This window comes from Ixodes scapularis, unplaced genomic scaffold (assembly GCF_016920785.2).
Source record: "Ixodes scapularis isolate PalLabHiFi unplaced genomic scaffold, ASM1692078v2 PGA_scaffold8__174_contigs__length_109621045, whole genome shotgun sequence".
Taxonomy (NCBI): domain Eukaryota; kingdom Metazoa; phylum Arthropoda; class Arachnida; order Ixodida; family Ixodidae; genus Ixodes; species Ixodes scapularis.
Genome location: NW_024609883.1, coordinates 22,542,985 through 22,687,163, shown reverse-complemented (window position 1 = coordinate 22,687,163; position 144,179 = coordinate 22,542,985). Strand labels below are relative to the sequence as shown.

The 144,179-nt window shown below is 46.2% G+C and overlaps 1 protein-coding gene and 1 pseudogene across 1 annotated transcript; one reads left to right on the top strand and one right to left on the bottom strand.

Moving 5' to 3' along the window:
* Window positions 1-37,777: 37,777 nt before the first annotated feature.
* LOC120844031 lies at window positions 37,778-103,487 on the top strand. Its single transcript, XM_040215614.1, has 4 exons — window positions 37,778-37,871; window positions 44,574-44,668; window positions 103,063-103,176; window positions 103,446-103,487. Exons 1-4 carry the CDS (start codon window positions 37,799-37,801, stop codon window positions 103,485-103,487), a joined length of 324 nt encoding a protein of 107 aa, XP_040071548.1. The 5' UTR covers window positions 37,778-37,798.
* A 16,673-nt stretch (window positions 103,488-120,160) lies between these two features.
* On the bottom strand, window positions 120,161-127,339 carry LOC121833532 (annotated as a pseudogene).
* Window positions 127,340-144,179: the final 16,840 nt, after the last annotated feature.

Sequence of the window (144,179 nt, the reverse complement as noted above, 5' to 3'; positions counted from 1 at the left end):
TGACAGCTTTTATAATGTAGAAATTGACGTCTATCTGTAGGTTTTCGATATAAGGTTGTTTTCAAACCATTTTTAGTCAGTCTTACCTTAATATCTAGAAACTCTATTTCTGTATCAGAGTATTTATACGTAAATTTAATATGTGGATTAAAATTGTTGGCAAAATTAATAAATTCAAAGAGCTTATCTTCCCCGTTATTCCAAATTATAAATATGTCGTCTAGGAAACGTTTATAAAAAAGGGGTTTATGCGGGAAGGAGTTAAGTAGCCGCTCCTCTAAAGACATCATATATATATTTGCATAGGAGGGAGAGAAGCGAGATCCCATTGCTGCGCCATGTATTTGTAAATAATGCTCATTCATAAATGTGAAGTTATTAAGCTCTAAAGCTAAGTGCATAAAAATATTTAAGTGCATAAAAATATTTAATATTTTTATGCACTTAAATATTTTTATGCACTTAGCTTTAGAGCTTAATAACTTCACATTTATGAATGAGCATTATTTACAAATACATGGCGCAGCAATGGGATCTCGCTTCTCTCCCTCCTATGCAAATATATATATGATGTCTTTAGAGGAGCGGCTACTTAACTCCTTCCCGCATAAACCCCTTTTTTATAAACGTTTCCTAGACGACATATTTATAATTTGGAATAATGGGGAAGATAAGCTCTTTGAATTTATTAATTTTGCCAACAATTTTAATCCACATATTAAATTTACGTATAAATACTCTGATACAGAAATAGAGTTTCTAGATATTAAGGTAAGACATACTGAAAATGGTTTGAAAACAACCTTATATCGAAAACCTACAGATAGACGTCAATTTCTACATTATAAAAGCTGTCATCCAATACAAAACAAAAAAGGTATACCATACAGTCAAATGCTACGCTTAAGACGCTTATGTTCAGAAGATAATGATTTGGATATAAAAGCTAGAGCACTAGGAGAGGATTTCATTAACCGTGGATACCCCTTACCGCTAATAAATAATTCTATATCAAAAAGTCGAGCGATCTCTCGGAACGCGTGTTTAGTAGAGCGGCCGAAAAGAAATAATCATGAATTACGACTAATCTTACCTTACCAATCAAAACTTCCAAATATAAACAATATTCTTAGACGACACATGAATATTTTACACATGGACACAGCTTTAAAGGCAGTTATCCCTCGACCCCCTGGTATAGCGTTCAAGAGACCACGTAATTTATTAGATTTATTTAAACAGTCCCGAAACTCCATCGGACGTAGCCTGGTCCCGATTGGTTGCACCAAGTGCAATCATAACCAATGCAGTTTATGTGGGGACATAATTATAGCTAACTCTATTCGTAGCACAGCGAATAACTTTAATTGGAAAATAAATGGTACCTTTGACTGTAATTCGGAAAATGTTATTTATTTAATTCAATGTAGAAAATGCCAAATTCAATACATAGGAGAAACTAAAACAAGCATAAGAAAACGCATGAATCTACATAAAAGTCATATACGTAAACACGTTGCCGGACCGGTTTCCCGTCACTTAAACTCCGCAGGACATAACGGACTTTCTGATTTTAATTTTATTATACTCCAGGGGGGCTTTCGAACCACCAGAGATCGAAAAAATAAAGAATCTGAATTTATCTATAGATTTAATACTTTAGAACCGAAGGGCCTTAACAGTTCGAAAGGATCATTGCCGTCTTTTTTTATGGACATTTAATTGAGATCTTCTAATCGGTACCGCACTGTTGCTTTTTTTTTTTTCTTGCATCATCGTTTAATGTGACGCGAGCAAACGCGTAACATTAGGCCTCTCATTGGCTTCACATGACACCAGGTATAGTTGGGTTATACGCAACCACATGTCCCAAAAACTGGTTTTATGATAAGAATGGCAGTAATAATACTATATTTAATTATTTCCATAGTATTTATTGCATTGGTATCGGGATATATTAAACTTTTAAGCGAGAATTTAGTTGAGTAGGCACCCGCTAAACGGTAAGCATTTTTCCAATTAACTTCTTCTTTTTTCCGGCCGTTTTTTCTTTGATTGAAAGAAAAGGAGAACGAAGTCTTCTCACTTGACTGACGAAGAGCCTACCAGGCCCGAAACGTTTCATTGATCTCTTTTTTGGCAACCTCCTCGGCTAACTCCTTTAAGGACTAATATTGTGTTGAGTATATATATATATATATATATATATATATATATATATGTATATAAATAAATAAATATTATAGGTCACTTAAACAACCGGAAAAAATAAGCACAAATTCGGTACGAAAACTGACGTGTACAACTGTTTCAACTCTCAGCGGCATTTATTTCGGCTGCGTTCAAACGACGGCCTTCCAACAGGTTCAGGGAAGGTAGCAGAGAAGGAAATGGGGGTTGGGGTGTTCGGGTTGCTTAAGTATATTTACCAACACGGTCGTTTTTAATATTAATACATAAAGTGTTTGTGAGAAATCTGAACCGGGCTTTTCGCACCGCAAAAATGAACTAGACATCGCGGAGAGCTCCAACTCCGCCAGAACGTATCCCCATCCGTTCGAGTAAGATGCCAAAGTTTCAGCACCAACTGTTATCTTTTACAAAAGTTATAAGGAGCTTTTTTAAATGTTCAATGTAAAATGGGGATAATTTTTGCCCGTTTTCGGTTTCTGGCGTTATAGAGCTCCATGTATTCGACAGCTCCGACGGCAGCCATTTTTTCATCGAAATTTCTAGAAAATCGCCTATAACTTTTGAATACTATAACGGCTGGTGCTGAAACTTCGGCATCTTGCCCAAAATGGCTAGGGCTACGTTTCAACGGAGTTGGAGCTAGCTCCCCGCAAATGTCAAGCTTATTTTTGCGGTGCGAAAAGCCCGGTTCGAATTTCTCACAAACACCCGGTATATCTACAGCCATGCCTTGCTAATATGAGCCCTACTAATATTAACACCCTACATTATGGACAGTCTTTCGCCATGCAATTATGCCCTGTTAATTTGAAAACTCGCAGCGCGAATTATGAACAGCTTTTTGGGGAACGAATTGGGTAAATACAGCAATTTTCGTCTGGTTAATTTATTATTAGTTCCCGAAATTAAAAAAAAGAAGTCCGAAAACGTCCTCAAAATTTTTGTGAGCCCAGGAAGTCACAGTGTGCACCCGGATGTTCGTTGCCGGTCTCGCGATAAGACCATCGTTGGGTAAGACCTGGGTTGGATGGATGGATGAATGCTAACGGTGGTACCCTTTATATCGGGTAGTAGCCCTCTCTACCTAGTCTAAAAGTTAAGAACCAAAAGTATGATTGATTCCTTGGCCAATTTTCTAACCCTCTGCAATTTCGTAACTATCACCAGGCAATGTGGGATATCACCAGAATAACCTTCAGGGTATTGAACACCAAAAAATGTCTTTGGTATTTCTTTGCGTAAAATGAGTCATTACCGCTTTCAGTCTATTGCTGCTTGAGATTGTGTATGACCTACAACCGGGAACAAAGAAAATGAACCCTAAAGCAGCGAGGCCTCCTCATTGTAGACCTCGTCACTGTCTGGAGAAACTTGAAAGGCAGAGTTGACGATGCCAGGCGAGAAGCGGAAGGGATCAAACACTCTGTAAGTTTACGTTTGACTAGTGTCAAAAGTAAACCTACAAAGCTTCCTACTCAACTAATTTTGTTTTTCAGCTGAGTTCAAAAAAGGAAAACAGAACCTTGAAAAACACTTCGCTGAAAACAGCAGCAGGTAAAACGCGCACTTCAAGTAGCGGACGTGCTGCACTTCCTGTACACAAATGTAGGCTCGAAAGTGTCTTTAAAAACCCCCATCCTCCTTTTTTAGCATAATAATCTCTCTTGTTGCGGCACAGTTTAATAAATGTGATCCGACCCTGATTCGTTAATATGGACTACTCACACTAGGGAGGATATTTCTGGGGAACGGAAGCGTATATTACCGAGACATCACTGTGTGTGTATATGATGTGACCACCAGGGGGTTATCGATGTGGAAGGTCACGCTACACGTCGCTCCCGACATGTGATTCCCTATCTCAGATACCAGGCCTGATACAACCACGAGATTTTCACCGGAGGTTCCCGACCACCATCCGAACCAGTGAGCTGAACATCGCTCGATTCCGAGCATTTCCTCCTACTTTTCCAAACCCCGCAAGTTTCGAAGTGGCGAGCTGCCACGTTAGGGTTAGCGCGGCGTCCGGCTCGGCGGCCGGTGGGCCGCACCTGCCTCGGCTATGGCGTCACCGCTCATCGCACCGGCGACGCTGCAGCTGCCTTTCTGTGATTCTCCGGCACTAGTGCCGGCAAGTATGCACGACGGATATGTCACTACGGATATTCAACGCATGGAAGAAGACCCGCTTGCGCTGCGCAGTCGCTCTCATAGTACGAGCCGCAAGCGCCAGCACTCTGCTCTTCATGAACAGTCGGATGACTCTTTGTACGTCAACCAAGGCTTACAAGCGGACTGGGCTGCCCGCGATCCCTTACCCGAAAATTTCACCGGCCTCTGGGAGGAGGCTACGACCAGAACTCAGCGCTGAGCTCAGCTCAAGGCCCAGGGACAGCCCCAACCCTCCCCTCAACCGCAAGGCCCGTGCCACTCACGGAAAACACGTCATCAAGTTTCAGCCTACGGAGCGCTGCGATGTATCGCGGTTGGATCCGGAAGACCTTCTCGCCGCCGTCAGCTCCTTCGCGACTGACCCCGAGCTCCGCAGGCTTCAACTTCTGCGAGTGAGTACCATTTCCAACACCATCATCGTTACTACATGTGACTCCAAGCAAGCCGCGCATCTTTTGCGTACAACCTGCCTTCCACCCAAAACCCAGCACCCTCTTCCGGTCCGAGCCCATCAACTTCCCACTGAAGGAATCGCGAGAGGCGTGATTCATGGGTGCAAACCAAACGAATCGCCGGAGAAGCTTTTCTCAGCCCCGCACGCGGACGGAGTGGATATTCTCTCCGCCCGCCCGATGGGTTGCAGGGGTACTACCCCAATTATTTTTGCCTCCCCTAGACCGCCCAGCGAGGTAACCTACTGGCATTTCCCCAGGCGTGTTGAGCGGTATGAGCAGCGCTCCCTTGTGTGTGAAAGGTGCCACAAACCGGGCCACAAGGCAGCCGTCTGCCCAGCTGAAAAGCCCGTCTGTGCCAACTGCGGAAAGCAACACGCCCCAGAGCAGTGCCCCCACGCTGACGACAAATTCTGCGTGCGTTGCAACGACTCTGGCCATGCAGCCACGGACGCCTCCTGCCAGGCCCGCGCTCAATTCGCCCAGAAAGTGAAGATACGCGAAGAGGCCAAACAGGAACGGCGCTCGCGTAGCCGCACTCACCGCCACCGCCGCCGCCGGTCTCGCAACCCAAAGCTCGGTTCCACTGCACAGCCCACTTCGCGTTCGCCATCTCAGACGCGAGACTCCCAGTTTCTACCGCCACCACGTGTACCGAGTAAGGTACGGCTACAACCCAACCCCCGCATTTACGCAACGGCTGTTACATCTCTACCTGAATTAGACACACCAGCAACCCGCGCGGAAGCACAAATTCAGGTCATCCAAGCGGTGCAGCAAAAAGACAAAGAGGAATTTCAAGCAGTTCTTGCCCGCATACAGCAGCAAATTGCTGAACTCCAACGACAGTACAATAACCGCCAGAAGACAAGGGACAGTCAAATCCGGGCTTTACAACGAAGGCTTGCCGCGGAGACAGAACAGTGCGAGATCGAGGTGGTGGGGCGTGCCCAACGGCGCCAGTCTCACTCCTCCGGCCAAGTGCGCTGCGAAGCTGCTGAATCTACGGCCCCTACAAAGCAGGCCCGTCAAGGACCACCTCAACGGCTGCCGACTCCGGAAGCACCTCCAGCGTCCCAAGACCCGCCAAAATGGCTACAAACATTTTTGCAGCAACATCAAGCCATGCTAAAACAGCACCACAAGCAAACCCAACTCCAGCTCCAGCATCTCATTCAGCTCGTCGCCCCCAAGTTGACTTCCGCAGCACCTCCACCACCATCACCGCATCAACATGGATCCGCCAGCCAACTCTCCTAGCGACGCGACCGCTCACCGGGACGGCCCTCCGTCGAGCGGATCGCCCGTGAAGACGCCCCACGAACTGCAGTGGCATTGCCGCTCCCTTCGACAGAGCGCCACGGAGCTCAATGAGCTTTTCCGCCTCCATTGGCAAACCAGCTGCACTCTTACTGCAGGAAACCAGAGGCATAACACCGGGCATTGCAGGCTACAATGAATATCTTCAACCGTCCATCGAACATGGACGAAGGGGAAGAACGCAAGATAAATCTCGCGTCGTAGAAGCGCAAGCTGAGGTACATCGGCACAGCGCAAGCTAGCTGTGCCGATGTACCTCAGGCACAGCTAGATACAGCCCGCTGTTGTGACACTATAGAGGAAGTTGTCGCAACACGATGCATGTTGGGGAAGACGCGCCTCGTCCTCATCTCATATTATGTGCGGCCTCAGCCATCATGCTCCCGCCGCGGTCAATCCAGCGGTGCAGGATTTCAATGGATGCAGGATCTAATTCGACAATACCCCAAGGACCGTTTCCTCGTCACAGGCGACGTTAACGCACATCATCCAGCCTCCGGCTACCCGACATCGGACTCGAGAGGCCTCCGGCTGCAAGAAGCCGCCGAACTGGCCAAACTCATTCTCACCAACGACCTCGACTACGCTACCAGATTCGGTCTCTAACCAGGGCACCGGGATACTACGCCAGACCCTACTTGGGCAGATTCCGGCGTAGTCAAAGAATGGTGCTGTGGGCAGGACCCTATGGGCTCCGACCATTATCAAATTTGGATAGAAATACATACTACAGGTCGTGCTGGACAAACTAAACAGACTCAAGCCATTGATTAGGATGCATTTAGGCAAGTTGCAAGGATTTTGAAGGTGAAGTGCCCATCGTACGGCGCCTCTCCCGTGCAGCAGACACAGCCACCAAGCTCCACGAAATCTGTGCAGAAGATTCAGTCCCGGACAAACATCTATCCAACTTGTGGGTGTCCAGAAAGGAGCTACACCAAGCATACCTTCGGAACGGCAAGCTCCACTCAGATCTCTTTCGTGTACGCGGAAAGACGGCCCAGGCCAAACGCTACGCCAAACACCTATCTCGATCCAGATGGTTCGAACATTGCGCCTCTTTCGACGAGCGCACTGGCCTCAAGAAGCTCTGGTATACATACCGGGCACTATGGGGCAAAACTAAGACTCCCAGCATAGCGCGCAACATCCTACTTGCTGCTAACCTTACAGCTGAGCAACTTGAAGAGAAAGCAGCAAATTACTTCTTCCCTCAACTTGGCTTGGACACCTCAGGCAACCTTTACGCTCCAAAAGAAGCAGGCAACAGCGGTCCAAATGCACCCTTCTCAATGCAGAAACTTTTCCTCGCTCTTGACTCTGTCAATGAACGTAGCGCTTCGGGCAAAGGTGGCATAACATGGCGTCTGTTACGTAACTTGCACGAACCGGAGAAGAAGAAACTACTAGCCGAGCTCAATCACATGGAGGAAACAGGTGTCATCCCTGGAGAATTGAAGCATTCTGTTGTTCACCTCATTCCAAAACCGGGCAAAAAGGCGGACATGATACAGAACCTCCGCCCAATATCTCTTACGTCGACACTATGTAAACTCCTAGAAAGGCTGCTTCTCACCCGGCTCACTTAGATCCTCGAAGAATTGGAAGACAGTCCGTTTATCGACGTAGCTCAGACCGGCTTCCGACCTGGGCTATGTACACCGGACAGCCTCTATCTCCTCCGAAATCTTGTCGGAAAGAAGCGTCATGGAACGAATATTGTCCCAGGCACCCTCGTTGCCGTTGACCTTCAAAAGGCCTTCGACACCGTGGAGCATGCGGCGATTATTCACTCACTCGAAGAATGCGAAGCAACCCGTCAGATGATTAATTTTATCAAGAGATTCCTACACAACCGAACCTTTGAAATCTCAACCGGAGCACAATAACCAAAACTTTTTCAAAATTATCGTGGTGTTTTACAGGGTGCTACCTTATCTCCTTCCCTTTTTAACCTTGTGATGCGGGATCTGGCAAAGGAACTCAGGAAAATAGAGCACTTGCAGCTTACGATGTACGCAAATGATATAACTCCCTGGGTCGATCCCCGCGATGCATCGCTCGATACTCACACCACCATAACCCCTGTACAAAAAGCCCTCGACACTCTCGACCGGTGGTTACCGGCTACAGGAATGAAGCCATCACCAGAGAAGACTGCGGTCCTACTGATTGGCGGCCTTCATCACCTCCGGGCGCAAGTCAGTCTGACCCTCGCAGGGAAACCCATCCACCGACCAGAGGAGCGCTGGATTCGCATTCTTGGAGTTTTCTTTCATAAAGAAGGAGGCGCCGGGGAATGGCTCAGCCAACTTCAGGCTTCGTGGAAACAGCCCCTCCATCTCATCCGACGCATCGCCACGCGTTTCGGGGAGCAGGTACCCGCACTATTCTTATCCTCACACAGGCAGTACTGACATCCAAGGCCTGCTACGAAGCTGCTTGTTTTGACCTCACAAAAGCGCAAATCTCCCAATTGGAAGTACTTCACCGCGCGTGCCTCCGTGTCATTACGGGCCTCCCCCGTCACGCTCGGACAGAAGATCTGCACCGCTATGCCGACCTTCCTCCCATCCAAGCGATAATTGACACTCGCAACGCGGGCCACCTTCGCCGACGGTTATCCTCTGTGGCTAGACAGCCGCTCCTGACTCACCAACACCAAGTACCTCACCGTTCTCCACGGAGGCCGCGAGACCCAATCCTCAAGAGTGTCCCTCCATGGGAAGACTTCATGGTGCGTCTCCTCAAGCCTCTCACCCGAAGAACCAGCCGGGAAGAGCATCGAGAGGAAAGAGCATCCTTAATCGACCGCAAAGATAGAACACCAATAGCCATCTTTACCAACATTGCCTGGTGTGAAGCCACCCAACGAGCCACCCTTGCCTGGGTCACAGGCACTGACCCGCATGCAGAGATATACCACTACTCACAAGACCCCAGCACCTGTCGCCTTGAACGAGATGCCACTCATCTGTCACTAGCCCATCTGAAGGCCAACAGACCTCAAGCCAGCTCCCCTGAACCCATCCGGGTTCTGGCTTATACGGACAGCAGAGAGGCCGTCACTAGGCTTGGGCTAACACCCCGTCAGGGCTCCCTCTGCAAGCGCATTAAGACCCTACGCTCTGAACTGCTCTCCACCCACAACATAGAGGCACAGGTGGATTGAGTGCCGGGACACGCGGGCGGCCCAGGCAATGAGGCCGCTTATGCGTGTGCGAGCGAGCAGTCAGGAATCCGCTCCGACCCCTATATTTCGGTCCCACCTGCACTACTCGACCCCAACCCCTGGGAAAAAAAGGCAGCAGCCAAGAAGGCCTTAGTCTCAAGGAGCAGACCCCAGCCAACCCTTCACCCCTACCGAGAGGTCTGCCTAGAGGTGCACAAGTGCTCATTCAGAAAGCACGCACCGGGGCGGCTCTTACTGAAGACGTCCTGGCCCGATGGAGAACCTACACCTTCAAGAGAGGGCGCCCGCCTGCTACAGAATACTCAGGCGATACATTCACCTCACACACGAGTTCCCATTCCGAGTCAGCGCAGTCAACCGAGGCTCACAGCCTCGGTTGACCTGCTCTACATGTTCTACAGGCGTTTCCCCTACGGTCCGACGTCTACTGTGGGAATGTGCGGGGCTCCAAACTGAACGGAGTTGTTTTCTAAACCCAAATGTGCGTATCTACGAGGACTGGATTAAACCCAAGAGTAGTGCCTGTGCGAAAGAGACGCTGCTGTCCCTCTGGGACTTTGCACGCTCGACGGGCATTGACCGAAGGATATAACCTTAATTTTCGTTTTTTTTTAATCCCCCCCCCTGTAAACCGTCCCCTCCAGGCCGTCGCGCCATCCTTATGTTAAAAAAGTGTAACAACATTTTATTATATACATACATATATATATATATATATATATTTCAGAAGCCCAGCGAACCATCTTATATAATTTTGCACGCTCCCGGGAAACTAATTACAGGAAACAGGGATCACCGAAAAGCAAGTACACTTCAATTCAATTCAATTCATTTTATTCAATTCATTTTATTTACTCCCATTTTACATATGGGTGACGGAGACAGGGAAAAAAGCTGCAAAATGTGCAGCTGACACTTTTTAAACCTTTTAAGCACATCCAGGTCTTTCGTCCGCACGAAACGCTCATAAAGCTTGTTTTTATTTGTTATCAATTTTAGTATATCTCTGGTAATTCACGGTTTTCTAGACTTTTTGTGTGGCGTTATTTTTTGAAGTTTAAAACATTCCTTATATAATAGACAACCCAACCCCTTGTCAGTGCGTTGAACTAAAATATTTTAGAAGACGAAATACCACGCTAATTAAGAGTTCTGTTACTTAGCAGCAGAAGAAAAACAGCGAAGTGTGATAAAAAATGTTTTCCCGTTGCGTTTTTTTTTTCTTATCTGTGTAATGAAGGAAGACCCAAATAGAAACCAGAGTTGATTGGGTGACGTAGAGATTGCTTTTTAACGGTGTGTGTGTGGTCTGATTGTGTGAGTCATCTTTTGCACTGCTAAATTCTTTTCATGAATGGCCAACTCGCCCAAGCCTCCTGCTTAAGGATTTGGATTTCTCTCTCGGATCACAGGACAACACATACCCAGCCAGAGAATAGGTGTATCTGTATCTTCTCAACTGATAATTGTGGCTTTTTGCGAAAGGCGCACCTGCCCAAAAATCCTGCGGGTCTTCATCTCCAGAGCACAAGAGTACATTTTCCAACACATAAAACCATAAAAAAAAGAATTTACCGACATCAAAACGTTTCTCAGATCCCAGGACAACAGATACTGAGCTGCAAAACAGGCAACAACTGTACCTTTTCAAGTGCTAATTGTGCCTTCATGTGAAAACCGCAACTGCCCAAAAAGTCTGCGCGTCATAGTCTATAGACCACAAATTTACGTTCCGATTAAAAAACAATGAAAAAGAATTCTGTGACATCAAAATGCTTCCTTGGATCACAAGACAACACATATCAGCGACAGAATATTCAGTGTCTGTATCTTCTCAACTGATAATTGTGGCTTCCTGTGAAAGGCGCACCTGCCGCAAATGTCTGCAGTCCATGGTCCGCACAGCACAAAATTACATGTTCCAACACAAGGAACCATTGTCAAAACAAATTACAGAAAAAATAGAACTTCACAGAAATCAAAATGTTCTCTCGGATCTCAGGAGAACCCTGAGATCACATACCCTGCACTAGAATAAACAGCATTTGTATCTTTTCAACTGAAAACTGTGGCTTATGACGTAACTGGGGGATCGCAGCATCCTCCAGTGACGATATTTGAACGCGCCTCCTAGATTGGATTCGAGCAATGCTTGGGCACTCGAGTTGAGCTCGTGATAATTGATAGCTCGAGAAGCCTTCGGGGAGTGGCCCGTCTTTAATAGCTGCAACGGTGTCAATAGCCGCACCATTACAATGTCTGGAACTCAGCGCGTGTCCTGTGCCTTGCCGACCCCGGCGTGTGGCTATGATCAACATTGGCGGCATATAATCGGCTCCACATCACGTGGCCGCTTGCTCTGGCTGCAAGTTGAGGGGGCGAACACTGCTCGTTTTCTTTATTTTTTCCACGACCTCGATTGCGTGTAATGAAAAACCACACGCAATCGGTCTTACAGGTCGTTAACGTCAGGGATCCGTTCTTAGCACTATTTGCGCATAGTGAAAAAATTGTTGCACCACCTTTTTAAGCTCGGGCTCTCATCGACGGCCAACAGCTGGCGCAAGTTTGAAGCTGCCGCGTGTCTCAGAATTCCTGGGTTGTGCAGGTGGCAAAGGATTCCTACGGGCACTTGAAAACAAACATATTTTCTTTTCATGAGATCAAGATTTTTCCAAGAGGTTCTCTCCTAAAACAATGATGAAGTCTAACAATGCAGAAACCAAGACGGGGAGATTTGGAGCCCAGCACCTGCGCACAATGGATGGAAGGGTTGCCTAACCGAAAAGGAATGCTACAGTTCGTATGCAAATTTTTCGCCTCGAATGCGTCTTTTCGAAAACACCCTGCAAAATGAAAAGATTGGTAGAACTCCATCGCTCGTTTCTTTAATTTTTTTTTCTTTTTATGGGGACGGCGATATTTCTTGAGCTCAGCATCAGTGCCAGATACACGTAGATGTCCAATTTTTTCTCTTTCGTTTTCTGTGTTTTTTTATGTTTCCATTGTTCCGAAAAATTTTTTCAACCCATTTTGTTTTCGCGATTTGTGACGTTATTGAGAGAGAGAGAGAGGGAGAAGACTTGCGAGAGAAGAAATTCTAACGCGTAAGTCATAGCCAAGGGCCACGCACTCATGACGTGACAGCAACCTAATATATATAAGGAAACTGAATTCTAGCATTTATCGTACATAAATTGTATAATACCGCACCAGGCTCTTTGAAGCAAGAAATCCTTACGTAAGTTGTCTACGAATTTTGAACCTTTGACTTAAGGCTTTAATGACTCACCTTTGATACTGATCTGGGTTCAGTAGCTCTTAATTTTACGGTGTGGTTATAAATCAGTCAAATATCGGTTCAAAAAGAATTTATCAAGCGGGAACCGGTTCTAACTGGTTTGTAACTTCGCCCTTCATCCCAACTGCCCATGCGCTTTCGGAAATCTCGATTCAGCCTCTTATAATTGCAGTAACCGGAGTCAAATATCAGGTTTAATATTCCTTTCCGACCAAATTAACATAACCAAATATTGAAGGCACGTAAAACGTTTCGTATGTTAAGTTACAACTGCGCTTGTTCAGTGCATATTCCGGTGAAGTTGTGCCGGGGTATGACAATTTAAATTCAGCATAAAATAAAATGCAGTTTACAATTGAGGTGTTCGGCTAAATTCCCGATTCTTTCTTTAATAAAATACAAAAGCAAGCTCAATAAAATACAAAACGGTCAAAATACTAAACAAATAATGATATTTTATTCATGTATTTTGCAGATAAGATCATTGTTTTTAATCAATAACAAGCCACCATATCTAAATAGATTGTAAATAAAGTTTTCCACAAATTTGCCTACTAGTTTTCTGTTATTTCTAGAGAAATAAGTAATATTTTCACACTAATAAAAAAATGTCAGTGGAATCACAAGGTTTGGTACTGTGTATATGTAAAACTAGTCTGTCTTCTTTTTCTACGAGGTTGATACTTAAAGCAAGATGCGTTATAGCTGAGGTTTGGTAGTCGCACTAAAAAGTTTATTTTGGACGAAATTTACCTTCCGGAGGGGCGCTGCCGCAGCACCACTTAGGTAAATCAAATCTTGTTCACTGGTTTCTTCCTTTGCACGTAACTGTCTCACACTGAAGCAGCATCGACATCCAAAGAAGGAGTGAACTGTCCGTTGGGGCATTTATTATGCATTACTCCCAGCCGGCTCCTGAAAGCAACAATCGAGATCTGTCTGTAGCCTAAGGTTTGCCGTTGTATTTTGTCAAGCATCAAGTGAAAGCGAAAGCCTTTTTGATTTTGGGAGTTGCTAACTACAACTAATAAGTTTCGCCTATGCTAATATATAGTCCATTTTTGAGAACTATTCATCTGTTTTTAAGTCTTTTCAGTGTGGTCTGTTCTTTACTTTGCTCCTTACAGGAAGGTGAGCCGTCAGAAAACGGTTTTACATATTAACCAAAGTGTACGAGCCTCGACCGCCAATAATTATTTCCGGTTGCTTCGTGCCTAGCAGCAAAAATTACTAATGTATTAGCATTAGAACCCACATGGCAGGGAAAGGCTGACGACGTGAGTCTGGGTACAAAACAGTGGAAAGGGAAGGGTGCCACGTAGAGAGGAGTAGAGTAGTAAAAGACAAAGGCCAGGGGGATGTGACGTAACGGGGCGGAAGCCAATGCGCGCGCGGATGCTGGGGCGAGTCTCAACTTGGGTATGTGCGGAGCGCGTATGCCTTGGTTTCTGCTACCAAATGTAGTGTGAACCGACTACTATCTTAGGTCGAAATAGGCGGGAAAATACTAAAGAGTTACTGGTGTATCCATAGGGAATGCTTTAGCATGACCCTGGGGAAATGCCCCACACTTTTCCCTTTGTGAAACGCTAACGTTGACCACGTAACAAAGCCAATAAGAGGCAGCAGAAATAGAAGACGCAAAAGAGAAATGCAAAAGATAAAAGTGACAGGGTTCAGGATGTCAGCGTTAGCGTTTCCCAAGTTGATGCTAAAGCATTCCCTAAGCATTTACCAATGAATCTTATGTTAACTTTTGCTTTACATTTCGTTTCAGAAAAAAAAAGTATAATCATGAACAAAAAGCATACTTACGCAGCAAGGCTGACAGGCTTTTACCAAGTGAAATTAAAGCAGCAGAGCTACATGATCATGCCTTAATTGCAAAGAAAACGGAATACAGCCTAGGGATAAGCTCTTTCTTTTTACCCATGAGTTAGTCTAAGGTGGTCCAGACGTATCTAACATCTATAAGATAAGTGGCCGCAAAGGAGTTGTAAGAAGCAACACCAGCATATTCTAAAGCAAAAGAACATACGCAATAAAAAAATGTATTTGTTTTTTAGGGACGGGAAATCCGATGGGGTATTAGAAGCGGTTTTTACGTTTCATCAGTTTAGAAAAAAAGGAGCCAATTTTAATTTTTTTAGATATCCTGGTTTATCAATAAAATCATTCCTTTATAAGTAGTCTTTTCCCGGCGAAAAACGGAGATGCCATTCATAAATGGCGAACAGTGTCTCTGGCTCAGGAAAACAAGGAGCACGTGCTTGCAGTATTATAAAACTCTGACTAATTTCCTCTCAAAGAGTTATGCAGTTGAAGTAATCAATTGAAGTATTTTTAAAAACTGCAAGTTAAAATTTATACGCCTTGATGAAGAACGGGGCTTAGTTTTTCCGAGGCTTCGCAGAAGAATACGTCGTAATACTTTACCATTGCTTTACATCTATGTGTGACATACCCCGCTCAAGAAATTGAGACGAACCTTATGTGGGGTAACTAAACATCAAATGTCCGCACATCCTTATTCAATACAAATAATGTGTTACTTTAATTTTTAGCTTGTTACTCTTTTGGATGCGAAAGATCTAGTATAGTCTTGTAGACGGCATATGTCATGGTTCATTTGAAGACTGAAAGCACTTCTTTATTTTCCGATGGCTTATTGGCGCGACCAAAACATTGAGCCCCAGTGCACCGCCGTTTGCGAGGCACCGTAAAGATTGGAGCACTTCCAGCCAGAGTCTCACTTTTATCATTTAACAAAGCCAACTGCGAGATACCCTTGTCCAAAAAAACAACTGCATATCATGCCAACCCTCGTCCCATGGCAAGGACAAGGGGCAGCCCTCAAGCCGAGCATAGGCACAATAAGACAAAAAATGACTGGAGTGGAGCCAAGTGGTACATGCAAGGGGACACCCGCGATTCGCACAGCGTGAGCGCGGATTGCGTACGCTGCGTTGAGGAGGAAGCGATAAAGGGAGGATGGGACGTGATAGAGGTGAGGACTGCAAGAAAGATGAAGAAGAAAGTCCGAGGATACCTAAGCACTTCTTGTGAGTTATGAATGCCAAAGCATGAATGTCGTTCTTCCGCTTCCTTAGCTCGTCTGTGGTGCAGTGGCATGGACGGCCACGTTTCGCCAGCCGACGGCCCAGCCCGCGCTCTCCTGAAGTGGCCGCGCCGCGCTCGGCTGAACACGCGCTCTAAAGCTTGCACGAACGGGCTCTGCCGCCAGCAGTAGCCATACTTGTGCCCGTTACTCCAAAAAAGTAATTAATTACAATTACAATTACTTGGCATAAAAAGTAGTAGATTACCGTTAGAAATTACTCCCTTTAAAAAGTAACTGATTAATTACTTCGTTCCTTTACTCAATTATGTTTGCGTTACTTTAAAGAAACACGCAAAATATCTGCAAAATCTACTGCGTGTTTTTGGGGGTATTTCGAGGCCCATCAAAAATAAAACAGAATCAGTACTATATCTAGGGGTTATTTTAGGATAATTTTACGACGCTGGATCTATAAAGCTGTAAAAGGACTGGAACAGGTGTTCGATATAAACGAATCTAGCGCTGTCCACCGGGACAGAACTGAATCCCATGAACATGTGACGAATGCGCATTGGTGGCGGAGGCACGCGCACCATTCGAAGTATGGCATCGGCAAACTATAAAACACGACTCTCCCGAAAATGTGTTTTTTTCTACGATTGACATATATTGCCTAAATAGTGGCTGGTTTAGCCACTAAAACCAATTGGCTGTGAGACCTACATGCGGTACTTGCGTTTGGGCAGATTTCAGAGTACCGCTTGTTGAATGTTGTTATGCGGCCTTGACCTACTTGATCTTTTTTCTTGATCATCAAACTAATCAAAACCGAAACTTCACAGAAAATATTCATCCACAATCTTTCATCCAAGCTGATTTTTCTGTTTAGAAATTGTATTAAAAAACACAATTGTCAGTGACCAACAGGCTTCAATGTATCTCACGCGTTTACAGCCGACGCTACCTTAACTCCTGTGTAGGCACCCTACTGTGTCCAAGTCACCCACTGTTTATTCTGAGAAAACTCTGGCTGTGTTCACTTCCCCTAAAATGTCGGAGTAAGTTCCGGTAGGCAGAATCCGCTGACGAGAGCCCCAACATTCTCGTTTCTGGGAATATGGTTTAGCTCCGAAGTCCCAATCCACTTTGGCTGCGCTCCCCGGCCACCTTATCGCCTGCTGTCCAAAGTTACTGTTTGAACTGGCAGTAGTGTTGATGCTACATTTCTTTCTGTTCCAATGAGCTGCTGCCATCGCTTCCATTATGTTTGTGCCTTACGCATCCGCTAGTGCGGAGTCAAGTGACAGAAGCCACAAAGCTGGTTGGTCCAGCCAGTATTTAGCTTTCACAGCGCTGTCAAAGATGAACAGGGTCAAGTTCATGTTACAATTTTTTTGTCTGCGGGGTGGGTGTGTGTAGGCAGAACATCGACAAGCAAAGGACAGTCTGGTGTGACAAAAAAAATTCTGATTGGTTTTTGGGGGACAACACGCTGGGGGTGCGGTGGAAAGGAAGGGGGGAGGGGGAGAGGGGGAAGGGGGGGGAGGGGCGAGCAGACATCTGCACCACGATCACAGTGTCCACGTTCGTATTCTTCACGACTCCCACTCGACGGTTTTATGGGCCATTAGTTTTCTGCTCTTTTGTGCGCTCGAAGCAGTCCGTTAGTTTTCCAAGTCGAAGCTTGTTGCCTTCATGTAGAGTAGACAGTCTAATCCTCTCAGCCTGACTGAACAAGTCCAGAAACGTGCTCTGGCTGGGCTCTTGCGGTTTCCGTGAATTCCTTTCCTTCGCCAGCACTAGATCTCTTCGCGAGCGAAGCCCCATCTTGTGTTACCAAGCTAAAAGCGCGAAGGCCGTTGCACCGCCTTTCTTCCACTATATTTTTCCCTTTGACGGGGCGGAAGAATTGTAACGAGTAAATTCAGTAACGCGTTACTGAAAAAGTAATAAATTAGATTACAAATTACATTTTATATAAAGTAACGGATTAATTACAAATTTACTAGAAAAGTAATTAATTACAAGTAACTCCGTTACTTGTAACGGATTACTTCCAAGTCTGCCAGTAGCCACCGCGCCGCTCCCTCGTAGCGTCGGCCGGGTCACTTAGATATGCTTCCTCGAAGGGGGAGCAGAGTTCCGCATTTGTTTTCCCCGCGCCGGCACGCCGCTATTCGCCGAGATCTATCACGTGAGGAGCAAAGCATCCGGCGCCGCGCAAGAAAGCCACCTTTACGGTCGCTCCGCCGACGTTGCTCGCGCCCCGGCGTATGTTCCCCTGCTTTCCGCCTCCTTCTCCTCTTTTTTCTGTTTTCCATGCGCGGCGACGCGCGCGGCGACGCTATTCGCCCAATTTAGTCACGTGACGAGCAAATCATCCAGGGCGTGTAGGAAAGCCGGCGCTACGGCCACCCTCCGAGGCTGAATGCGCAACTCTGCTACCGTAGGTAGCTATATACAGGAACTCTAGGTCACTGCGTGCGTTGCGCCACCATGGGGAGGGCTTCTCTGGTGGCTTTCTTTTGAATTACGAAGCACGAGAGCCAATGGGAGCCTCGTTTCTTGATGACGCGCAACAGCTAATGGGAGCATAATCCATCAGAAATCGGCTGCACTTGAGAAAGGGATTTTAGGTGCCGTTTGGAAAACGTTTGGCGTGGTTTCAAAGCTGAGGACGGCGGTTCGCCCCCATGGGACAGGTAATGCTTTCGCAATAAAAAGGACAAATCGTGCCGCGTTACAGATGAAATTTTACGAAAGAAGTGCTGCCCAAAGTAATTTGATCGCATTTAAAAAAACAAAAAGAAAACTCAAAAATGACTCTGGCGGTACACGTAAACACAGATAAAAAATAGGCTGCATGCTTTGTCCGTCAGTCAAGCACCCTTAAATGCCGTGGGTGGGTGGGTGGCGCTCTTTATTCGGATGGTGTTTAAGGCAAGGAGTCCTTTAATCTTTCAGTGCCTGGGGTGATGCTAGTTCAGGCGGTGCGTAGAGGAGGGTTTTGTATGGAAACCGATTAAGCCACAGCAAAGTCTCCTTGAGACGCTGCGCGCGGTTTCCTTTAGCACTACACGGATACAAAGCCTTCTTGCTGAGTTTTCTCGGTCACCAAGAGTGGGGAAGCGCGTTTATTTCCCCTTATACGCTTCCTCCTTCTGTTCACTCTTTGTACACCTCCTGTTTCTGCTTCACACTTTCTCGCTCTTTTCATTCTTCTCCAGTCCACGCGCTTTCTCACACCACCTGCTTCTGCTCTTCCCGTTCCTGCGTGCTGGGTCCGTAGCTCAGTGAGCGATGCATTCGGCTTCCACGCTGGTTACTAGGGTAGAAGGTCCTGGCAGCGGTTGCCTTTTTTTTTTTTCCTCCAAGATCGTTCAGCGTCTAGGGACTGAATGACCTACACATTTCGTCATTTCGTGCTTACGCGGCTTTTGGGGTTGGTTGTACTTATGATGCAAACGCTTTAAAAACGCATAGGTATCTACTTTCGTCTTCAAAGTTTAATATTCCCCTGAGTGTATTACTTAATGACCTATCAATTGATTTACTTCTAGGACACCAAGAGTAGGTTTTGAGATTGAAGAATATGTTTGCATCCGCAGGGGTGTGCCCTCCCTAGTGGTGAAAAACTAAAAACAAAATTGTATAATAAATGTTTTATTATAATTCCAATCTACGTCGGCGCTTACCCACATTTGAAACACGGTGCGAGAAGTGTTCTTCGAGCTGAAAGCCCGAACGGGGTGAGGAGTCTAGAAGACGTCAAAGTAGTATGAACCGCCTGCCTCTACCAAAGCAATTCCTGCAATTACAAAACTGCGACAGAGCATCGGAAGAGATCTTGGCAACTTATTGAGCTCTACTTCAAGCGAACTAGAGGAGCAGCAACTCCAGCAGTAGCTGGGCGGACGAAGGTATAAAAGGCGGCAGGGTTCCTGTACGTAGCTGGAAAAATGAAATTTGCGTGTATACATTTCAGACGACAGATTTAAAGAAAGAAGACTGCAGTTTTATTGTACAAAACTTTTAAAAGTGCTTTACTTTGGAGTAAGAAGAGAAGTGCGAGGGTTATGTCTCTTAGATACGACGTGAAAAAAGAAGGTGAACCTTCTAAGCCTTTCTCCGGGGTGCCCAGTTGAAGAATGAGACGTGTAACACCAGTGACCAGAAGAATTTTATTGTTCACGAACAGATGATTTATGCGTCAAAAATATCAAGTTGCGAGCACTCATGCTGCTCAAAAGAGGTCACGTTAGATTAAGCCAGACTTCAGCAAGGCTTAATACCAAGAAAAAACGTGATTTAAAAAATTCATAATACTTAGGCGAGTCCCGTTTTTAAACGACAAGAAAACAAGTAATCGTCCTACAATACGCGAAAACTTGTTTGTGAGATTTCTGGCAGAGCACCCCACGCCAAAGAAAAATTGCCTTGCCAAAAACAAACTTTGTAGAACCCCCAACATAAAAAGAGCATGGTGCCGCTTTTTAATGAATGAAGAGCTCTAAAATTGTAGCTCCAAAACCCACAAGAGGACGTAGTGCTAGCTCATGACTTCCACATCTTTAAGATCGGTATATAAGAGGCGTCAAGCGTGAACCCCTGATTGGTAAATGGAATGCTCGAAGCACATCTTATGCATCTCAAAGTTGTTACAGGAGCTCAAGCCGGATTTTTTCATATTCTCTATATCAAAAAACCAGTCACAAGAAAACATGCCCATTAAACACACCTCTGACAAAGTATAATGGAAGTGCCATTCAAACTTTTGGCAAGTGTAGCTGTCCTTGCGAAAGCAAGGTATACAATAAGTCGGTATATTTTATGGCAGTACGAGCAAAACTATACTGGGCTTTCGTGCTTGCGAGGGTTTTGAACTCGTTTCGAGAGTAAATAAACTGTGCACTCCAAATCCAAAGGCACTGAAACAATAAATTGTCAAGGGGATCCTTAATTTGTTGGAGGACTTGGATGTCCGCATTGAGCTTACATCATGACTGAATAAAATGCACGGCAATTAATTCAGCCAGAAGAATGTGTATCTTGCAGAGAAACAAAGCAACAAATTGAACGAATTAAAACTTCGTAAAAATTACCAAGAGGGACTGGCGAACCATTAGACTGGTTGATCTCCTGGTTTGCAGAAAGAAGATGGCCTCCCTCAACTAAATTATATCATAAAACGAGAAAACTACGATTTTCCCCTCCGGGAAAACGTTGAGGCCTAGTTAGAGGGATACTTGCTGTCAGATTTGAGATCGTAGGATTACGTTTTTATTGTTTTAGAATTGTTTTCCTAGGCATTAGTTGTAGTACTGTTAACATTACTGTGTATTTGTCGTTCGACTAGCCGGATTTTGTCCCACAAGCCTCCTTTGGCTTGGATAGACCCATTTACGTGCAGTGTTCTTTTCTATATGTGCTGTGCACTAATATTATTATTATTATTATTATTTTATCGCCTCTCCTTTTCAACATCTTTGTTAATGACATGTCCAAAGCAATCTCTGGTTGTAGCCTTTTCCAATACGCGGATGACACGGTTTTGCTCTCGGTCCACCTTAATCCGGCTACTGCAATCACTTAGCTGCAAAACGACACTTGCCGCTTACACGACTGGTTCGAAGCAAATTGTCTAACGATAAATGTTTCAAAAACCAAGCTTACCTGTTTTCATAATCCCCTAAAAATTCTAACGTCCAACCATCCGCTTTTCATGCACACGTCTGGGTGTATTTCTTGAAACTGCAGTCCTGTAACTTACGTTGATAGGGTTAAATATCTTGGGATAGAATTTGATAGTGATTTGTCATGGAACAGTCATCTCTCACAGCTTTGCAGAAGACTGCGGAGTGTGTCCTGTTTGCTGTACAATACACGATCCTTAATACCTAGTTCGACAAAAAAAACAAAAAAAAACAATAGCTCAAGCATTAGTATACGGAATTTTGCGGTATGGTATAACAATTTTTGGACATAGCTCTGAAGTCTGGTACAAAAAATTACATACAATTTTAAAGGGCATTTTTAGAAGCATTGTCTATGGACCAGCGTTGCAAACCGAAGAGGAAAAACTCGCCAACTTCGGTTTGCCCTTCTTCAGGGCTTTTTTGGTTCAGACTGTAGTCCTCAAGTACTTTTGGAACGATATATATACGATACCCCATGTGGCTACTAGATCACTTAGACACACAGAACGATTTAAGGTACCTTTTGTCACAACAAAATATGGGAAGGAGGTTCGGGCCTTCTATGTACCAGCGATTTTCAACAGCCTACCAGACGACGTTTATGATACGGACTCCCTGAAGAAACTAAAACGAGCACTCAGCGAAACATCATGAATTTGTGTCTGTGTGTGTGCGTGACCCTGTGTGTGTTTTGTGTGAACGCTAACAAACGCGATTTTTTTTCTCTCTTTTCTTTCTTTAATTATCATCGTCAGTACCATAGCGTGGTAACAGTGCTTGAGTCGGGAACTACAAATCAGAGGGACATTTTGTACTCATGAAGTGAAGGGTGCTGTCCCACAAGTCATTCAACTGGCTTTGACAGACCCGCATTTCTACCAAGTATGATACATGCAAAAAAATAAACATTATTATTATTATTATTATTATTATTATTATGAATGTGACTCATCCTTGGATAAACCAAGGATGAGTCACATTGATTTATTTTACCAAAACGTTCGCGGCCTGCGTAAAAAAGCCGATTGCTTTTCTCTAATGTTACCTTATCCAATTGCTCTATATTCTGTTTAACTAAAACATGGTTGTGTTCTAGCATCGGCTCCTCCGATTACTTCTCTCCTTGTTTTGAGGTGCACCGTCGCGATCGTGATTCTACCTCGCGGAGCAGAACGGGAGGTGGAGTGTTGGTCGGAGTCGACAGGCGCTACCGCTCTAGGAGACGCGAAGACCTAGAGAAATTTCCCGAGAGCGTATCGGTCGAGGTTGAGGCTGCAAAGGGAGTACGCGTTTTAATCGGTTTATTTTACCTCCCTCCCCAGACACCGCCAGATGAATTTGATAGTTGTCTTGTTGGCATAGAGAATATAGTGAATGACTTACAGGGATGCGAAGTCTTAATCTTGGGGGATTTTAATGCTCCTGGAGTCAACTGGCCGCAGTTGATGTTTTTACGGACAACTTTTACTGCAGGCAGAAAGGCACCCAGCTCTTAAATTTTTCTTCTTTCTTAAATCTCACACAATACAATAATGTTCTGAATCACCAATTTAATGGTCTAGATTTATGCTTCTCAAATATGGACAGTGTGCGCGTAGCACGAGGTGAACTCCCATTAGTTCCTCAGGATACATATCATACTGCACTTGATATTGTACTTTCGGAAATTCCTCTGTTCGTGCTCATTCTGGTGGTTCCCCGCCGCACACCTCATATAATCTGTCAGCAGGGGACTATGTCGGAATGCATCATTACCTTACGAGTTTTGATTGGACATTGATCTTGGAGTCGCCTGATGTAAATGACCAGGTCATGCTCTTCACGAGAACTGTTCGGGGGGCCATGGATACTTTTATTCCGCTAAGGACAGTTACTAAATCTCACTTTCCTAACTGGTTTTCCAGTGAGCTAAAAACACTACTGAAAAGAAAGGACTTCTTTTACAGGAAGTTTAAGAAAAGTGGCCTTTTGAAGTGGGAGGTAGAATTCTAGAACTGCAGAAAGCAATGTAATACAATCCTAGATCGCGACCGCCAGGGTCATCGTTGCCCAGTGGAATCAGATCTTAAGGTACATTATTTCACGTTCTGGGAGGTATATCGAGTCGAAGATTGTTCTGGATAATCACGAGAGCGATTTGAAGTCCGTGCCTGAGTTGTTCGCTGAGCATTTTATAGTCCGTCTACAGGGATAGTACGCAGCGTTCTGCACCTGCGCTGCCTCACTTAGATGGGTTTGGTGACTTATTAAGTTGCATTAATGTCGATGAGGAGTGCGTACGATCCTGTATTAAAAAAATGAGAGCAACATTATCAGTAGGGCACGACGGCATTCCCTCTGCGATTCTCAAAACGTATAACGACATATTCACGCCGGTACTGTGCTCTTTAACAACTCGTTAAGGTTAGAAAACTTTCCTGAAACGTGGAAGGTCGCTGCTGTTGTTCCAGTCTTAAAGTCGGGGAAAAAAGGTGATATTTGTAACTATAGACCTATTTCTCTTCTCTCTCCATTTTCTAAGCTCTTCGAAATGGTCGGTCATAAATTCCTCTCTTTCAAATTTCGAAACTTAGCAATTCCCAATTAGCATGGTTTTATGAGCGGCAGATCAACAGCTACTAACCTTGTTAGCTTTATGTCTGCCGTATCTCGTGTGATATGTAACAGAGGTCAGTTAGACGTTGTCTACTTTTACTTAAGTAAGGCTTTTGACGTAGTCAATCACAATATTCTTCTATCCAAACTTTCCTCATGTGGAGTATGTGGTTCATTACATGACTGGTTGAGGAGCTACTTGTAAGAGAGAGAGGCGTACGTCCGGGTCAACAACATGAACTCTTCGTTATACAGGACTCGCTCTGGCGTTCCTCAGGGATCTATTTTAGGACCCCTTCTGTTCACAGTTTTTGTAAATGACGTCTCTTTTGCTGTTTTAAATTCTTCATTCCTGCAATATGCTGACGATATAAAAATTTATCGAGAAATAGTCACTGAACATCGTTGTGCTAAGCTCCAGGAGGATGCATGTTCTTTCTATCGATGGTGCTCTGAAAACGACCTTTTCTTGAACCCGTTCAAAACCAAGGTCATGACGCTCTCTTGGAAAACTCACAATATCTCTTTCGCATATATTATTCAAGAACAGACTTTGTCTCGAGTAAGTATGATGAAAGATCTCGGAGTCACGGTTGATTCTGGGTTGCGTTTCTCTGATCACGTTGGTAGGCTGGTTAACTCGTCATTGCGAATGTTGGGTGTTGCCTCTCGTTTAACCAGGGAGTTCGAAAACCCGATGGCGTTTATCACGTTATACTGTTCGCTACCCAGGTCGCAGTTAGAATATGCCTCAGTTGTTTGGAATGGAATTTCTAAAAGTCACTCCTTGGAGATCGAACGTGTGCAAAAAAAGTTTGTTTCTATCTTTAAACATCGCTACATAAAGGATGATGTTCACTGTTTAACATATGAGTCTGCGTTAGAGCGTGTTGGTTTGCTTAACTTGCACCGGCGTCGGGAGAACGCGGACTTACTATTTTTGTTTAAAACGCTGCATGGACTCATCAATTCTCCGAACCTGTTATCTGAACTGTGCCTTAGGGTCCCACGTGTGCCCACTCGTCTTCTGTCATCTTTTTATGTTTCTAGAACGTTTAGTCCGGTAAACCCAATTGTGAGAATGACACGGCGTTTGAATCATTACTCGGAAAAACTTGATAATTTCCACCCTTGCTGCAGGACGTTTGTCCTTTCTCTTAAAAACTTTCCCGTGCGGGATGAGCATTGCCGAATGGCTCTGTTATGTCTGAATTTCGTCATCTCCATTGCGTGTTTTCTGGTTGTGCACTTGATATCCTACGGTCTTATGTTCCGTGACTACTGTTACTGCCTCGTTTTTATCTCATTCTACGAATTACTCGTGTACTGGCTAGTATTGTGCTTAATATGTATATACTTTTCTGCGGAGATGTGTATGATATTTTTTTTATTATCCACCAGTGTACCAGCACCAAGACCTCAGGATTGTTCCTGGGCACTGTATAATAAACATTGATTGATTGATTGATTGATTGATTGATTGATTGACTGATTATTATTATTATCCCACAAGCCCAACAGTTTTGGGCTTGTGGGGCTTATTAGGTTCTGTGGTTGTCGAGGAATGTGTTAGGCTATGTATTAAGAAAATAAACCCACATTGTCTGCAGGTCCTGACGCGATACCCGCTGCAATTGTTAAGGTTTATCATGAATTACTTACGCCTATACTGTGAACCATTTTCAATAACTCCTTGACGTCAGGGATATTCCCTGACGACTGGAAATTGGCAGTGGTTGTTCTGGTCCTGAAATCTGGAAATAGTGGTGATGTTCTTAATTACAGACAGATTTCTCTTCTCTCTTCTTTTCCCAAACTCTTTGAAATGGTAATCCATCAATTCCTCTCCTTCAAATTTCGTAGTATTGTCATTCCTAATCAGCATGGTTTCATGTTCCGGCAGATCGACATCCACCAATCTCGTATCTTTTACGCTTGCTGCCTCTGAAGTAGTTTGTACTAGAGGTCAGCTTGACGTTTTTTTATTTCGACCTAAGTAAGGCATTCGACGTAGTCAAGCACAACAACCTTCTATACAAGCTTTCCTCTTACGGAGAATGAGGTTCGGTATACAATTTGTTAAAAGGCTATTTGTCTGATAGGCAAGCCTAGGTCCGCGTCAACAATACTACCTCGTCCTTGTACAAAGCAAGCTCTGGAGTGCCTCAGGGATCTGTCTTGGGCCCCCTCCTTTTTTAATATTTTTGTAAATGATGTCTCTCAAGTTATATTAAATTCTTCATTTCTGCAGTACGCTGATGATATAAAACTTTACAAAAAAATGTCGACCTTAGAGGATTGCATCGCGCTTCAGAATGACGCATATTCCTTCGGTCGTTGGTGTTTAGACAATGATTTCCGTTTGAATCATTCTAAAACAAAAGTAATGACATATTCTCGCAAGACCCATGATATATTCTTCTCATATAGTTATCCTGGCGAACTGCTGTCACGTGTAAGTGAACTGAGGGACCTTGGAGTTGTCTTTGATTCAACCCTGAGATTTGACACTCACGTTATCAGAGTGGTTCAATCAGCCTTGCGCACGTTAGGTGCCGTGTCTCGCATAACGAAGGAATTCAAAAGCCCGTCCGCTTTTTTTACGCTGTATTGTTCCTTAGTTAGATCCCAGCTAGGGTACGCCTCGGTTGTTCAGAACGGCATTTCCAAAACTAACAGTTTATCTGTCGAGCGAGTCCAAAACAAATTTATTTCTATCTTTAAATATCGTTACCCTGAAAAAGGTGATCCTTGTCTAAACGGTGTGTGTAACTCGCAACTTGTCAACTTGATGAGCCTGCAGCAGCGTCGGGTGAAGGTAGATTTGTTGTTTTTGTTTAGGACCTTTTACGGCTCGATTAACTCTCCCAGCCTTCTGTCCGAAGTGAGCCTCAGAGTTCCACGTGTGCCTACACGGCTACAATCATCTTTTTATATAGCTCGACATTTTAGCCAATTAAACCCGATCCAAAGATCGGCTGAGCGTTATAATCGCTACTCTGACACAATTGATATTTTTAACTCATGCGGGAGCAAGTTCGGAAATGCTGTTCGAATCTTCCTCTTGCAGGAAAAGGGCTGATCAGTTGAAGCGTTGATGTAGTATTTGCTTTTGCTCTCACACCTGGTGATGTTTCTGTTTTGTGCTTTTGATTTCCCTTGTTGATTTGAGTGTCTTTCATACTTGTTAATATTTTTATTCTCAGACTGGAGAACTACATTCTCCTTCTGCACTCGTGTGTGTGCGTGTTTGTATGTGTGTGTTTTTGCTCATTTTTTTTCAGTGTGCCAGCACTAAGACCGATTGGTTGTTCCTGGACACTTTAATAAATGTTGATTGATGGACTGATTGATTGATTATTATTATTATTAAACGTCTTGGGCGGACTACCGTCCAAGACGTTGAAGATTCCGTTAAATTTTTCAGTGCGGAATATGACTCTGTAATAGCTGAAGCAAAGGCTCAAACAGAAGCGACAGAGGGAATCAGGGGTGAAATCGGAGCGCTATAGGTTAGAGAGCAGGCCAACAACATCCCCCAGCTTAAAGCGGAACTAAATGATCGTGACCAACAGGACCGGTTACCGAATATGGAGATCCAGGGAATAGCATTCACTTCAAACGAAAACCTGGGCAAGGCTCTTTGTGGCCTAGCCTCCAAGATCGGCCTCCCTCAGTTCCGAACATCCGACGTCCTTTCAATCCGGCGTCTGCCCAACAAGAAGGACAAGCCTGATGGTGTCCCTCCGCTCCTGGTAAGCTTTACTTCGGTCGATCTAAAGGAGCAGTGGATGGGTTCTCGTAGACAACTGAAAGACCTCAACCCTGACGGCGCTCTTCTCAAGCTGTTTTTCAACGATAACTTCACCCGTGCTTACCGTGAGCTGTTCTGGATTGCAAGAAGCAGGAAAAGGGAGATGCACTACAGGTACATTCGGACAAAAAATGCACAAATCTACGCCAGCAAAGCTGGAGGCTCACATCTGTTACGGATTAATTCCGTGGCGGACATTGAAAAGATCGTTTAGACCATGAACGCTAACTTTTCAACTGTGAGTAACTTAACGGCATTTCCTACATTCCTAGGAAAACCGAAGGGAGCAACTTTTGTCTGTTTACATGTTAACATTCGGAGCCTCCGCAAACACTGGGTTTATGTTTTATGAATTGCTCGAGATTTGATGTCTTACGTCGATGCTTTTATTTTCACTGAAACTAATATTCCTGAATCTATGCTTAGCCAATACACCATCAAAGATTACAATACTTTTTTTCCTCTAAGACCAACCCGCAGGGTTGGTCTTAGAGGAAAATTGTAGCTTACGTGCACCAAAGATGGCAAGTCTCTGCCCTAGATTTAGTGTTTTCTCACGCCGAATCCTAGATTATTACGGCGATTCCGCCGAATCATAAAAAACTAGATTATTCCAATCTTTCGCTCTCTCCATTGTGTTTCTATAGGCCTCCCTGAGAAAACGCTAGATTATTTCTGAGTGAGCTAGAACTGACTCTCTCAACGCTATCGTGTATTCATCACCTCTGTTTAGTGGGTGATTTCAATATTGATACACTAAACACAAGCAATACCATCGTATGTTTCTAATTAAACATTTTGCCTACCTCTGGTTTAGAATGTGTAATTACTGCCCCAACGAGAGAAGAACTCTTAGGCACTAAACTAGTCTCTTCCTGTATCAACCATATCTGCATAAGAGCGCCAAGCTCCCGGGTGGATAGCGCTGTGATTCATTACAAGCTTGCAGATCACTACTTTGTTGGTTGTCGAGTAACACACAACTCAGCACCAGCTCCTCAACCTAAAATTTCTAAACAGGTCAAAATCATTGATATTGTATCGCTCGACAAATCAATTGCACCATATGACTGGGATTGCTTTCTGGGCTCTGTCAACAATGATAATATTTATCCACGGTTTGTGCAGGTCTTTAACTCCTTAACTGAAGCTACTAAACGTACTGTTATTTTGAAAAAGCGCAGACTACAACAAAAATAGCTCAGCTTTAGTATCCTGGAAAAAATTAAAGGAAAGGATATCTCGTGGAGTAGGTGTCGAAAGCCTCCAAATAACATAAACCTGAGGAATGAGTTTAGGCAAGCTAGAAACAAATTGTACGTCATATTTCGCTGCGCAAAAAGACAGTATTTCAAATCAAAACGTGAAGAGGCCAAGCGTAGCTCCTTTAAATCATGGTCATTAATAATCGATTCCGATGCACTGGTACTACGCGATCTATTGACCAAACTATCGAAAACATTTCGGCGCACTCTCATCATTCTTAGCTGAAGCGTTCCACAACTTCTTTGCTACGAACTCTGGTGTGAGCCGAAACAATCATGACCACTCTTGCACCTCGCATAACACACCATTAACATCAGCGCTTCTTCCCACTATAGATGACACAGATCTTCATTCTCTTCTGTTTGGTTTTAAAACTAACAAGTCACCCGGGGTTGATGGCATTCGCACGTATGACCTCCCAAGAAACTTCACGAAGATTAAGAATGTCCCTTTAGTTATGCTAAATGGTTTCATTACATGTGGTATCATCCACACTTGCTTCAAAGTAGCCATGGTAAGAACTCTGTTTAAAAAAGGAATACGATCTAAAGTTGAAAACTATCGCCCTATATCTATATTGCCAATTGTAGGACAACTACTTGAAAAACACATATTTCAATCGAGGAGAAGTTTTATTAATAAGCATGATATCTTTACGTCAACTCAATACGGCTTTATCCCTGGACGAGGAACCCAGCCAGTTCTCGATGACTTCTCTGATTATTTGTACTCAACATTTGAAAAAAAATATGTTCGCTTGTGCTCTATTTCTTTATGTATCAAAAGCCTTTGATATTGTTAGCCATCAATTGCTTCTAAGAAAATTTCAGAATTTAGTGTTTCGCGCTCCGCGTTTTTTTTTTTTTTTCTTACTAGAAAGCTTTCTATTTGGTCGTGCCCAACGTGTAGTAATCGGAGACTTTAAAATATCTCTTATTTCTTTAAAAGCGGGAGTCCCTGAGGGTTCTATTCTTTCACCTTTGCTCTTTAATATTTTTGTGAACAACATGGCCTATGTTATAAATGGATGCAAAATTTACCAATATGCCGACGATACCCTCCTTGTCGCGCGTCATATTGATTTCTCTGATTCGCTCAAAATACTCCAGGCCAACTCCACGCATTTAGTGGATTGGTTCACGAACAACCTTCTAGATATTAACAGTTCTATAACAAAACTTGTATGTTTCGACAACCCCCTGAAAAAACATCAGGGTAACGTGCAGTTCTTTCTCCATGCATCAAGCTGCAATCCTTGTAATTGATTATCCATCGAATCAGTTGACCATGTAAAATACCTAGGCGTATACTTTGATTATGATATGTCATAGAACTCGCAGATGTCTTAACTTTGTGGTAAACATCGATATAGTGCCTGTATGCGCTTTAACAGTCGAGTTTTTCTGCCATTGGGTATTCGATTTCTTACTGTACACGCGCTTGCTTACAATTTACTCCGTTATGGTGTATCGGTGTTCGGTAACGGTTCAGGACGGTGGAAAGAGCAAATTAATATTTAACTTAAAGGTATATTAAGAAGCGTTGCATATAAAACAGATCTGTCTAACAGTGCTGAGACCTTTAAAAGCCTTAAACTCCCGAATTTTCGTTTTTTTATTTATTCAGAGTGTTGTGCGTCGGTACTTTTGGAACAGCGATTTCAAAACACCAGTTATTCCATCCCGCACATTGCGTCGCGCCTCTCGTTTCGAAGTGAAGCTTTGTCCCACTCCATATGGCAAATGTATGCGGGAGTACTATGTCACGTTTCTGTTCGACGCCCTCCCGGACTCTATTTACCAAGTTACATCACTGAAGACGCTGAAACAAGAACTGAAGTGCTTAAATTTGAACACTAGTTAACTGACTTTTCAGGATGTGTGTGTAGACTGTTTGTGAGATGCTAGTTGTGTGCTAGTTTAAATATTTTTTGTGTGAATTTTACTTTATTTTGTACCTAGGCAGACACATATGCCCTTTTTTTAGGGTGTCATGACACAAGCCTTTATTGGTTTGATGTACCCGTATTCACATCCTACTTCTCCCGTCTGAATGGCTCAATAAATGTATTATTGTTATATTCTTATTTTTGTTGTTTTTGTTGTTGTTTATTGTTTGTTGTCTGTTGTTGTTGTTGTGTGCGCTCCGCTTTTCGTCACGCCGCCCGTTTGCAGCGAGCCTTCGCCGCACCGTGCCCTACGACAGCTCGAGCCGGACGCGGGAATCGCTCAAGAACATCGCGGGTGACGCCCACCATCGCAGTCACCGGAGGCCTCAGGACAAGCTCCGGAGGTGCTTCCTTGAACGTTCTTCAGTGCACACACTACTTTCCTAGTGCTCCCAGGAAAAGCGTCACCACGCCACAGTATCTGGGAACTCAAACTGACATGTACGTGTTCAGACGCACAGGGTGTGGCGGCCGTCTTCATGGTCGACAGCAAGTTTTAATCGGCGAGTGCTTTCGCCATTGTCACGGGTGAGACTGTCGTCTTTTAAACATTTCCTTGTATTTTTGCCACCCACGGGTCACTATGGACTACCTAGTGTGTTTAGAAGCCGTTCCCTCTGTTGGGAAATACATAACGTGTGTCGAATGTAGTAATTCTTACCGTCTGGGAGCATGTGCGGGAATTTCAGACGGCACTTTTAAATCCATGGGACAAAAACGTGTGAACTGGCAATGCAAGACATTGCGCCGTAAAGGCTCCTTCTGTTATCGCAAGCAGTCTGGGAGACTCACAGCTTCCGACTTGCTGCTCGGCAACTCTGGACGAGGTAAACAACAAACTTGACACGATGCTTTCCATCAAGACCAGAGTAAAAAAATTGCTCCAACTCCCGGCCAAGGTCAATGAACTACTGTCTCTTAGGCTGCCTTGGAAGAACTTAAAGGTCAATTAGGTGACCTACAGACCTCAGTCGAATTCTGTTCTTGTCAGTACGATACACTCTTGGACATGGTCAAGGGTAACGAAGAAAGAACGGGGAACCTAGTAAGTCAGCTGGCGAATGTGAAGTGGATAATGGGCGAGCAGTCGCACACTATTACGCAACTTCAGAATGATCTAAGCGACATGCAGAGATTTGTGAATTAGTCGACTTTGAAATCCACGGCGTACCGTACGCCCAGAATGGGGATCTGCGTTTGCTGCTCATTAACATTGCCACAAAACTTAAGCTACAAATCCCTCAGCAAAGTGATTTTACTTTGTCGTCTCCCGTCGAAGAGGGGTACCGCTGCCCCGATTCTAGTTACGTTTGCGTCGTGCGACGTGAGAGAAAGGTCGATGAGCTACCATAGTCGCCTGCGGAAACTGCTAAAGTCGAATGCACTCTCAAGTGTATTTTTTAACGAGCACCTGTCCAGGGTCTGCAAGGAACTGTTCTGCAAGGCGAGAGTAAGAGGAAAGGAAATGGGTTACAAGTTTGTCTGGGTTAAATCAGGAAAAATCTACGCAAAGTAGGCGGAAGACATGGACATTTTCCGTGTAGCCAATGCTCAAGATCTTGAAAAAATACGCTAGACTGTGGCAGTGACCTTTCATAGCTGTAAGGATTGCAAAAACGTTTGAGGAGTTACTCGTAACACCTTTTCAATCATTTTCTGTTGTTCACGTTAATATTAGAAGTCTGAGGAAGTACTGGGAACAGTTTAAAATTTTGGTAAATTAAGTTTCGTTTCGTGTAGACGTCTTTGTCGTTTCTCAATCAAACAATCCAGAAGCACTGTGGGATCTTTTTCAGTTGCCTGGGTACAATTATTTTTGGTTCTCTCGACAGTATTCTACTAGAGGGGGGCTCGTAGTTTACGTAAAAATGGAATAGCTCGTTTCAGGACAGGAAGTGGCTTTCAATTACGTACAATTATTTTTCTTTAAAAATCAAGAACTCCTGTCACTCCCTTTCTCTCTTAGCCTGTTATAGGCCCCCGTCCAAAACCGTCAGACAATTTTTTTCAGTAACTCTCGCGGATCCTAGCCGCGAGTTACAGTCAGGGGTTACTTTTCATCGTAGGCGATATAAACATAGATTTGCTGAAAGATGACAAGTCTGAGGTTTGTGACTACCTTAACGCACTTGCTAGTGCGGGTATCGAAAGTACTATTGGTTCCCGAGCAAGGGAGAAATTTATGGCTGGAAGGCTGGTATCTTCGTGTATCGACCATATTCTGGTTAGGACTCTAGACCCAACGGTGAGGTCGGCAGTAATTTTGCAAAAGCTAGCTGACCACCTCTTCGTTGGATGCCAAATGGTTTGGCAGCGCACGTAAGGATGTGCCAACATCACTCGACAAACTTTAGAAATTTTCGATAGGCAAATTATGGATTCACTGGCGTCGCCTTATGACTGGAGCTCGTTTCTCAAAACGGTGTCGTATTCTGATGTTTACCAAAAATTTGTTGTTCTCCACGACTCTTTCAAGACAAAGGCTCGGCGAAACGTTGTAGTGAGAAAACCGTAAGCCAGATTGCGTTCAGTTAAGCGCAGATATTCTGTCTGCAATCGCGGAAAAAGAAAGGTTATGGGTGCGTTGTAGGCGATCACCTGCAAATGCTCAACTGCGCGGATTCTTTCGTGCAACCAGAAACAAAGTTAATTCCCTTGTTCGCTCCGCTAAAAGGATCTACTTCCAAAAAGAGTTTTCAAAAAATCGTTTTAATATCGCAAGAACCTGGCCCCTTGCAAACGGACTTCGAGGATGCCACCGCCAGCGCTCCCTTGATGACGTCATAGTTAAGAACTTTGGTGACGATACTAAGAAGACAGTGGGAAATTTAACACCTTTTTTTCTGCGTCATCCGAGCAAACAGTTAGTGGGAGCGTGCAGGAATTAACCTTGAAGAATACGGATTGTGCGTCCGCTTTTCTTTAGGAGATTGATGAAGGTTTGCGTTCTGCCGTGTTCAGTATTAAGTGGATCACATCACCAGGCCCTGACGCATTTACTATTGGTTTTCTACAAAAGAACTTTGATTCGTTAAAACATGTGCTGCCTTATATGCTCAACGGTTTCATTCAAACATGTTCGATTCCCGAAGCGTTGAAGGTTGCTACTGTTGGATCGATTTCCAAGGGGGGTTAATCAAAAGTAATCGAAAAGTACCGCCCAATATCTATTCTGCCTGTTTTAGGGCACTTGCTCGAAAAGCATCTCTTTGCGGTGATAAATAGTTTTCTGGACCACCACCCCATAAAGTCAGCATCGCAGTATGCTTTCGTGCCTGGAAAGGGCACGCAATTGTTACTAGGTGACGTCGCCGATTTTTTTATCTCCGCGTTTGATGACAATATGTTTTCTTTTGCGCTGTTCCTAGACGTTGCAAAAAGCCTTCGACACCGTCAACTATGATATATTGCTGCGTAAATTGCCTAAGATCGGGTTTCATGGAAAATTTTCGCACTTCTGACACATTTTCCATCAAATCGACCACAACGAGATCGAGTGGGCAATGGAACAAGCTCCGTTTAGTATCTACGAGCGGGGGTTCCCCAAGGCTTTGGGTTATCGCCGCTACTGTTCAATATTTATGTCAACAACCTTATCTCTGTTATTTCAGGTCGTGAATATTATCAATATGCCGACAACATTCTGCTTATTTCCAAACATGTGAATTTCGACAGTCATGTGATAATTTGCAGACCAATGCCAGTAGAGTGGTGGACTGGTACGCCTCCAATATTTTAAAAGTCAATCCAGTAAAAACTAAGTTTATCTGTTTTCACAATCCGCTAAAACATGGTTTCATAGATAAGCCTTTCTATTAACGCGGGGTCGATAGTGTATCTGGCAGTAGTGTTCCTGTTCAATGGGTATGTGAGAATCGGCCCGGCATCACCGTGAAAGGACGCGGGAACAGGCTCTTTTCTTGGCGTGTTTGCGTTTGCACGTGTGCCCCGGTGTGTGGGTGAACCGGCGACGCTCGTCCGAGCTGGGGCAATGGACATTTTTGAGAAGAGAAGAAGACGAGGAGAGCGCGTGGTGGGACCTTTTTGAGAGATTCGAAAATTAGCTTGGCTTCTAAATAGACGTGTTTTCTTTCTCTCCTATCCGCGGAGTCCTGTCTGGTTTTCTCTTCCGTCAGCGACCATCAGCTGCCTCCGCCGTCGGGTCCCGGCGCAATCTCCAAGAAAGAACATCTTTACTGGGTAGGCAGCACAAAGTACAGTCGGGGACAAAAGTCCCCAGGACGCGCGAACTGCGGCTGAAACGCATTGTTCTGCCATCTGCCGGCAGGTAGCCTGGTTTCGAGATCACACAAAAGAGCATGCACGTCCGACTGTGCCTGCAAGCATGTGTGTTTTTCCGCTTTTCTGCGGCGCGGCGCCTAACTCGGAATCGGGCGCGTGGTACCGCCTTGGAGATGGCGCTTGCGGCTGATGAGCGTCTGCTACACATTCCGAAACTGGAGATATCACCCGCGGCATTGCGCCGCATTTCGCCGAGTCAGCGCATCTTGCTTTATAACCAGCTGAGCTTATCGCTCAGTTGAGCAGCCGTAACTCCTTGCTCCATAGGTGCCATGCCAGTAAGCGCTATCTCCGAAACGGTACCACGCGTCCGACTCCGAGTTAGGCGCCGCGACCCAGAAAAGCTGGAAAAGACACATGTTTGAAGGCACAGTAGGACGCGCATGCGCTTTTGTGTGATCTCGAAACCAGACGACCCGCCGGCAGATGGCAGAGCAATGCGTTTAAGTCGCAGCTCACGCGTCCTGGGGACTTTTGTCCCCGACCGTACATGGGTATTATTTTTAAAAGCAACATGTCCTGGATCAAGCAGTTAGCTTACATATGTCGTGTCTTACGGAATGTACCTTGTCTGTTATACAATGTTAGAGTTTTTGTTCCTTTCAGGTTAGAAAAATCCTCGTTCATGACTTGGCGTACAGTGTGCTAAGGTACGGTGTGACAGTGTTCACGCGCAGTGCAGGGCTGTGGCACGAGAAGGTGAACGGTGTTTTGAAGTGTCTTTTAAAAACTCTGGTGTACAATTCAAGCTATTGAAATAGCATGAATCTCTCCACCGATCTAGAGATGTCAATTTTTTTTTCCTCTGTACCAACAAACAGTAATTCTTCGGTACTTTTGGACGGACAGCTACAAGATCCCACATGCGTCGTCTCGTATTCTTAGACAGTCGATCAGATTTGAAATACCACGCTGTTTTAAAAGATACGGAATGAAAACGCGAGACTACTACGTTCCAGACATTTTCAATCGGCTACCCGATTGTGTATTTTCCCAGGATTCCAAGACGAAAGTTAAGTCATGGCTCCGCGCATATATGCCGGACGCAGTGTAAACACTTTAAAAAGTTTTATTTCTTTATTTTTTTTTTGCGGGGGGGGGGGGGGGGGGGAGGGCGGGGGGATAACCAAGCAGGCTTTGAATCAGCCTTTATTCTAGTTGAGTTGAGTTGGTGTGTGTGTGTGTGTGTGTGTGTGTGTATAGTACCTTTTGTTGATTATATTTCCACCTCTTTTGTGTTCACTCGCACTTGGCGACTTCCAGGGCCCCGCCGCACAAGCCATCATAGGCTTTGACGGGCCCGTAAAAACATTTGTACCTTAACGTTGACAATAAAATTATTATTATTATTATTATTATTATTATTATTATTATTATTATTATTATTATTATTATTATTATTAGGCAGAGTACGAATAATAAAATGACAAAAAAAACGATGGCCTCATTGAGGTGTCTATTTTCTGTTATTCTTCTTTCTGGGGTTTATTATGAATGGCATTCACCAGATCGCCGGCGTTTTCCCTTTTCCTTATCTAACTTTTTCATATCCTTTGCTCCTCCAGTGTTGCAAGCATTTTATTTTTTTTTATTATTTTTTTTTTTCTGGTTGAGGAACAAAGTCTTCATTGCATCTCCGAAGTCCAAGCTTCGGCCGCGCTTCATAGTCCGTTCCTCTGGCAGTACTTCACCAGAAGGAATATAAATTATTAACTGAACACTAAAGTATCAGCAAAAACTAAATTTATTGATATTAAGATTGACAGCCCAGGAAGACTGACCAAAAATATTAGACGATATGCAGCTCGCAGGTCACATCACATGAAATATCGGTCGTAGCCAAAGGCGCTTAAAAGACGCGAGGTTGTTTGAACTCAGAACGTGCAAAACATGAAGTCGCGGTATAACAAAATTTATTTCGCACATTTGATATTTTTATTATATTAATGGTAAATATCCATATATTATCTCACTACTTATAGGCACAGTACTGTGGAAGCAATTGGAAGAGAGAGTGGGAAAGAAAGAGAGGAAAGCCACTTTTGCATGAATTTGGAGTGGCAGACTAATCTTCGAAGGAAAAAAAAAATCGACGTGTGGTTTATACAAAAAAAAAAAGAGAAATTAGAAAAAAAATTATTTTTCCCTTTTAATTTGGACAAGTTGTGCTCACACCCTTGCACCCTTCGCAGTGTTGTCCGCAACTTATAAGTCAAATTCTGCATATTTTGTATTAGCCAAAAATCTTTCTGGGAGACTTGCTTTTGAAAAAAAAATACTTCAAATGACAACGGTGAAAAGAAACATCTACAAAAATATAGCCGGCCTTCTTATCAACATTGATACATTAAACAACAAGAATTTTGGCGACATCGCAACTTCAGATCATAAATTTAGTTATTGATGCATTCGAATGCTAGCGTTCTCTGCGTGCTGTTTCGTTCTAGGTGAATTACAAGTGCCTAAGGCCGGACGGTCCTTCTCAATGACCAGAAACCAGAAAATGATCGCGGTACTTCTTGTATTGTTTCTACATTTTCTGCAGATTACGTCAGGAGGTAAGTATTTTTATTTCAATTTTGAAAATGAGCAATCAGAAGCCGCACAGTCGCGCATCCTGTCTCGGCCAGGTAACCGTTGATACTCAAACAAGACAATAAGAAGAAAAATCAAAGAATTTAATGGGCTGCCCCATCAGCTAACAAGCGACCGAAATTTTAAGTTCCGCCATCAGCTCAAAATCGACTGAACACGCAAAGGTTTGTCCGGTGTTAACCACGAAACACGGCGTGTCATCGGATACAATTCTAGAAACTTGGCCATGAATTTGTCCGTGGTTCCAGCAAAGCTTTTAATTTTGATGTGCTATTTAACTTTGAAATTATCCTTCAATCTTCCAATGACGGCTTCCTGATTCTACTTAAAACATTTCTGGAAATGTGTCGGATCACAACTGCAATATATAACTCTCCAGGGTTTGCTCTATTTTTGTTTGATATCAGAGGTGGCTCAACCCCCAGCACCATTGTTCGGTTGTAGAGAAAGGAAAATACCGCACAATATAAAAAAAAGTTAAGCATGCTTAATGTAATCCACATTTTGGAGAAATGTAGTGCGCATAGGCGAGATATCCTTGACCCTCCCAGGCTTGAGTTCTTGTGACAACAGAACCGTCATGTATAAAGTGTGGAAGAGCCTCTCTAGCCTCGTTTACGTTGCCCTTTTTCCGCGGAAAGAAACGTTTTGTTTTCCGTAAGGCAATCGATATTCTGACCAAACCGTCAAACCACCTAAGCATGTTAACACTAGAAAACATATGCAAGCATATCGACAAACGAAAAAGGCGCTGTTTATTTCGTGTACAAAATGAAGCATTAAAATAATTATGGCGTCGTCGCTTCGTGGGCCTATTTCTCCCTATTCATTTTTAATCTGTTGTTCTTCATGAAATAAGATTTGCTTATACGGTGTCGGATGCAACACCTACAGCACTTTACTCGGATGTATTCACTCAACAGGGCTGTCAGAGGCGCTGTGAAGATGTCGTAGAACTCGCCATCGTTAAATTAAAAAATCCTCTTTGTACTAATGATTCAAACTCAAACAAAATAAACTACCTAGCCATCACCACACAAAGCACACAGGCCTTCATGATGTGCCTGCAAACTCGTGAGGCCACCCAACTCAAAAGGCAACAAAATAACAACACAGAAACAACAGCGTTGAATACCGTTCTTCTCCGCAACGGTATTTGTTTTCTGGGAAGCAGGTAACATGAATTTTAGGCACAGAAATTAAGGTTTGTTTACTTCAGGTAGCACCGCGGTCCACGGTATAGTTTGCTAAGGTATGGAGCATGGCGACTCAGTGGTTCGCCTGAAGCGCGATATTTGTTCATCCCACAAAATTGCGACAAGATTGCTTGAAAATGCGACGAATCTACTTAAGTACTGTGGTCAAGCGGGTCGGGCGAGCTTTGTGGGGACTTCTTTTCTTCTTTACACTCAATCTTGGACTTTAACCTGCACAGATGCCCGCATAGGCAACAGCGTCCACCTGGGCCCGTTTTCTCGAACGCGAACCGTGGGTTAAAGTTAACTATATTCCCTAGAAGGGGGAATTCTAGGTCACGTGACTCGGAGAGCAGGGGCGCCGAGGGAGGAGCGGTACCTACAAGCAAAATGGCCACGACGTCGCTTAATGAGGGCTAATAGTTCTGCTTGGTTCTGCTGAACATGCATTTCGATCCGGCTGTTATATCAATGACGCACCATCAACCTATTAGCACGTCAAGCAAAGCGGTAGTTCAGAAGGACTACTAAACTAACCGACGGCAGCATTCCGCAAACGCATCACTCTTCAGCAGTCCGGGATCCAAGACATATGACGGTACAACAAGTCTTGCAAGAGCTTTTCATAGTGAGTAAAAAATGTTTTGCGAACGAGTGTTGGTATATATTCATACTAACACCTTTAATCTGTTACACAATGCATGCCAACTCGTGATTACTTTGCGGAGAAAGGGGGTTATCCTCGATAAAGTCTTCGTTCCGGGTGAACAGCTGGGACATTGTACTGTTTTTTTGTTCACAGTGCGCCGACAGTATTCCGACAGCATTGAGGTTTCTACATATCCCCGGTGGCCAGCAATTCAACGGTGACGAGAAGCTTAGCTTCTCGTCCTCGTTGGATCGGTTGGGCAAAAGGAAAAGGGGGCAAACAGTTGAGATCAGCAGGAATCGCAGAAACGTGCGTCGCAAGAAAGAAAAACGAGACTACAGCACTGGCGTTGCCAGACTGGAAGGCACACGCGAAAGTTATTTGTTCTTTATGGCGAAACATATTGAAGGAAATGTTTCTTACATTTTCGAATATTCGTCGACAAGCTCTAGCATAATAGCTAAAATTTCTTCGCACCATCTCAAGCAAATAAATTGTCTTCAAGTACAACATTACTATATTTTGACTTAAAATACTATATTAGATCGATAACAACTACCGGAAAAAGAGGATAAACAAAATGACTGGCTTGTTTCACCGATAGATGGCGCATCTTATTGCCTAATCAAAAATAATTATTGTTGTTCTATATCCAGCCGTTTATTACAGTTTCCTAGGCACTTTTTTCTTCCTAGGCACCGTGGTTTACAAAAATGGGTTTACCATCGCTTCGCGAAAAACCGCCCTGGGAAAAGGTGAATTATCAATACACAGTTAAAGGGGTCATGAAACGCTTTTCCAACTTTTTCCTGTTTCGCTTTCCTCCTCAACTCATAAATCCCGCATTCCACCAAACAGTTAAAGAAGACGAAAAGGGGGAGTCCCCTCTTGCTCGCACTCTCGTTTCTGTAATCCCGGACACATCCATTCTCCCCCTAGAAGATTAGCCCGTCGCTCAAAATTCAGACAAAAGTTGCTTTCCCCACCCCGTTCATTCCGAAGCTGACAGTGCTGTTGAAGCTACGTGCTCGTTGGGCCAGTCACACTTGCCACGTGAGCGTGGCAAATGTGGCTGCAGAGAATGAAGTCAGGTGATGAAAGGGAGGCGGCTGATTGGTCCGGCAAGCGCGTAGCTTCCACCACAATGTCAGCTTAGGGGTGAAGGGAATAAGTGAGGTCCGGTTGCGTGTGACGTCAGTTTGGACCCGATAACGCGCTTTTGGGACCGCGGATGTATCACAGTGAAAAGGCAGAGAGGTTGCGAAGGGGAGGAGGTACGAAATAGTCCGCTCTGTTTTCAAATTTTCGCACTGAATGTCAGGCTTTTGACTTTCTACCTTTTTTCTTTTGGTCCACTGAACGATGTGCTATTAGTAAAATCCCAATCTAAAATTATTTATCCCTACCCAAAAATCGTTTCATGGGCCCTTTAAGAGTTGAGCGTGTTGGTACATACTTCTAAATATATCAGCTTGAACTTTAAAGAGGAAAGGAAAGGATAGACAGCTCTCTGTCCTCTTTTTTACTTTCGACTTCGTGTTCAAGTATAGCTATAAAGTTTAATCTGATCTATCTACAAATAGGTCAGCTTGTTTTAACACTAGTTCCGATGAAAACACGTTATCACTTCAACTTAGGGGAAAACATTTTGACGATTAGTAAGACTACTTGACAGGTGTAAAGCGGATATGTTTGATAATGCAAATAATGCGAAGGGGCAAGCGGACTGGAAGAGAATAACTATAATAACATTTGGAAAATGGGAACACGGAGGACAAAGAACAAACACGACACCCCAAACACAGCGAGATGACTGGTGCACGACTGACAAAATCCGCCCTGGTGCTCCTATTATTTCAGGGACCTCTCCATTTTCAGTGGAGCGCTCTACCAACTGAGCTAACCAGAAGTTAGAAATCAGAAAAGCAAACGGGTTTCAACACCTGCCACAAGTCTAACACCGACAAGGGTGAACGCTTGCACCTTTGCATTATTTGCATTATCATCATAGCCTTAAAATGCAGGCCGTTCACCCTTGTTGGTGGTAGACTGCTGGCCGCTGTTAAAACCCGTTTGCTCTACTGGCGTCTAACTCCTGAATAGTTCAGCTGGTAGCTCGCTCCACTGGAAATAGAGAGGTCCCTGGTTCTATACCAGGACCATGCGGATTTTGCAGTCCCCCACCAGTCTCCTACCTGTGTTTAAAAATTTGTGTTTGTCCATCGTCCCCGTTGTTCTCAGTCTCCAGGAATTATTATTGTTACGGATATCTTTAACGTTTTACAAATACATACCGATACCCAACAACAGCCATTATTTAAGGACAACCTTCCTCTGTATACACCAACTCATGTTTACAAACAAACCGGAGCGCCCCTAGCGGACGCCACCGGCGCCGCGCATGCGCGGTGGACGGTGGGCAAGAAGCCCGCCGTCGCCCATAAACAAACCATTGAATTGCGTTGTTGTCGGCGTCGGTGGGAGTCTCCGTGCTCTTTTTCGCGCTGGAATTGTTGATTCTACGTCCTCCTAACAATGTCTGACTACTTGAGCGGCTGCAGCAAAACTAACGAGGCAAAACTTTGCGTGAATAATGTGACGTGCGGCGATTCATTTCACGTGGACGCCGCAGAATGGACGCTGAAGCCTGACTTCCACGATCAGATTCATATCACTATTTACAGTCGCGACGTCGCTCGGGCTGCAAAAGTGTGGACCGTAGCTGAGATGGTGGACGTCGATATTGAAAACCGCAAGTAGAATCCGGAATTACAAGTCGGTGACGGCCACTGGTAGCAATGATCAACATCTTCTTGTATCTACTGTTTCCACTTAGCCTAATTACCCCAACCAACCTTCAAAAGTGTTTTGAGGCATGCACTTACTTCTTATCTCAATTATCGGGTCAACGTTTGGTTTCCGGGCCGCTGTCATTTGAACGAGCTGACGACAAAAAACAGACAAGTTTGAAAGAGCAGACGACAGTTCGAACGGATGCGCAATGGAGTGCGGGCAAGAAGCACCGCGTCCCTCGTCAACAAACCATTCGAATGTCACGTTGTCGCCGTCTTTGTGAGTCTGCATATTCTTTTTCGAGTTGGAATTGTCGATTCTAGGTCCTCATAGCAGTGTCTTGCCATTTTAATCGCCTGAGCGAAATTATCAAGGTTCGTTACGCCGCTAAACTTTGCGTAAATAATTTGACGTGCGGCGATTCATTCGCATGAACGCCGCAGAATGGACGCCAAATTCATGCTGAGATTCTTCTAGCTATTTTGGTCGCAACGTCGTTCGCGCTGCAATAGTGTAGAACGTAGTGGTGATGATCGACGTCGATACTGAAAATCGGAAGCTGGAACACACCAAGCGTAACAAGTCGGTGTTGGCCACTGGTACCAAGGATCAACACCTTGTATCTACTGTTTTCACCGAATCAACTTAAGTCTTTTGAGGCCTGCAATTACTTCTTATTGCAATCACCGGGTCAAGGCTTGGTCTACGGCCGTTTTTGTTTGAACAAGCAGACGACAAAAAGCAGACAAGTCACACTTCCGAACGATCAGGCGGCCTTGTGAATTTGAAGACTCACTGAACCCGCGGGTAGTCCGGACAACTTGGCGGTTTTCTCTCGTTCATGTTGGAACACAACTACATCTGGCGAGCACCTAAGTGTTGCCAGCACAAGCAATCGTAGCTCGACAGCGTCTGGTTTGCCCTTGTAACGGCTACTATCCACGTTCTTGGACGAACGGAGGAGCAGAAACATATGAAAACTGATCTTCAACCCTTTCCAGACTCCCTTGGTACAGCCCCGTCGCAGCATTTTAACGAGAAGGCAGGTTTTTTGCCTGGTTTCTCCAAAAAGAACGCAGGAATGCATGTCTCGCACCGTGACTTCTGCCCGCCACCCCAGACCGGAAGTGCGACCGACGCGCCACCACCGCGGTGTGACGTAGAGTTCGTCTATAAAGTGCGAGATGTAACTTGGCATTTTCTGTCTTATAGTATCTACCGTCTACTTGCTATATTGTGGTTTTCGAATTCTCAAAATGTGTTTTCAATATTGCTGAATGTTTTTATTGGCAACTAACTCACACAGTGAGGATTCGCTGTTTTGATTAGATGATTTCCTGAAATATAAACTTTTGAAATAAAGTAGATAACTTGAATTTTACGTTAACTTGGATAGTACGTTAAAATAGATAACTTGAATTTTACAACACGTAAGAGTGTAGATCATGGGTGTAGTAAAACTCTGTTTCAAAAATATTTCATTTTTATTTTTTTTTATTTGCTAGGTATGTCAAACGTATAGTTTAAATTAATATAGACCACAAAATGCTACGGTTCTCGCCAAGCTAGTGTGAATGGAGAATTCGCTCACAATAACCACGTGGTCAGTTGATCACATGACGTCAGGGGCGTCATGGGTGCCTAGAATGACAACCTGCGAGCACGTGATTATGTAATCTCGCCAGGTGACGTCACATGGCGCTCCATTTTTGACGTTCTTTAGTGACATTACATCTCATTTGAAAATCACTGCAGAGCCAAATTCACTGTTAAAAGTCACCTCTAACCTAGATTAGGTAATCTTATACTTCATTTGTAAAAAACCCTTCATAACCAATATTTCATATATCTTACTCGAACTTCAGCCGAGAAATCAAGAACGAGAATTCAATAGGGAAAGCAATCTTGAGGGCAGTGATTAGGTTTTCTACTACTGAAGCAGTTCACGCGCGGGTCAGACCTGTTTATAGAGATAGGTGTGCATTCGCAGAAGTCCGCTCCTAATGACACTATTTTTTTAAATGCAGGTGGCCCGATTATTACGGGAGACTTTGGTAACCTCGCACCACAATGTGAAGAATTTGCTAAAACTTATATTAAAGCGCTTCCTGATTTAAAAGAGGTAAGTTACCTAGAATACTGTGCATACTTACAAAAACAAAATTGTTGACCAGGCATAAAATATTTTGTGCAGACAACTTATGCATCTTCACTCAATAATGAAGTTTGCCAAATGCATATTAGTCACTAACCTTTCGCTCTTGTCGTGTCCATTAGGCTTTGCTAAAAATCTCTGGTGTCACGATTCCGTTACTATCTGGGGATGTTAGGGAATCCAGAAGAAAATCTTCCCCAGATAAAGCTTTTTAACCAACCATCGTCTTAAATACCGCTTTCCCGGAGCGAAGTAACGCGGTATAACCATGACGGTGGATTCAAATGTATCTTTCATTGCACATTTTTTTTAGAACACGCTGCGTTAGAAAATGGTGTACGTCAAGGAAATAACGATGCTAAGACAGCAAAACTCACGAGCGACTCATTTGATTTATTTAGTTAAGGGGAATTCACCCACTTGTCACTCAATGACAAACTTTCGCTACAGAAAAGGGAGTTCAAAAATGCACTAGAGTACTGACTCTACTTAAGGTTCATTATGAAGACGTAGAGAAGGTCGTACAACACTTCGATTCCAGCCTGGAGGCGCTGGAGGTTTCAAATTTTGAAATATTGCCGTCTTAACCGTTAGAGGTAATTTTGAGGCAATTTTGAAATTCAATTTATTTAGAAGATAAACGTGACAAAACGTGGTTGCACATTCAAGAACTATTTCCTATCTTAATTTTAAGACCCTGATGAGCAGACTAAATCTTTTAGTATTCTCGAATTTTCGTAAATAAAATTCACACAACAGTTTTGCTACATTTATTTTGAGTAAGTTTAACGACATGGCGAGACCAAATGCCCCAAGACAAAGCATTTTCGTTTTTTTATTGAGCTTGAACAAACAGCCGCTCGCTGGACGCGTTGTTTACCTGACAACGCCGAATTCGATAAGTTTTCCCGGAGATCCATCCGTGTGCAATTTTTCCCTACTGCATCATATAAAAGTAAGGACAGTAAGAGGAGACATATGTATAACCTAGTGATGCCATAGCAAGGCGCAATATACCACCGCCGCCTTCACTTTCAAATGTAGAGTGACCGTGTCCGATGTCCCGAACTATGCAGCCAAACCCGCCATAAGGACGTGCCACATGACCTCGCGCTCCATGGGTCTCTAGGCCAGAACGAAAAGTTACATGCGCTAAGGAAAGCTCCTTGGTGTGTTTGTTTGCCCTGCAAGCGGCATAAAATCATCAAATACGCCAAAGCAGGAAGTCCGTGCCTCGTGTGACCCTTGGAAGCAAATGGCTGCGCAGTAGTAAATTAGCGTTGATGGAGCTGCCCTACCGGCCCCTCAAAACAAATTTCAGTGCGGTACTCAGTCGTGGTCTTGCTCTAAACGTTTCCCGCATTCGCCAAAAATGCTTTTTGGAATCTGTAAGAAACGTCAAACGTGAAGTTTATCTATTGGCTTTAGCTCACAGCGCTGGTTTGGCTTCGCTGGCTTCTATCACCGGCTTGAGACCTCGGTCATTTTCTGGCCCACCTTGCGTTTGCAAAAAACATGGACTGTGTGCATATCTGAGGATAAATGCTCAGGCCATATTCCGCTTAATCATCTATCCATGGAGAAACACAATTTTGTTTTTTTGTGTTCGCTGCGTGAACCAAGGTGGGCGATGATGGTCCCGCGACAACCATGAGCAAGGTAATCAAACTCAGCTATTTTGTTTCACGGCGTCGCGTAGCTCGAAAGGCAGGAAGACGCAAGTTCGGCCGAGTTAGTTCTTGGCTTCGACGTAATGACCTTTCACAATGCCGGTGTACATACATTTTGCTTGTTATTGCCAAGAAAAATTAAAGCGGTAGTTCACGGGTTACGCTGCAAAATGTAGCTGCCCACCGCCAGAGCGACCACAACGTGACAGTGTGACATCCGTTCAGGTAATAGAAACACTGCATCGTCTCATCGTCTCAGACATGCCTCTGAACAAATTCGTCAACGGTACCTCATCACACTCGAATAGCGCGAACTAACTAATTGGACCCGAGCCCGACCAGTTGCCTGGACACGACATTGAGGTGAATGCTGACACAGGGCTCGTGTCCATTATCAAGGAGCGGATCAGATCGTGGCGCCCCAAGCGGCTAACTTTAAAACTACACCGATGGGGACTTTAAAAAAACAATGACTCAGCGCTCGGCTAATTAACCGAACGGCGCGTCAGCGTTAGGCTGGAGTTCGTGTTCTCCGGTCGCCTGAGGTGGGGAGGGGCTCTTTTGTTACCACTCCGGTTTGCAGGAACAATGTAACATGCACGGTGCATATCCCTAGGCCACCACAAAGGCGAAGTGGGTCAAGCTCGCCTTCTCTGACGACTCCTTTTTGAAGAGATCCGGCACTAACAATAAACGTCACTTCGTTTATTTTTCGTATTTTTACGTTAAGACGTGAGCATGCCAACAAGGCCTGTCGGCATATTCACAGGCCTTGTGCTGAATAAACACCCAGGTGTGTGGACAACAAACGGGTCAGAGCGCCCCCTTTAGTTCAATCTCCTCGCAAATATTGAAAAGGATCATAGGAAATTTTTTTTCGGGCTGATGGTCTATTGTATTGTGGGGCAGTGATGTTCTGGGGCTGTGATGGCCTATTGTTTTGAAGGTGTGATGGTTTGATGGCTTGATAGTATAATGGTGTAATTGTTTGATGGCTTGATGCTCTGATGAACGGTTGTACTATGGGACATCTAACGGACTAATAGTTTATGGTCTGTTGGTCTGAGAGCCGCTATGAATTCATACTCTCGCATATGTACAACAAAAGAAGAATATTGCATTACAAGTATGAACTTTATTTTGACCCCATTAAATATTTCAAAAAACAGCATTTGAAGAGTTAGGATGGATACTTTCCGAAATCCCCGTGGCAACCTGAAAGCGAAATTTGAAATTTGTATTTTGGTTAGGGAATATTATGATTTATATTTAGATGTTGTGGAACGTTAAATTATTAAACCACAAAAACAAAATGGAATCAAAAGTGCGCTTAATCCCTTCGCTACTTTTGAGACTGTGACAACGTGCAACCTTAGCGGCGTCCGTTGCGTGGCTATCCACACTCTGTCCCTATCTTCCATGCTGGGCATGACGGCGTCGTGCAACAGCGTGCAATACACTAAAGCGCGAAACACATGCGCGTCAAAACTGTCGGATCCGGCGTGCGAACTGCCGGAAAGATGGTTGCTCCGAATCGCCGTACAAGACGCTTCGAGACACATGGCTTCCGAAGCCTCATGGCGTCGCTCCGTTCAGCTTCGCCCAGTTTCGGGTATTCCTCTACCGAATGGATGGATTGATGCTAAGGGCTGTATTTATAATGGACGGTAGCTCGCGCCACCTAGCCTAGATACGTAATCCCTTCTTTGTTTTTCTTACTTGAAAGCAAACGCAGTATTTTTATTACATTCTATTAAAGTGTGCGTGTGTGAAAATTTTCCGTGAGGTTACTTTTCCGCTCATCCCTTAATCGCGACGAACCACAGCGAGCCTTAGGAGCCATCCCAGCGAAGCGAGCACTGCGTACAAATCACGTGACTACGTACCGCGCGCATTGCTGCGTCTCTTCCGAATTTAATTTGACACTCACACGACCTTGGAGTGGCTCACACCCTCCGCTGCTGTCCATCCTAAGGTGAAACGGAGTATAGACCTTTTCTGCAAGTGCGCCGCCATCTTGAATTCACGTCACTTCCAGTATGGGCAAAAACATTGTTTTGCCTTTGCCACGCCCATAGAAGGCATTTAGGATAATAGCGTAAACGTCACACTTTGTCTTTTTGCCTCCCCTTCATTTTTTTACTACTTGCAGGTTGAAACGTTGGATTATTTTTTCGTCGCCCATACCGGATACGCCTATCAGGTGGCTGGAGACGAGAGTACACAGAAAAGGTCTATAGACCTTTTCCGCTTACTTTCGCCCCCGACCGCCAAGTATGGGCGACGAAAAAATATCAGAACGTTTCAACCTGCAAATAGTAAAAAAATGAAGGGGAGACAAAACGGGAATGTGTGACGTTTACGTTTTTGTCCTAAACGCCTTCTATTGGCATGGTGACGGCAAAACAATGTTTTCGCCCATACTGGAAGTGACGAAAATTCGAGATGGCGGCGCCCTTGCAAAAAACGACGGCCTTGATCGGTCCCAGAAGGCAGGCTCGCTATGGCGCGAAATCAGCAGCTCGTTTTCTGCGCGCGGGGAAGCTCCGATGGCGTTCATTTCTTTCACAAAGACGACTCGCGTCGCGTGACGCACCGCGCGCAGCCGCATCCGCTTCCCCGTGACACGGAGCGCCTCCTCGCCCGATCGGTCCGAAATTCATGTGACAACATGACCTGCGCACCATCCGTGCTGCCATTGGCTGCGGCCCTTCAAAAATCGGACAGCGGTGCGGTGATATCTGGCAAGTTGGACGCACGCCGGCGCCGGACGGAGCCCGCGTTTGACGCTCCGGTGCAACGAAAACCCTCACCTCCGAACGTCGTTCCGGCGGTTCACACGTCGGATCGGACATTTTTGACGCGCATGTGTCTCGCGCTTAAAGCGCGAAACACATGTACGACGAAACCTTCCGATCCGACGTGCGGACTGCCGGAATGACCTTGGGGGGAGAGGGTTTTCGTAGCATCGGAGCAACAGATCGGAGAGCGTTGGAAACCCCCGCTTCCGACCGTCGTATTGCGCGGTCGGACGTCGAATCGGACGGTTTCGTCGTACATGTGTTTCGCGCTTAAAGCGCGAGACACATGCGAGGAAAATCCATCCGATCTGACGTCCGATCCGGCTGTACGACTGCCTGATCCGAAAACTTTGGTCGCTTCAGACGTCGGATCGGCGATCCGGCGTGCGTCCAACGTGCCAGATAGTTTCGCACGGCGAACGGACTGTCGGAAGCGTCCAACCAATGACAGCGCAGCTAGCGCGAACGTCATAATGACGTACTGGGTCTGGTGGGACGAACAAGAAAACAAAACGGGTGACGGGATGCCGGACGGGTGGATCCGGCTAATTCATTCGAAAAAGATGGCCCCGGCCAAGAATGAACGCGCTAGCGAGAAAGAGCTCCTAACTTCGCACGTGCGAGCTAAACCGTCAATCTGGGACCAGAGATCTATGAACGCGGACCTTCGCTGGAGTACTTGGATCTCCTGGGCGGAGCCGAACGGATCGTCGTGTCGCATGCAAGGTCGGAAGCGTGTGTCTCAAACTGTCGCGTGCGGCAATTCGGAGCGGCGTTCGGACTGTCGGATCGGACGTCGGATCGGACGATTCTGCGGTCCATGTGTCTCGCGCTTAAGAATCGTCGGGCCGAGAATGCGGTAAGCCTCGTGTTACCCTTGTCGCGGCTTTGGAAACTTTTTTTTTTCGCGCTAATTATTATATCACAGCACACATCCGCCAAGTAAATAAATTTTCTATAAAAAAGTGCGCTTTTCGGAACATTTTCTGCCACTTAGATGGCAAACATGACCTACTAGACATACAAAGCGGAAAAACGGACTATAACAAAATTTAAAAACAACACTACGGTCCAAAAAAACATACCAAAGTCTATAAGAAAGTCTCTTCGTGACCTTTCGAGTATGCTAGTTTAATTGTTAAGGCGGATTATTACGGATTGAAAACTCCGTTATCGAGGCGTGCTGCTGTCAGCTTTTCACACCGAATGTAATTCACGCAAGTGCGACGACTTGAGATCCTTGGCGCCTCGTCTGGGGCACTGCTGGAACCTTCCGGTGACAGTCAAATTCTTCCCACCACTGAAAGATGCCACGAGAAGCACAATCAACCTTTATGACGTTCTGGTGGTTTATTGGGATATCCCAAAGATCTCACACGGATGACATCAAAACGTTTCAATGGTTAACCACAAGGAACGTTTGGACGTTCTTTGAGTTACAAAGAGAAGCCTTTACTGGTTCATCGGCCACCATCAGAAAATATTTGATGATCCACCAGACATCATCAAGTAAGCCTGTCAAACCACCAAATAGGTATGATGGGCCATCGAGAAGGACTGTTAAACGGGAACTCCACCGACATTTTGAGCGGAGGGCTTCCTGACTCCGAAATGCTATGTCCTTCTCCCAGATTCACTCTAGTTAATTAAAAAAGTGATATTTTGTTTGCTGCCGCAACCGAAACATCGTTCTCCCTAGTTCTTCCCCAGTTTTCCCCGACGCCCAAACGTGACGTCACTTGTGTGCAGCGAGGCGCGCGGCCGGCAATCGGGTACGCTCGCGCCCGCCTTTCTCGCGTCTAACAGCAAAAGAACCTGGCCGTTCGTGCTGTTTGAAGCTGATAATTATCTATATTTGCACAAAGTATGGCCTTAACCTACGTGCCTAACTATAAGAAAGTAAAAAAATAAAAGAAAAACGGAAGCAATTGAAATTTTCATAAAACCGTTTTTGCAACTCGCTACGCTCAAGCAATACCACCTAGAACACAAGGCATGCGCGTTTCCTCCTCTAAACGTCATCACTAGTAGATCCCCTCAGCGCCCCCTAGCTAGCCCCGATGAGCAACATCGTCTGCTACATCGTATGCTCCATCGCCTGCTTCGGTGGTTTGTGTAACAGATAATGAAACAGATGCTCACGAAGAGTGTCTCTTGGAAATAGCATACGATGAAGTTAGACGTTCACGTGGAGCGTCAAATGCATGAGTGAAATTGCCTTACTGCTGCGCGAAGGGCTGAAAAGCCCTTTATTGGACGCTGGACGCTGACACTGGACGCCATTTTCGAAGGAGCTGCTTCGAAACGCTCTACCGCAGAACGAGCGCGCGCGCTAGAAATGCGCGTCTCAAAGTTGCTCAAAGCCAGGAACGCGTGCTAGCTCGCGCTCCTGGCCGAGGGAGCGTTCGCGTGCACGTCGCAAATGCACTGGAAGCTCGCTATCAGCTCGCGCTCAGCAGTCACGCACACAGCTGCGGCCGCAAGTGAATGCGACGTAGTTGCGACGCGGCCCCTACTCTCGTCAAGCTTCGGGGTGTTTGCCGCTTGGGGCGGGTCGGGGATCTACTAACGAAACGTCATGGGCAGGCCTTGTCTTCTAGGTGGTATTGGCTCAAGCCGCGGCTCGCTAGTTTCGTAATATCGCCAGTAAACCCGTTCTCCTTTTATAACAAGATGGCTGGCGAAGAAAGGCCGAAGAAGCACGCAATACATTTTTTGACGAATTGCCAAAGCACCGCGGAAAATGCTCGGAATGTTTGTACAGATGCCCCACACGCTCGTATGACCTGAAGGAACCTGCCATTTGTTTTAGATCTCCTTTTGAAAAGTTGCTGTTGCAGGCGTCAGCCTGCAACAGCTCTTGTGGCATGTGGCATGAATATGCTCCTTGGTGCTTAAGTAATTTAGCAAAAGATCTGTAGACCATTCCTGAAAAGCGCTTTTGGTCGATGCCATTTTCAGCGTTCGTGCGTGTAGCGCGTACATTGCTCGCCTTCCAAAGCGATGAACATGTTCGTGCTGGGCTGGGACCTAAGACATGTAGACTGTGATTCTCGTAAACAATGAACTGTATAGAATAGAATGAACTGCATTCGTGTAGATCAGATGGCAGGTTACTGGTCATGAAGATCGTGTTAAAATGACGATTGAAAGAGCTCCACAACCACCAAGCCAAACATCAAGGTGCAATGGAATTCATTCATTCATTAATTTTTTTTATTTTCTGTGCTCATGAACAGCTTGGTAATGATGCACAACAAAATGTTCACAGGCTAGTTACAACAGTCTTGAAAGCTACGAAATTTGGGTTAAAAACATCAATATCTGCTTCCGTGAGGGTATTGTAGTAGTGTTGAATACGGGTCATGGGACTGGTTTGGAATGCGTATAAAATACACAAATACACAGTTCACCTCAAAATAAAGAATATTTGCTTAAAGGGAAGCTGAAACACTTCTTGAAAAAAACGAGTTAGAGGTGAATTCTGGCGTATTTTTATCCCGTGAATCTGAATATCACTTTTGTTTTCCCTGAAGATGCAACTAAAAGCGAGAAAAAGCGAAAAAACATTCGACCAGTCGTGACGTCATACTAGGATCTTCGGGCCGCCAAGCGCCTGTCGCTCGCGTGTTCAGCGCGTGCAACGGCAAGCTTGCCAGGTATATTTCCCCGCACTGACACCAGTCGTGACGTCTCTTTCTGACCTTTCTGAAAATAGCAAGAGTGCGCGTGCATAGCTTTGACAGGCGCTGAAGATGCGCGAGAGCAGATATTCCGAACGCTCCTAGTGTGACGTCACGCCCCGGGAAGGAGGGGCTTCGGCGGTACTTTAAAAATTAATTTCTGAAGCCTCCCTGCACCAAATTGAACAATAGTCTTGATATTCCTGATCCTGAAGGTAGAATGAAGGCCATTGAAATGTTTTTTCTCAAATAGAGAACCGCTTCAGTTTCCCTTTAAAGATACAATAGTGCGTGAGGTACACAAAGACAGCATAAATCTTTCAATAAAAATAAGTTAACAAAAGTTGCTAAAAAGTATGTACCCGTATTTTTTCTCTTCACTTTTTGAGTAGAATGCAACGCGTTCAAACACCCATCTACGAGAGTACTTGGGAAAAGGGTAATTCTATATAAAATTTTTTTAAAAATTAAGTTGGTTTAGAACAGTTTTCATCAGCTGTAAATCTGAAATGCCTCCCCACAACAACATTATTATTTTTATGGTAAAAAAAAACTTTTCAGCCCTATATAAAATTTCTCCGCAATAGAATAAATTAAAGACGTTTTCACAACTTCTTCTGCAAAGAATATTGCACGCCAACCATTTAACAAACCAGGCAAGGCTCTATCGTATTTTAATGGAGCTCAACACCTGCTCCATAAACCTCTCTAATAGCAGACAGGAATAGCAATATGTCGAAAGTCATGTCTAAATTCAGGCTTGAACTTTGTTTAGACGTTTCACTTCTCGTCTTCAACATATCGGCCGCGTGGGTGGAACTCCGAGAGCAGCCCGAGCTAGATTCGACGTCCGAAACAAATACAGTGTTTATAAAAAACAAATTAAAAAATATAAAAAATCACTAAACTAATTGTGAATAACAAATATTACTGTGCAAAATGTCGACTATAGTGCTAGATCGTGTACTATATTTCTCGATATTATTAGCACCCTTCTTTAGACGGGTGTCGTAATGGTCACAGCCGGCTTGAGTTTGCGCTTGCCGCTCCTGAAGCTGTTCCAGCTGCTGAAGGAAACTCAACTTGCAGCACGCGGCTATAAAGTATTCCGAGCAAAACTGAAAATGTTTCACGTGACACTAGTTTTCTCGGCACACAGCTCGCTCAAAAGCACCTTGACGCGGCTGGCCTCCATTCCTGCGGGGGAACGCTTTTTTTAGAGCGCAGCTCTTAGGGGCCCGTTTCCGGCTTGAGTAGCGTCGGCGTCGCCGTTGGCGTCGCCGTTGGCGTCGCCGTCGGCGTCGCCGTCGGCGTCGCCGTCGCCGTCGGCGTAACCGCGCGGTGCATCATGGGAAATGTCCCATAATGCACCGCGCGAGCCCCCCACCGGGGTCACGTGACCTCGTGGGGGGGCACGTGACCCCCCCCCCCGAGGTCACGTGACCCCGGTGCATCATGGGAAATGTCCCATAATGCACCGCGCGAGCCCCCACCGGGGTCACGTGACCTCGTGGGGGGCATGTGACCTCCCGAGGTCACGTGACCCTCCGAAGTCACGTGACTCCCCTGAGGTCACGTGACCCCCGCCGATGTCGCGTGACCCCCAATGACGTCATCGTCACTGATGACGTCACCGGCATCCACATCGTCATCGTCATCATCACTGATGACGTCACCGGCATCCACATCGTCATCGTCATCATCACTGATGACGTCACCGGCATCCACATCGTCATCGTCATCATCACTGATGACGTCACCGGCATCCGCATCGTCATCGTCATCATCATCACTGATGACGTTACCGACATCCGCATCGTCATCGTCATCATCACTGATGACGTCATCAGTGACGTCACTGATGTCGTCACCGGCATCCACATCGTCATCGTCATCGTCACTGATGACGTCACCGGCATCCGCATCGTCATCGTCATCATCACTGATGACGTCACCGGCATCCGCATCGTCATCGTCATCATCACTGATGACGTTACCGACATCCGCATCGTCATCGTCATCATCACTGATGACGTCATCAGCGACGTCACTGATGACGTCACCGACATTCGCATCGTCATCGTCACCATCACTGATGACGTCATCAGCGACGTCACTGATGACGTCACCGACATTCGCATCGTCATCGTCATCATCACTGGTGCAGTCATCAGTGACGTCACTAATGACGTCATCGGTACCCGCATCGTGATCGTCAATGATGACGTCATCAGTGACCTCAGTGATGACATCATCGGCATTGGGGGTCACGTGACCCCCAAGGTCACGTGACCACCCCCTGGTTAGTTTAACCACCCCCCCCCCCAGTGCCCTTCCCTCCTCCTCCTCAAGAGCTGCGCTCTAATTCGGCGTTACAGGGAGTTGTAAGCAGCTTTAACTTTTTTTTCTCCCACAAAAACAAGGGTAAAAAAAGAAGCTTTTTCCCGGCACTGTTTCTACAATCTATCGCGGAGCACATATTGCTACCCTTTGCAAAGGAACTTTCAACCTTGAAGCTGCGGAAAACATTATCTCGATCGCTGGCGTCCGGAAAGCCACTTCGCGGCTGCCCGAGTCGCTCGTCCGCCTGCACATTCGCGACGTACGCGGGTAGGGAAAAGTAGGGATTTTTCATTGTTGCAAGTAGAGAGTCGCCTCCTGGAACCCTCGCGGCCGGCGTAACCTGAAAATTCAATAACTTCACGAAAAATTTTTCTTTTCTTAAAATATATTAGTTATCATTCGAGAAAGGGTTATTGACGCGGTCTGCAAATTTCCAGCCAAATCAAAGTCTGCCAAAAAATCGGCCGAGTTCCCCTTTAAGCCACCAAGAAGGCCTGTTCGGCCATCAAGATGTTGTGGTGTTCAGTCAAGGCGCGATGGTTCATCAAGAAGGTGTGATTGTCCGTCAAGTAGTTCTGAATGACCATCAAGAAAGTGTGATGGACCATCAAAAATTTCTTATGATCTTTTTGATCAGGCTGCAATTTGTGTTTACATTCGATCCCGACTGATATAAAATTTTATTGCACAGACTTTGATTAATATACAGAGTGTCACAAAAAATAAATTGCAATTTTCTGTCGTTGTTTTTTTTTTTTTTTTTTTTTTTGCCCAAAAATAATTTAGGCATCGCTAAACGCTCAATTTCCGCTCAAAGATAGCGCTAGAGGTCACAACCAGATGCCAAAGTTTTAGCCCGATGCGATACCTTATTCATAATGTCACGGGTGGTGACCAATAAACAAGACATGAACAGGAAGAAATAAACGTTTAATGTGGCGAACTTGTGCCAAAATAAAAGGGTACGAAAGATAATAACACAGCGTCGCGGGCGTCGAGGTCGGCGTAGCAGCAGAGTCGAACGCTGGGGCGAAACTGACTCCGGCTGGCCACGCGGAGCCGCTTTTGTACACGCGTTGGCTTCTGGAGCATTCGACGTAGAAGGTTCGATGCGTAGAACATTCTAAGCTCGAATCAACTAGACGGTTCTCGAATTCACCAGAACATCTCATTACAGTGTCAACAAAATGCGTAGCCGCGGCCAGGAATCGAACCCTGGCCCTTCGCGTGAGAGGCAAGCGCGATAACCGTTAGGCTACGGCCGCGCTTTTTTTTTTGTTTTTTCTTTCTTTATTTCGTACATAAAAACAGGCTACCCAGGTCTTTTAAGCAGCCGTTGATTAAAATTCTTTCATGTGAGCCAGTTTGTCTAATACAGGTGCCCATTCGGGCGCATCATTCCCATTCAAATCGTATACACTCTTCACTTGGGTCACGAGATCCGTGAAACACATGGGTGCAGTTTTCGGGTTGGGCTCAGCATGGCGTACCATCATTCGTGATTTCCAAAGACCAAACAGGGCCAAAACCATTATCATATCATAGGGAACGCCGTCATTCGCGTCTACAGGCAAAAAACGGATGGACTGTGCAGTTATACACAATTCTTTTTTCAAAGTGCGTTGAAGCACATCCCACATAAAGACCGCATCCCAACAATCAATGAACACATGCTCAATTGTTTCTGGTTGTTTGCATAGCAGGCAATTAACACCCCATGGCACTGTTATACCCCTTTCTGCCATCCACACTTTAACAGGTAATGTGGCGCTGTGCAGTCGAAAAAAGAAAGATTTAGCCGCAGGGGGTATGGCCATCTTTTTAACGCGGACTAGGACATCCTGACCTCGCCCCTCCGCATACACTGTCCGATACATCGGTGCAGGAAAAATACTTTCAATCAAATCACGCGACAGTTTTTTGCGGGTTACTGTAGACAGATACTCAAGCGAGTACCGCACCGTCAAAAATTCAAAAGCGCTTACAACTTCCTTAACAAAGCCAGCCATTTTTGCAGGGGGACCAATTTGCGAAGAAACAATGAAGGTTGGCAAACGCGCCGCCAGTCTTGTCTGTAACATGACCTGAAGAAATGGGGTTTTCTTGTCCCTCAAATAAAGGAAACGCGAGACAAGTTGTCGAATAAAAAGCTGCGCCAGCCCTAGTCCCCCTTGTGAGACTCGTCGAAAAAGATTGTCTCGACGCATTGGTTCCGCCACACTTTTCCAGATGAACACTGCGAAGACCCTGTGCATTCTTTGAATACTGGTTCGAGCGCAATGTATTACTTGAAGCACATACCACAGCTTCGTGACCAAAAACACATTACAGACCGTGGCTCTCGTAAAGATTGACATATCGCGATTGCACCACTTTTCTGCTCTTTCCCTTAATTCGCCTGCAACCTGTGTCCAGTATTCATTACTGTTTTGCATGTGCTCGAGCGGTGCACCAAGGTATTTACCGGGCGCGGTTCTCCATTGTATTCCTTCGAACATTGACGGCGTTGTGGCCCATTCACCATGCCATACACCAGAACATTTGTTTCTATTTACTACAGCACCTACTGAGTCACAAAAATTATTACACAACTCTAAGGCATTTGTTACACTTTCCTTATTGCTACAAAAGACAGCCACGTCATCCGCGTAAGCTATAACTTTTATTTCCACGTCACCCATATAGAAACCTCGTACTTGCTTAGACCGAATAATGCTCAAACACAAGGGCTCTAAATAAAGAGCAAACAAGAGTGGGGACAGTGGGCATCCTTGCCGCACGGAAGAGAGAACGCTTATTTTACGAGTCAACGAATTGTTTATCACTAACCGCGTTGTGCAACCATTGTATGCCATTTTAACCCCTTCTAGAATAATTTTCCCAACATTAGCTCGGATTAGAATCTCTCGAAGTACTTTATGACATACCCGAAAAAAGCCTTTTTCTAAATCGATCTGAACCATCCCAACCGGATTCCCCTCATTAGACGAACATTCTAAAATAGTCCGCGTAATATGGATATTAGTCTGAATCGACCTGCCTCTGATGCCGCATGTTTGGTGCTCTCCAACCAAGTCGGGGATAACACTTTGCAGCCTTCTGGCTAAAAGCCTTGCAAAAATTTTATAGTCCACGTTGCTCAGAGCAATGGGTCGGTACCCACTGACACGCCGTCGGCTAACCTCGTCTTTCGATTTGGGAATGAGTACTGTATGCGACTGTAAAAAAGAGGGGGGCAACACTTCAAGCTCGTAGGCTTCGCGTATAACCTCAAGGAAAACGGGAGAAAGTTCTTTTTTAAACTTCTGATAAAACTCGGCACAAAGGCCGTCTGGACCAGGAGTTTTGTGGGCTGCCAAACCGTCAATCGCGTGTTCTATTTCAGCCAGCGAAAAAGGTAGTTCTATAGTTTCCTTACTGTCTTCCGTTAGGTCGGGTATTATCTGAATTAGATTCCTGATGGCTGGCACACCCTCAGGCATTTCCGGACTCCCAAATACCCTCTCGTAATATTCAGTGAAAGAACGTTCAATAATGTCTTTATCATGGCTAAGAATACCGTCGTGCTCAATGGCTGATATTTCTTTCGACAAAGCAAATTTCTTTTCATCCGCTAAGGCTCTCGAAGTAGGCTGTTCACCCAAAAGAAACTTGTCAGCCATTGCACGCACTACCGCACCTCGATAACGTTCGCGCTGATACTTGTCTAGCTTTGCTTTTATCTCTTTGATTTCTGTCGCGTTTATACCCGGGTTATCGCATTCGGTTTTCAGCAGGTCAAGCAGATATTGCTGCATCACTCTTTCCTCCTTCCTTGCGTTAAACTTCAAAACAGACGACCTTTCTATTGCCAATTCCTTAACTTCTTGTTTGAAAAATTCCCACCTTTCCATGCAGCTTAGAGCATTATTACCACACAATTCGTCTAAAACTCTTTTCACACCCGAGACAAAAATTTCATCCTTCAACAAATTGACATTCATTTTCCAGAGTTCCCAATTGAACCTACGCGATGGTTTCCCTCCCGTTCCCAATGTCACTACTACAAGGCAGTGGTCGCTAAAGAAAAGTGGTTTCACATCGTATCCTGATATGCTGACAGTCAAGTCAGCAGAAACATAAGTCCGATCCAAACGTGCATGCGAGGACAACTGAAAATGAGTAAACTTAAATTCATTTCTCGGGGCCGCCAACTTTGCAACATCTTCCAAATTATATTCGTTTAAAATTTCACTCAATACTGCGGCACTTCGGTCAGAAATTGGTTTAAAGGGCACCCTATCTTCGGCCCTACATACACAATTAAAATCGCCCATCAGAACCATTACTTTGTTACACTGCAAATACTGTTCTAAATGTTGAAAGAAAGCTATCCTTTCATTTATTTTGTTGGGCGCATACACACATATCACTCGCATATGTTGATTCCTCAACGCAAAGTCGCAAACAATATGGCGACCTAGTTCGTCAATGACGATGTGCAAATCACGCGGATCAGATGCTGTTTTAAGAAATAAAAAGCATCCAGCAGACATACCAACGGCACGACTTACACAAACCTGGTAGAGTTTAAGAAATGGTTGCAGTGCCTGCTCAATTTGCTCGTCATTGGCCATCTTAGTTTCCTGTAGGGCGAATATGTCAATGTCCTCATCGCTTAGTAACCTTTGCAGCTGATATTGCTTTTTCCTTGCATTTAGGCCTCGGACATTTAAGGTCGCCAACCGAATAGGTCGAGGAAGACTAATCATGTTATTTGCACTGAACTTGCCCTGAATTATTACAAAGAAGTCCTCCCTCAATTAAATCAAGGACAAAGACCTCGCACTCCTGTCATCTACTCGCTACGGGCCTTCACTGCGAGTTTTTACGCCCGCAGTCACCCTGTGGAACACGTGGCTTGACCACGGTGCGACTCTTTTTGGGACCCTGTACAATCCATGGAGGCCCACTGCCGTTCTCACCTCCAGGTGAGGACAGAGATGGGTCTTGGTCAAGTGGGCGTTTCAGGTTGGCGTCCAAGTCCATGTCGATATCGCCTTTGGCCGCACAGTCATTCCCTGGCCCGTCGTCGTCGACATTCCCTGTAGTCTTTCCTGAGGCCCCGCTCGACGCACTCTTGTCTTCGGGTGACGTCGCGTGATTTCCATCCTCTTTTTTTCCGGGTCTTGCCAGTTTCGCCACGTCGCACTGCGTTCGCTCTGAGTCAGAGTTGCTCCCACCACGCGTGGTCTGCTTCTGCGTTCCCCCGTCCTGCTGTTCTGTCGGCGTTGAGCCTGTAGCCGCTTCTTCGGCTTCAGCTGCGTCCATCATCATGTCATCATCCGTACGGCGTGCCCCGGCAATTGAGGCGTAGGTTTTCGGGCAGTCCTCGCTTTCGTGGCCGAAACGATGACAGTCCGAACAGCGTGGAACTCGGCAATCACGTCTGATATGTCCTGTTAGTCGACATCGCAAACAGAGGGGCGCTCTTCCAGGCACAACCACTAGCACCTTGCAGCCTTCAAGGCGTAGTTCATGAGGGAGCTTGTCCACCGTTGTACCTTCCTTAAGCGTCATGCGGACCATCCTCGAGTTAGATTCGACGTTCTCGAAACCCTTTTCACGAAATAGCTCCCTGGTGATATCAGCCACTTTGCCATAACGCTCAACTTCTTTACGCACCTGGTAATTCGGCACGTCATAGGGAACCCAGTGGAGCTTGAGTTTGAACTCATTGTTCGCTGGGTCAATCACGAGACAACGCCCACCTTTGATGGACAGTTCTTTCGCGGCTACAAGCTTTTGTTTCGCAGCGAGGGAGTGCAGTCGAAGCATCCAAACATGATTCATTTGGTATGCACCGGCCGATGCCAAGTCTTTCAAAACGTCCAGTCGTTGAAGCTCTTCTCTGAAGTCTTGTATCTTATACGGTCTTCCTTTCACATCGCACTGCAAAAACACCGCATTAGTTGCGATGTATCCTGTTGGCAGGGGAGGCAGCGTGACTTTGTAGTCTTCGTCAGAAACAGACACAGTCATACCACGGCCAGATGCGGCCGCTGATATCGCTCCATCGGAGCTGGCCATCGCACGTCCGCTCTCGATGAAAGCCGGAAGTCGAGTCCTAGGCTACGGCCGCGCTGCCTACTTGGCGCGCGGCATTACCCCCTTAAAAAAGTGCATCGCCCCGATGCAACACAAAACAAAACAAAGCACATAAAAAGAACGGCAAACTAAAGATTTATTTGGAACACATAAGATCCACAGTCCTATCGAGCGTAGTACGGCTTCAGGCGCACGACGTGGACGACTTCAGGTCGTGGTGGGCGGCGTGATGATGTTCTTGTTCCGTCGGGCATCACCTCGTAGTTCAGCTCGCCGAGGCGACGAAGTACCTTGTATGGTCCAAAGTACCGTTTCAGCAGTTTCTCACTGAGGCCGCGGCGACGGATGGGCGTCCAAACCCACACCCTGTCTCCGGGCTGGAAGTGAACGTCCCTGCGACGAAGGTTGTAGCGGCCCGCGTCGACGCGTTGCTGGTCTTGAATCATGAGTCGGGCGAGCTGGCGGACTTCTTCGGCGCGTTGAGCAACCACTTGGGCGTCGTCGCTCTGATTGTCAGATGGCTCATGGGGCAGCATTGCGTCCAGCATGGTCGTTACCTTCCGACCATGTACCAGCTGAAAAGGGGTGAATCCAGTGGTCTCCTGAGCCGCCGTATTGTAGGCGAACGTGACGTAGGGCAGCACCTCATCCCACGACTTGCGCTCAACGTCGACGTACATAGAGATCATGTCGGCGATTGTCTTGTTCAGTCTCCCCGTCAGCCCGTTGGTCTGCGGGTGGTACGCAGTTGTACGACGATGGCTGGTGTGACTGAGTCGGAGGATTTCTTGGGTCAGCTGTGCCATGAACGATGATCCGCGATCAGTAATCAAAACTTCTGGAGCGCCGTGCCGGAGGACGATGGACTCTATGAAAAACTTCGCGACCTCAACAGCCGCGCCTGCTGGAAGGGCTTTCGTCTCGGCGTACCGTGTGAGATAATCGGTGGCGACGATAATCCAGCGGTTTCCCGACGTTGACGGCGGGAACGGGCCAAGTAAATCCATTCCGATCTGCTGGAACGGCATAGACGAGGGAAATCGGATGCAGAAGTCCTGACGGCTTCGTCGGCGGTTTCTTGCGTCGCTGACACTCGTGGCATGATCGAATGTATAGGTGAACGGTCTTCGGTAGCCTCGGCGAGTAGTACTTCTCGAATCCTGGCGAGCGTCCTGCTGTAGCCAAGGTGTCCAGCCGTTGGGTCGTCATAGCATCCTTGGAATATTTCATCTCGAAGGCTGGCAGGAACAACCAACAGCCATGCTGTGTTGTTGTTGACGAAGTTCTCCTTGTACAGCACTCCTTGCCACATGGAGAATGCATGCCGGGTTCTTAAGAAAGCACGGGGAACCGAACTCGCTTGTCCCTCTTAGTGCTCGATGAGCGCTCGCAGTTCAGGGTCGTCTCGTTGGAGTGCTGCCATGTCGCTGACGTCCAAAGCGCCGAGGAAACACTCATCGTCGTCGTCTTCGATACAGGCAGGTCCGGCCTCGACAGGAGCTCTTGACAGGCAGTCGGCGTCATTGTGCTTCCGGCCGGACTTGTACACAACGGTCATGTCGAACTCCTGCAGTCGTAGGCTCCACCGGGCGAGGCGTCCAGAGGGGCCTTTCAGATTCGCGAGCGAGCAGAGCGAGTGGTGGTCCGTGACCACGCGAAAAGGACTTCCATACAGATATGGGCGAAACTTTGTTATTACCCAGACGACTGCAAGGCACTCCTTTTCAGTTGTTGAGTAATTCCTCTCCGCCTTAGACAGCATCCGACTCGCGTATGCGATGACTCGCTTTGCCCCGTCCTGCCTTTGAACTAGCACCGCGCCAAGTCCGGTGTTACTGGCGTCCGTGTGGATCTCTGTATCGGCGAACTGGTCGAAATGGCCAAGAATCGGGGGCGTCTGGAGTCTTCGTTTCAGCTGATCGAATGACCGCTGGTGTTCGTCTGTCCATTCGAACTTTACGGCGTCCTTCGTGAGGTGCGTCAGCGGTGCGGACAGCTCGGCGAAGTCCCGAACAAATCGTCTGTAGTAGGCACAAAGACCGAGGAATCTTCTCACGGCCTTCCTGTCAGACTGCGGCGTAAATGCAGCTAAAGCGCGGGTCTTCTCGGGGTCCGGGAGAACACCTTTGTTGCTCACGACGTGGCCAAGGAACTTAAGTTCACCATAGGCGAATCGACACTTTGTCGGCTTGAGTGACAGGCCGGCGGTCTTGATGGCTTGAAGCACGGCTCGAAGTCGTTTCAGGTGCTCGTCGAAATCTCGTGAAAATACCACGACGTCGTCGAGGTAGACGAGGCAGCTCTGCCATTTCAGACCTGCCAGCACGGTGTCCATGACACGCTGGAAGGTGGCTGGTGCTGTACAAAGCCCGAACGGCATCACTTTGAATTCGTACAGTCCGTCGGGAGTGACGAAGGCAGTTTTCTCCCGGTCGCGTTCGTCGACTTGAATCTGCCAGTAGCCACTCTTCAGATCCATCGACGAAAAATATCGGGAGTGGCGCAGTCGGTCTAACGTATCGTCGATGCGGGGGAGCGGATAGACGTCCTTCTTCGTCACAGCGTTCAGTCGACGATAGTCCACGCAGAACCGCAGGGTTCCGTCCTTCTTCTTTACAAGGACGGCTGGGGACGCCCATGGACTTCTTGAGGGTTGAATGATGTCGTCGTCGAGCATTTCTTGGACTTGATCCTGAATCACCTTCCTTTCCTTTAAGGAGACTCGATACGGCGACTGATGGACAGGGAGCGCGTCGTCGTCGGTAATAACGCGATGTTTCGCCACTGGTGTTTGGCGAACTTTCGACGACGTGGCAAAACAATCACTGTATTCGGCGAGGAGATCAACCAGTTGCCGGCGCTTAGGAGCTGGGAGCTCGGGGTTGATGTCGATAGGCGGCGGCGGCGTGCTGTTCTGTTGTGACGACGAGGTTTCTTCGGAGACTGCGGTGACCACGGCTGGCGCCTGAAACTCCTCAATGTGGCCCACAGTGGTACCCTTCGTTAGGTGCTGCGGCTCCTCTCGGAAGTTTGTCACAAGAACAGTTGCACGTCCTTCTTGGAGATCTGTTACACCTCGTGCGACGCCAATCCCTTTCTCAAGAAGCAGTTGGACGCTGCCTTCCAGAAGAGCTTCACCGTGCATGGCTGAGTCGGTTATGAAGGTGACGAAAACACTCGACCGCGGCGGTAAGTTCACATGGTCGCCGATAACTCGGATCGCAATTGACGTCGTGTTGGTCGCCACCGGCGGTAAAACAGGCTTTCGCAGCGTCAGCTGGTTTGCCCCGAGGGCGATGACGGCGCCATACTCGCAGAGAAAGTCCATTCCGAGGATAACGTCCCTTGAACAGTCTTGCAGAACGACGAACTGCACAGGGCACGTCTCACCGTGGATCTCGACGCGAGCAGTGCATCTCCCGACTGGTGTGATGAGGTGCCCTCCGGCGGTTCGTATTTGTGGTCCATCCCACGGCGTGGTGACTTTTCGAAAGCGGCGGGAGAGTCTCCCACTCAAGACCGAGTAGTCTGCTCCGGTGTCCACGAGTGCTGATGCGTCGTGGCCGTCAATGACGACGTTTGGGTTATTGGACACCGCTGCAGGGGCGTCGTTTTGGTCTCTGGTAGCATTCAAGTGGGGGCCCTCCGACGTTCGTGGAGGATCTTGGCGTCGGTCGTCTTCGGCAACTTCACCTCCAGGGGTTGCCGCGCCTAGTCTCCCCGGCGTGGAGCGAGGGGCGACAGGCTTTCACGTCGGGGTCGGTGCATCGGCGAAGCTGGACGTCGTGGCGAAGGCGACCGGAACTCTCGGCGGGACGCAGGCTCGGGGGACTGAGGTCGTCGCAGGTACTCGGCGATTTCCCGAGGCCGTTCACCATAACGGGGTCGCGGGTCGTTCGGGTGGAACCCGCGCAGCCCGAGTCGACGGTATGGGCATCGGCGGTAGGTGTGGTCTGCTTCCCCGCAGTGGAAGCACAGAGGGCGTCGGTCGGGCGTTCGCCACACATCGGTCTTCCGGGGTGCACGGGGCTCCTGACTGGCGTACTGGAGCTGGTCGTCGCGGCGTTGGTCGTGCTGCGGCGCAGGAGAGTGACGTCGGGGCGGCGCAACATAGGCTCGAGGAGGAGGCGGTGGCCGTCGGGCCACTGCGGCGTAAGTCAACGTGGGCTCATCGGTGGCTGCCACGGCGACGGGAGCCTCTGGTTGGATGGCTCTCTGAACTTCTTCCCGCACAACCTCGGCGATGGAGAGCGTCGCTGGTCGGTTTGCAGCTGGAAGCAACCGACGGATTTCCTCCCGGACGACCTCCCGGATGATTTCGCGGATGTCCGTACCCGGAGCGTTTTCGCCGCTAAGCAGAGCGGTTGCAGTGACGCTTGGATGCCGCTGGTAGTGGGAAGCCCGCGCTTGGAGGGCGCGCTCGATGTTTGTTGCCTCGGTGACGAAGGCGTCGACGGTTGCCGGCGGGTTGCGGACGAGGCCTCCGAAAATGTCGTCTCTCACCCCGCGCATGAGAATTCGTAGTTTCTTCTCTTCGGTAGCCCGAGGGTCGGCGCGGGCACTCAGGCGCAGAACGTCCTCTACGAAGCCGGTGGCGCTCTCGTTGGGGCCCTGGGTTCTGGTTCGCAGTAGGTCCTCGGCTCCCTCTTTGCGGTGGTGGTTGCTGAACGTAGCCTTGAGATCGGTCTTGAAAATGTCCCACTACGTCAAAGAGGACTCATTATTCTCGTACCAGTGCTTGGCGGTACCCTCAAGCGAAAAATAGACGTTGTGCAGGCGCTGCTCGTCGGTCCAGCAATTGTGGCGGGCAACGCGTTCATACTGGTCAATCCAGTCTTCGACGTCTTCGTATTGCTCGCCGTGGAATGGAGCAGCCGTGCGGGGTGCGACGGGCAGATAAACGACGGCTGGAGCGGCCGGGGTGTCCGACTGGTTGGCCATCGTCGTCCTCCTGGTTTGCCTGGTCCTGGGTGGCAAGAGTCCTGATTCCAGGGGCAGGCAAAGGTTCCGACGACTTAATCAGATCTCGGTCTGGTCTTCGTTGGATTTTTGGGGGCTTGTGTTCGGACTTGCACTGGGGGAACTCGGAGGGGAGCGCTGCACGGGCATGCGGTTACCCCGCACCTCCACCGAAATGTCACGGGTGGTGACCAATAAACAAGAAATGAACAAGAAGAAATAAACGTTTAATGCGGCGAACTTGTGCCAAAATAAAAGGGTACGAAAGATAATAACACAGCGTCGCGGGCGTCGAGGTCGGCGTAGCAGCAGAGTCGAACGCTGGGGCGAAACTGACTCCGGCTTGCCACGCGGAGCCGCTTTTGTACACGCGTTGGCTTCTGGAGCATTCGACGTAGAAGGTTCGACGCGTAGAACATTCTAAACTCGAATCAGCTAGACGGTTCTTGAATTCACCAGAACATCTCATTACAGTGTTAACAAAATGCGTAGCCGCGGCCAGGAATCGAACCCTGGCCCTTCGCGTGGGAGGCAAGCGCGATAACCGTTAGGCTACGGTCGCGCTGCCTACTTGGCCGCACTGCCTACTTGGCCGCGCTGCCTACTTGGCGTGCGGCATTAAGCTATAATTGATTTCCTGAAACTTTCAATGGGGAAATGGAGCCCACTTTCGCCCGTTTTTGGTTTCTGGTGCCCTTAGAGCCCCATGTATTCGAAAACTCCGTCGGCCGCCATTTTCCCAATGAAATTTTCAGAAAATCACTTATAACGTTTGAATAAGATATTGGTTCGGGCTGAAACTTTAGTTTTCGGTTATGACCTGTAGCGCTAACTTTGGGCGGAGAATGAGCGTTCAGCGTTGCCTAGTTTATTTTTTCGGTAAAAAACACCATGTAATTTTTTCTTTGTGACACTCTGTAAGTGTCGTTATTCAAATCCATTATCTAAACGGCAAGATAATCTTGCTGTTCTCCGGCAGAACCGATCTCAGACGCGTCGGTGTCAAGCAAACTACGCGAGGCACGCGCCATTTGCTTGGCACAACCTTCCGAAGCTATTAGCGGCGAGATGTTTTGGTGGCTCCCTCGTTTGGTTACCTTTCGTGACGTCATTACCTTGTGAACAGCAAGTTCCCTGGTGTTTGTAATGACATGGTGGAAGCCTGAAATCATAGCGCTCTTACAGCAACACTGCAAACACCATCAAAATTGAAGTTCGTACATTCCTCTTATTTCCGTCGTTGAGACATCCTTTGCTGACGTCATAGTCAGCATTCGATCAATTGTCGTGGGCCGACCACAGCGACGCTTTTGATCGCTCACGTCGCTAATAAAGCCAAATCTACCGGCGCCCGTGCCGTAGCTCCATTTGAGAGCCGCTCAAAGCTGTAGACGCGCGCTCTTCACATCCGATATTCCCGGCACCTGAGTATGCTCGCTCACATTGTACGCGAACAATAAATGCAGGAAAGGAAACTGAATTACGAAACAGTCGGAAGCAAACCTATGTTATCGTTTTTAGAAGACGGCAACTGTGGTGTACAATAACTTTTTGTGTGTTATTGAGGTTTAGATATTGTTATTAGAAGGCTTCTGGCTTGCCGATGGGTATTAACAGTCCACACTAGCCTCTAGTGTATGATGAAACTTCTCTTAGATGGTTGTCTCATCCATCATTTTCAACATCTAGAATCTTTAAAAAAAGGCAGCACCGCTTTCGTAGACGTCCAGAAGTAGCACCACACTTATCCACAGCGTGTTAACTTTAGTTTAGCTCAAAACTAGAGCATGAAGTGGCCGTTTTTCACTAGAATATATGTTATTGCAGCCATAATTACTTTTCCCAAGAGCTCGTTGCATCAGTTCTTCATTTATTTCCTTAGTCTAATTACCTTCCAAAAATAACTTGTATTTTTGTTTCGTTCTTGCCCAAAGAAGGAGTCTCGTTGCAATGGAATCTTTGTTCAGAACTTTTTGCCTATATATAGTTTGCCCCTAACTGGGCAGAGATCAGACACTACAGCTTCCTTAGGCCAATCAACAGACAGAGCGAAGGTATGTGACAACTCTCCGCAAGAAGACACCACTGCGATGATATGTTGCCACCTGCCTCTCTGCGACGTGCATATTCACTCATTGGGATTGTAGGTTTTGTCCTTTGCCTAATTATGGCGAAACGGAGTATAGTGGTTACAACGCAAATTAGCTGATGCCTTCATACTTTGGGCATACACTTTGGGCATGTATTCGACAAGAATGTTATGTCTGTAATCACATTTAACTCGGCTCAACGCATATTGGATACGAGCGCTGCGTCAGCGTCCAACGTTGTCTGGGGCTCATCACGCGCATTAAAAAAACAAATGGCGACCTTCAATATTGTTTGATGGGTCTTTCTTCAAGGGTATCTGAAATGTCCTGCTATAAAGCAGTACATATACCTGAGTCATCGCATACTATTAAACTGATGCTCATAGATGTGTTTGTATTTGTGGTTAACAGGTTACAGAAATAAAAATTTCGTAAGAGTGTAATTTTTGTTCTCGGCAGCTAGGCCTCAGTGCCTAGCTCGCTAGAACGTCAGTGCATTATGATGTTATTAACATCATAAGGCACTACTCTACAGAACTGGTATCTCGTCTTCGTGATTTTCATTCTTCTCCCGAGTTCCATTCCATCTTCTCATTAGACATTCAGGAATTATATTACCAATAAGATTATGCATTCCTAACGGATTCTCTATGAAGTGCCACTGTCACGTTCTTCCAAGGAGACGAGGGCGTATTGGAGACTGAAGTGACGCACGAATGAAAGAAGGAAGAAATCAATTTAATCAGACACACCAAAGAAATATGAACGTAAAGGAAAATCGAATGAAAAGAAACAAATCATGGAATTAAATAAGAAAGGTTTCTAGAAGCGCAATCAGCTTGGTGCCCCCTCAAGGTCCAATCGGGGCCCGAAGTTCACTCACTGTTTCTGAGTAGAGATGGATGCGAAGCCGACCTTTTTCGCTTGTGTTAGAGCCACGGTTTCCAGGGTGAAATCCTTGAGCCCGGCAAGGTTCCGATGGACGAACGGCAACCGGCCGTACGTCAGGCTTGATAGTGTTGCCTTGTGGTGAACTGTGATCGGACATTTCGACGAGGTGCAAGAAAGAAGAAGACGACGGGATTCGGAAAGAAAAGAAGCACGAGACAACGGGGAAAAAAGAAGTGGCGGCTGGAACAACGAGGACGACGGCTGTCTGGGGGTTGTCTTCCTGGGAGTCGTCGACGCAAACAGAAACGACTGGGCGTAGCTGCGAGGGACAACCGGGTCGTATCGTGAAGACGATGTTCCGTTGTCCCGGACGACTCCCAGCGGCGGCTGCACCGACCATGGAAGACATCACCACATCGCCACGTCACCACATCGTTGCCACAACGTCACCACCGTCGTTGTCAGGTGAAGTGAAGTGTCTCACTCTGACCTCCACAAACCTTTTTGACTTGAGACTCTCAGTTATTTCTCAATGACTCATCAACTAGTTGTTTTATGAGTGCCCTAAAGAAATTGTTTATCCTGTAACGTATTTCATGTTTTTCTCTGTATTTGTATCGCTATTTTTTTTAACGGAACTACTAAAACTTACACAAAACCAGTACTTGCCTCGTCAATAATTTGATATATTCAAAGAGAGCTTGACCTCGAATAACGAACCTCCTCACATGCCTATCTCGGGGCGAGGCCAGGGTTTCTCAGGTGTGCGGCTAGGGATGATGGTCAGAGATCAGATGCTGCTCCTTTTTGACGGTGTTGCTCTGCCTGGGACGGGGCCAGAATCTTTCAGGAGCGTAGCCTGAGCTGGCGAGAGCGCTGTCGGATGTCACTCCGGCTCGACGGGGTTGCCTTTCCTGGGACGAGGCCAGGGTTTTTCAAAAGCGTAGCTTGGGCTGCCGGGAGCGCTGTCCACCACAGTCGTTCGCTTGTTCCCGCTCGAGACACACACCTCGTTCCCTCCGCTTGTCCTGAGCTCGCCCTTCTCCTTTTCTTCTTCTTCACCCCGTTGTTACTCCAAGAACGTGACAGTCATCCACGAACATGGCCCATGCAACTTTCAGAACTCATCTGGGGTATCTGAACGGAGATTCCTAGACCTTTTGGCCCTCTATCTTCAATGAACACTTGATGAACATGAAAAGGAAATACTTAGGCAAAAAAGGTGATTGCATAGGCTCCTGCCTCGCCCCAGTCCTCAGCGAAATCTTTTTTCTGTATGTGGACCGCCAGATCAAAGCACGCCTTGAAGAGTTAACACTACCTTCCATGTTTTTTTGTTATGTGGATGATTATTTAGTAATTCACCCGATCTTACTTTATTTTGATTCTGAAGTTCACGCCTTTACCCCTTCATCTCCAGGCCTGAATTTTACAAGAGAAGACAGCTCAGGCAATGGTCTCCAGGATCTTCATCTTCGTCTCCGTTTTCTTCCGACTCGCTTTTGTTGGGCCTTGCACCAACGATCTCGGAAGCCTGTTCTTCCATTTGCAGTTCCTATTCCAAACTGGTACAAAATGGAATCATTCGGTGTCTCGCTTCATGTTTTCGCGCCAAATCCTGTTCTCACTTTGTTGGTTCAAGCATTTCAAAACGGCGAGAACGTTTCCTCAAAGCTAGATATCCTCAAGATCTACTGAGCACCATTCTTGTTCAGTTAATTTTAGCTAACCACAGGCCCCATTCACCACGTAGTAAGGCTTCACCTGTTATCATCTTACCATATGTGCACAACTCCGCACAAAGACTGAAGGGAATTGCAGGGCGCTTCAACACTTCAGTTGTCTTCTCGTGCAGGCTGCGCGTAAAACAACTTTGCAGAAAAATGAACAACAACGAAGCTTTTAAAGGATGTTCCATCAAACATGCCAATCAGACCTTCCCTTTTGAAGAGCGGGTGGTATACTTCGTCCCTTTTTCATGTGGTGACCGATACATTGGTCAGACAGGGCGTTGTCTCAACACCCGCCTACGAGAGCAATTCCTTGAAGTTTACCGTTCTTCAAGCGACTCTTTTCATCCGATTGTTTGCATACTCCACGACCTATGACGGGGGATTTATTGAAGCATACAGAATAGCCGGTGACGAACACATCGCCGCTCCTCCTATTGGTTTCATCTAGATTTGAGATGAACTACCTGAGGTCATCTATCTTAATTTGCACGGGAGAGTTTCCTCTCTTCTTTTCTTTTTTGTATCTCCTAGTTTTGTTGGGTTTTTAGTTTTCCGGGTGTACATATATATATATAAACGAACATATGCAGATGAATGAACCGTACTGAATCCAATGAATCACAGAACCAAAGTTTTCAGGAAACCACTGAAAGCCAAAAAACGGCGGAGCTAGGATTTGAACTCTGGGCCTCCCAATGGCCGGTCGGGTGTGCTAACCCGTACACCACTCCACCTTTTTTTTTTTCTTGTAAACAAACACATTTATTTAGAGTTTTATACAAAACACTATACTATGTACAAATTGTTCACTCACTTGGAATATGATACAAGCTATTTACATACTGTCATTGAAGACCACATAGCATTTGAGTCATCAGTATACTTTTCACCAACCAGATAACGGTGTTGATATAGGTATCAATTTTGCATAGTTTACGCTGCAAGCTAGAGAGCTTGGTTTATATGATGTCCGGGGAACGGCTAAGATTACTTACAACTTCTTTCCATTCCGTATCGTCACAAATTTTAACCATCCGTTGACCCACTGGTATAGCTATGTTCTTGAAATTTACCCATGAGAGCTTTGCAACCCCTCCTTCCGTGCCAACCTTTCTGGTTTTCCTTAGGCTGTAAAGCCCTAGAAAGACAAGCGTGTCGAGCACACTATCTATTTGCTCTGAAAAATGTAAATAGCAAAGCTTCCACCTCGAAATCTTTCTTCAATGTCCTTTTGAAAAAATCCCAAAAGAAAAATTTGTCTACACAAATTACAAAAGCATGTGTAAATGTCTCGGCAGTCTTGCAGAGTCTGCAGTCCAGGGACCATGCTTCCTCGATGCCTCTGGACTCAAGCCACTCCTTCACCGGTACATTTCGCAAATGGAAGCGAAAGAAGAATGTTTTGCATGTTGGCGGAATTGGCATTCTCTTAATTCTTTTCATTAGGCCCATATTAAAGTTTTGTGGAGGATCGAACGGGCTTAGTCGATATAACGGTTCAGAGAACAAGGTTCTTAATAGCTGCTTTACTAGACTTATTTTGGAGCATGACTCTAGAAAGGCCTGATCAAATCTATCTTTTAGGAAATCTAAAGTGTCTGCTACTTCCTTATAAAAACCCCGCAACTTTCCGATATTGTGCGAGACCTCCAAACGGTTCTTAGGTCCAATGTAGTTTGTCAAAAATAATTTCTTACAAATTTCAAGGAATGGGTGTTGTGGTTTCTGGAAAAACTTCCACCTGGCAATTAATTGCCTCACAAAAATATGACCTAGGCGAAAACCACCGTCTTCTATAGAACGAAATAAATTATATCTTCTCATCGGTTCATAGGAAGACCTCCAAATAAATGTGACAAATATCCTATTGAACATATTGATCGTCGTCTTTGAACAGTGTAGGACCTGGAGGAGGTACGTCAGTTTCGACTAGAAAAATATGTTGCAAACGGCAGCTCGACCAAATATTGAAAGGTACCTCATGTTTCACGTACGCGCAGCCGTTTTAACACTCATTCTAACGCTGTCCCACATAGACTTCGGGTTGTCCATAGCACTTAAAGGCACCCCTAAAAGTTGCGGTTTGCTTGTTGACCATGCAATGTTTACAAATTTAGATGGCGTTGTCCCCCACTCCCCACACCAGGAGCCACAACGTTTTTCCTTGTTAATGGCAGCACCAGACGTAGCACAGAGGTCTGAAACACATGACATTGCGTTTAGTATGCTAGGTTTATCGGAACACACCAGCACCAGATCGTCTGCATATGCGAGAATTTTCACCTCGCAACCGTGGAGACGAAACCCTTGAACCGTGTTGTTGTTTATAATGTTTCTTCAGAGTGGTTCCAAATACAAGTCGAAGAGTAAGGGCGAGAGGGTGCAACCCTGACGCACCGAGCGTTGAACCTGAATGGTCTTTGAGAGAGATCCGTTCATAACCAACTTAGTCGTAATATCGTTGTACAAAGTCCCATGCCTTTCTCAATTGTTTCGCCTACTTTTATATGTTTCAGAAGAGTAAAAAAAAATGACACTCCACCCTGTCGAAGGCGTTTGAAAGATCAATTTTCAATATACCAGCTGTTTCACACGTTCTTTCGCATATTTCTAATGTATACCGTACAATATGAAGATTTGTTAGGATATTTCTTCCTTTCATGAATCAAGTTTGGTGGTCTCCTACAACCGAGGATATCACACTTTGTAATCAAGCAGCGAGCAGGCGGGCGAATATTTTATAGTCACAATTTAGAAGGCTAATTGGTCTGTAACCGCCAATCTGAAGTAGCTTGTCTGGATCTTTCGACTTCGGAATAAGTATTGTGAGCGCTTTTCGGAGCGACGGCGCTAAGACACATTTTTCATATGATTCCTTGAATACACGAAAAAGTACTGGTGCAAGTTGTTTTTTTCCATTTCTTAAAGAAACCTGCCGGCAGGCCATCCGGACCGGGAGTCATTCGATTTTTCATCTCAACGATGTTAGTTTCAATTTCTTCAACCGTCAGGGCCCCGTTTAGGCTCATGGTGACATCGCTATGCAGGGTGGGTACTGCAGATATTATTTCATCTTGTCTTGGGTGTGCAGGACTGTACATTTGTGAAAACAGGTCTTCGTAGTGATATACGAAAGCGTCTTCAATGTCCCTTTCGTCAGTCAGGAGCGTCCCATTTTATTGTAGGAGGGAGACTAATTTGTTTTTGGCGCACTCCCTTTCCGCGTGTAGATATTTTTTCGTGTGTTGTTCTGCTTCAATTACTTGCAGAGTTGGTGTTCTTGCAGCAGCACCTTCATAACGTCTAGTGCCATGATCTTAAGGTTGTTTTTTTTTTGTTTTGTTTTTTTATTTCTTTTTTGTATTGACCGGGATGGAGGCACCCCAGTTGGAGTAAGTATAGCATGTCACTATTCAGGCGTATTTCGTCTGCTTTCTCGTAAAATCTTGTGGCTGAGGAAATTTCGATGGCAATTTTTCTTATTTCAAGTTTAAATGACTCCCATTTCTGGCACCACCCATCTTGCGTCAATGTGAGTTCTTCTCTTCTTTTTACCCTTTCTTTGAAGTCCTCATTATGAAGCAACCATTCATTCATCTTCCAGAGTGACCATGACTGTGACTTATATATTACTTGTTTTTGTTTTGAGCCTACGTTTACCATAACCATGCAGTGATCTGAGAAGAAAACTCGAATCACTTTGTAGTTGCTTAGCGAATTGCTTGCTGATCCCGAAACATATCTTCCATCTAAGCGTGCGTGAGATGACCCTTGAAAGTATGTGTATTTAAGTGACCTATCTATTGTCGATGAATCAAACATGTCACAATCGCAAATAATAGCTTTTAGGATCTCTGTACTGTGGTCTTCAATTTTCCTAGTTGGTGTTCTGTCTCTAACATTCAAGACACAGTTAAAATCACCTAGCAGAATTACGTTAAACCTAGTGTCAGCATGAATTCGCACTTGACTGAATAATAATTCTCTCTGCTTCACATCATTGTAGGCATACACTACAATGATGCGCCATGGAAGGCTGTAAATAAGTATGTTAGCGACTAAAAGTCTACCGGCATCTGCGCTTTCAAGTATGCTGCACATCCTGCACTGGAGGTCTTTTTTAAACAAAATAGCACAACCGGCCGAATAATCAATTTCTGGAGAGTGGAATATATCATAGCAATTCATCCATACACTATTAGCCGAAAACGAGGAATTGTTCTCCGAAACTTTAGTTTGTTTCAGGGTTACTACATCACAGTCATAAGTCTCTAGAAGGCGAAAAAGTTGGTACTGTTTTTTGGTTGAGTTGTTTCCCCGGACATTGAGGGTAGAAATACTAAATGGGCTTGCCTCGGCGGTGCCACCAATTACTCTAGCCGTGTTTAGGGTTAGTTTCCGGCCGAGCTAGACTTGTTTTCGCTCGATTTTTAAATTTAGGCTTTCCTCTTTGTTCTTGTAGGTCCAAGCTTGTCTGTGGCTCTTGTGTTGCTGACAAGTCAACAACGGGTGTAACAGGCTCGGCAAGAGTATGTCGTTCAGTTGCCGTCAGTTTGGGTTTCTTGCATACCCAGTCTTCTTTCGTCTCAGTTTCTGTGATGTTTGGTGGTTGTATCGGTTGCTTTCTGGAGTCCTTACTCTTCTTAGGTGGGACGTCGTCTTCGAGGCTTGCCGGTAACCCTTGCACCGGGCATGCCTCCTTATCGACGTTGGGAGCTTGTTCTGCAGATAGTTGTCCTGAAACCTCAGCATCGGACATAGTAACCTCCCTGTGTGTGTCAGGGGGGTCTTGAGGGGAGCAATCATCGTTGTTGCACATCTCCTCTGCGTCCATGATGTGTTCGTTGTCGTCAGCTTCCGGCGATGACTTTCCTAGAAGCTTCGATGCATACGTAACCACGCATTCCTCGCTCTCGTGCCCATAACGCCAGCAGTTATGCATTGTGGGGTGCGACACTGTCTGCGAATATGACCGATGGATTTCAATCGTAGACAGAGAGGAGGTCGTTCAGGGATGACCACCAGCGTGTTCACCCTAAAGATGGTCAAAGTATGCGGTACCTTATCCACCGTGAGGTGTTTTTTTAAGACCAGTGTCACCACACGTGTCAGCGTTTTTGTTTCTTCAAGGTCTGAAAACCGCCACCTCTCTCTTTTGATGTCTTGACCGTGCCGATCGGCTTAAGGACTTTCTTGATTTCGCTGTCTGGCAGAGGAATTGGAAGCCATAGAAGCTTCAGCTTTATCTCTTCCTTGCAGGGGTCAATAATAACGCATCTTTTTTTGTTTCACGTGTAGCTCCTCACATGCCCTGATCTTGACTTTGGCTGCTCTATTTGCAAAGACTGCCATCCAAACGTGACTCATTTGGTATGGGCCCAAATCTATTAGGTCAATCACATCCTTGAAGTCTGTTGCTTGGTACGGACGCCCGGTCATATGAGCATGAAGAAATAAAGAATTGGTGACAAGCATAGCTGAAGGTAGACGAGGAAGAATGATCCTATACTCCTGGGAGCTTTCCGCTGCCCGTTGAGAAACCCGGCCACCAAGTGCCGCCGAACTGCTTTTGTTGGAGCTCATCTTCCTTCGCTCACGAAGAGCCACGTTGCGAGTGTTTCGGTGCCCGGGACGAACCCGGGTCCCTAGAATTAATTTTGACTGAGGACAAGCAAAAAAGGCGGCCTCACTTACTCCACCACTCCACCTTGACTTTCTGGCGTTTCCTACCTAACTTATTAATGCACAAGAAACGAAATGTATCCAATCGGAGGTGTTCTGGAAACACACGCCGCCGCGTGGAACGCGGTACGACGCTAGGTGTCACGTGATACGTGCTCGTTTGTGCTCCAGAGATCTTCACACTGTATGTCTCGTCCCGTGTACATGTAGTATTCTTTGTTTATGAGCTTTAGAGACACGGTATAATTTTTTAGCTGCACCAAATGTTCAAAAAAGAACTGCGTTAGGCCACTTTTAGTTATGCCATTAGCATACCTGACCTGGCGCCCACTAGGAACAAAGTATTTTTGGTGACTAGGCGGCTAATTAACGGAGATCTCTTAATTAACTTTTTAAATTAATGTTTTAGAGGGCCTATTGCATTTACGAAATGGAAGCCCAACCTTAATATGCTCCAACCCCACAGCGAAATAAAGGCACGAAGAATTTCTGCACGCGTTTCTGGCTAAGAGATTTCATTCCCGCATGCTCATTCAAACCGAAACTGAGCAGAACAAGATCGTCAATGGCATCGATATCTTCACCCTCGTTTGGCATCACAGCAGTGACGTTACCTGTGATGCAGGCACTGCCGTCAGCGCTATTGCAATACGTTGCTCTCTCCTTAGTGTTCTGCTTACCGCGGCAGGTGTAGATCACGCTGTCCCAGGGGGCATTCTGACGCTACCTCTTCCTTTCGTCGATATGATAGAAGCTGCTCTGAAGGCTTGTGCCAATGGCGCTACTAAGCGACGAACGCAGCGTCACTTGCTCCTCTGTTGTGAAAGACACAGGTTTGCACCCATATCTTTGGAAGGACGAAGGCTACAAATAACACAGGCGCTATGCGATTCATATTGCTGTGCCTTTCTTTCTCTGACTGTGGCAGGAAACACATCTGAATGGCATTGCTCATTGCGACAAGGCTTTCGGTTTAAGAAAAACAGACATGGCGATCGCATTTTTAACTATTCAAAAGAATGCTCGTCATGCAGCGCAACTTTATGCCGCTCAGCACCCAGGTCGCTTCCATCCTGCCCACACTTCCTCCGTACGCGTTTTCAACAAGTTTGCATCAAGTGGCACGATGGTGAGTGGGCGAAGACAGAAAAAATATGTCCTTAGCCGCGAATGCGAGACTGACGTTCTCGCGTACGTAACAGCTAATCCCGAAGCAAGCGTGCGCGAAATTGCGAGGTCTTCTTGGACAACGATCTCTACAGCGTGGTAAGTGCTTGTGAAGCATGGCATGCATCCGTTTCACGATAGCCTGCGCCAAGAGCTACATGGCAGTGACTTCCAACGACGATTGGACTTTTGCAGTTGGGCCCTAATTGAAATGGGCCGGGATCCTGGATTCTTGAAAAAAAATTATTTGGAGTAATGAGGTTCAATTCTGCAGAAATTTAACGTTGAACCTCCATACTGCCCATTACTCGGCAAGCGTAAATCCTCGTTGGCTCCGTCAGCACAAATATCAAGTGAGATGGTCTATTACCGTATTTTGTGGAATATTTAATGATAAAATCATTGGCCCATATTTCTTTGACCGCACACTGAACGGAAAAATATACACGGAGAGAATCCTTGAGGGAGTCGTGGAAGAGTTTATTGCCGGCCTGCCTTTCAGCGTGCTGAAGGAGACGTGGTTTCAACAGGACAGCGCTCCAGCGCATTCTTCTTCGCGCGCTGTTCAATTTCTACACCGAACTTTTCCAGAGCAGTGGATTGGACGCAGTGGTCCGGTTCCGTGGCCGGCACGATCACCAGATCTGCGCCCGTTATATTTTTTTCTTTGGGGTTGTGTGAAGAATAAAGTCTACTCCACGGAACCTACCAGCGTTGACAACCTGAAAAAAAAGAATCGTCGCCGCCTGTGCCGCAGTTCAGCCTGAAATGCTCGACCGCGTGTTTTGTTCCATGCGGAGCCGACTGATCATGTGAGTTTCTGTATATGGACTCCGATTCGAACACTTGCTTTGAACGCAATTGCTTCCAACTTCATAAAGCGGCCAGGCGGTGGCAAACGCTCGGTGGCTTATCACATGCCCAAATCACTTTGGCTGCCAAGCTTTCTTTTTTTTAAGTACCAAAATGCGCTAAGCCATATTTGTTCCTGCTTTTCTCGTGCGAACTAAAATATTTCCGAAGAAAATACTGGTGCTGTGAAAAGTTATAATTTGGGGCTCTAAGTTAGACGTCAGCGTGCTGGTAAACTAAATAATACTGAAATAATAAGCAGAGGGACGGGCAGTCGAATAAACAAAGAGCTGGACGGACAGAGGCACGAAAGCACGAAAGATGCGTTGCTCTGTCCGTCCCTCTGCTCATACTTTCAGTATTATTTGGGGCTCTAGGTGAGGCAGTAAAACTTCGTTCTCAACAGTGCCCTGTTTGAGCTACACTTGAAAAAGAGCCGATGCCGTGTTCACACTGGGCCGCGCACAGCACATGACTACCGTAATGTGAGCCAGGACGCCGGTGCAAGGCTCCTTCCACATTTACTAAGAGCCCATAACACATAAAACAAAGAAAGATTATTTTGTTACACGCTAAAATAGTTTAACTGCCAGAGGGGCCAACGAGTGATATTACACAAGCATGATTACTTTGTTCTTTAAAAAAAAACTGGCTAGTTTAATGCATCAAAAAGCAAGAACTTAGAAATAAAGCAGCGGTAGCAAAGAATAGGTAGCAGAAGTCTCCAGCATTGAAAAAATATTTTTCCCAAATAAAACGCAGCAAGCTCGTCTAACGTTGCCGGCCGTTGGTAATGAATGCAACAGCATTTATTGTACCAATGAAAGCGTTGCGTCCCCCGCAGGTCAAGAGAGGGATATGACACAGCACAGTTGACGTTGACCGCAGACGCCTAAATTAGACGTGCCGCTGTGAGTGAAACACTAAGGAGAGAGCAACGTATTGCAAAAGCGCTGAGCGCAATGCCTGCATTACAGGTGACGTCACTGCTGTGACGTCAAGCGAGGGCTAAGATATCGACGTCATTAACGCTCTAGTTCTGCTCAGTTTCGGTTTGAAAAAGGCTGCTGGAATGAAATAATTTAGCCAGAAACGCGCGCAAAAAGTGTTTGTGCCTTCACTTTGCTCTGGGGTTGGAGCATATTGACGTTGGGCTTCAATTTCGTAAATGCAATAGGCCCTCTAAAAACAATGATTAAAAAGTTAATTAAGAGATCTCCGTTAATTAGTTGCCTAGTTGCACAAAATACTTGGTTCCTCAGTAGAGTGGAAAGTTGGGCTAGTTGGTAGTTATTCATCTTGGTTTTAAAAGCGCACAAAAGACGAGGACAGAGTAAGAAACATAAACGACGGACGAGCGCTCACTCGCAACTAATAGGTTTTATTGGAACCTCAGAAAACACAAAAAGCATCCCCCCCCCCCCCCCCCACAGATCGCTCATGCGCACCGCCACTCCTTGTTGTCAAACTACACATCTTAAAAACTGTAAAATCACGATGTTTACGTGTTGACACGTGACGTTGTCTTTAGAAACGCAAACACGGCCTCAGTCAATGCAAGGGAGGGTTGGCTTATGCATCCCTCTCCCCGAGAAGCTATCTGAAAGGCCTCCAAGATCTCTCTCGCCCTCTGTTCTTTATACGTGCCCAAAATATTTGTGTCGCCGAACGCTAAAGAGCAGCCGCACCTGTCACAGTGGACAGCCAGGTGGCCCGACGGAGTCGCTCGAAAAGAGGCACGGTGCTCCCTAAGTCTTTCATTAACACAGCGACCAGTCTGGCCCACGTACACTTTGCCACAGGATAGAGGAATGCAATACACCACACAAACTCGACATCGAACAAAACAGTTCACATGTTTTTTTCACAGGAAAATTCACCTCTTCTTCCCCTCTCCCGACTCTCGGACCCTCTTACACAATTGAAATAATTTGCTGGGAGCCTTAAACACCACCTGTACGTCAGACCTCCTCGCAACATTCTTAATATAGTGCGAAACACCGTGTAGGTACGGGAGCACCAACGGTTTCTTCGACCTTTCCCGTGGTGCCCGCCTGACAGGACCTTTCACACCCTTAATCAGCCCCGCCGACACTTCCCCGATTATTCATAAAGGAAAACCTGCTTCCGTCAATTTCCTCACTTGATCATTGAAGCTTTTCTCCACCACGTGGAAGCATGATTTCTTGACGGCCGAACCAAGGCAAGACGCCGCGATGCCTCTTTTTACTATTTTCGAGTGCGCCGACTCGTACGGCAGGAGCGCTTTTCTTGAGCGGGGACTAAAAGCCCAACAAACATGGTTGCTTGACAAACGGAGAGACAAATCTAAAAACTGGAGGCAACCCTCCGACGGTGTCTCGAAGGTAAACTTCAGTCCTTTCCCAAGTTTTTCGAAGACTGACGACACTTTGGCTACAACATCCACCCTACCGTTGACTTCAACAAAAATAAGGTAGTCGTCTACATATCTAAACATTATTCTGACACCCTCAACCCCCAGTGCACCCTCGAGAGAAACATCGAGCTGTCCAAGGAAAATGTCGCTAAGAACCGGCGCCACACAAGAACCAATGCATGTGCCATTCCTTTGCACAAAAACTCCCTTCTCCCATTGAACCAACAAGGTCTTCAAATAAAAACTGAGTAATTCCAAAAAGCCCTCCACTGTAACTCCGCAGGAGTTTCTGAACTTGACCTCCCCCGTTGCGTCAATGCAGTCGTTGACAGCGACTAGTAACTCCTTTTGTGGAATCGAATAAAGTAAATCTTCCACATCCACAGAGAAGACTCGGCAAGATTTCGGATTGTCATCCTTAAGATAGCTGATGACGGCATCAGAGCTGCGTATCGCAAAAGGGTCACAGATCGACAACGTGGACAGCTGTTTCTGAAGAAAGCCCGCCACCGCCCTTTGCCAAAAGCCCCTTTCCGTCACTATCACCCTGAACGGCCAGCCAGCTTTGTGGGTCTTGGCTGTAAAAAAGGCATCGAGGTTCATGCCCTTACTCCGGTTGACCAAACTGCCCAAACTTTTTAGGTCAAGCCGGTCACATAGGACTTTTGCTTCTTCTTTAACTTTCTTGACACACACCCCCGTAACCTCTCGGAAATTCTTTTCTAGAGCCAGCCTTGCCTTATCTCGAAACTCGCCCTTCGGGAGCACAACGAACGAACCCTCCTTATCCGACACAAGGACACTTAGATTCAAGTCCACCAAAGAGTCAACCACAGACGTCAGGTTTACCGTCCTTCCGTTTTTTCCATGTGACCGAACCAAACAGTCAACACCCTCACTGACACATCTGGGTTTTTCCTCCTCTCCCACACGGTCCGCTACAGTCCTCATCAGCGACACCAACTCCGGTGCCTTCAAGTCAGGCTGGAGTGCAAACTCGGGCCTACCTTATTTTTGTTCAAGTGAACGGTAGGGCGGATGTTGTAGCCAAAGTGTCGTCAGTCTTCGAAAAACTTGGGAAAGGACTGAAGTTTACCTTCGAAACACCGTCGGAGGGTTTCCTCCAGTTTTTGGATTTTTCTCTTCGTTTGTCAAGCAACCATGGTTGTTGGGCTTTTAGTCCCCGCTCAAGAAAAGCGCTCCTGCCGTACGAGTCGGCGCATTCGAAAATAGTAAAAAGAGGCATCGCGGCGTTTTGCCTTGGTTCGGCCATCCAGAAATCATGCTTCCACGTGGTGGAGAAAAGCTTCAATGATCAAGTGAGGAAATTGACGGGATCAGGTTTTCCTTTACGAATAACCGGGGAAGTGTCGGCGGGGCTGATGAAGGGTTTGAAAGGTCCTATCAGCCTGGCACCACGGGAAAGGTCGAAGAGATCGGTGGTGCTCCCGTACCTACACGGTGTTTCGCACAATGTTAAGAATGTTGCTAGGCGGTATGACGTACAGGTGGTGTTTAAGGCTCCCAACAAATTACTTCAATTGTGTAAGAGGGTCCGAGAGTCGGGGGAGGGGAAGAAGAGAGGTGAATTTTCCTGTGGAAAAAAACATGTGGACTGTTTTGTTCGGTGTCGGGTTTGTGTGGTGTATTGCATTCCTCTATCCTGTGGCAACGTGTACGTGGGCCAAACTGGTCGCTGTGTTAATGAAAGGCTTAGGGAGCACCGTGCCTCTCTTCAAACGACTCCGTCGGCCCACCTGGCTGTCCACGGTGACAGGTACGGCTGCTCTCCAGCGTTCGGTGACACAAATATTTTGGGCACGTATAAAGAACAGAGGGCGAGAGAGATCTTGGAGGCCTTTTAGATAGCTTCTCGGGGAGAGGGATGCATAAGCCAACCCTCCCTTGCATCGACTGAGGCCGAGTTGGCGTTTCTAAAGACAACGACACGTGTCAACACGTAAACATCGTGATTTTACAGTTTTTAAGATGTGCAGTTTGACAACAAGGAGCGGCGGTGCGCATGAACGATCTGTGGGGGGGGGGGGGGGGGGGGGGGGCGGGATGCTTTTTGTGTTTTCTGAGGTTCCAATAAAACCTATCAGTTGCGAGTGAGCGCTCGTCCGTCGTTTGTGTTTCTTACTCTGTCCTCGTCTTTTGTGCGCTTTTAAAACCAAGATGTACTTGGTTCCTATTGGGAGCCAGGTCGGGTATGCCAATGGCATACCTAAAGTGCCTTAACGCAGCTCTTCTTTTCTGAAAATTTGGTGCAGCTAAAAAAAAACACCCTACATATATATATATGTAGGGTGTTTTTTTTAGCTTCATACTTTTTATTATTGTGTTTAGCGGCATGGTTTCAATTAGAAAATTGCTCAGCATCGTCCAAAAACAGTAAATCGACAAATTGCAGAACGATACAAGGCACGTCCATCATTTGACGCCTTTCTGAAAAGCCATTTTGAAAAACAGCGCGAATACCACACGGACAAGAAGGAGGAACACACAGGACGAGGTGCTGACTATCAACTGTTTTTCAAAATGAATTCATACCAACTCGCCCAACTTTTCATTCTAGTTTCTGAAACGCCGCACAAATTCGACGGGGTTTTAAGTTTCGGTTTGCCATCGGAGCGCATCTCGGCCCCGGCGGCACCGCGCCCCGTGGAGAGATAGTGCAACCAACCTCTGCTGCGCCCACATCGAGCGACGCAGCAGAGGCTATTTGCACAATCTCTCCATGGAGCGCACTGCTTCCGGGGCCGAGATGCGGTCCGTTAGCAAACCGAAACTTAAAAACCCGGCGAATTTGTGCGGTTTTTCCAACGAGGTAGAGGGGCTTAGAGTGAAAAACCGGAAGTTCGGAAGTGGCACCCCCCGGTTGCCGCCATGTTTTACACAAATGTGACCACTCGTCACGTAACCTCCCAATACCCGTGACGTCGCAGGTAAGATGGCAGCGCCCAGAGCTGGTGGATGCGAGTTTGTTCGGTGCGCGGCAGCCGTGATGTGCAGCGGCTTTCCGACGATTTCGGGCTTTTTCGTGCTCGTTGACGCAGGTATAATGTGAAAGTATGAAAGAATGAGACTTTATATCCTTTTTGCGCAAGGTCGCTCTGGATCATCTGGATATTAACAACTGTGAGACAGCATCAGTTGTATCGCCGTACCGGTGCTCGGATTCGGGATCTGTTCAAGGATCGATAGAACTTTGAGTGGTTATAGCATAAACCTTTCGCAGTCTCTTAGCTTTGTTTGGACGTTGGAATATCTGAGAATCGACGCGAAAGGTATACGTCGCGTCAGGGCCTAGGAAACGTTGTTTCAGGCCTGCGTCACCGAATAACCATAGCAACTTTTAGCGAAGAAGCTCCTGTGATCTTTAACCCTTTGTGCTAATCGACGATTCTACATTCGATAGCTTTTCTTCCTTTTTTAGTGAGTGCGAAGCGCACACTTGTTTTCAGCTATGAGAATGACGTTCTATCGACTGTGGAGATTAATAAATCGTTGTAGGCACCTGCTTCAAAGCTATTCGACATGCAATAAGAACAACTGTTTTGGTGTATGCATAGATGAACTACACCTTTTTCTCTTTCGTGGGATTTATTGCAGCAATACGTTTTTCCATCAAGAGTGCATTGTATTAGTCGGTCAATCATTTACTGGTTCTAATTACCTGGATAAGATGATTCATATTTGTGTTCATCTCTTGCCTGAAGTGCAGTCTTGTTAAAAATGTGGACCATTCCTTTCGGTCTCCTCAATAGCATTTTTTGAAAAGTGTGGGTTGCCTATACTTCGTATCATTGTAACCTGGAAAAGGGCAACCGCCACAGCCCCCTCGAACCAAACAGAGAGACAGAGCGAAGGTGTGTGACAAATCTGAGCAGACGAGCACTCTGAATGACATGTTGTCATGTGCCTCTCTCCAACGTGCATATTGCCTCACCGAGACTGTAGCCTTTGCTGTTTGCCAAATTGTGATGACACGAATTACAGTAGCTACTACTCTAATTTCCCCAGACTTTCATACATTGGTCATTTGTTCGACAAGAATGTTATGTCCGCCATCACTGTGAACTCGGCTCAGCGCCTATTGGACTCGAATGCTGCATTAGCATTCGACGTGAACTGGGGCTCATTTGTGTGCTTTACGCCGAAAAAATGGTAACAGTTGTGTTGTTACATACAAAACTTGAAAGTATAAAACAGACAGGACGAGGACGGGAACAGGACATCTTTCATTTAGCAACAACATAGAATGGCACAACGATAAAACCGCCCCCCAAGGGCCTCAACGTTCTCAAAGAGGGAAAGGAGATACTAGTCATAAAGGAAAGGGTCTTGTGTCATACGTATAGGAAGTGTCCTGATATATAACAATGCATCAACACATACGATTAAAGTATATGCTCAGAAATGTGTTCAGGAGAAGGGGAATGAGTGCACCCCAATGCAACAAGTCTGCCAGTCTGGTATGTCCCATTAATTCATATTGAAGGATCAGAGATGCAAGTGTCCTCAAAAGGACCTGCGCGTGTGGTGAGCACAATTCTTGGTGTATAAACTTTCAAGGTGTAAAGGCAAGCGGAAATAGGTTTATCTGGTTAGTGTATCAAATATGTTTATTTCCACTGGATTACATTATTATTGATTCTTAGTTAATGATTCCAGAACGAGTTCTTTCTGCGACAGTCTCCTGTCAAGCGTTCGGTCGTAATGCCTGTGGACCTTGTTGTGGGATGACGCTCACAGCACGTCGGTGTTCAGTTTGGTCGAGTAGCAACTTTGACCGACTGATGCCGTCTTGTAATGCAAGGAAGCGCCCGCGTTATCTTTCGGACTTCGTGTGATTGAAGAAGGAGTGTGGCGTACTGGACAAAAGGGCGCGAGAGTTACACACATAGACGACGACGAGGAGCAGCGCTCTCTGATAGAACTGTAGAAGCAGGACTACCGCGTCCAACATAAATGCTACGTTTTATTTTACAAGTACGTTTTAATATTACCTTTTGGGAACCACCACACGTTCCATGCGCCAACTTCAACGACATGCTAATCCTTTCACGCTTCATGATGGTGTTCTTTACAGAGAAAACTACATGGGCGTCCGTGACTGGTTGTTGTACACCGAATACTCCATAAAGATATCATACAAGCCCATCATGACGACCCTACTGCTGGTCACCTCAGATTTAGCAAGACATACTTCCACATCCGTGCTCGTTATTTTCAAAACGGCATGTACCGCACCATTAACAAATACATCCGAACATGTCGTCTTTGCCAAAGACGTCATGTTCGCAGAAGGATATGTCGTGGTTATCTCCCGTTCTTCACTTTTTTCGTTGCTGAGGCTCGTAATGAAGGCGTGGCCGCTGGTTTCCTTTGTTTTAGTTTCTAAGAATCCTGTCGGTTGCGGGAAGTGAACAGTAATCAGTGCTTACGCTTCAGGCGTTGGCTATTCGACGCGTATGTAGTAAGAACCAGAAATATTACGTTAACAATAACTTAGAATTGTCGAATTGAATACACTTAGTTCAAGATATTTACGTCCGACCCGCGTGGGCATTCAGTCGTCTCGTGTTATTTCCGAATGTCCAAAAATCTTCAAGACAGACCAGAGTTCAGTTCGCTCATGCCGTAGGTAGAAACAACAACGATGGGTCACATGATGCCGTTAGATCGCATGTACATCCTGTGCGCGTACGTCATGCGAGTCTCGAAACCTGCAGGCTGGGTTGACAGATTTTTAGACAGCGGGAAATTAGTTTACATTGAAATTTCACCTTATATCACTGTATTAGGGAAGTACCTTGACGAGTGCAAAACAACTGTTCACTTCGTATCTTTGACGTGCATTAAACAAGCTCTCTTCCTCTGCGATGACACCTTTCAATGAAGGCGCCACAGAGTTTCAAAGTGCTCCGTCACTGATAATATTTGCTGCCCGAGGCTGAACAAAATGTTAATTTTATAGTTCTCAACAGACCATTTCTCAGGGTTTTTTCGCTTAGGATGTGTGCACGGTTCTGTACAAGATTGGTGCGAGCGAAACTAGAATAGAAAACTGATATTTAATTGGGAGTTTATATATGTCCTAAATGTTATGTTTAACGACACCATATTGTTGTGTGCTTGGGGGAGTTAGCAACGCATCCGGCAGGCACGAGGGGGAACGGATTTTGAACTCCGCTTGGTGCAGTTCTTTCACCTGACTATACAGTGATTGAAATATGGATGACGTCGCCATTCAGCATTTCTTGTGCCTGCCCCTGGATGGCTTCCCTTTTTTTAAGGACACCCGGTGTGGTCGTTGAGAAAGTGGGTGTGTAGCATCGTAAGGGAAAATCCTGTGCATGTAGGTGGTAGTCTGGTAAACCCCGCAAGGCGCAGCGTAATAGTTGTGGACCTCCTCGAGTAGCTTGATAAGTTCTTGTATCTGCTGTGATGACAGATTTAAGTCGACGTCGATCTAACAGGGTGTTGTCTTTTCAGTTCTGGATGTGTGAGATGCTTCTGCCAGTGGAACTTCTTCGGTTACATCGCTGAGGATTCCGATATGGCCTACAGCGGTGCCCTTGAATCGATGCTCTGGCTTGTTCCGGAAGTTCGTAAAGAGAGCAATGGCGCGGCATGTCTTCAAGCGTCCTAACACTGCTGGCAAAGCCAATTTTTTTTCTATTATCGAGGAGATAGTGCCTTCTAGTCGCGATTCTCCACAAGTGGCCTTGTTGGTCCCGACAACTAAAAGGACATATAATAAAATAACAATAAAAAAATTTATTTTTCATCACATTACATTTGCAAAGGAAGGAGACCGAGACAAAAAGTTGCATAAATGCAGCAGGCTGCAGACTTACATGATTGGCAAGACCTCAAACCGCGGCTGGAAATGGTTTTTGATCTTCTGGTGATGAAACGGGCTTTCAGAGTGCCAGTTTGCTTTCCCGAGCGTCAATGACGACGGTGTATTCACACAAGAAATCCATTCGAAGAATAATGTCTCATGAGCAGCTTTTAGCACTAAACTTCACCGGACAGGTTTCGTCGTGGATCACGATGCTCGCGTGCAAACCGCTGTTGGTGTTATAAAGGTACCTCCGGCGTTTACTATTTGTGGCCCACCCAAACGCGTGACTACTTTTCGATTGATTACTCCCCACTTAGAAGAGAATAGTCTGCACGGGCGTCGATGAGCGCCGTCGCTTCATGGCCATCGTTGACGACGAGGAGGTTGTTAGAAACCTTTGCAGATGCTCCATTGTTAAATGAGAGCTCTCCAACGTGCTTCTTGGCGCTTTACTTCGTCCGTTTTTGGCAACGCCACCTCCTGGCGTTGCCGCACTGAGGTTTCCCGACTAGACAAGGGGGGAGGGAGGGGGGAGGAACAGACTGTCCCGGCGAGAATAGCGGAAGGGTTAAACGCTAGTAAAGGTGATGGGGATTGGGAGCTTCAGGATAGTGTCGGTAGTAGGGACTAAGCCCGCCGAAGATAGTCCTCAATATCCTGTGGTCGCTCACCCAGACCTCGTTGAGAATCGTTCGGCGCGAACTCTCGGAGGCCCGTCTCGTCGATACGAGCACCTCGATTAGACGTGGTCGACCTCACCGCAATCATACCAGAGTGGTCGTCGTTCGGCCGTTGGTTAGATGACCGTCTTCCTCGGTGCACGTTGTTTAGTGCGGACGTAAACTGGTTCTCTCAGACGTCGGGAATTCTGCGGCGTTGGGAACTCCCGTAGGGTTGGCTTCATGTACTATATGTAGTCATTCGAAGGCTCGGAATGAAACAACAAAACATTTTAATATTTCTTGTTTACATAAAATGCGGCGAAACCGATACCGATTTGTTTTCAATCATTAACGAGCCTATTAACTAAACGTCGGCAACATACGATAACTGGGGGATTTATCACTATGTCAAAACAAAAATATATTCTAAATGCCCATCATTTGGCCGACAGTGTAGGTGGATGATAAACACACTATACCACATTAAATATGCTAGCACCTAGAAAAAAATAAATACGGTGAAGGAGCAGGGGAAAAAATGGGAAGAAACACAAGCCCTTGCTTTTTTTTCTATTGCCTCTATTTGTCGTCAAACTGTTTGCATTGCCTTAAAAGCCTAGACCAAATCAACGTTGTTGTGCTGGTCAGTATGAATTGTGCAGCACTATGGCAATGAGTACGAAAACCATATCAAAATAAAATCTCAAAAACTCCTAAAACAGGGGTGATAACTTATTCCTGCTAGATATTTGTGGGCGTAGTGTGCACATACATGTGAAGAAGCCAATTTGTTATGTCATCTATCGCATATTTCCGGGATACTATACTCTGTTTCATACTTAGCGTGCAACGCTGTCAAAGCTACTGGCGCGAGCGCGTGGCTTCATCTATGGTTTTGTTTGCGCGAGAACGCGTGCAAATGATCAACGAGATCAAGCCCCACGCTCGCGCCAGTAGCTTTGACAGCGTTGCACACTAAGTATGAAACGGAGTATAGATTGTCACAGCCTTAGTAAACGAAAACCATAAAACTTGTATAACATACAACCGAACGTCCGCTACTGCACCACCATATGTACATGCTTTTGTGAATATGAGATCATAATGTACGAACGGTGGCTGGAAGTTCTCTATTACAGTAAACCCACAGCAGCGTTTGGTATGATCAAGAGTAAATTTTTACTGCCATGACTCCACACTGCCAAGTCAAGAAATCAGCTAGATTGAGCAACGCATAAATATTCAAAAGTATTATACGGGAAGAGTACTACAGAAAAAGCTGGCGAAAAACTGTTGCTGTTGTTGATCGGAATAAGTCGAAATATTTCAAAAAGTTTGCTGGTCTACCCTTACTGAGAAACAGTTTCAAATGTTTCCCAGATTTCCGGGAAAATGTTTTCCTCGGTTTTTATTTATTCTATTTCGGCATTCTAAACTTTTTGAAAATTTGCACCCCTAGATAACGAAAGCCGGTGGCAGTCGTCGTATCACAGTGAGATAGGTCACCCTCTGTTTGTCAGATGCCGCTTCGCTCGCATAAGTCTCCGATATAAATGCCTGTTGAACTTTTTTTCCGAAAAACCTCCGCAATCGAAATGGAAGCCGGGCGAATGGCAGTACGAAGTTGGTTCTTGAGCTACTCCCAGACAGCGTCGTCGATGTTCTTACGGATGCCTGAGAGGATGGCATCGAAGCTGCAGTGGGATAACTCGAGCATGGAGACGTCGGAGAGCCGTTGATAGTAATCGGCTTGGGCCTGAAGGGCTCATATGAGGTTGGAAGCCTTGGGGGCGATACCTTCGACTGTTCTAGGAGGGTTGCGGACAAAGCCGGCCGAAGATGTTGTCCGTCAAAACCCCGCATGAGGATTCTCAGCTTCTCTTTTCTAACCTAAAGGTCGGCACCAGGCACGTAGCCAAGGGGGGTGCACATGGGGCCCGCCCCTAACCCCCCCCCAAGATCTTCCATTTTTCTGGGACCTCCTTTCCCCCCTCCCCCTCATACAGCGATTTGTCATGGCGGCGGCTGCCTTGGTTGGGGGGGGGGGGGGGGAAGTCACTTTGTCTGTGGACTGAGATACCGGTGTATCGTTCTATGCCCCTCTACCTGGTTGTCGTGCGTGCTCGCGAACCCCAACGTCACTTTGAAAGGAAATGACGATGGCATTCTTATTTTCATCCAGCTACTATATGGCTGGACGTTTTAGGTGCATTGAATCGTAAATGCCTCAATGTCGCGAAAGGTCTAGTTTGTTTGGAATATTTTATTTGGCTGTAAGATTTTATAGGCACTAATGTAAGTTTGTTTTCACTAAAGCATGATTAAATCTAAGTATTTCTCGTTCTTTTGGAGTGAAACAAGAAAATACAATCACATAAAACTAACAGTTTCTGCCAAAGCGCGTATCTACACTGCGAAGTTTTATATTCAATTCAAAATTCAATATTCGTTTAATTTAGACAACGCCTCATATAAGTCATCTACAGGGAGATGAAGACTACAATTTAAGACGTTGCTCTTAACATTTAGAAATATTCCAGATTAAGTTCCTCTTTATTGTACTGTTCCCGCAGTAAAAGAAAAAAGTTGAAATAAATTTATTCAATAACAGCAGGGTGATTTCAGTTAAGATCGACCAAAGGCTGGCTGGTCGACATTTTTAATCAACTGATGTATCCATATGCTATTTCCTGGTGTCTGGTATAAACGAATCCAAATTTAGTTTTGGCTAGAAAAAATTTTGGGGACAGAAAAAATTGTAGGCATGAAGAGGTGGACAGTTGCATAAACGCGCACTGATGGAGGGGGCACGTTTGAAAGTCAATAACTAAAACGGTAAAATTAGGAGAATGCTAATACTTTTTAGGAACAAACTATAGGTACAGCTTGCTTGTATTTTATAGTGATATTATTTATCTACATTTTATTTCTTTTCTAGAAATTGCCCAACATGCCTGCTCAAACGACAAAAGGCAAAATTTGGAGGCTGTATTTCATTAAATAATTTAATCATTATCATATACTTGTCAGATAGTGTTCTGCTGATGCATGGCTATTTTTTAAAAAAAGTGTATGATTTATTTGAGTGATACGATAGTCGGGTATATTTGGGCGAACATAAAGAAAAAATGGTACAACGAAAAATTCCGATGCAAATTAAGAAAAGAAAAAAAAACACCGTCAATTTTTTTTTATTTGGGTACCCTGTCATACTCTATTTCGGCATTGATTTCTATCGAAATATATTGCATTATTTGATTGCGGAAGAAGACACAACTCCCCAAAGTAGGGTCCTTATTTAAAGCCTACACTTAGCAGTGCCCTATACGAGAAGGGACTCTGCGTTCCAGTTTCATAAGACTAAGACAGATATTTTATACATTTTCATTCAGATGGGGCCATTGACAACTATAACAATCATTCACACAGTAAAAGTTAGGATAAACTACTCTGTACAAAGAGCTATCATATTCCGAACTAGTGATCCGAAAAAAGATCCTGCAGCCATCGGCCACTGGGAACTTTGTTCACTTCATTTTCCTACGATACTATACGCTCCTCTCTCTTCTACTCTATCTCAATATCTCTCTCTCTCTTTCTCTTATATATCCCAGACTTATATCTAGAAAAAAACATATTAAATCATTTCCTCGCGAAGATCGCGATTATAGCGCAATAGTTGACGGAAGTAGCAGACGACACTCGTCGCCAGTTCTAGCAAAACGGCCGATGCAATCTTTTTTTCGATTTTCCCCGCTTTCTGTCAAGGATGAGGGGGTTTACTTCAACTAGCAAACTATGGCCACCAATGTCTGTTTACTGAGCAGTTGTGCCTGTCGCCATCCCACTCGCTGGCTTCGCGGGCGATAATATCAGGCACAAAGAGGCACACCGACAGAGAGCAGAACCGCCAAATACTCAAGCCCCGCCTAAATACAATAGAGCGTAAACACTCTCGCCATGTTAACCTAGGAAAGGTTAACATGGCGACAGTGTTTACGTTTTATCTGGCGTGTGGTATGAGCCGGATCTTTACGCGAGGCGCAAGGTAAGCCCGGAGAACGTGTCCGCTGTCCTAGAGTACTTCACGAAGGACGAGCTACAATGTTCGCGCCAAGGTCACAACCAGAAGGACGTCATCTCACTCATGCTCGACGGGGAGAAAACGTTCGTGCCAAAGCGCTTCCTGACACGCTCAATCCGAGAGGCATTTCCTGTATATAAAGATAAGCATCCTGACTCCGGCGTTCGGCTGACGAAATTTTACTCCTCGCTCCCTAGATTGGTCAGTTGTATTCCACACCAGGAAGTGTGCGTTTGTGTGCGCTGCGCCAAATATTACCTTTGTATTGCCACTGTAGAGAACATTACCGGCTCAACATTCTACACTGGTGAAATTAACTCAGAATTTCTATGCGACCCACTGACAGGTCCGTGTCTTTAAGGAGACTGTAATCACTGCCCAAAAGGCAGTTTCTCAGACTCATGAAACTTCATATCCCAAAGGATAAAGAGATTGTGCTTACAACATGGAAGTCCGGCGACCTTGTTAAAAAAAATAACACTGGATCCTGAGACTTTTCTAAAAGCCGTTAAAGTAACGGTTCAAAGTTGAATATTTCACAACCATATCCGACAAACGCAAGATAAAGCTATCTACGATGAAAAGCAGAAAAGTCTGGAGTTGGGCAAGTTGGTACATCTTAGATTCGAAAAGCGCCAGAAAACAAGGAGAACAGAAGAAATAGACGAAACGATGCGCTACTTTCCACTGAATTTTTATTCGGAAAAACAAACATATATATACACAATCAAGCAGCCATTTGCTTGTAATCAAACTTCTCGTAAGATGAATTGAAATTCCTTATTTGATAAAAAGAGTGAGGAAGTGCTGATACATCCACCGCCCTTCACCCTGATTTTAAAAGCCTCGAAGATTTCTCTTTCTGTTCTTGTTTTATATTCTATGAGCTCACAGGGAGGTCATAGAACATGTGAGGGAAAGAGGGTTCCGCTATAGCTCTGCCTTTTCCATCGATGTGGAATATCTCTTCTACTCCATTCCGCACGAACTACTATTTCCCACTGTAAAAAAGTGCATTGAGAGTTCGGGAGAAACCGCGTTTAGGAGTTCATGTGGAACAAGTGCTAAGTCTTTCTGTGAATTGCTTGCCTTGTACCTTAAGTCTACGGTGGTTTCCTTTAGCAACGAGTTTTATGCAAAAAAAACGAGGGATATGTATTGGGTCCCGGGTTGCCCCGGTCTTGTGTGACATATTTTTGGCGGAATGTGACAGAGGAATCAGCAGGGCGCTAGTGGAAACAGGGCTTTAGAATCTTCAGGTATGTGGACGATTTCTTGGTTTTAGTGAATCGGCCCATGAGTGCAAATGAAGAGTCCATAAAACGCATGTTAGAAGTGTTCTCGAATAATGCCAATGGGTTGACTTTCACGCATGAAGAAATGAAAAATGGGCACCTCCAGTTTTTGTATTTAAATTTGAAGTTTGAGGAAAATCATGTCTGGGGGCTGGAAATATGAGCCAAGATAAAAAAAAAGTGTGCTTCCCTTCGATTTTGCACACTCGAAGCTGGTAAAGAGAGGAGCGGCAACTTCATCGATGCTCGCAGCGCTAGGAAAATCATGTGAACACGTTGATGGTTCAAGCTTCCTCACCCAAGTCTGCCGCCTACAAAACGCGAGGTATTCAGAAGGACATCTTCTGAAAATCGCCGAAAGCCTCGTGTTAAAGTTGAAAAAAAGAGAAAGTGAATCGAAAGGCATCACGCAGAATAAACAGAAAGTGGCGGTTTTGCCGTACATTCACAGATTGTCCCACAATCTCAAAAAGATAGCCGGACGTTTCGGCGTTCCTGTAGTGTTTACAGCCCCGTCGAAGTTATCCAGATTATGCCCAAGGGTGAATAACAGTTAAGTCACGCAAGGCGGAAGCATGCACAAAAAAGCATGCCAACATATACGTAGAATGCGAAACAGCGGTGGTTTACGAGATACCAACGTCATGCGGGAGAACGTATATAGGGCAGACGGGAGGTGCGTCAACGAGATGGCCAGGGAGCATGACCTTTCTGTTAGGCGGTCACCCTCGGGAAACTTGGCCGTTCATTGTGATCGGTGCCCATGTTCTCCTGCACTTGATGAAACACAGGTTTTGGGACGATATAAAACAAGAACAGAAAGAGAAATCTTCGAGGCTTTTAAAATCAGGGTGAAGGGCGATGCATGTACCAGCACTTCCTCACTCCTTTTATCAGATAAGGAATTTCAATTCATCTCACGAGAAGTTTGATTACAAGCAAATGGTTGCTTGATTGTGTATATATATGTTTGTTTTTCCGAATAAAACTTCAGTTGAAAGTAGCGCATCGTTTCGTCTATTCCTTCTGTTGTCCTTGTTTTCTGGCGCTTTTCGAATCTAAGATGAAAAGAAGTACATGCAACGCGGGAGCATTGTCTTTTATTTTGAGTTTGCTGAAAACTGGACCATCGTGCTTCCTGACAAAGTTCAAGCATACCTGCAACAATACTTAAAAAGCAAGCGAGCTGGTGGTGATTCATGGTAATAAAAAGCCGGGACTAAAGAACGCAGAAGGGAACGTGTTCGTCGCCTTCTGTGTTCTTGTGTCTCGGGTTTTTATTACCATAATTCAAGCATACCACTGAAGGAGGAGGAGGAGGAATAAACTTTTAATAAATAGAGCTTCAGGCACTGATGGTTGGGCGCCCGCCCGGTGGGGGGCCTCCTCTAGTCCGGGAAGCCCTGGTCCGCGCTGACTTTCCGGGCTCTCTCCACCAGGCTACGCTGGGCTGAGAGGTCGGAACTGGTCAGCTGGCCCACCCACTGCTCGTAGGTTGCGTGAGGGTTGGGGGCGAGGGATGGGGTTTGCTGACACTCCCAGACCATGTGGTACAGGGTGCCAGGCTGGGAGCAAAATTTGCAGGTAGCAGAATATAGGGTGGGGTACATGGCGTGCAGTAGAGTGCCGTGGGAATACGAGTTAGTTTGTAGCCGACGAAAAGCGGTCGCTTCGGCTCTGGATAGGCGGGGGTGCGGTGGCGGGAACTGTCGTCGTTCGTGGCGGTAATGAGCGAGGATGTCCGCGTATTTCTTAAGAGGAGTAGGTTTGAAAGTGCATGGGGTTTGCGTGTCGTCGCCTTCTTGAGAAACTGCCCGGTGTATATGAGCGCGGGCAGCGGCGTGTGCCGCTTCGTTTCCCTCGAAGGACTCGTGTCCGGGGGTCCAGACGATATGGAGTTCTGGGAGTTGACGTACGTTTTGTAGAACTTTGAGGGCCGTTGGTGATATGCGGCCAAGTAGGAAGTTGCGGCAAGCGGCTTGAGAGTCGGTCAGTACAGTGATATATTCGTTGCCAGTGGTGGCCGCCAAAGCAATGGCGAGCTCTTCTGCTGTTTCGATAGACGTAGTGAGAATTGTAGCTGCCGTCAGTTCTTTGCAATGGGCGTCGGTGACGCTCACGGCGTGGGCTGGTTGTTGGGGGTACGGGGAAGCATCCGTGTAGCGAGTAAAAGAAGAATCCGGGGAGTGTTCGTATTGGGTTTTGAGGGCTCGTATCCGGGCTTCTCGCCGTGCCTTGTTGTAGATGGGATGCATGTTTCTTGGAATAGGTGCGACTTTGATGGAATGTCGGATGGTGAGAGGGATGCGTTTCTTCTGCTCGCATTCTGCAGGAGGCGTGTAACCGAGCCGGTAGAGCGTAGCTCTTCCTACCGATGTGAGTTTCAGTCGGGTGAATTGTGAGACTCGATGGGCTTCTTGTATTTCCTCCCATGTATTATGGACGCCGAGTTGTAGGAGTTTTCGTGTGGCCGTCTTTGGGGGTAGTCCCAGGGCGGCCTTGTAGGTTTGGCGAATGGCAACGTTCAGTTTCTCCTTCTCCGCGGATTTCAGGGCCAAGTACGGTGTCCCGTACGTGACTCGGCTGATAAGGATAGCTTGAATGATGCGTAAAGTGTCGGTTTCTTGTAGTCCAAAGTGGCGATGGGAGACTCTGCGGATGAGGTGCATGAGTTGAGTTAGTGTGCGCTGCAGGAAGAGGATGGTCTGGGCGCCTGAGCCATCTTTTGGTATGTTGAGGCCCAAGATGCGAAGGTGTGGGACGTTGGGGACGGGTTGGTTGTCAATGGTGAGCTCTGGATCTGGTATGGGGTCTTTGTTTTTCTTGTATGTTCTCTTGCACAGCGTTAGAAGGGCAGATTTTTCTGGGGCGCATTCAAGTCCCCTGGGTTGCAGGTATTGTTGGGTCACCTGGATGGCTGCTTGAAGTGCGTCTTGTTGGTCCCCCGTTGATCCGGTGGGGACCCAGAGTGTTAGATCGTCTGCGTAGATGGCGTGATGTAGGTTTGGGATGGCTTGTAATAGGGGTGGCAAGTCCTTCATGGCGATGTTAAACAGTAGGGGGGACACTACCGACCCTTGTGGCGTTCCTTTTGGTATGGTTGTGAACGTGTCGGATCGAAGGTGTCCGATACCCACTGTTGCCGTGCGGTTGGTGAGAAATGAGGCGAAGTATTTGTATGTGCGCTCGCCACAGTTAGTGGATGCGACGCCTTGAAGGATGGCCTGGTGTGAAATGTTGTCGAATGCCCCCTTAATGTCTAGGGTCAAGATCGACCGCTTGCTGTGGTTATTCAAGCTGTCCAGTACTTCCTCCTTGAGCTGAAGCAGTATGTCCTGAGTGGACAGATGCGGGCGAAAGCCGTACATCGTGTCGGGGAAGTAGTCTTTGTCCTCAATGTGAGGCGACAGCCGGTTGTGGACCATGTGTTCGAACAGCTTGCCAACGCAGGAAGTGAGGGAGATGGGCCTGAGATTCTTGGGGTTCAGGGGTTTGCCGGGTTTTGGAATAAGAGTGATGTCCGCGTGTTTCCACTGAGGAGGCAGGGAGCCCGCCAGCCAGCAGTCGTTGATATAGTCTAGCAGATTTTCCAGTGCTACGTGATCGAGGTTTCGAAGTAGCTTGTTGGGTATTTTGTCTCGACCCGGGGTGGTGTTGCGGGTGACAGTGTATACCGCCGCCTCGATTTCAGCCAGTGAGAATGGCTCGTCCATTTCAGGGTTGGGGTCACCCGTGTAGTCTGGTGCCCGCTTGGGTTGGGCGTGTGACGGGGCCGCCAAAGGTTGTTTGAGCTCATCTAACAAATCGGCTTCAGTACCCGGGTGGTTGTGAATTAATCGGCGGAGTTGGTGGGTCGTGACCGCCTTGGACTCGCCGGTCCCCAACAGGGAGCGTAGCAGGTGCCAAGTTCGACGGGTCCCCAGCGTTCCTTGGATTTTGTTACAAAGTTGCATCCAGTTTAATTGGCTAAGTTGGAGGGCGTATGTTTCCGCTTCTGCCGTTAGTTTTGCAATGCGGGTCTTCAGTTTGCGGTTTGTCTTGTTTTTCCTCCATCGTCTGAGCAGCCCGTTGCGGGCGTCCCAGAGGTGGAGGAGATGGGCGTCGATGGCGGGATTGTCCTCCGTAAGGGAAAGTTCCTTGGTGTTTTCCCGTGCCTTCTCAAGGAGCTGGGTAGTCCAATCCTCGAGGCTTATGATGGGACCGGTGGGAGTTGCTTCTCGGAAATTTTTCCAATTGGTGATGCGTGCCGTGCCAATTTTTTGGCTCCTGGTCCTTTGGTGTGGGATTTGGAGCTGTATTATGTAATGGTCACTGCCCAGAGTTTTGTCCAGGCGCGACCATGTAGCCTGTTTGATGTTGTATGTAAACGTCAGGTCGGGGGTCGTATCCTGCGAGACGCTGTTGCCAATTCTAGTGGGAATGTGGAGGGAGTTATATAGGTAGAGTTGATTTTGTAGAGTAGCTTCATGTAAGCTTGTACCCTTTTTGTTGTTTCTGGGGTAACCCCAGGCCGTATGCTGGGCATTGAAATCCCCGAGGACCACGAGTTTGTGGCCTCTGGTTCGTTGGCGGACGATTCTTAGAAGGCGGTCAATCGCCGAGAGAGTCTGTGTTGGAGGACTGTAGATGTTAAGGACGTACAGGCTGGTTTCTGTCTTTTTACGGGGTAGGAGTTCGACGAAAGTATAATCTATCGTTGTAGGTAGAGTGTGCGTTTGGGCGGTTTGGGTGGCTTGAACAAGGACGGCTGTTCGGGATGTTGGATCAGTGGCATATGTCGTGTAACCCCGAAGCGACACGTTGTCCGTATTCGTTTCTTGAAGGGCGATGAGGTCTGGCGAGTGTTGAAGGGCGAGGAGAGTGAGCGATGGTTTCTTGTTGCGAAACGAGCGACAGTTCCACTGCCATACGGTCAGCGGGGGTGGAGGTGCGGATGAGTTTTTGGGCGATGGGGGGTTAATCATCATCAATTTGGAGGGGAGGGGACGTGTCGCCGGAGGTGCTGGGTAAGGTGCACTGTTTGGGCCTTTTTCGCGCCTGTCGCTTTGCTTCTTCGATGGTGTGGATGCGCTGATCGAGGTCGATCAACCGGCTGTTGAGGCGTTCTCCCATCTCGTAGATGATGCGCTCAAGGTGGCTAATATGTGTCGGAACGGGCGTAGGGGCGCGAGAGGTGAGTGGTGTGGCCTCGGGGTCCCTATCAAGGGTCGGCCCTGGAGGGCGCTGAATTTGGGGGTGGGCTGGCAGCTCCATTTGCGTGAGGGGTGGTGTGGCATCGGGGTTCCTCTCCGGGGTCGGGTCTTTAGGACGTTGAACTTGGTGCTGGAGTAACAGCTCCACTTGCATGAGAAGTTGCTCGATACGTTGTTCGAGGGTAGTCGTACGTTTATTCGTAGCTTCTAGCTGCTGTTTGAGGAGCGTGTTTTCTTGTTGGAGGGTTTGGATACGGGGGTCGGGAGTTTGTACGGGACGGGTGGAGAGTAGGGGGACTTGGTCATGAGCGTTAGGCGGAGGAGCAACGATGGTTGACCAGCTCACCTGTTGTTGGTTCGGTTGGTTCGGTGGAAATTGTCGTTGCTCAGGAGGCTGGGAATTCGAGGAGGATTGTTGTTGCCACCGCTGTGAGGTGAGAGCTCGTTCCCGGTCTCGCAGTGGCGGAGGCGGTGATCGCAGTTTTTTTCGGCAATCCTTGCTAGCCGTGGGGTGGGCGAGGCCGCAGAGTTGGCACTTAGGGGTGCAGTCGTGGTCTTGTGTGGGATCCCTTGTGTGGCACTGAGCGCACATTATCGTGTCGGGATTTGGACAGACGTCTTGCCTGTGTCCGAGTTCTCCACAGAGAGAGCAGCACTGCACTGTTTGTCGGTATGGTCGGCAGCGAGTGAAAAGTCCATACGCTTTGATGTAGAATGGTACATGGATTCCTTCAAATGTGACCACTGCCGATGTAGAGTTGCCCAGCATGCGGGCATGTAGTATACGTGCGCCGTTGTATGCCAGGATGTGAGGGAGTTGGTCAGTGGTGGTGTCCGGGTCCAGACCGTGGATCACCCCACGTCTTGTCCCTGGGAGCGGTTTGAGGTAAGGTAGAACTTCATGAGTTGCTGCCCCCAGTTGGATCGTGGAAATTTCGCTCAACGCGAGCGCACAGTTTTCTTCGGGCGTGCCCGCAACGATTAAATTTTGCGAGGCTTGAATTTGCACGGTGACTCGAGCGTAGAAAATGTATTCAGGTATTTTGCTTGCCCGTTGTAAGCTCTGTGCGAGTTGGCGGTCATTCCAGGCAGCTACTCGTAGTCCAGTTCGTGGCCGAAAGACAACCTTGTAGTCGGAGTCGGGTAGTCGGGGTGCTGGCGTGCCAGGTGGACGGTTTGTAGACTGACGTGGCTCTGAGGGCCGCGGCGGGTTTGCTGGTGGGTTCTTGAGATGGCGACGTTCGCGTAGAATTTGCTGCCAGGGGCCGGGTGGTGCTAAGGTCCGGCCGCTCAGGGCGTCGAACTCCATGGCGTTGTCAGCGGAGTTGGGCATGGTGGCGGCTTGGGCTTTGCGAGCCGGTGGAAGAGCCGGCGGAAAGTCGGTGGCTATGCCTATCGGGGCGAAGCCTAGCGATATGGTTGCCGACGTGGTCGAGCTGTGGGTGGCGATTTTGTCAAAACAGTCACTCTGACGTCCGCTTGGGTGGTATCAACGTACAGCTCGTGATGTTAGGAAGCCCTTGGCGACTGTCTGAGGAACGTAGATGGTCCTGGACATCTAAAAGCGGACTTAGAAGCAGAAGCCTATGCGAGGCGCGGCTGAGCCGCGTCTCGCCTTCTTCTTCCTCCCATACCACTGAAGAAAAAAAATTTACGATATCTACATTTGTGGTGATGACAAGAAAATCTACGAACAGCTTTGCTATCATCAGTGAGGACCTGTGTCACAACGCCGCTTAACGTGCTTGGCTCTAGAAAAAGTGAAAGAGTGGGTTGAAGACAACCTTGCAGTATACTCGGACGTGACGTACGTAAGTGACGGGACCAAAGGTCATTTTTAGAATTGCTACCAGCCTCAACAGTTTGCACAAAACGATTTCCCACAAGCCCAGTGGTTATTTTCTGCATCTGGAGATGAGAAAATGCATGCGACGGAGTTGGAGGACTCGTGAAGCACCAGGCCACGCTGAACAACTTGAGAGAAAGTTTAATAAACGCAATTCAGACGGCCAGGACAATGGTGAGCGTTCTATTCGAGAAACTGGGTGCATCTTGTGGATCAGGACGAAAATGAGGCTGTTCGGTATCGTCAACAAAAAAAGAAGAGTGGCTGACGGTGCGCGCCTTTCCTGGCATTCAGTCTTGGCACGCGTGGCAGCGTTGCAAGTCATCAACAGAAGGAACCTGTGACATATATGTAGCACTGACAGTGGGATCTGGTTAGAAGAAAGTTTATTAAATAGGTACATCGAGGAACGCCTTAGCGTAAAGTGCGAATTTGATTCCGCAAGGACTCCTCATTTTGAATGCAGGAACATCTTATTTATCACAGTTTTCTTCGCGGGGCATTCAACCTACTGTTTATTTGGTGAAAACTTATAATCTTTATCTGACCACAATATGAGAATCACGAAATGAAATTCTCGAGCGGGATAAAATATCTCGGCTTGCCACGATCGATTCGTACAGCGATAATATTGAAGCTCTTACAGTCCGGCGCGGTGGCACCCCTCACCCGAAATGTTTTGTCCCCGGAAACATATAGCTAACCTAAACAATTATAGTATTCTATTTTTATTTTTGTGTGTGGAAGTTATTTATTTTATCCTAAATATAAATTATACCAGAAGGTAAAACTGCACACTGCATCATCTTTTCTCGAATCGCTATAGTCTCTAATATGATACCTCTTTCTACGCTGTATGTAAAATGCTGTATACAGTTTATCCTCACTTTTTCTGTGTGACCGATTGCTCTAGTTGTCAGTGACCTCATCAAAATATAAATATATGAAAGAGGTTTGTTAGTTTCCTGAAACTGGAACTAAGAGTCACTTCTTGTATAGGGCATTGGACCCTCCTTTGGGGAGTTATGTCTCCTTTCTCAATCAAATAATGCAACATGTTTTAATAGAATGAATGTTGAAATAAAATATAAGAGGGTACCCAAATTAAACAAAAAATCGGAGGTGGTGTTTTTTTTTTCTCTTTTTACTCGCATCGGAATGTTTCTCTGATTTTTCCCCCATGTTTGCTTAAATATATCACGGCTATCGTATCACTCAGATACCTAATATATATTTTAAATTATAGACATATATAAGTAGAATATTATCTGAAAAGTATATGATGTTAATTAAATTATTTCATAAAATACAGGCCTCCAAATTTTGTCTTTCGTCGCTCGAGCAGGCATGTTCGGCAATTTTTAGAAAACTAAACATAATTTAAATAAGTAATATTATTATATATTACAAGCAAGCTGTACCCATAGTTCGTTTCTAAAAAGTATTAAAATTCTCCTGATTTTATCGTTTTAGTTATTGATTTTAAAACGTGCCCCCTCCATCAGTGCGCGTTAATGCCAGAGTAAACCCCTTCATGCCTTAAAAGTTTTCCTGTCCCAAAGTTTTTTATTTTTTTTTAGGTCAAAACTAAGTGTAGATTTGTTTTGTACCAGACACGAGACAATGTCATATAAAAACATCAGTTCATTTAAAAAATCTCGACCAGCCACCCTTTAGCCGATCTTATTTGAAGTCTAGTAGAAATGAACTGAACACGATGATGGACATTTTTCTTATATGTTGTGTGCTCTCAACATGTCCTACCAAATTATTTAAAGTCGTTTCTTTTATGATCAGACACCCGAGAGCATGTGAACGCAAGTAACACTACTCTCAGAAAGGTGACTTAATAATGTGATTGGCTTTATACTACTAAAGAAAATAGAATTAAGAAAGTGCATAAGGTAAGACGATAATATTTTAACAAGAACGAAAAGAATCGACCGCACAAAGCGCAGTCTGTTGTAAGTTTTTTTTTTCTGTTTTAAATCTATGTTGCTCAATAGCATGCAGTCATGTACAGGCTAGCGCGCCTACCCATTCTAAGGATGTAATAAATATTACTTGCAGGCCAAACTCCGGCTTCGCTACTGCGACTTCTCTTACGTACGCCAAACTGCAACAGGGCAGCGAATAGTAGGAGAGTACGCACTTCCTAATGGATTTCCCTGCGCCTTTGGTGCGGTAAGTTCCTACTAAACATAGATGAGTAAGACAAAAGTGGGCCTCCGTTTCTTTACTTGGTTGGAAGATATGTAGTCATATTCTTATTATCGACTAAACGGGCTTTTAATTCGGAATGTAGTTGAAGTGTTTACACAAGCATATACTTCCTGTTCAGTATTTGACAGCATAGTACTGTTTGTTTTATTACCACTGTCATAGTCTGTCGTGTAGCGCAGTATTGCCCACGTAATAAATTGACAATAAAAAACAATTTTTTCATCATACAGACATGCTATGATGGAGCTTGCAAGTGCAGCGAATGCGAGTAACAGGATACCAAGCTGAAAATAGATACTTGTCTAGGGCGTACATGGGCAGAACAACTTTTGAAGAATAAATTAATTGTGCAATGCGGCTCGTTGTATTTCCATTCTGTTTGGACCCGCACGCTGCGCCACTCCTTTTTAGATATATTTTACTGAATTAAACGTCTGAAACAGAGAGACTCAAACTTTGTTCTTGAATTGTATGTATTTTATTTTTCCGCTAGGTACTGACATTAAAAGTGTTCTCGCAAAAATATCCGCTCGTTGCTCATCATGTCGAGCTAATTAGAGCATTCTTAATGTGTATACGAAACAGTTTCCTACTTTTTTGTTTTTGCTATTTGTGTTTTTGCTTTGTGTGAGTAAAGTGCTGCTGATGCTGTTGTTCTAGGGGAAGAGGGGGCTTTCTCAAGCAGATCTTGTACTGCATTTTTCCCGTTTCTTTCGTGTGTAAAGAGAGATATATTAAATTAAAATAAACTACATTGAATTTGTGTTGTGAAATCTTCAAACGTTCTTGACCATCTGTTTAACCCAGAGAGAGATTTAATTCAAAACTCATCTCTTGGAATACAGAAAAAATAATACACATTTATATGACAAGACCCGAGAAAAAATATGACAATGTTACCAAGTCTAGTTTGTTTCGTCCAAAGAGACGCTAGTATGTACATGGAGTCTCCAGCTGCTATTTTTGTTCGTAACAGTTGTTGGACAAGTTAAGACCGTTCTAGATGATGCAATTTTTTGCTTAATTACATTGCGATTTTCGTAGCGCTATTAAAATCAACGCCGCATCTTCACAACACGTACCACCAAGTTGAAATGTAGCAAGTCCGTGCGACCGCTCTCTTGCCCAACAACGGAATCCTTGCGACGCATTCAACAAATATTATATTTATAGAAAAAACTGCATCGACGTGAGCAATTATTGCAGGGGGTGGGTTACATGCGAACATTTTTAGAACCCTAGTACACACACAAAAAATACACTTTTCTATTGAAAAAATATAAAATCAAATAAAATAAAATGTACTGTCTTTAAAAACACTACACAATTGAAGAACTAAAAAAACAAATATGCCACAACCACATTTTTCGTCAAACCATTTATTTATTTGATGGTTTTTGGAAAGAAAGAAAGAGCAAAGGTGTCGGTGCGGCCTGAGTACGGTCTGATTTTCTTGGGGTGATCTGCTTCTTCGGATGCATAAAACGATTTATGTAAAAAAGTATCTGTGGTAGTTAATAATTCTAAATAAAATCTAAAATTTTTCAGCCACAGCAACTTTCTGCGTTCACTGAATTTCACCTAACGTAGGGCCTCTTTCATGTTAGTGATACTCGCTCTAAGCTCGTAATTGTTTAATTCAAATCTAGCGCATTGATTTTTTGCCTTTTCAAGTTTGTGTTTGTCTAATAAATCATTTTGGTGTGGATCCCAGACAACTGAGGCGTATTCAATATATGGACGGATATATATAAAGTATAGTTTCTCTTCTTTTCATCGAGGCCTGCCAAAACATTTTCCGCACAAAATTAAGCATGTGTATAGCCTTTAGGGCTATCATTTCAACGTGTCCCGTCCACGTTAATTTACTAGATAACATAACAGCTCATTTTTTTTTACATTTCAGCTAGGTTCATTTATTTTATTATTTATCACGTAGATAGAAGTAGTGGGATATTTTAGCGAATTTAGCATGCACGCACTTTTTAACATTTAGGTTCATTCTCCAATCTTTACACTATACAGGAAATGTTTTGTACATCACTCTATAAAACATAACTATCGTTGAAATAATAAATTAACCTATAAAGAACACAATCATCTGAAAATAACCGAATATATGATCGTATGCCATAAATAATGTCGTTTATATAGATCAGGAAGAGCAGAGGACCCAGTACCGAGCCCTGGGGGACACCAGACTCGACATTTACATACTCAGATCTTTCCCCACCGCGCACGACACATTTCCTTCGTCCACTTAGATAATCTTTGATCCATGTCAGTACGTTGCTATCTAGTTACAGTAAGCTAAGTTTGTAAAATATAAGATCATGATCTACAAGGTCAAATGCCTTTCTAAAATACAAAAACAAACGATCCACTTCGTCTCTAGCGTCAATGGCTCACGAAAGAAAATGAAAGGCATCAACAAGTACCGTGCTACAGGATACTCCAGTACGAAATCCGTGTTAATCTCGAATAAGAAAACTTTCGACGTTCAAATGATTAATAAGATTACTATATATGACATGTTCCATTAGCTTGCAGCAAATGCACGTCAAAGATATAGGTCTATTGTTTTCCACACAGTTTTGATCTCCTGACTTGTGTATTAGCACTATATTTGTCATTTTGCAATCAGATAGAAGCTTTTGTTCCACTAGAGATTTTTTAAAAGGAATAGATAAGTAACTCACCAACTCTTCAAAACTGTTTTTCAATATAACCGGACAAATGTTATCTTGACCGATTGCTTTCTGAATATCAAGAGCAGGTTTAGAAAAAACAGATTTGAAATATTTATTCAAATGCGTTGCCTTTCTTTTTTCATTCTCGACACATTTCACGCCTACCAAAAGAGGGGGGACAGATGTGTGATCCTTTTTATTTGTTTTTAAAAACTTCCAGAATTCTTTAGGGTCTATTTTAAGTTTAGTTTCCAACTGCGTGTAATACACGGTTTTGAATATTTTTATTGTAGTTTTCAAAAGAGTATTCATTTTTACTAAACTCACCTAGCTTGATTTGCCCCCCCTTATTCTTATATCAAAGGCACGCTCTAGGTTTTCGTTTGATACTCTGTTTCACCTCTCGTGTTACCCGAGGCTTGTTTTTTTAGTTTTTGAGGATCTTACTCCGGAGGGGTTTTTTTTTAATTTGAGTATCTTCCAGAGTGTATCAATACTAACGTTATCGAATTGTTCTAAAAATACGGAAAAAAACTAACAAGCTTAATTCTTACGATATCATATTGTCCTTTATCATAATAAAATATTGTTCTTGCCTAACATTTAGATTTGTTTATTTTTGGATGAACCAAATCAGCGGCCACAATCTCATGATCAGAAATGACTGGTAGCACGCAAATATTTTTATGCAACCGGTAAGTTGCATAACAAGAAATTCATTACATTTAACAGCCTCGTACCCTCCATGACGTAATGTGTTAGGTCAAACATTTTCACAATGGCCCTTGATTTAGTGCCAAGCGTGCCTCCTGAGCAGGTCGCCTTACCATCCTCCCGAATCAAATCGGGAATGTTGAAATATCCTCCCAGAAGAACATACTATTTTGAGGCCGCAAGGATCAAATCACCTAGTTCATCAAAGCCGTCACTGTTCTCGTTTTGAGGGTGAAAGTACATACTAACCGAAAAATGCTTACCGTCTAAACACATCTGGCACAACGCTATTTCTATATTTACATCTGATATTGGCAACGGTGTAGTCGGAACATCTTTGTCTACAAGGACGAACATGTCTCCGCCGTGCGAATTTCTATCTTTTTTTGTAAACAGCATACTTATTTGGGAATACTTCGTTTGACCCTATAGTGTCATCCCACAAGGATTTTGTTCCCAAGAGAATTGTAGGTCTAACTGTTTCGAGTAAACCCATGAATTTGTCCACTTTACTTTTAATACTGCGGCAATTTATAACCGTGACTGTGCCCACGTCCGTGTTCCTTGTGGTCACAACGTTTTTGTTTGCCCTTTGTATGCCACGAGGGCTGGAATTTCCAAGGTATGCTGAACGGTTTCCGGCGTTATACTTTACGGTTAAACATCATTGGAAGGGTGCCTGTTCTGATGTCGATGAAATATCGCTAAGTTCTCTAGACTGGATTTCCCCCGCAGGGGGCGCCTGTGAAAGCAGGTGTTTGGAGAGTGGCGTCTCCACGGACCCTGAGCACCGCAGGGGTCGCCTGCACCTTGTGTGCTAGGTGCTTGGTGAGTAGCGTCACCACGGACCCCAGCCACGTGGGCCACCATACCCGCACGCAGGGGGCGCCTACTTTAATAGGTGGTTGGTGAGTGGCGTCATTATGAACCCCGAGCCATGGGGGTTAGCCCACCCACGTCTGGCTGTGCGTGGCTTAACCCGTGTCCGGGGAAAAGGTGACCTTGGTGGTTGAGCTAAACCCGGTGTATGCTTGGACCCTTCGGGGCCCCCCGGGCGAAGCAATACATCGCTTCGACCCCTGCTTCTCGTAGACGGGTGTCCTGGCTTGGCCCGACCAGGATGATTCAGCCAGTCGCCCTCTTCTTCGTTCTTTCACTTTTCCTACCACCTCTTTCTCTTTTCTTCTACACTCTCTTCCTTCCTTTTTCACCTTCTTAGGCGGCAATGGCCAACCTTGAGTGGAAACAGGTCCTGTCCCTGCAACCACACTAGGGTATAGTGCCCGGGCAGCACTGGTAGAGTAATTGTGTCAGCCAAGCCCATCTTGCTATGGCACATTACCTACCCCCTTGTTGGGCTCCGTGGTGGGCGGTGCACCCGGGAACTGAACCTTCCTTCCCATGTTATGGGTTCTCGCGCAAAAACCTCCCTCGATGTTCCAAACCCACGGAGATGTTTCAACTGCCAGCGGTTCGGCCACGGCTCTCAGAACTACCGTGATAAGGCAACTTGTGCCAAGTGTGGAAAAAACGACCATTCTGCAGATTTTTGCTCTAATGAAGCCTATTGTGTAAACTGTAGTGGTCCACACCCTGCGTATTCTAGATCTTGCAAGACATAGAAAGAAGAGAAAGACGTACTTACCTTGAAGGTCAAAGAAAACCTCTCCTACCCGGAAGCGCGCCGTCGATTTGCGTTCTATCGCAAGGGTGGCTATGCACAGGTGGTGCAGCGGGGACTTGCACCACTGACGGTTGCAGTGGCAACCCAGACGTCCTTTCTGGACTATGGGAAGCCACGGCAGTCCCCCACGCCCCAGCTGGAGATTCAGCTTCCAGGGCGTGCAAACTCGGCTGGTGGGTCTGCTGACCCTTCCAACCAGAGGGCAAACACTCGCGCTCCTGGGGGAAAACAGCCTCAGCCCTCTCATGTAGAGGGTACGCAGGCTGCTTCCCAAGCTCAGGATGGGCCGGCCGCTGCGGCAACCGTCCCTCCTCCGCCATCTCCTTCCATGGAGAAGGGTCGACACTCTCGCCCACACTCCCTGGAGAGAGCATCATCGAGGGAGCGGCATGGCTCTCGTGCCACTCCTGCAGCACCTAAGGGGCAGGAACGGGTGCACTTGTGCGATTCCCCGCCCAGCACCTCCTCCGCCCATTTGACTGGGGCTGGTCGTGGACGGGGCATGGCGCCCCATCCTCCGAGCCTGCCCAAACCAGCACTAAAGGCCTCGCCTCAAGAAGTAGAGGCAATGGATGAGGGCACGGAAGTCTACATTCATGCGTCTGACAAAGACGACATGGACTGGCAGACTCCTAAGAGTAAACAGAAGAACAAAAAACCTGTCATCCCTCCAAAGTGATGATGTTGATCTATTGTTGCCATGAGCGGCAGATTTGTAAGTTTTTATGTATTCCCTTTTAGTGTTACAAGTTCAACAACGTTTTAACGTTTTAATTCAATTTTTATTTTTTTAGAGGCATGACTAAATTTCATTTTATGCAGTGGAACTGCCGCTGCCTTTTACGTAATATTGACGATGTTAATTTTTTATGGACAATTTACGTCCTATTGCTCTTACTTTACAAGAGACACACCTCAATGATCATCATAAGTCAATATTGCGCCGCCATCAAGTTTTTAGAAAAGATCGCCCTGCATCTAATTCATCTGGTGGAGTAGCTGGAGTTGTCCAGAATGGAGTCGCCTGCTCTCACGTTCCTCTGGCTACGCCTCTTGAGGCAGTGGCTGTACGACTTCTTTTGAACCGCCTTATTACTGTGGTTCCTATTTATATTCCACCGAACACTTCACTGCATCTTCATGATCTTCAACGGCTGGTTACACAGCTTCCTCATCCATTTTTACTGTTAGGAGATTTTAATGCTAACCACCCCCTGTGGGGTAGCGCCCGTCAGAACTCGCGTGGTGGGGTAATTGAGCGGTTTTTATTACATTCTGGGCTGTGCCTTATGAATACGAGAGAGCCAACCTCTTTTAGCGTTGCTCACAACTCATTTATATCTATTGACCTTTCAATTTCATCCCCCTCACTGTTTTCTACGTTTACTTGGAAAGTTTTAAATAACCCCTTTGAGAGCGACCACTTTCCAGTCGTTTTGGAAAGTCAGGTTTCTATTCCAAGCCTCATGAAACGCAGTCCACGTTGGAAACTGGAAAAGGCAGACTGGGGTCTTTTTAGCCTAAACTCGGCGCTGAAACCTTGCATGTTCTTGCCATTAACATATGATGAAGCCACCAAATATATTACAGATAAGATCATAAATGCTGCCTTTCGCTCCATCCCTCAGACTTCATGTAACATTGCAAAAAAATGTAAGCCATGGTGGAATAAAGAATGTTCCGCCACTAAGAAAAACAGGATAAGGCTTGGGGTATATTTCGGAGATATCCAACATCTGTGAATTTGTTAGAGTTTCAGAGAAATAGAGCTCAAGCTCGTTCAACCAGGAAGCAGGCAAAGAGGAAGTCTTGGAAAGGTTATCTGACCTCTATCAGCAGCTACGTCCCAGTGAAGGAAGCGTGGGAACGACTTTACAAGGTCGAAGGCAGATACCGTTTCTTTACAGTTCCTCTTTTTCCTTCAGTGGATTCGTTGCACGACCAGGCTAATCTGTTGGGCGAACATTTTGTAGCCATTTCCAACTCCTCCCATTACTCTTCAGCGTTTTTGAAGTTTAAGACAGATGCAGAAAAAATGAAAGTCAGCTTGGCAGGAGGAGCTTCTGCACCCTACAATCAACCGTTTACGATGGTCGAGCTCCAAATGGCACTTAATGTCCAGAAAAACTCGTCTCCTGGTCCTGACCGAATACATTATGAGGTGATCCGACACTTGTCGAAGGAATCACTCGCGCCCTTCTCGTTTACTTCAATGGTCTGTGGAAAGACTCACATTTCCCTTCCGAATGGAAACAGGCAGAGGTTATTCCACTGCTGAAGCCCGGAAAAGACCCTTCCTTTCCTGCCAGCTACAGGCCAATAGCACTGACGAGTTGCTTGGGGAAAACTTTTGAAAGGTTAGTTAATAAACGGCTTGTTTATTTCCTCGAACAACACAACATTTTGGACATAAATCAGTGCGGCTGTCGACCTGGACGCTCCACGACCGACCAGTTAGCTCGGCTGGAGACAGTCGTACGTGAGGCATTCGTGAATAAGCAGCATTGTGTTTCTGTCTTTTTTGACTTGGAAAAGGCGTATGATACAACTTGGAAACATGGCATCCTGCGTGACCTATTTATGTATGGAGTACGTGGCCGATTGCTTCATTGCATAAAAAAACTTCCTGTGTGGACGCACTTTCCGTGTCCGGCTAGGCACTACATTATCTGATTCGTAGGTTCAAGAAAACGGTGTTCCTCAGGGCGGAGTCCCGAGTGTCACTCTCTTTGCCGTAAAAATTAATTCTCTCTGTCAGGTCATACCTTCTTCTGTGTCGTACTCCCTGTATGTGGATGATATTCAGATTTCTGTGGCATCTTGTAATATGTCTAGCTGTGAAAGGTAGCTGCAGCTAACCATAAATAAAATGACTAAATGGACAAATGAAAATGGTTTTAAGTTCTCTTCAGAAAAAACAATCTGTGTCCCCTTTTCTCTGCGACGTGGGCTTCGGTTAGATCCGATTCTCAATTTAAATGGAAATAGCATTGCAGTAAGAACAGAGCATAAGTTCCTAGGAGTGATTTTCGACCGTAAACTTAGCTTTGTACCTCACCTCAAGTGGCTGAAGCAAAAATGTATGCAGACTATGAATATCCTAAAAGTTCTTTCTCACAAGTCTTGGGTCTCCGATAAAAGGTGTCTGCTTCATCTCTATTCCTCTCTCCTACGATCCCGTCTTTATTATGGCGCTATTCTGTATGCATCTGCTCGGCCATCTGCATTGAAAATGCTTGATCCAGTGCACCATCTTGGGTTGCGTATAGCAAGTGGTGCTTTTCGAACATCCCCTATCCCAAGGCTGTATGTTGACTCTAATGAAACGTCACTCAAGAAAAGGCGGCAGCTATTTAGTCTAGTCCATGTTTACAAAGTTTTATCGGATTCTAGTCATCCAGCTCACACTTATATCCGAGAGTAGAAATTTTGTCGTACCTTTGACCACAAGCCAACTGTTGTTCGACCCCTGAGTCTTCGTTTTGAGAACCTTCGTCTCTCTCTTAGCCTGCCTCGTGAAAATGTCTACCTCATAGAGAGTGCATGTCATATTGCCCCATGGGATATCAAGTCTATAGCTTGTGATTGGTACTTCACAAAATTAATAAACCATAATGTCATAATGCCTTTCGGGGCGCTGTCGTTATCCTAGCTTTTCCTGTCTCTTTTCACTCATTTATAATGGCCCTACGCGACCATTGCATTTTGTAGATGTAGTGTGCCATCAACAAGCTAGATGGCGGAAGAAGTCATGGTTTGTGTCGTTACTACGAGATGGTGCACGCGCTTGACAGCGGCACGCGCTGTCTCGGGATTGATGTGTACATATTTAAAATAGAACAGCCTTCACAAAAACACCGAGCTGGTGTGACGTCTCTTTCTTTCGTCGGGGTTCCCACCTTGGGCCCCGCACCTCGGCACCCCGCGGCCCACGCGCCGGCAATGTAAGCCCTTTCAGCATCTTTACAGGCCTTTCGGGGCGCTGTCCTTATCCTAGCTTTTCCTGTCTCTTTCCACTCATTTATAACGGCCGTACGCGACCATTACATTTTGGCGACGAGGTTTTTGCTTCCATTTTTTCCATTTTCGCCCTCGTGAGTTTTTTTTGTGAGACTCCGTGCCGGAGATGAGTGGTGGCGGCACCGGCACGTATAGTTTTTTTTGTGTGTTAGGTAATATTTTAACGTTCGAAATGTAAGGAGGTTCTTTTAAATATTCCCATCCACCACATATTTTGCATATGTAGTACATGAAAATACTGTCGATGCATAGCGACATTTAACGTTCCGTTTCGAGCGCCAATGGTCCATTTCGAACGCCATTAGGGTTAGGCGTAACGCCATCCCTTGTTCTTTTTTTGCGAACGCCGTAACGGCCGTTCGAATTGCTACCTTCGTTTTCAATTTTATCTCCCAACCATAGCCATAGTAGACCATAGCGTCCATATGTTCCATGTCCATGTATATCCTAAGTAATTTTGAAAGATATTTTTATCCATCAAATATGCGTACGTAGCCAGTGGCTTTACTTAGAGCATTCATAAGTTCCAAAAATGGCAACGGCTTCTTTCCTGACGCCTCCACCATTTCTTCCCATGCCAGGTGCCCCTGTGCAGCCTTGGTTAAATTGGAAAACGTCGTTTTTAAATTATCTTGTGGTCATAGAGGCTGGTGATAGCTCGCCGAAGCGTAAGCGCGCGTTGTTGTGGTTCTTGGTTGGTCTCAAAGGCTAAAGAATAGTTTCAACGTTCCCATCCACGGCCCTCGCTTATAGCGAGACCGTCTCCGAATTTGACGTTCTTATGACGGCGCTTGATCAGCACTTCGCTGCCAAAAAGAATGTTGTTGTCGAACGGAGGTTGTTCCTCACTCGCGTCCAGTCGAAGGTAGAAAGTGCCCTTGAGTACCTTGAGTACCGGCTCTTTTTGTGATTTTAGGGAGTCTCTTGAAACCCGCATCGCGGAAGTTTTTAGAGCGCAGCTCTTAGGGGCCCGTTTCCAGCCTGAGCGGCGTCGGCGTCGGCGTCGCCGTCGGCGTTGGCGTAACCGGGGGGGGCGGTCACGTGACCCCCCGAGGTCACGTGACCCCCCCCCCCCGAGGTCACGTGACCCCCCCCCCCCCGAGGTCACGTGACCCCCCGGGGTCACGTGACTACCCGCAGGTGACGTCACCCCCCTCAGTACCCTTCCCTACTCCTCCTCAAGAGCTGCGCTCCAATTCGGCGTTGCAGGGATTTGTAAACGGCTTTCATTTTTTTTGGCCGGGTTATTATCATCGGAGGTACAAGATCGGGTAGTCCGAGAGTCTGCGGAAGCTGGACTACCCAGCCTCAAACGTATCGTGCTTCTGGCACAACAGTTCGAACGAGCTGCTCGAGATTGTGATCGTTACCGCCAAATTTCATCATGCATTCCGCGTTCCGAGTCGACACAGGCCGTTGAGACAGTACAAAGGGTTCCCGTTCGGCGTGGACAAGAAGGCCACCAATTGAAGTCAAATTCCAACATGCAACGTCAAAATGGAGGGCGGCCTCCTGCCGTTTCCTCCTCCCCCGCAAATGTTTCCTCCTCACCTTCCAAGGTTTCCTTCTCGCCGCGCCACCAGTCGCATGGACTCACCCGCGTTTTTACAAGCCGAGTGCCTCGTGATGCTCCTCCGGGCGCGCGCGCTCTTGGGCGCGCGCGCTCTTGGGCGCGGGGCGGAATCGTGCCAGTTTTGCGGTCGCCGACCCTAGAGTTCCTTCATGTGCGCTTCGCATAGAGTAATGCCAACTGCCTGTTTCCCTTTCCCACACCCTCTTCCACCGCCATTTTGTTTCTCTCATTGTTTCCCCGTGCGCCGGAAAGTGGCCTTTGTGTCCATCGGTAATCACATCCGGGGGGGGGAAATGCTAATCCTCCCTCCGTGGGTTCCACAACGCTGCTCCGAACTTCTGAGATAAGGTGCTTGTTTCCGGGAGGGTTATAAGCCCCACGGATTATCGCCGAGGAACAAAATGGCTGCTGGTTTGTTGGCGAGTGGTATTACAAAGGGTGGCATCACCCTAGCAAAGCGCACATGAAGGCTCCCTAGCCGACCCCATCCGCGCGAGGAGTGTCCAACGTCCGGAATGGCATGTTTTTCTTGTGGCAAGATAGGCCACTTTTCAAATGTTTGCCGAAGTTCGTCTTCGTCGTCTGAAGTCATCGACCCCCGTCGCCTGGCGTTTCCGCCGGGACGAGGCCGCGCCGCCGGTCGCCGGTACGAGAGGCTTGGACCTGGCCGTAACCAGACGCCGATCCATGGAATCGTGACGTTTCCCGACGACCACGACGAGGAGGAACAACAGCCAAACAACGTCTCCTCCGTCGGATCCCCGGAGGTCCCCCTGAAGGACGTGCGGACCGTCGCCCACGGAATTTCACCGCTGATGTTCAGGCGAATGGATTTACATTACCCTTACTCGTTGATACTGGCTCCGAAGTGTCAATACTTTCCGAGAGCATGTTTAACAAGATCAACTCCAAGCAGCAAATCCGGCTAAGGAAACCGCCGCGCACACTTGTGCACTTCCTCCGAGGGTCGATTCCAGTCATAGGATGTTTCCAGACCACAGTCAGCTTCAAAGAACGCTCCGCCGACATTCTTTTTTACATCGTTCGCAATGGCCGATCCCTGCTTGGGACAGATGCCGTGCATGGACTGCGTCTAATTTTATCGGGCGCGCCACTCAAGTACTTCCATGTCAATGGAGCTGACCCTCGCTCGGCCATCCCGGGACATGTAAACTCGGCTGGAGTCCCGCAGCCCCCATGTACGGTGGAGCCCAGTCCTCCACCGCGTCCATCAAGTGCTCCCTGCAAGCACCCTTCATCATTGTCCACTGTTCACGGCACTCAGCCATCCACGTCGTCTGAGTACTACTCAGGTAGAGGCGTCTTCGGAAACCAGCCTTTAAGGGATCCGTCGACGTCGGGACAATCTTTGCAACCTTTATCAGTGAGCGATGCATCGAAGTTGCCTTCTGGTTTTGAAGAATTTGAGGATCTTTTTTCTCCTGAGTTAGGTTTAGTTAAAAGCCAAACTCACACAATCACTGTCCGGCACCATATCCCGCCGGTACAGGCTAAACTTCGCCGCTTACCAATCACGTTGCGTGATGCTGTCGGTGCAGAAATTCAAAAGCTCGAGCGCCAAGGTGTTATAGAGCGCGTAAACGCGTCGGAATGGGTGTCCCCCATTGTAGTAGTTAAGAAGAAAGACGGTGGAATCCGTTTGTGTGTCGATCTGCGGGCGCCAAATCAGGCTGTCGTTATTGATTCTTTTCCGCTTCCGGACATTGATGAGCTTCTGAACTCCCTCAGTGGAGCTTCCCATTTTTCTAAGTTAGACCTTGCGTCTGCTTATCATCAGGTCTGTCTCGACCCCAAGAGTCGCGACTTAACGGCATTCATTACCCATGAAGGGCTTTTTCGTTTCAAACGAGTTTGTTTCGGTCTGGCGTCTGCACCAGCGGCCTTCCAACAGGTCATGTCCAAGATATTAAAACATTGTCCAGGAGTCCAGTTTTATCTGGAAGATGTCATTGCCTATGGTTCCTCCCAGAAGGAACATGATAGTAATCTCAGACAAGTCCTCAATTGTATTAGAGAGGCCGGCATGAAACTAAATAGAAAAGCCGTTTTCAATGTTTCCGAACTGTCATTCCTTTGTCATTGTCTCCCTGCGGAGGGTCTAGCACCCCTTCCGTCGAAGATAGACGCGGTCCTCAATTTTCCAGTTCCATCGGAACCTTCGCAGCTGAAGGCCTTCCTAGGTCTAGTAGAATGTTACAGCAAGTTTGTCCCTCATTGTGGTATTCTTGTAGAACCCCTCCGAAGGCTTCTGCGCAAGGGAGCATCTTTTGTCTGGTCGTCCGACGTAGAGCCAAGTTTCCAAAGTGTCCAGTCCTGCCTCCAGCAGGCTCCCATTCTTGCAATGTTCGATCCAAATCTTCCAGTTGTCGTCTCCACAGACGCGTCCAATTACGGACTAGGTGCTGCTCTCCAGCAGCAGCATGGGAAGCAACTAAAGACTGTTGCTTTCGCTTCCCGCTCTTTCTCCGAAGCACAGCGGAAGTAGTCAGCAGGAGAGAAAGAGGCTCTCGCAATCCTCTGGGCTTGCGAGAAATGGCACGTTTATTTTTGGGGTCGACATTTCAAAATTCAGACAGATCATCAAGCTCTCGTCACACTAATGTCCACTGAAGGGACAGGTGTCCGTCCACGATGCATCAGTCGTTTAACTGCTAGAGTTTTTAACTATAATTTCACAATGAAGTATCGTAAACGCAGAGATAACGTAGTGGCCGACGCTCTGTCTCGCCTTCCGGTCTCAGGCACTGAAGAAGGTACGTCTTTTGAAGAAGAGGTAGTTTCAATTGTCTGTGCATGTCTCACACAGAAGGAGTTCAAGGAAGAAACTCTAAAAGATCCTGTATTACCAGTTATAATGACATACCTTTCAAACACATGGCCCTCAGAGGACAAGTTGCCTCCTGAATTCAAGCCGTATTTCGTTGTAAGAGACCAGCTCTCAGTCACCGATGCATTGTTTTTCCAAGGCGAGAAAATAGTGGTTCCGTCCACTCTCCGTGATCAAGTTATTGCTGTAGCTCACGAAACCCATCAAGGTATCTCGCGCACCACCAGTATCATCAAGGAGCTTTACTGGTGGCCGCATTTAATTCAACATGTCAGGACGAAAGTTCAGAACTGTTCGGTATGTCAGTCGACAGACAAGCTTGCAAAGGCATCTCCAGCACCTCTTCAACCAGTCGAATTCCCCACCCGTCATGGGTAAAACTGGGCATGGATATAGTAGGTCCCTTTGAACGAGCCCCGGCTCAAGAGAGGTTTTTCATTACATTGGTAGATTACCACAGTAAGTGGCCTGAAGTGGCACCAGCCCACAACGTCACGACTGCTACAGTCATAAAGTTCTTGAAGTCCATCTTTGTTCGCGTAGGTCTGCCGCAGGAGATCACGACAGATAACGGCCCTCAATTCATTTCGAAGGAATTCAGCGATTTCTTGAAGACGCATGGCATCAAACGTGCGAAGTCATCCCTTTACCATCCCCAAGCTAATGGTCAGGTAGAGAGATTCCATAGAGTCCTTAAGTCTATTATTCAGTTGGCACTCGTCCAACATCGTCTGCTTTCCGAAGCCATTACAGAATATCATGGGGTATACCGGAGTACGCGCCATGCCACGACTGGAGAAACGCCAGCTTTTCTTTTACACGGTCGCACCAACCGGACGCGACTGCATCTTCAAGGGCGAGGGACCTCAAAGTCCGCTGTCCCTCCACATGTTGTTCAGGAAGAGCTTCCTGATAGAGTAAAGGAATACCAAACGAAGATGAAAAAAGTGAAAGCCGTTTACAACTCCCTGTAACGCCGAATTTGAGCGCAGCTCTTGAGGAGGGGGAGGGAAGGGTAAGGGGGGTGGGTGGGTCACGTGACCCTGGGGGGCCACGTGACGATGCCAATGACGTCATCAGTGACGTCACTGATGACGTCATCAGTGACGTCACTCATGTGACGATGACGATGCGGATACCGGTGACGTCATCAGTGATGATGACGATGACGATGCGGATGCCGGTGACGTCATAAGTGACGTCACTGATGACGCTATCAGCGATGATGACGATGACGATGCGGATGCCGGTGACGTTATCAGTGACGATGACGCCATCGGGGGGGGGGGGGGGTCACGTGACCTCGGGGGAGGGGGTCACGTGACCTCGGAGTGGTCACGTGACCCCCTCAGGGTCACGTGACCGGGGGGTCACGTGACCTGGGGAGTCACGTGACCTGTTGCATGCAACCTGTTGCATTTCCTCTGAGTTGCTGCATCTCAGGCTGCATGCAACCTGTTGCATCTTCATCGAGTTGCTGCATCTCAGGTTGCATGCAACCTGTTACATCTCCTCTGAGTTGCTGCATCTCAGGCTGCATGCAACCTGTTGCATCTCCTATGAGCTGCTGCATCTCAGGTTGCATGCAACCTGCTGCATGTCAGGTTGCATGCAACCTGTTGCATCTCCCCTGAGTTGCATGCAACGCGCGGTTACGCCGACGGCGACGGCGACGGCGACGGCGACGGCGACGCCGCTCAGGCTGGAAACGGGCCCCTAAGAGCTGCGCTCTAAAAGTATTCCGATGCCAGGCGAGCAGTCAAGTGCCCTGCTTTTGCTCCTGGGCAAGCAGTAAAGGTTACCTAACATTAGAAGGAAAATGAGCAACAAATATGCTCCACCGCAACATATACATGAACAAGTAGGGCCAGCCACATATAGATTAGACGATGGAACCATATGGAATGCAGACAAAATGACACGTACTACATTGAAACCACCCCAACGTCAGCCGTTGTGACTTATGGACGATGACATATTCCCCACTTCAACTAATGCGGCTCCAGCTATAAGCCTGGGCCATGTGCCACTTGAGGGTCCGGCACCTGCAACTTTGCGTGCTGCGGCCCCCGGCGTCACTCCTGTCCGTGCGGCCCCTGTTGCCGTCCCTGTTTTTGCGGCCCCTGCTGCCGTTCCTGTCCATGCGGCCCCTGCTGCCATTCCTGTCCCTGCGGCCGGTCCTGTTTTTGCGGCCCCTGATGCCGGTCCTGTCCCGACGGCCCAAGAGGTCGTCCATGCCACTGCGGCCCCTGTGGCCGCCCATGCCACTGCGCCCCCTGTGGCCGCCCATGCTACTGCGGCACCCGGCCCTGGCCATATTGCTGTGGCGCCTGGTGCCCATAGTCATGGGACCCCTGGCGCCGCCCATGATTCTGCTGTGCCAGGCGTCGTTCCTCATCATACGGCTCCTGCAGCCCATGTAGCTGTGGTCCCTGGTGCTGCCCATGTGACGGTGGTACCCGGTGCCCTTCCTGTCCCTGGCGTACCCGGCACCAGTTCCGTGGTACCCTGTACCGTGCAAGATGCGGTGGTTTTCGGTGGCCTTCCCGCCACCCCAGTCCCCGGTGCCGTTCCTGATTCCGGTTTCCAAGCGGCCTTCCGCGCCGCTGTACCAGTCCAAGCCAGCAGCCAGCCACCAGTTTTGCCGGCTGACCCGGCTGCAGTCTTCCAAGAGGCCCCCAGGGGCGCTTTCCAGGAGGGTCTTGAACCTTCCGTTCCTTCAAGCGGTGCAATATTGAGCACCGCATCAAGTTCATCACAGCTGAGACTCGGGTATTGCAGCGAGCTGCCGTCATCTAGCTCCGCAATGGTCTCAGCGGAGTCCCTGCACTCCGTGGGGCCAAAGGCCTCTACACTTTCCGAGCCTTCAGTGGCTCCTGGTTTAGCAGAAGACCCGGAATCAAGTCCCGAGGCAACCCAAGAATCGATTCCTATATCTGGTGACGGTGGTGCAGACACACCACCAAAGACATATCATACTCCACCACAATCCCCATCGGACACTCCACAACGCCCCACGCGGCGTAGACGACTTCCCGCAAAATTTCGTGACATTCAAGTGGATATGTACTCCAAGGACGCTCCTTAAAAACTTTGGGACTTAAGTCATAGTGGTTTGCAATATCATAGTTTGCGCTGTATTTTATAGGATAGATGTGAACAGACAAGGTTTTTTGCATTTTTCATGTGTTCAAATATCAAGTTTCCATGTTATGTACATAGAGGTTTCGGTGAAAGTCTTTGAAGTGAAAATGTTATTCTTTATGCTTCCAAGGGCTAGTCATTCATTTCACTCGCGGAGGTGAAAGTGTTATTCGTGTTTCAAAAGACTCGTCTTACAGCGCGATTTTCGAAAGTGTTATTTGTTTCAAAGGACTCGTCAATGACATTTTTTGTTGCAGTGAAGAGAGCACTTTTCAGTCTAACTGGATTCTGCTCGACATAGTACAAAGTGTAGGATTAATGATTGTATATTTCCAATGTATTTCTTATTCTTATTTTCTCCAACCACTTCACAAATATTTTGCTTGTAGTGATTGGTCGGTGGGACTTCGTGTGCGTGTGATTTTCCATATCGTAAAGAGTAAGCTGTTCTTTTTCGGTCTAGTACCAAGTTATCCAACAGTCATTTTCTAAGGGGGGGGGGGGGGAAAGATGTAGTGTGCAATCAACAAGCTAGATGGCGCAAGAAGTCATGGTTTGTGTCGTTACTACGAGATGGTGCACGCGCTTGATGGCGGCACGCGCTGTCTCGGGATCGATGTGTACATATTGAAAATAGAACAGTCTTCACAAAACCTCTGAGCTGGTGCGACGTCTCTTTCTTTCGTCGGGGTTCCCGCCTTGTGCCCCGCACCTCGGCACCCCGCGGCCCATGCGCCGGCAATGTAAGCCTTTTCAGCATCTTTACAGGCCTTTCGGAGCGCTGTCCTTATCCTAGCTCTTCCTGCCTCTTTCCACTCATTAGGAATGGCCCTACGCGACCATTACACCTGCCTCGTGAAAATGTCTACCTCATAGAAAGTGCATGTCATATTGCCCCATAGGATATCAAGTCTATAGCTTGGGATTGGTACTTCACAAAATTTAATAAATCATAATGTCTCCCCACTCATTTTACAACAGGCATTTCTTGCACTGCAAGAAAAGTACAAGAATTATCATCAATTTTACGCTGACGGAGCCAAGTCCTCGACGTATGTAGGCTCTGCTGTTCATTCTAATTCGTTTACACATATGACACGGCTAAATAATGTTGCTAGCATTTTTACTGCCGAGCTATATGGCGTGCTGTCAGCACTTGACTATAGTATCCGGAGCAAAGTGATGAAAGCAGTTCTTTTTGTGGACTCTCGGAGCGTTGTTACTGCAGCGTGTTCACTTAATCCAACCAAGAATGAGCTGACTCAACGTGTACGTGCTAAAATTCAACTGGGGCTCGGAGATGGGAAGGATATTAGGTTTTTTGGATCCCGAGCCATGTGGGCATTGCAGGCACCGAGGCTTCAGATAGGCTGGCCGCCTCGTCGCGTAACCTATTACCATCACACGCACGCATACCATACCAAGACCTAACAAGGCCCATACGGCTTTCACTTCTAAAACTGCGGCAGTCCGAGTGGGATTTGGCCGATAACAACAAACTTCATATCATCAAGCCAAGCATCGGTACCTGGGAAAGCTCCTACAACCGGAGCCGTTTCCATGAGGTTCTTCTGTGCCGGTTAAGGATCGGCCACACATTCCTTACACATCGATACCTACTTGTTGGTGAGGAACCACCCGTGTGCGATCAATATGTAGATACCTTCTCCGTTCTCCATATTTTTCTTTGCCCTTTTCTTCTGCAACCAACAAAAGTTCTTCTTTCCTGAGCTTTTCAAGTACCGTATCCCTTTTCATCCTACCCTGTTCCTAGGGGAGCAGCCTCTAATATCAATTGACCGTCTCCTAGCTTTTCTAGAAAATATAGCGATTTTACACAAACTATAGGTGAAACACTTTCTTGGTACATTGTTTCTAGTTAATTTTAGTTTACCTAGTTTCGCGCAGTATGGCCATCGCAGTCCTTGTGCCATAAAACTCGCAAACAACAACAATAGACTGGATTTCGTCGACAGCGCGCGCACATTTTAGATTCATTATCAAACATGAAGCAGCTATAGTTGGCGTGGAGTCGGTCTATTCGTGACCTGAACCAACACTTTTGCGTTTTCGCAAATTCAACTAATTTCTCTCTTGCCAGCTGAAGTTGCCTAGCAAAATCTTCACTAACAGCGAAGCCACTACCTTTAAGCCTGCATTCAGAAGATAGGACCGACCCTTTGTGCTTCAAATAACAAAACTTAACTACTATGGGCCTTTTCCTAGTTATGTTGCACGCTCCAATGCAATGTGCCCTGTGAATATTGTTCAGATCTATCTTTATACGCATTTTTTCCTCGCAAAGATTTATAATGCGAGATTCCGTCCACGTTTCCTTTTCTCTATCTTCCAGTCCGAAAAATACTATATTTGATCGACGTGAACTATTTTCTGCATCATTGCAGCGCGATCTTAGGACAGCGATTTCAGCGTCCGCAATCCTCAATTTCGAATCGTTTATTTTTTTTTTTTTTGTGCAACCTGTATGTCAGGTTGAGAGGCTTTAAGTCCTCTTTCGAGCGTGTATGGCTGTTCCGTCAATCCTGATACTTTTTTGTCTGCACCAGAACGCCCTTCCGAAAGTTCCGTAAATTTATGGGTCAGCTTATCTTGTACATCCTACTGGGAGGCTTTAAGTTTTCTTTCGAGCGTGAAGACTCGTTCCGTCAACTTTGATACCTTTTTGTCTGTATCAGTACGCGTTTCTAATAGGTCCTTTATGTTTTGGGCCAACTCATTGTACCCAGTCTGCAACTGTGCAGCAACAGACCGTAAGGATGTTATCGCTGCATTCAGTTCTGCGTTTGTGGGACCAGATTTTCTTCCACATCACCAGAAAGCTTTAAATAATCAAAAACACGCTTCAAAACCACTAAAAAACGCCTCAAAACTGCCTTTTTTTTATTTATAAATACCCTCAAGGCGTGAAGCATTATAGAGGGGAGTGGTACAGCAAATACAATAAGTAAAATGGAATAATAATTGGGAAAGCATACACGAAAGAAAATAAAAAAACAATGGTTACAAATGATTAATACACTTTGATACTATATAGTCCACTAGCCTGAAACCGGCAAACACAACGTCTTCTACTAATACAGTTAAATAATCAATCAGATATATTTTTAAGGCAGATTGAAACAAATCATAATTAGTAATAGTGGCTATCAGAGAGGGAAGGTGGTTCCAGTCACTAGACGTACGTGGGATGAAGGAATAAAAAAAGGAATTAGTGTTGCATGAAATGACTCCTACTTTATGTGGGTGATCCATCCGTGACGACATGTATGAAGGTGATGTTAACAGTTCACCGCGTAAAGTGGTATGGTGGAAAATTTTATGGAACAAACAAAGTCGTGCGTTTTTGCGTCGTGACGCTAGGGAAGAAAGACCTAGGTTAGATTTCATGGAGGATACGCTAGCAGCTCGTTGGTAGTTAGAATATATAAATCGAACCGAGTTATTTTGAATCATTTCCAACTGATTAACGAGAGTTCCGATGCCAGGATCCCATATCGCTGAAGCATATTCTAGTTGTGAGCGCACAATTGTTTTGTAGAACAGTAATTTAATAGAAGTAGGGGCCGAGTAAAAGTTGCGTTTTAGGTACCCAAGCATACGGTTAGCCTTGTTAGTAATGGAGTCAATGTGAATTTGCCAGCTAAGATTAGAAGTAATATGGACGCCTAAATACTTGTATGATTCGACAATTTCGAGTAGACTACTATCAAGGTGATATGAAGGTAAGTTAGCGGAACAACGAGAGATTCGCATGAATTTGCACTTGTTAACATTTAGTGTCATATGCCACGTTTTGCACCAAGAAGTGATAGCGTCAATATCAGATTGAAGTGCATGCACGTCATTGATAGAGGTTATTTCCCGGTAAAGAACACAATCATCTGCGAATAGATGAATCGAAGATGATACACAGTTTGGTAGATCGTTAATATAGACAAGGAAAAGTAATGGCCCAAGTACAGTACCTTGGGGTACGCCAGATATTACAGGGTGAAGGAGAGAGCTGACTTCATTCGCGGTTACAAGTTGCTGACGATGTGTGAGAAAGCATTCGAGCCATTTTAGTATGTTAATATCAATACCTATTTTTTTTAGTTTTAGTAGCAGGAGCTGGTGAGATACCTTATCAAATGCTTTCGCGAAATCCAGATATATACAGTCGGCGGATGATCGGTTATCGAGTATAGATTGCAACTTATGGGTGAATAAAGCCAGTTGTGTCTCGCGCGAAAAAGATTTGCGAAAGCCGTGCTGTGCGCGGTGGAAAAAAGAATTTGATTCCAGATAGTTCGCGATATGGGAGAAAAGTATGTGTTCTAGAATTTTGCAAGGAACGCTAGTGATTGATATGGGTCTGTAGTTGTAGGGTGAGTGCTTGTCACCAGATTTGTGCACGGGAACCACCCTCCCTATTTTCCAGTCCTGCGGGAGCTCACCAGAATTGAGGGATTGCTGAAAAATTTTAGCGAGGGCGACAGAGGTATAGGCTTTCGTGTTTTTTAGGAACATGGGAGTAATACAGTCAACACCAGGGGAGGAGAAAGGTTTGAGAGAGTCAATAATTTTGGCAACACCATCAGTCTCAATCTGCACAGGATACATGGGTAAAAACTCAGGGTTACTAAATGAAGGCAAAACGTCAGAAAAAACACACGAAAAAGCGCTGGAAAACACGTTGTTAAGCGTATCTGAACACTGTTTTTCATCAATTGGTTCACCGCCCAAATTCGTTAGTACAATTCGCGAACTATCAGCCGGGTTCACTACATTCCAAAATTTTCTTGGATTGTTCAGCAACATATTTGGTAATGTGTTGGTTAGAAAATTTTCCTTCGCCGATTTGACTGCAGAATTGTATTCATCAGCCGAGGTACGATATAGAGACCATCGATGTTGGTCACTAGACGTTTTTGCACTTCTATACATGCGTTTTTTTCGATTGGAAAGGCGCCTGATAAATGAATTATACCATGGTGCTTGCGGATTATAACAGATTACACGAACTGGAATAAAACGGTTAGCAAGCTCTGTCATCTTCGTTTTTAGAAGCTTCCAATTATATTCAACTGAGCGTGCTTCGAACCCGTTTAGGAACGCTTGTAGAAATAAAAAGGGTTCATCATTGATTTGGTTAAAGTCAGCATTAGGATAATTACGTATCACTTTAGTTCTATTAGAAAACTTTTTTACAGGAATAGTCACAGAAAAATTTAGTAGAGAGTGATCACTTATTTTCGGCATGTATGTTACTTCTGAGCATAACTCGGGACAAGTAGTTAATACCAAATCTAACAGGTTCGCACTTGTCGGTGTAACTCTGGTTGGTTCGGAAATAATCTGTGTAAAGTGAAAGTATGAACATAACTCGATAAATTCCTGGCAAACAGACGAGGACGAATTTAGTGAAGGGGGGACGTTGACCATTTGATTCCTGGATAATTAAAATCACCAAGCAAGAATACAGGGGATGTTGGGTACCGTGTGATAACGATGTTTATGGCATCATAGAGCTCAGTAACAAAGGTAGAGGAATCATTCGGGGGGCGATAGCAAACCCCGACAACCATTCTACAATGAGCTAGTTTTACAGACACCCATATAATCTCTAAGCATGACGCAATATGAAGTGCGAATGACTCAAATTCCTTTTTAATCGCTATTAGTACACCACCACCTTGCTTCGTTTCCCTATCTCGTCTGTAGAAATGAAATTGATTGGACAAATCGAATATTTCATTTTCACGAATGTTACTGTTAAGCCATGTCTCTGTCAACACGACAATATCGGCAGAGCAAGAATCAATAGCAGAAGAAATTTCGGTGCGGTTTCTGACAACGCTTCTGATATTAGTAAATAAAATAGAGACTTGTGATAAAGATGCACGATAACCACAGCCCCTCGGTAACCCCTACGTGTCTGACGTATCACGTTGCCTGGATGACGCAGCGTGTTGTCCCGAGGGCACAGTTGTTGGTGTATCGGTAGTAGCTGATTGTGAGATCGGAATTCTTGACTCACAAATTTTATCGGAGACAGGGTCGTACGTGTATAATTTTCCATTAACGGACAGTTTGTTGTATTTCAGCTGGAAGGAGGGACTGTTAGGCATCGTTTTGGCTTCCTCCGTACTTCGCGCGTCGCGGGTGAAAAATCCTCAGTTACACTCACGTCGTGTTCTTTCAGTTTAGCTTTGGCCTGAAGTACCTTTTCATTAGTTTTAAAACTAGAAAATTTTATTATTACGGGGCGGCACCTTGAGCCGGAAAATTTTCCTAAACGGTGAGCGCGTTCGATATCAATCGAGGCTAGCTGAATACGTGTGGACAACAAGTTTGATACCTTTTCTTCTGTTTGTGGCCACGTTTCCTGAATATCTGGAATTCCGTGGAAAATCAAATTGTCACGCCGTGACCTGTCCTCTAGTTCGTTAATACGAGTCTGCAATAATTGGTTTTGTCTTTGAAGACCTTCTACCGTGTTGGAAGTATTCCGCAAATCAACTTCGACACTATCTAGCACCTCTAGCTTCTCTTCGACAGCTGTTAATCTACCGCCTATATTTGTGAGCGTAGATTCAATGTTTTGTTGACCGTTTCTAATTTCAGTGATGCTTTGTTTTAATTCCTGATTACCTGTTGCTATTTCAGCTGATTGCTTTTGAAGATCGCGCAACATGCGCAAAATTTCTATGTTTTGCTCTGCCTGGGTCAGTGCAACCGCTCCCTCAGTATTATCTTCTGTCATACTAACCATGGGCTGGCTAGTTTTTCCTTTGGTGGACTGTGACGACGTGGTTCGTGTGAAAGGGCCGGGATTGGACTCTACGTCCCCCGACATCAATAAAAGAAGACAATTTTTCAAGTACTCCAATATCACACTAAGAAACACCCGTGGGCTCGGGAACAGCAATAGCAAACGTTTGTTTTTGTTTTTTAGGTTCAAAGGAATGTGGATACCCACCTGAGGTACGAAGAAACAAGGTTTGTAAGCCATTGCGGCCGTCGCGCTGCTCCCGTGCCCACTGGAGAATTCACTGAACTGCCAGCCTTTTACATCTGGCGCTGCGGGCGTCGTCGATGTCGATGGGTTTTCTTTGATGAAGCGAGGCGAATCGTAGATCCAGGTGGCCTGCTTTACGTCATCATGTCGGCGGAAATCGCCGACTGGAACTTGCGGCAGCGAATCCATGGTGATGAAGTCGAAGTCGAAACCATTATACCGGGACGCGCAGTAAGCCAGGAGTGGTAGTAGGACCTGAGGTACGAAGAAACAAGGTTTGTAAGCCATTGCGGCCGTTGCGCTGCTCCCGTGCCCACTCATGTGGAGACGGCAGCACTAACAGACTTAAGTTGTAACTTTTCACAGAAGACCATTCAATGTTAATACTAACCTGGTTAACAAAGAGAAACGGCATGTAGTGTGACCGCATTGTGGCATTGCAGCCGTACCCACCAGCCGAGTGCAGTGGTGTTTCATCTCTTGTAGGGTAAAACCCAGTTGATGCCGATGTTCTTGGTCCGCCGTTGCCACCCCCGCAGGGTGCACCTGTGAAAGCAGGTGTTTGGAGAGTGGCGTCTCCACGGACCCCAAGCCATGCGGGTCCGCCCGACACGTCTGGCTGTGCGTGGCTTTCCTGTGTCGGGGGAAAAGGGCATCCTGGTGGTTGAGTCGAGCACGGGGTAGGTTTAGACCCTTCGGGGCCCCCCGGGTGAGGCAATACACCACTTCGGCCCCCGCTTCCCGTAGACGGGTGTCCTGACTTGGCCTGACCAGGATGATTCAGTCAGTCGCCATATCTTCTACTATGGCCTCTTATCTTTCTCTTATCCCTAGTCTTCTTTCATTCAAATTCACCATCTTTGGCGGCAAGGGCTAACCTTGGGTGGCGATAGACCCCTTGTCCGGACCCACAATAGGTTATAGTGTCTTGGCAGCACTGATAGCGTAATGTCGTCAGCAAACCCTTTATTGCTATGGCGCATTACCTATCCCCATGTTGGGCTCCGTGGTGGGTGGTGCGCTACAGACGCCGAACGCCTTCCCATTTCTTATGGGTTCCAAACTAAACCAAAAACCTAATCGGGCCATGAAAAGGGTCCGGACTGAAGTACACGTTATGAAAACATTTGCACCCGTGGAGAAGTTTCCTCGATTTCTTGTCATGCATTATGAAATGGAAAAATCTTTATCCAAGCTATCCCCTTTCCTGATTTCGAACACTCTTGAATCTGTAATCGGAAAGAATTTTAAAGCAAAAAAAAACGCCATCTGGAGATTTTCTTATTGAAGCTGTAACCTCTCAACAAAGCTCAGACCTGCTGGCACTCAACTTGGTTTCTGACTACAGGGTTACTGTATCACCCCACCGCACTTTGAACACTATTAAAGGCGTAATATCAGAAGATGACCTTCTAGAATCCCCCGAAGATGTAATTGTCGATGGCCTTCGTGACCAAGGTGTCATAGCTGCAAAGCGAATTTCTTTTCGCAGGGACGGTCAAGAGATTAACACAAAGCATGTCATTCTGACTTTTGAGCTGGGAGCACTCGCAGAATCGATCAAAGCGGGGTATCTAAACTGTAGAGTACGGCCGTATGTGCCAAACCCTCAGCGTTGCTTTCACTGCCAGAGGTATGGCCATAGTGCCCAGAGCTGTCGTGGAATGACAACATGTGCCCAGTGTGGCAAAAATGATCACCCTGCAGAGAATTGCTCGAATCCACCTTCCTGCATCAACTGCAATGAACCCCACCCTGCTCATTCCCGAACTTGCAAAAAATGGAAAAAAGAAAAAGAAATTATAATACTCAAATTGAAAGAGAACATTTCGTTCTCCGAATCCAGGAAGCGATTCTCCTTCTTGCAGAAGTGGCCTTACTCTTTGGTAGCACGTGCAGGGGGTGTGCCATCAAAGTCTTCGGTAGGAACCCAGGTCGGCCCTAATGACCTGGGGATTCCACCACCTCCCCCTGCCTCAAAAAGATTCGTTCCACGACTACGTCTGTCGTTGGAACCAAAGACACCACAGGTGCCTCCAGACGGTGCAGAGGCGAGGGATGTCTCTGTGCTAATGGAGGGGAGACAAGAGGAGAGGCGGCAACAGCAGCCTCAGGGGGGAGGCATTGGTGCCTCCTCCATTCCAAAGGATGGGCCATCGAACGATGTGCCTGCCTTGGTTGCTCGGACCCCTCCCAGGAAGAAGGAGGGTATGTTTTGTTTTAAGGCTTTAGGAGAGGCCTCGACATCTAAGGAGGTGCCCGTACCAGCTCCTCAGCCGTTCAGCCTGAGGAGCGGATGGAACTTGGTGAACCCCCTCCCCCTCCTTCGGCCCCGCCTGATGACGCCAGACTTAAAAAGTCATCCCAGGAAAAGCTCAATCCGCGAGTCACCGCAGCCAAACCGCCCCAGGGCACCTATGGCAGGTTCCATTTTTTTTTGTTTTGCTGTTACTTTAAACCATTTTTAACATGAACACGTATAGTTTTATACAGTGGAACTGTAGAAGCCTCCTGCGAAATATTGATGACATTCATTTCTTTCTGGATGAGCTACAGCCCATTGCTGTGTGCTTGCAGGAGACATATTTTAACAACAACCATAGAAATGTTTTTAATCGTCACCGTGTTTTTAGAAAGGATCGGGATTCAGACCACTCTTCTGGTGGTGTTGCCATTGATGTACGGAGTGGCATCGCATGTGTGGAAGTTCCTCTGCGTACATCACTCGAAGCAGTTGCGGTACGTGTTCTTGCCGATCGTCTCATTACGGTTGTGTCCTTGTATTTACCACCTCATCGTCAACTGTATCTTCATGAACTTCAAGGATTAGTTCAGCAACTCCCAACGCCTTTTTTTATTTGTGGTGATTTTAATGTTCACAGTCCCATGTGGGGCAGTAAGCGCTTTGACTCTCGTGGTGTTGTTGTAGAAAGGTTTTTACTGTCTTCGGACGTATGTCTTTTAAATAATAATGGAACCAACATTTTCTAGTTTGTGGTCGGTTTGCCTTGCTGCATACCCGACCCGGAGGAATAACACGGAGCCAACGGTTTCAACAACAAGAAACTGCCTTTAATGGGACACGGACGAGACGATTAACATGATTACCACCGGTGCCTGAGTCCAGGCAGCGACTCCCTGTGCGCCGCCTCTGATGCGCCTTATCAAGGCGGCGCAAGCGATGTGCGCGTGACTGGCGTGACGTCGCCGCCACGCGGGAAAAGTTCGGCACCCTTGCCTTGCAGTCGGGCAACTGGGCTGGGGAGCCGCCAGGGTGCCCACAAGTTCCACTCATAATTGCTTCACATCCATCGACCTCTCCATTTCATCATCATCATTACTTCCCTGTTTTTCTTGGAAGGTTTTAAACAACCTTTTCTGGAGTGATCACTTCCCGGTTGTAATTAAAAGCCTCGTTCCTCTGCCGACCATTTTAAAACGAACCCCTAGGTGGAAGCTCGACAAAGCCGACTGGGCACTCTTTAAACTTGATGCAGTACTTGACCCGTCAGTTCTAGCACATTTGTCACCTGAAGAAGCGACAGTGTATGTTCCGGAGCAAATCATAAGTGCCGCCCAAGACGCCATTCCTCGCACCTCTGAAAATTAACCCAAGAGGTGTAGGCCTTGCTGGAATGAAGACTGTGCCACCACAAGGAAAAGGCAGTATAGGGCATGGGATACCTTTCGGAGGTACCCTGCTACTTCGAGTAGGATAGCATTTAAAAGATTAAAAGCAAAGGCCCGATGGACTAGGAGACAAGCTAAGTGGAAGTCCTGGACCAAGTACATTTCCTACATAAATAGTTTTGTTTCGGAGAAGGAAGTTTGGGACAGGTACAAAAAAATCAAAGGGGATTACCGTTGCTTTGTTATTCCTCTATTTAGCTCCGCTTCTAATTCGCTGAAAGATGTTGCTAATGTGCTTGGAGAACACTTCGAGAACGTTTCCAGCTCCCAAAATAATCGGACGGAATTTAAGCGTTTTAAAGCAAGTGCTGAGTGTCACCGTATACCGATGTCCGGTTGTAGCTCTGAGCCATACAACACTCCTTTCACAATGCAAGAACTACAGGTGGCTCTGGGCTCCAAGAAGAGGTCGGCTCCAGGCCATGATGGAATCCACTATGAAATACTCCGTCAGTTGTCTCGAGAATCACTGAACACACTACAAGGGTTCTCAACTATCTGTGGGAAGCAGCTTACTTTCCTCAAATCTGGAAACAGGCGCATGTAATTTATTTGCTGAAAGCTGGGAAGGACCCTTCGGACCCATGTAGTTACTGTCCAATCGCGTTAACGAGTTCCCTTGGCAAAACCTTCGAACACTTCATTAACAGGCGGTTAATATATATTTTGGAGCATAACCACTTCTTCGCTAATAACCAATGTGGCTTTCGAGAAGGGCAGTCTACTTTGGACCACATAGTCCGTCTGGAAACAACAATACGTGAAGCTTTCGTAAATACGCAACATTGTGTCTGTTTTCTTCGACCTGGAGAAAGCATATGATACGACATGGAGGTATGGTATCCTTCATGATTTGTATACTTGTGGTGTGCATGGTCGCATGTTGCGGTGTATAAGCAGTTTTCTCACAGGTCGCTCTTTTCAAGTTCGACTTGGCACCACACTATCCGACCAGTATGTCCAGGAAAATGGTATTCCGCAAGGAGATGTATTGAGTTTCACCTTGTTTGCCATAAAGATTAATTCGTTGTCAATGGTAATTCCACCTTCCGTTTCATACTCCCTCAACGTGAATGATATTCACATTTTGGTTTCTTGTATTTTGTCTAGCTGTGAGCAGCAAATGCAGCTTACCATCAACAAAATTAGTAAGTGGGCTGATGAAAATGAGTTTAAGTTTTCACCTGAGAAGTCTATCTGTGTGCCATTTTCTCTGCGTCGGGGGTTGTTTCTAAATCCAGAACTGACGTTAAACAGGGTTCCTATTAGTGTAAAAACAGAGCATAAATTTTTGAGCGTAACGTTTGATAAAAAGTTAAACTGGTTTCCCACCTGAAGGACCTGAAAAAGAAGTGCCTTAAATCAGCCAATATTCTTAAAGTCTTAGCGCACAAGTCATGGGGATCCGACAGAATATGTCTGCTACGCCTATACAACTCCCTTATCCGGTCATGTCTGGACTATGGTGCTATAGTTTACGACTCAGCGAGGCTTTCTGCACTGAAAATGTTGGATCCTGTGCATCATCTCGGTTTAAGGCCCGCTACAGGTGCTTTCCGCACATCGCCCATTCCTAGCTTGCACGTTGAATCTAATCAGATGTCACTTGGGCAAGACGACGTTATCTTGCTGCGACTTATGCTTCCAGAATTCTGTCCTATCCAAATCACCCAACTTATGGTGCTTTGCAACATTCTCGGTTTGCTCGTCGTTTTGAACATAAGCCCAGGGTGGTACCGCCTTTAAGCCTTCGCCTTGAGGGCATTTGTACATCTCTTGACCTCACCCTTGACGAGACCGACCTTTTGCAGAAGGGTGAAAATGAAGCTCCGTGGAGTGCGTTGCCCGTCTTTTGTGATTGGTATTTTACTAGATTTAATAAACATGACGTCCCCCACTGGTGATTCAGCAAGAATTCCTTGAGGTGCAGAAGAAGTATCGTAACTACTCCCAATTTTATACCGATGGTGCCAAATCATTGCATTTTGTAGGATCAGCAGTTTACTCTGAAGGATTCAGTAAGGTTGAGCGTCTCAAGGAATGTGCAAGTATTTACACGGCAGAGCTCAATGCAGTGTTGATGGCCTTGGAGTATATTCTCACCAGCAAGACGATGAAATATATTTTATTTGTGGATTCTGAAAGTGCGCTCACCACGCTTTGCTCAATGAAGGAAAGTAAAAATAAACTGGTACAACTTGTCCGATCTAAGGTACAAAGTGGTCTGCGGCTTGGCCGAGACATAAAATTTTGCTGGGTGCCTATCCATATGGGAATCCTAGGTAACGAAAGAGCAGACGAATTAGCCATTAGCTCTAAGCACCTACTGCCAACTACCTCACAGACCCCATTTCAAGACATAAAGCCCTTAGCAAAATTATTAGTTTTCCAACTATGGCAATCGGAGTGGAGTCTGGAATGCGAAAACAAACTTCACAGGATTAAGCCAGCACTTGGAATGTGGGAGAGTGCGTCCCACAAAACCCGCCGCAATGAAGTTCTTTTGTGTCGTCTTAGAATTGGACACTCCTACCTTACCCACAGACATCTGCTCAGGGGGGAAGCCCCACCCCTATGTGATGACTGTGGGGAGCGTTTAACAATTTTACATATTTTGTGGCTGTGCCCAGGGCTTGAGCACGAACGGCGTACACATTTCCCCGAGTTTTTTTCAAACCAGATTCCTTTTCACCCAGCGCTGCTAATTGGGAAGACTCCTATAGTACCGTTTGATCGTGTCATAAATTACTATAAAAAAACGGCTTCCTACTGGAGTTGTAATTTTAATTCTGTGCCTTTTAACCTTGTCATATGAACCTTTTTTTTAGATAATTTGTATAAGAAAGTCTTGAGTATGTCCCAACTAAACAAGCTTGGCGTAGTATGGCCATAGTAGCTTTGCGCCATAAAGCCCGTAATCACCAACAACCGCCGTTGCCACGTAGCGTGTAGTGTGGAAGGTTCCGCCATGCCATGCCCTTTCCGTCGAAGTCTGCGTCAGCCCGCGCTTGCCCATGGTGATTGAAGATTCGTGTTTTCCTCGGCCGCTGAGATGACGAGTGGCACGTACGAGGAATCCGCCACATAATCAAGCGTTAGCAGCTGCTGGATAACAAAAAGGAACGGCACGTAGTGTGATCGTATTCTGGCAGTACAGCCCAAAAGAGGCGGAGCGGAAGTCCATCTCGCGTCTGTTTTGGGTGCACGTATTATCCTGTCGGTATATCTTTTTTTTTTTTAATATAAAAATCAGAAGGGATTATTTATGTAGCACGGTGCCGCGCACTTCATTCAATGGCCTCCTGATATTTGATGTGAAGAACCCGCTCTTGTGGAGCGGTTGCCATTGCCGGGAAACCAGGAGTAGAAAGGATCTTCGTAATGCAGTGTAGGATTATCTGAATAACGACGTACTACTGAAAAAGCCACCATGAATATTTTTTTAAAAAGAATGCGCACGCGGAGTTACGAGGCCAAAGAGCTCAAGATATGGTGCATCCGCGAATCGCCTTTTAGGAATGGCGAGCATAAACAAGTCATACGAAAAAAATAGACCATTTTTTGCTTGACACGTGCTGCCGCAGGCTCGAGCACGTGTCTCTAAGAAGTGCCTCCTATGCGCGAGTTCTGCAAAATGCATGGGGTATTCGCTGGCGGCTATTCGTGGCGACAGGTTTGGGTATCGCAGCCTGGTGGAATTTTTTCAGAACCCAGAGTGAAGGTTCTTCAACTTCTTTTGCTGGCGCAAGCACGTGCAATGCCAAGCTTCTAGGCACTATAAAATTAGAGCATAACCGCCTGAGTAGCACGTGCACGCACTACCCAGAGTGCACGTGCTGCGACCTTTGGCAGTATATTTGCAGCAAGTCATTTCTATCATCGAGTTTGCCGGTTTCGGATGCCTATAAATGTGAGGTTGCTTTTATCTTGCGAAGTGAACAGAACTCAAATTTGACCTTCAGTGAATATCCACTTACATGCCTTGCACTGATATCACATAGTCTTCCACAGCCAACGTTGGTCATGCTGCCCTCGCATCTTTTCTGCAGCACACGCTTCTCGCCATCGAATATATTTTTCTCAGCAAGAACAGGTAGGAATGACAACCAGCTTGTGGCGATGACGTCACGCACAAGCCGTGTATTCACGCCTCCAGCAAAACGGACGGCCGGGAAAACACTGAACAGGCCAAAACAAGTTAATTTGGCGATGTCTGCCCACCACTTGCGGCTTCCGTGCAGACTTCGAAATATTTCGTTACAAGTAACCGGACTTCTTGGAATTATTTACTTTTATTGTAATCTACTACTTAATTCGTTACTTTTTGCAAATGTAATTTGTACTGTAATTTCATTACTTTTTAAGAAACGAATTACTGAAATTACTCGTTACAGTTCTTCCGCCCCGTCAAATGGAGAGGTAGAGTGGAAGAAGGGCGATGCCTTCCTTCTTTTAGCATGGTAACACAAGACTTAGTTTGCTACCGTAGACAGTTCTAGCAACGGAAAGGAAAGAAGTTCACGGAACGCACGACAGCCCAGCCAGAGCCCGTTTCGGGACTTGCTCGTACCGTCAGCCAAGCTGGGAAGATTCAACTGCCTAGATTAAGGCAACAGGCTTCGACTTCGAAGAAGAACGGACTGCTCGAGCGCGCAATAGACCAGAGAACTAATGACCCTTAAAACCGTCGCGCGAGTTCGTTAAGAGAAGGACCGCGGACATTGTGACCGTGGTGTATACTTCATTTCATTTATTCAACCTTTAGAGGCCCAATGGGCATTACATAACGGGGGCAAAGAATATAAAATCGAAAGTACAGAACACTGCACGAACCGAAGAAAACATCAATTATACATTTGTACATGCTATGAAAAATAGAAGAGAATATTCACACAGAACAAAAGGAGGTCAAAAATCACCAACATATCTTCTAAATAAGCACTCGCTAAAAAAAAATAGCCAACTATGAAAACAACGTGGCAATTGCCTCGCCGAACAGGCCGGTGTCGCTAATGTCGACTATGGTGTTGGGTAGGTCGTTCCAATCGCGGATGCCTCGCGGGACAGCGGAGTTAATAAACGCATTGGTTTTACCGGTGAGATGCTTAAAACTTTGCTGTTAGTGGTTCGATGGGAAGATTTGTTCAAGGCTCAATAAACTTTATATTAGTACCGCGATAGTAGAGCTTATGGATGAGGTACAGAAGAGCAATTTTACGGCGGTTTTCGAGTAGAGGGAGAAAACACTGACTTTTTTAAAGAAGAAGCACTTACATTAGAGGAATAACTCCATTTTATAAAACGTCCCGCTCGATTTTGGACATCTTGGATACGTTTGGTTAAGTAGACTTGATGGAGGTTCCAGATTGGTATGCATAATCAAGTTTTGTGCGAACGTAAGTTTCGTTGGCTAATTTAAAGAGTTGGAATGTGCTGCCTTAAGGTTACGCCTAATGTATTTATTTATTTATTTATTTATTTACCCTCAAGGTACAGAGTACATTTTAGAGGGGAGTGAGCAAACAATAAATAAACGTAATTAATCAACCAAGGGTGCTGTTAATAAGTGATTGCTTAAAGAGTGAAATATCATTAATATCTGCAATAGAAGCGGGAAGGTGGTTCCAGTCAGTCGATGTGCGAGGTATGAACGAGGTGCTGAATTTGAAGGTGTTAAAATTAGGTATGCCTACCTTGTGAATATGGTCGAGACGGGATGAACGGTAAGAGGGTTCGAGCATTAGTTTCAAACGGAGAGATGGGATGTGATGATAAATTTTGTGAAGCAGGCATAAACGAGCTGTTTTGCGCCGAGACGACAAACTGGGAAGTGACAAAGTTAATTTCATTGATGTTACACTGGCTGTACGATGATAGTTAGATAAGATGAAACGAACGGCTCGGTTTGATTGATTGATTGATTGATTGGGGGTTTATGGCACATCAGCAACTAAGGCTATATTGCGCCAAACTTAGACTATTGCAATTCAGGCTTAAGAAGAGGAAAGAGCTATAGTAGCGAAATATATGATAAAACCATGAACATGAATGTGTATAAGTGTAAACAATATGACAATGAGTTTAGGATAGAAAGTAAAATCACAGTCGGTGTAGAAGGCCGATATCTGTGAGGAAATGAAAAACACAACTATATGGAATGAGCGGTTCGTCACCTAGTAGTAGGGCAAGGTGTAGTGGAATGTGTTCTTTATAAAGCAGTGAGTAGTGTTTATACCGGCATTGGTCATACATAGGGCATTCAATGAGTATGTGCATAATACTTAGAGGTAGGTTGCAGTGCACACATTCAGGGGCATCCTCCCCGCTCAAGAGGTGTCCATGTGTAAGACGAGTATGACCGATTCGTAGCCTACACAGTACGACTTCATAAAAGCGCTCCCGATGTCGGGCGCTCTCCCACTCGCCTAGAAGAGGTTTGATTGCATGTAGTTTGTTGCCGGTTTCGCCGTTCCACTGTAGCTGCCACTTTGCTTTGATGCAACGTTTCAGAGAATTGTGGTAATCTTTGTAGGGTATTTGGTGTGTGTCAATTTCTCTATCATTAGCAAAACTGGCTGCACTATCAGCTGTTTCATTTCCAGGAATGCCAACATGGCTAGGAACCCAGCATAAGACTATGTCAAAATTTTTCGTTGCAGCCAGGATTATCTTGTACTTTAACTCGGAAACCAGTGGGTTTTTTACACGGTTCATTGATGCGACAGCCTTCAGAGAGCTTAAAGAGTCGGTGTAGATTACAGCGTGAGAAAGGCGTTTTTTGATTATGTAATCAACAGCTAACAACAAACCATAAAGCTCTGCTGTTAGTATAGAGGCTTTTGAATTTATTCTCTTCACCTGATTTACCGATGGTCCCACCATAGCACAGCCTACTACGGAGTCTTTTTTTGTCCCGTCTGTATAAAAACTGGCATACTCGTGATATTTGGTCTGAAGCTCAAAGAAGTTCTGCCTTATGACTTCCTGTGGAACATTCTTTTTGTTATACTTGGTCAGTGTAAGGTTGCAATGTATCTGGCAGTTGTTGCATGGAGCTATATCCGGAGGGTATTGGACCAACTGAGGCTTTGCATCCATCCCAACGGATTGTGCTGCAGTATTATTCCTCATAGAAAAAGGGGGGACTGTGGAAGGTTTGCTTTAAAATGTGCGTTGGAACTTGACCGTCTCAATATTATCTCGAACGGGGTGCTCCGCGACCGAGCGAACCCTGACAGAGTACGTAAAACCCAGGGAAAACCTCCTATACTCAAGGGACAATTCGTTTGCTTCCGCGTAAAGGCTAAGCACTGGGGAGGTACGAAATGCACCAGTAGCCAGTCGCAGTCCTTGATGATGAATAGGATCTAACATCTTTAGAACTGATGCCCGAGCAGAGTTATAGACAATACAACCATAATCAAGCTGGGAGCGAATGACTGAGTGATAGATTCGCAGCAGACACAGTCGGTCAGAGCCCCATGATGCATGTGACAAGACCTTAAGGATGTTTAGGGATTTAAGGCACTTGAGTTTTAATCTCTTAATGTGTGGAACGAAAGTTAACTTGGAATCGAACACAAGGCTCAAAAACTCGTGCTCATTTTTTTACAACAATAGGAGAACCATACATGTTCAAAGACGGTTCCTGAAGAGCACCACGTCGACGAGAAAAGTTGACACAAGCTGTTTTTTCGGGAGAAAATTTAAACCCATTCGTATCGGCCCATCTGACCAAATTATTGACCGCAAGTTGAACGCGACGTTCACAGACTGAGAGATTACAGGATGAAACGGAGATCTGGAGATCATCAACATATAAGGAATATTGCACCGAAGGAGAAATTACACGGCCAATGGAATTAAGTTTGACGATAAAAAGAGTGACACTCAGTACACCCCCCTGAGGGACTCCATTCTCCTGTAAAAACTCCCCAGAAAGAGTTTTTCCCAGCCTCACGCGGAACGTACGGTGCTGCAGGTAACTCGGTATGGCACTCAACATTCGGCCACGGAAACCAAGATCGAATCAATCTTGCAGAATGCCGTAACGCCTGGCTCTGTCGTATGCTTTTTCCAAATCAAAGAAGATGGAGAGACACTGTTGTCTGTTGACAAACGTCTCACGTACGAAGGTCTCAAAGCGGACGAGATGATCTACAGTGGACCGTGCTGACCGAAAGCCACACTGGAACTTATCAAGGCAGCTGTTTCGTTCTAGAAAAAACATGAGTCTCTTGTTAATCATCCTTTCTAATGTCTTGGAAAGACAGCTAGTTAGAGCTATTGGTCTGTAGCTAGATGCACAAGAGGGATCTTTGCCGGGCTTCAGCACTGGTACAACCACAGCGGTCTTCCAGGAGGATGGAAAGTGGCCCTCGAGCCAAACTCTATTAAAAAGGTACAAAATTAGCTCCATAATGGATGGATCAAGATGTTCGAGCATTTTATAATGAATACCATATGGTCCAGGGGCAGTTTGTTTGGAACAAAGAAGTGCCATTTGAAGTTCGTATAATGTAAATAGACTGTTGTAGGGTTCGTGCGTCCCACCTGATGTGATAACAGCTTTTTTTTCTGCATTGATCTTGTATCGCTGGAATGTTAGGGTGTAATGTTCCGAACTGGAGACATACTCGAAGTGTTCACCGAGGATGTTGGCCTGTTCCTCAAGGCTTGCAGAACAAACTCCATTCCGACTCAAGAGTGGGACAGTGAATGCCCGGTAAGAGCCGTCAATTTTATGTACGCGATCCCAGACTTCCTTCGCAGATACAGTGCTGTTAATTGAAGAAGCGTACCCTCTAAAACTTTTTTCTTAGCTTGCCTTCTAATCCACCTCGCCTGGGACCTTTTTCTCTTAAATTCAATAATATTGTGTGTTGTAGGGTAGCGCCAAAATATACCCCACGCTCGATTTTGTTCTTTTTTGGCCAAACGGCAATCTTTGTTCCACCAGGGCTTTGGTCTCCTGGGAAGATGCGAGGACGTCATGGGGATGGAGAGAATAGCAGCTTGTAAAATGTGCTGAGTGATATGTTGAGTGGCTTTTTTGATATCGAGATCTTCAAGTGATGTGCATGCAAAAAGAGATGATTCTTTAAAGGTAGGCCAGTTGGCATTTTCGAATTTCCAACGAGGACAGCGTGTTGGGACTGTCATGGGAAGATGGTTAAATTTTAAGATGATGGGAAAGTGGTCACTTCCGTGAGGATTCGGAATGACCTTCCATGAAAGCAATGGGAATAATGATGGGTGACAAATAGATAGGCCAATGGAAGTGAAAGTGTGAGTTGCTGAGCTAAAATATGTAGATTCATTTGTGTTCAGCAGGCACAATCCCGCAGAAAGCAAAAAACGTTCAACAAGGGCCCCTCTAGAATCCCGTATGTCACTACCGCACAGGGGATTGTATGCATTAAAATCTCATAAAAGTAAAAAAGGTGATGGAAGTTGATTAACAAGGTCTTCTAGCTCCTCCATATGTAACTGATAATTGGGAGGTACATACAATGAGCAGACTGTAATTATTCGATCTAACAAAATACGTGTAGCCACCGCCTCAAGTGAAGTCTGCAGGGCTACCTTATTGGAAGGAATTGAACGTTGGACAACCACCGCAACACCTCCACCTGCGTGACTTGCATGTGTGCGGTCCCTACGAAACACCTGGAAGTGTTTTAAAACATTGGTGTGGGTGGTTTTTAGGTGCGTTTCCTGTAAGCAACATGCAATGGGCCGGTGATCCTCTAAAAGATCGCTCACATCATCGTAGTTAGACAGGAGGCCTCTACAGTTCCACTGAAGGAAGAAAGACATTTATTTTCAATAAAGAAAACGCCTCAATAAGTGTTTTACGCAAAAATTGTGAAATGTAGTTTATGTGTCTTTTGGTGCCACAATCCGTGGGATGGTTTTCTTTTTTGCAGTGTCTTTAGGCCGTCCTCCAGCCTCACAGGAGGCCGAGGAAACAGAGCCTGTTTGACAGAGGAGAAGGTCCTCATCGGAGAATGGGACGATCACATCCATCTTCTCATCCAATGAGACCTTGGGTCCTTTGGGCGGTAGAGGTGAATCTGACCGCCCAGGCTTTGAAGAGCTGCCAGAGGCACGGGGAGGCAGCCCCCGACCCCGGCCAGAAGGGCCAGCTAGTGCCGGTGACGACACGTCTGGCTCCTTGGTTGGTGCAGCACCCTCCTTAGAGGGCACAATACACTCATTGGAGCATGAAGGCAGTGGGTTGCCCACTGCCTTCATGCTCCAATGCTATGGCATCCGTGGAGACGCAAGTCTGCGTCTCCACGGATGCCATAGACAGTGGGGGTCCCCTTCGCGCTGCCTCGGCATATGAACCCCTTGCCTTGAAGGCAAGCTGTTCTCTAGCGTCTTGGTAGCTAAAATTGTGTTTGACCTTAAATTTAATTATCTCCTTTTCTTCCTTCCATTTCGGACATGTGCGTGAAAATGCGGGGTGTGGTCCGCCACAGTTTATGCATTTATGGTCGTTTTCACATATGTCAGCGACGTGGTCAGTGGCACTACATTTCGCACAAGTTTCTCGGCCGCGGCAGTTTCGGGAGCCATGCCCAAAACGCTGGCAACAAAAGCACCGCTGTGGGTTTGGAACGAAAAGACGAACTCTGCAGTTTAGATACCCTGCCTTCACGGTGGAAGGCAGAGAGTGGAGTTCAAAAGTCAGGACTAGGTGTCGGGTTGGTATCTCCTGTCCGTCTCGTCATAGCGTGATTCGCCGCACGGCCACAACAGCACTCCGACGCAGCCCTTCAAGGATTTCTTCTTCAGTACACTGAAGGAGGTCATCCTCAGAGATGACGCCGCGGACAGTATTCAAAGTCCGGTGCGGGGTTACACAAACTTGGTGTTCGCCTAAGCTAGTCAACTTCAGTAATGCTGTGCTTTGAGTTTTGTTTTCTACCTCAACGAGGAGGTCTCCAGCAAGTTTTTTTGCCTTGTAATTCTTTCCGATCGTCTGCTCTAGGACCTTAGAGACAAGGAAAGGTGACATCTTTTGATAACGGTAGAGAGTCGTTTGCAGCATGAAGTACAAGAAATCGTGAAAAGGTGTCGGGTTCTTTGGCTTTTTCAAAAGTAGGGGGAGCGGGACGAACCCTTTTGGGGGGTCGCTCTGCTCGGTGTTTAGAAGAGAGGGGAGCCATAAAAAGGCAAAGGATGTTCACAATCTGTGGCGCGCCGCCCACCACGGAGCCCAACAAGGGGACAGGTAACACCCCATAACAAATATGGCTTTGCTGGAAGCATTACTCTATTAGCGCTACCCAGAAACTATAACCAAGTGTGGATCTGGACGAGAGTATCTGTCACCACCCAAGGTTAGCCCTTGCCGCCAAAGAAGTTGAAAAGGAAAGAAGAGAAATGAGAAGAGTGAAAAGGAGGAGGAGACAAGGGTGAAAGAAGGGAGGGGATAGTAGAAGGAGTGGCGACTAGACTGAATCATCCTGGCCGGGCCCTACCAGGACTCCCGTCTATGAGAAGCAGGGGCCGAAGTGGTGTATTGCCTCGCCCAGGGGGCCCCGAAGGGTCCAAACCTACCCCGGGCTTGGCTCAACCACCAGGATGCCCTTTTCCCCAGACACGGGAAAGCCACGCACAGTCAGACGTGGGCGGGCGAACCCGCATGGCTCGGGGTCCGTGGAGACGCCACTCTCCAAACACCTGCTTTCACAGGTGCCCCCTGCGGGGAATGTATCCGAGGGTTCGAGAAGCATTAACATTTACGTTTTTAACGTGGGTGATCCATGAACGGTCAGAAGTGATGTGAACTCCCAGATATTTGTAGGAAGAAGCAACGCTAGCATTTGTGTTACCAAGAGAATAGGGAAATGATGAAAGGTTATTTTTGTTGTTGTTGTTTTGTTTTTGCGAGTAAAATTGAATAATTTACATTTAGACGTGCTTAGGGGCATTAGCCATTCGTCACGCCAATTATGAATGTTTTCAAGATCTCGCTGAAGCAATAGCGGGTCATCTGGATGATTAATGTTTCGGTATAGTACAGACATCTGCAAACAAACGTATGCTAAAGGACGCCGAATTTGGAAGTTCGTTAATATAGAAAAGAAAGAGAAGAGGCCCTGTCGCGAATGAAGACATAAATTTGAATAATAAACCTATAACGAGCGTCTAATGTGACGAACTTGTGCCGACAAACATAAAGTAAAAAATACCGTACATCTTTTTACGGCGACGGAAGGACGACTGACTCAAGCAGGCCATGTGAAGCTCCTTTTCTAAGCGCGTGAGTATCTAGAAGTTTCCGAACTCGAACAAACAAAATTCTTGAGTCATCTGAAACATTCCAGGCATGCAAACAAAACATGAAAAGGGCAAGCGCTGGCGGGGATCAAACCCCAGGCAGTGGCATGGAAGTCGAGCACGCTGTTGACTCAGCTATTCGCACGCGGCATTATTCCACTCTTAAAAGAAACGCATCGTCCCGATGCAAAAAAAAAAAGAAATTGACAACTCAGAGCAAGAGAAAGTCAAACTACAGAGCAACCTAATACACAGATTTACACAGTTTTCTCCAGCATAAAACAGTTCAAGTTGGACGAAGTGAATCACCTTCGGGTCGCAGAGGGTTGCGTGACAAGTTGCATGCTCTGTCAAGCAACGGCTTGCAGTTTGGGTCCTTCAGGTAGAAAAATATCATTGTGGCTCAAACACCACTGAAACAGTTCCTCGCTGCGACGACCCAATTGATGTTCAGATCCACACTTGGTAGCCGGCAGGAACTGGGCGTCGTGGCGACAAAGATAGTACCGGTCATCATCAGCAAGTTGCGCGGCTTGAGTCAAAATGCGGTAGAGCAGGCGGACTTCCTCCGCTCGTTGAGCGACGAACCGAGCATCGTCGTCCTTTTCGTTATCGTGGTCTACATCACACTCGTCGTCGGTATTGTCATCGGTTTCGGGATCAAGGTCGTCGTCAAGGTTGTAGTCGGGGTTGTCGTTGAAGTCATTGCTCGGGTTATCCTTGGGTCGCCGTCGAGGTCGTCGTCAGAGCTGCCGCCGAGGTCATCGTCAGGGTTACCGTCGAAATTGTAGTCCAGATCGTCGTCGATGTCGTCGTTCGAGTCGTCGCCTGTGTCACCGTCAGTGTCGTCGTCGGTCTTATCGTGAAGGGCGAAGACACTGTCGTCGAGACCGTAGTCGGGTTGGTTGTTGACGTCGTAGCCGTGGTTTTTCCTTGGAGTCGTATGTTTCATCGTCGGCGTCGTCGTCGAAGTCGTCATCACGTTATCGCCGAGCCAGGGAATTTGTCGAGTAGATTGTCCGAGTCCTTTTCGAGACCATAGTTGAGGTCGTCTTTGATGTCACAGTTGAAGTCATTCTCGGGTGTTTTCAGAGATGTCGCTTTCATGCGGTCGTCGTCTTCGTAGTTTTCGTGTTCACAGGTGGTACGCATCGTGGGCATAGTTGCGTTGCCCCGTGCCTCCACCAAAGTGTCATGAGTAAAAACATAAACTTGAATAATAAAACTTTGAATGAACGTTTGATCAGGCGAACTTCTGCCAAGAAACATAAGGTAACAACTTTTCG

Excerpts from the sequence above, each read along its gene's own strand:
- LOC120844031 (XM_040215614.1), top strand. The coding sequence starts at position 37,799 with ATGACCAGAAACCAGAAAATGATCGCGGTACTTCTTGTATTGTTTCTA. Across the intron at positions 44,669-103,062 it reads CGCTTCCTGATTTAAAAGAG|GCCAAACTCCGGCTTCGCTA; the intron begins GTAAGTTACCTA and ends TATTACTTGCAG. Across the intron at positions 103,177-103,445 it reads TTCCCTGCGCCTTTGGTGCG|ACATGCTATGATGGAGCTTG; the intron begins GTAAGTTCCTAC and ends TTCATCATACAG.